The 144,179-nt window shown below is 37.6% G+C and overlaps 1 protein-coding gene and 1 long non-coding RNA gene across 7 annotated transcripts; one reads left to right on the forward strand and one right to left on the reverse strand.

Moving 5' to 3' along the window:
* Window positions 1-32,812: 32,812 nt before the first annotated feature.
* On the reverse strand, window positions 32,813-107,116 carry ACVR1C (activin A receptor type 1C). Of its 6 annotated transcripts, none has more exons than XM_042994473.1 (9): window positions 106,964-107,116; window positions 73,495-73,725; window positions 52,412-52,651; window positions 47,531-47,761; window positions 44,528-44,695; window positions 43,003-43,159; window positions 41,113-41,237; window positions 38,596-38,726; window positions 32,813-33,208 (listed from the first exon to the last, which is right to left on the reverse strand). In XM_042994473.1, exons 1-9 carry the CDS (start codon window positions 107,034-107,036, stop codon window positions 33,083-33,085), a joined length of 1,482 nt encoding a protein of 493 aa, XP_042850407.1. In that variant the 5' UTR covers window positions 107,037-107,116; the 3' UTR covers window positions 32,813-33,082. The 6 variants fall into 6 exon arrangements, with proteins under 6 accessions (XP_042850407.1, XP_042850409.1, XP_042850410.1 ...); XM_042994475.1 differs by lacking the exon at window positions 106,964-107,116 and adding an exon at window positions 106,734-106,832; XM_042994476.1 differs by lacking the exon at window positions 106,964-107,116 and adding an exon at window positions 106,754-106,831.
* On the forward strand, window positions 106,919-117,069 carry LOC122240927. The gene is made up of 5 exons (XR_006220725.1): window positions 106,919-106,986; window positions 107,813-107,982; window positions 110,113-110,184; window positions 115,010-115,083; window positions 116,887-117,069. It is a non-coding gene; the product is annotated as an uncharacterized LOC122240927 (long non-coding RNA).
* The last annotated feature ends 27,110 nt before the right edge of the window (window positions 117,070-144,179 follow it).

Genomic DNA, 144,179 nt, shown 5'->3' on the forward strand with positions numbered 1-144,179 from the left:
GTATCTATTGAGATACAACTCCTTTATTTGCCACTCTCAAATATTTAAATATTATGGAGAAAGTGGTCACGACAGTTGAAATGTACCCATACAGAAGATATCTGGTTTGCCCTATGAGTTCCTTGTAATGCAACTGTATTTTCTGCCAGTGACTTGTCAAGGCTTTGTATTATGTGTTTAAAACTACATACATTAAAGAAACCACCCATGTTGGCACATTCTCCCAGTCGCCTGTATGACATCCTCTAGTTCTCCTTCAGAATCTAGTCCCCATGGGTCAGCCTGTCTGCCCTAACAGCTCCTTCCATGGCTGGGAAGCCCTCTATACGCTATTTGCTCTAAAGGTCATTAGGATCAACCCCAATTCCATTTCCCCAGAGTGTCTTAAGGAAGCCTGAAAGAAATCTTTCCAGCGTTTGCTCTGTCCCTACCTCTCCTGTAGGGCTGGAGGTGGCTGGAGGAAGGCAGGAAGACCCGTGCAGCTGTCCTCTGCGAGATGCTGGCCTGGCATGGAGCTGGGGGAGGGCACAGTGCGAGCAGCTGGAGGAAGAGAAGGAGGAGTAATTCATGTGCCACTGCAAACATGATACAATGCCAACAAAAACACCATTCTTTTTCCCAAGAAGTTCAAAGCGCTTTGCAAACATTAACTCATGAGCCCAAGTAGTCATGGAGCAAATATTCCTTTATTATGCCCTTAGGGTAACCACTGCAAGCAAAGTCAAGAGAAAAGGGACTCTCTTCATTGTTTCATTATTCCTCAGGTATTTATTGAGCACCAACTATGTGCTGGGTATGAGAGGCAGAAGAACAAACAAGACAGACATGGTCTGCGCTCCTACAGCAGCAGTGGGGGGCACGAAGCACCAGACTCCGCTGCATACGCTTCTTTATGCTTTGTGTTTGTCCAAATTGTTTAATGGAATTTGTTCCATTCTTCAGAATGTCTATAATGTGCTAAGTGCTGAGCAAACACACAACAGAAAAACTTTTTAAGCTACCTGTAAATCGCATTATGAAGACAGGAATTGGGAATATCAACTCAAAGTGCTTTCTTTTAAGATACCATAAACAAAGCTTTACTGGGAGCAGTCCTGTCTCTTGCAATGTTTATGGAATTACTGTGGTCGAACAAGGAGAGTTAAGATCAGTAACATCATACCAAGAAGTTTATATAAATAATCTGGCTTTCTGAAAATGATTAATCAGATAAGCAAGCATATTTGGTGAAGCAGAGAGCCATTATCCACAGGTCTTTTCCTGACTCCTTTTTATTTTATGTGAAAAGATGGCTGATGGGATGCAGAAAATGACTTATGCCAGTTCTGAACCCTTCTCTTCAGGCAATGGATTCCAGATATTTTAGAGTATAGGGTTATCTAAGACTAACTAGACAAGAGTCTGGTAACTGCTTTTAAAAAATGCATGACTTTCTGATGAATCAAGAGGGAGGTAAGCCTTTATGTTTTAAAGATGTTAAGTAAGGATTCTAGTCTGTCCTGGGAGTCACTAGCTCAACCCACTTTGAGGCTGAACATAGAGGCTGTTGCACTCCTCCGTCAGCAACTTACACATATTTTAAAAGTCTAGGGAATTATAGCACCACTTTAAACCCATCCTTCCTCCCCAGCAAACACTTCCCTACTGACAGAAAATATTAGAGGTCTAATGTTGATCTGCCACTCAAGCGTATAGGTTAACACACAAACTCAGTGAGATTCAAGCCCCATATCTTAGTCCTTAAATAGGGTCTTCATTTGGCCCCAAACTGCCTTTCCAGCCTCAACCTCCCCCTCCGTTACTCTTGTCACAGCACGTATGTCCATAATACAATATCACGCTCTGCCTTTCTGCCTTGAAGGCTGCTCCCCTGCCTCCTACTCCAACACACACACACACACACACACACACACACACACACACACTTTGCCCACCTGGAAAATTTTTCATTCTTCAAGATTAGATGAATTCTTTTGGTTATTTCTTCCTCAACTCCCACACCGCCACCTTATCACATATTTATTTATATGGGTCTCTAAAGCTTGAATGTCTCAGGTTTTGAGATCATATTTTATTCCTTTGTATCTTCAGCAGCTAGTATTAAATTTTTGATGAAGTTAAATTTTCTACAGAACATCAATATAGCACTTATGATGGAGGCTGGCAAGGTGATCAATTACACTTGGTTTTACTCTTCATCTGGAAGCACAAATGGGAGTTGCTAATAAAGAGAATAACATTAATTAAATAAAATTTTCAGTTAAAATTATTTTTGATTCAAGAGCTACTATATTATCAAACACCGTTGTCATTCAGCTTTGCACCCTTTGGATGACCAGCGACTTAAGAGCTGGGACCATATGCTACTCCAGTGGTAATAATGGCACTGAAAAGAAAGGATAGGCATGCCTACGCAATTGCTGTAGGGGACAAGAAATGACTCACCCTCAACAGCAACAACAATGCTAGTGGAAACAACTTATTTCTGGTTTCAAATCAAACAGGAGGAGAACAGGAGGGAGAGGAATAGGGAAGGACCCAGAACAAAAGAAGAAAGGAGGAAAGAGAAGGATTGGATTTCTGTAAAGAATTATTCTTAGAATTCGTCGTGGCCATTTTTCTGTTTATAAAAGTGAGAAATATAGACATTCTTAGCGTTATACAGAACATAATGATAGACAGTCGAAGGTAAATACTACTTAGTAAAAAGTTGCTCTGTCTCCAGAGCCACTCGCAAGAAATTATTTTAGGACATCCTGCTTTCTTTCAATATGCTTAGGAAGGTTTCTTTCATTCTCTAGACTTGAAATATTGGTATCTGTTTTCTAGTTTTACCCAGAGTCAATTTTCAGAATTCACTAAGAGTCAATGATCAAACAGTGTTGCCTGGTACTTTTGTGTGAACCTCATGTGTGTATGTATACTCTTGTATGAACCGGTGCATTATATATATATATATATATATATATATATATATATATATATATCTCACAGTTCTGGTGGGCACAGTAAAGTACTTTCATATAGATGATCAGCTGGCTCCAACCTCACAACAACATTTCAAAGTGGGTTTGGCACCTGACAAGAGACTTCGTTTTGGAGAGATTTAGTATCTTGCGGAATTAAACTCAAGCAGTCTGATGGTACTCCCGAAGTGTTTTCTACCCCATCAGGCCATGTGAATACTTTAAAACTTATTAGAGACACAGCTTTGGTTCTTTACATTTCTTTACAAATGTCTGCACCCCTGTTTACTGAGCAAGAAGTGTACACATGATAATGATTTTTTTCCTGGATACCTGGAAATCCCCTAAGAAACCAGATGTCATTGAAAGGATGTGTTCTCTGATTAATTAGACCTCATCACCATGCAAGCACATATTTGTTTTCGGATAAAATCAAAAACTTTCCATCTAATTAATCCCTTCGCAGGCCATGCACATTCATTCTTCCCGCCATATCCAGCAGAGGGCAGGATGCTCCCACCAACAGCCGGCTCACTGGAGCCACCAATCAAACCAGCACAATTACCCAGAACAGGGTTCCCACATAATTAGAGCAGTTATCATTTTCTCATCTGGATCTGAAAAAGAGTTCAGGCTTGAGCTGAGAATAGGGGCTGTGGGATGGAGACTGGGGAATGTCAAGGAAAGTTTTGCTTTGGAGACTGCCCACATTTTGTTGGGATTTGATCTTCAAGGTACCTGGAAACTAGCGAGTTCCAATTATCTTCCCAGAATAGCTTGCTGAGGAGGCCACCCTGGGGGATTAATGTAAGACAGAGCGTGATCATTTGTTTCTGGTTTTAGGCTGTCTCAGGTCACAGTGGGCTATTGCGCTCACAGGCCTTGTCGGGCCCCCCACCTCAATCCATCCTGAACCTACTAAATCCCCCTGTGTCCTTCAAAACTCCTAATGGCATAACCTCCTCTGTCTGACATTACTGCACATCGATATAAGAGAATGACCTCTGCCCCCTAATTCAAAACTTCCCTTTCTGTCCCCAGGTCCGATTCTGGAACCATCTCAAGAAAATTTCTGGAAACCTTGGCCCTGTGATCATTACCAAGAAACTTTCACCAAGTGAACCAGTAGACGAAGGCTTTGTGCCAGGTCTTGGGTTTAAAATGATATACTCCATTCTTCTAGTCCAGTTTATAGCATGGTAAATACAAAATGGAAGGGAGCAGAATGAGTGCCATAGTTCACAGGAGACAATCTTCTAGCCCAGAGTTTTCAAACTATGGACAAAAAGTTTGTCGACTGTACCTCAAAGGCTCCCAGAGTGGAGTGGCGACTAGGAGTGTGGTGGTCACTTGGGAAGGCTCTGCATTATTCCTCAGTCCACTCCTCTCTCCTCCCTTCCCTTCCCCCAACCAGATGAGAGCAGTTCCATTTTTACCTGTATTATTTATGTACACCCCTGTGTATTATATGATTTCTTTTCAGAAAAGGAGCCTGTAAACATAAGCAAACAATGTGTTCATCAATAATTACAAAACAACAAGATAAATGTTAAAAACAGCATGAAAATCATTGCTCAAAAATTTAAAGGCCTTTCTTTTTCTATTTTTTGAGGGGGGGGGAAGAGACAGGAGAGGGGGAACAGAGGGTCTGAAGTGGACTCTACTCTGACAGCAGCTAGCTTGATGCGGGGCTCAAACTCATGAACGACTTCGACCTGAGCCAAAGTTGGATCCTCAATCGATGGAGCCATCCAGGTGCCCCCAAAGACATTTGTTTATTGTTTAAGTAACCTTGCCTGGAAAGAAAGAAAGACCAGAGGTGGATTGGAAGCTGGAGGGTGAAAGAACGGGCACTTGCATACTTACATCTAGTCTCCAAAGCCAGAGATGCTCCCTCCCCCCAAAAAATAGGGCTTGCATTGAGCCTGAAGGAGGAGAGGCATTAAGTAAAGGGATGGAGCATTCAGTCACCTGTGAACACAGCATTCCAACCAGTGGTGGGTACTCAAGAGCAAAGGTGAGAGACAAAGGTGCTTGCAGGGGCTTGCTCAGCAAAGAAAGACTAAGGTTATGGTTTTCTGCATGTTTATCGAACAATGTATTCAGCACTGGGACAGAGTGGTGGATGAGATAGACGGGCACCTATCTGTGTTCATGGAGCTTATATTCTAGTAGGGGAAACAGACATGTGATTGTAATTTGATAAATGCTACGCTGGAAAAATACAGGGTGCCACAAGATCATTCTTAAACTCTGTGACTTGTACCGCCTCCTGGATAATGCATTTGTCCCCATCACTTCAATTACTCAAGGAATCACCTATTCTAATAGCACCGAGTCCTGCCTGGCTCTCCAGAGAGCCTCCCCCAACCCCCAAACAAGACAAAATCAAGTATGTCTTCTCAGTCACCTCCAATCTGGGACTGGTCCTCAGTCACTTTCTCTTTGCCTTTCATGACCTTGATATTTTTGAAGAGTACTGGTCACTTGTTTTGTAAAATGTTCTTCAATTTGGGTTTGTCTGGTGTTTCTTCATGATTAAATGGAAGTTATGTACTTTTGACAAGAAATTGCAGAAATAGCATCATACCCTCAGGGCATCCTGTCAGGAAGTCCAGGATGTCAATGTGTCACATTATTGGTGACGTTAATTTTTATTACTTGGTTGGATAGTGTCTGCCAAGTTTCTCCACTGTAAGGATACTACTTTTTCTTTGTAATTCGCATCTTGTGGTGAGATATTCTGAGATTATGCAAATATCTTGTTTCTAATTATATGTTTACCCGCTAATTTTAGCATCCATTGAGGCTTCCCTAGAACAATTATTACAGTGGCATTTGCCAAATGGTGATTTTATATTTCCACTATTTATTTTACATGTACTCACTGCAATTATACTGTAAGGAAAACCAGGCCATTCTTTTGTGTTTATTTAGTTACTTGTTCAATTATCTGTTTTATCCATCCAGACTTGGATATTTATTTTATCCTATGAATTATAATCCAATATTCCCAGCTTTGGCAATTGGGAGCTACTTCAGGTTGGTATCTAATCTTTTCATTAAGCTTCCACCCCTCTTCAACGTTTACTTTCTAGTACCACAACATGATCCAGACTTTCTTCGTGTTTTCTGTGCTCAGCCCTGGACTCAGCTATTTTACTGAAAAATAGTGCTTAAAAAACCAAGGTTAGGGCATTAGGTATATTCATTGCTGAGGGGTCATTGTTTCTAGGTCTTCTAAGTGAACCAGAGCAAGGAAATATATACATGCATACACACACAAATACATGTACACCTGTATCTATCTCTGCATCTACCTCTCTCTATATATGTATTGAAAACCAGTAGTTAAATCTTATCTCTATGATCCTTATCCACAGGGTTCATTCTAGCCTTCCCTCTTTCCTCATTTGTAACTCCTTTGGACAGTAATAAATTGGCCCTCACTATCCACAGTTTATTTACTTCTTTATTCAATTTTAGAGTATACGTAGTTACAGAATTACTAATACAAACCTCTGATGAAAATAAATTTACTAACAAGAGGGCAATATTTGTGTCTTTGGCCTTGTAGACTATGTTCAAAGTACTGCTTTCCAATATTAGGCTTATCTTCTTTTATATCTCATTTGTTACAGCTGTGGTATTTATTTCTAGCAGTTAGATTCATTGGTCACCATGTGTATTCTCTTTGCCCCCCCCCACATCTTGATGGATATTAATTACCTATTTTTTAATATGTGAAACACCACTTGGTCCTAAAAGTCAGAACTATACAAGATGGTGGGCTTAGAAGTGTGCCCCCACGCATGCTTTCTACCCACTCTTACTCCCACATCCTTTCCACTCCATTCCCACTTACCTCTGTAGATAATCCATCACTTTAGTGTATAATTTATTCTTCCCATGTTCCTTTTTGCCCAAATGAGAAGAGGTATGTATATATTTTTATATCTCCTTCATTTTTACTTGAAGGGTACCCTACTATTGATATATGTATTTTTCTTTCACATAAAAATATATTCTGGATATCACTGAACGTTGGTTTGGAAAGGTCTTCTTCATTTTTTTTTTTTACAGCTGCATAATACTCTCTGTTGTGTGGATGAACCATAGTTTATTCTACTACTCTCTTATGTATGAGTATTTAAGTGTTTTTCCATATTTTGCATTCACAAACAGTGCTCCAATGAATAGCACTGTGTATGTTGTTTGTATTGCTGTCTTCGGAGTAACTTTCTGGAAACAGGATTGAGTCAGAAGGGAAATGCATATGTACCTTTGTTAGCTATTGCTAAATCTTCTTGGGGAGATTTTCGCATCTAATGATGTCCGAGCCCTACCCCAGAGGTTCTGACATAACTGGCTGAAAGATGGCACCAAGCATTGGTGTCATTTTTTATACTTTTTCTCACTTTATTGAGGTATAATTTGCACCATAAATTCACCCACTGTAAGTATACAATTCAATAATTTTTAAAGTAAATTTCTAGTATTGGTATGTTTTTAAAGCTAATGGAAGTCAAGTTTAAGACCACTGAACTGGTACACGATTGTTGGTACCACATGGTACCACATGGTGTCACTATTAAAGGCACATTGTGCTGCTTGGAGGCTCTGGGCTTTTCTTAGACAACAGCGCCCCTGCTGGTTTAGATCCAGTGGAACCTGTTTCACACTGAACAAAAGCATGTAGCCCAAAATCAGTCCTTATTCTTCAAAGCAGAATTAGAATCACTGGGCTCTAAACATTGCATTGGAGGGAGCTTCCAGTCAAAGTTACACACTTATGCAAAGCAACTTTCCTCTAGTAGACTCTCGTGCTGTGAAACTGTGTCATGAAACCAGACTTCACTTGTGACTTCTTTAAAGGTGTTCTCTCTCTTTTAAATTTTTTAAATGTTTATTTATTTTTGAGAGAGAGAGAGAGAGCAGAGGAGGAGCAGAGAGACAGAGGGAGACACAGAATCCGAAGCAGGCTCCAGGCTCTGACCTGTCCGCACAGAGTCTGACACAGGGCTCAAACCCACAAACTATGAGATCATGACCTGAGCTGAAGTCGGATACTTAGCCAATTGGGCCACCCAGGCAACCCCCAAAAATGTTCTCTTATTCATGACAATTAGTCCCTTCTGTCCCAGCAACCAGCTGAAGCATAACTCTAAATGAACGAGAAGCCAACATAAATTTTAAATACTGCCCATGTGAGACAACTCTTTGGATGTCTTCCTTAAGAAGCACTCATACAGTTCCATATAAGAAGGGTGTAACCAGCATAGACCCAGTCTGGGAAATGGTGGGAATGGTTTTCTTAGGCAGGCGATATCTGAACAGAGCTTTAGTTGATGACTCCTAATTAATCTGGTGAAACACAGAGAGGTAAAGGAGTACACATCCCATGCAAAGCAAGCAGCTTATGTGGAGAACCAGTAGGAGGAAAGGACAGGAAGGCTAGCATGACTGATGCATGGAGCGGTTATGGGGGAATATGTTACCAAACTAGATGGGTAGACCTGAGCCAGATCATTCAGACCCTTTCAAGCCTGAATGATTTTGCTCCTAATCTTCAAATCAGCAGAGACCCACTCAAACATTTTAAGTGCTGGATTAGAAGAAGGTAAGGGGGAATTGCGTGATCATATTTACTGAGAAAAGTTCACTGTGACAGCAGCAAAGAAAACAGACTGACTAAAGTAGCTACTAGAAGACCAACTAGGAAACAAATGCTCTGAAACAGAAAGAAATGATTTTTTAAAAAATCTGGCTGGTGACTGGAAAATAGTGCTAATATTGGGGAAAAACAATAGATTGACAGGACTTAATGATTGGTTAACTCTGGCACTGAGAGAGAGAAGGTATCAAGGATGACTCAAGTGAACAGACTATACCACCCACTCCTCCTGATTGCAGTCATCTCTGGTTCATCCCTCATTACTCCTCATCATTCTTTTGAAACATTTAGCTCCTCACTCTCTGTCATTCTCACCATCCTGTGATAATTCTCGATGATTTCAATGTATAAGCAGATAATCCTTCCATTACTTTGATTGTTTGGCTCCTTGATTTCCTCTTCTTCAATCGTTTTGTATTCTGTGCTACCTTAGCCACTGATGCCCATGGACATATACTTGACTTTTCACTAGTATTAATTGAAATCCCTCCAGAGTTTTATTTGTAAAGCCCCCTTCTGGTACTCCAACTCCAATAATCCTTAGACCCCACTGGGCCTTATAGTCTATTGATCCTACCAAGATCACACTGTCTCTCATCCCATTCTGTGCTCCTTTTCATTACTATGCAAGTTAAATTCCAGAACCAATCATTCCAATCACTCTTTCTTATATCCTCAACTCACTTACCACCCCCCTCCCCCAATCTGTGGAATCTCTTGGCCAAGCCACCATTATGACAGTTAAATAATGTCCTTTGACGTTGAGTAAAAATAAGGTGAATAAAGACACCTTGTGTTCTCATCTTAAGATCCAATCTCCTTCCTTCTCTCTACTCTATAAGCTGACCTATAGAGACTACATGTACAGTATTCCCATGCCCTTTGTCTTTCAAATGGTCCAAGCAATGGAGAGGCCCAGCAGGAAATGGAAAGGATAGAAGATAATTGATTTCTATCTGGTTTCATCCCTGCAAGCTCACCAAAGGTTGTTTGTGTCCCTATACGAAGTCAGTTCACTGGCCTGCTGTAGGGAACTCACTCTCCCAAATTTTGGAAAACTCTGCTCCCACCCTGGCCTTCCCCTCTAGAGATGTTAGTAGCTCTACTTCTGGTAAACCTGGGTTCCTACATATCTCTGTAGTTCAAGTGCACCTTACCTACAATTTTTTTTATTACATTTATTGTTCAGATATATTGACATAGTGAAATGCCATGAGCCAATAAACTTTGATAAATGTATGTACCTGGAAATTCCATATTCCAATCAAGATATAGAACATTTCCATCTCATCGGAAAGTTTTCTCATGACCCTTTCCAGTCAGTGTACTCTCTGCCACGGCAAGAACTGTTCTGATTTCTATCATTACAGAATACATTTGATTATTTTAAACTTGCATGAATTGAATCATATAGTTTTTATTCTTTTGTGTCTTGAGTCTTGCTCTCAACATGATGTCTATGAGATATATCATATAGTTGAATCTGTAATATGCCTCCTTTCACAGTCTTATTCCATTGTATGAATATACTACAATTGATCTCTTCTAATCATGGACATTCTAGTGGTTTCTAGCTATTGGCTTTTATACATAAAGATGGTATGAGTACACTTGTACAATCTTTTTGTGGGCACATGTTTTCATTTTTCCCAGATAATTAAAGAGGAATGGAAATGATGATTCTTAGGGAAAATCTATTGTTTATCTTTTTTAAGAAATTACCAGTTTTTCAAAATGATTGGATGATTTTATATTCCACAAACAATGTGTGATAGCTCCAATTACTTCATAGTTTTGCAACATTTGGGGTTGTTATATTATCTCTATGTTTATAGATATTTTACAGAGTGTTTAGTAGTATCTCATTGTAGCTTTAACTTGCATTTCTAATATTGAGTATCTCCTCACCCACTTTTTAACCATTTGTTAATATTCTTCTGTGATGTGTTCTAATTTTTTTGTCCAGTGGGGAGATGAGTATTTAGCTTCTCATAATTGAATTATAAGAATTCTTTTTATATTCTCAAAACAAGAATTTTTATATTCTCAAAACGAGGTCTTTGTGCATATATATTTTGCCAATATTTTCTTCTATTTAATGTCTTGTCTTTTCATTTTCTGTTGATTAGAGGATAGAATTGTATCAATGTTAATTTCTTATTTGGATCATCGTACTGTGGTTATCTAGGAGAATGTCCTTGTGTTTAGGAGATACATATTTAAGTAGGTAAAGGTAAAGAAGCATCATGTCTGCCATATATATGAAAGAGAATGATATAACAAATGTAAAACATTAACATGAGGAAACTAAATAAAGGGTAATCAGGAATTCTTTATACTAGCAATGTTTCTGTAAGTCTGGTTTTTTCAACATAAAGTTAAAAAAATATATTGTATAAGGGGCACCTGGGTGGCTTAATTGGTTAAGTGTCCAACTCTTGCATTTGGCTCAGGTTCGTGAGATCGAGCCCTGCACTGGGCTCTGTGCTGAGAGCACGGAGCCTGCTTGGGGTTCTCTCACTCTCACTCTGTCTCTATCTCTGCCCCTCCCTTGCTTGTGCTCTCTCTTTCTCTCTCAAAATAAATAAACATTGAAAAAATAATTTATGATATCAAAAAATCATAGGAAGAAAGGATTTTAATAGGAAAGATAATGTTTTTTACTGAATATTTGTGTCTTCCCCAAATGCATTTATTGAAGCTCTAACATCAATGCGATAATATTAGAAGGCAGGGCCTTTGGGAGGTAATTCGGTTTAGATGAGGTCACGAGGGTGGAGGCCCCAAACTGGGATTAATGCCCTTATAAGAAGAGGAAGGGAAACCAGAGCTTCCAGCGAGAAGGCAGCTGTCTGTAAACCAGGAAAAGAGCCCTCATCAGACACTGAATCTCCCAGCACTTTAATGTTTGACTTCTCAGCCCCCAGAATCATGAAAAATAATGTTTTGTTTTTAAACTATTCACTCTATGGTAATTTGTCAGGGCAGCCCAAACAAAGACAGAAAGATTCATCAAACTTATGGGCTAATGGAAACTCAATTTATTTAGAAACTGATGTATGTTGGAAAGGTACGTAGAAGGTAAGTGGTAGAAACCTTAAATGTCATACTAAAGGTAGTTAGTTGTATTCCTGAGAGCAACTGGGATAAATTAACAGTTGTTGAACATCAGTAAAACAAATATGATGGAGTATTTTGGTAATATTAATCTGGAAAAGACATTCTTGGGAAAACAAGAGGCTAGTTGGAGACATCACTTAATGAATAATTGCCAACCCAGCAAATGAAAATTTGGACTTAAGTGGTAATGAAAGTAGAAAAGCAGGGATAGACATGAAAAGAATTATGGTGCATGAGCTCTGAATGGGCCGTAGAAATCTATAATTTTCAAATCTCTCCAGAAAATTCTGATTCACAACCAGCCATGGGAACTTTGAGACTAGAATAGGTACTGGCACCCTAAAGTGACATTAATTGAGACATAATGTCAATTATGGGAACCAGATTGAAGCTAAAGAAAATGGAAAGTTACTATAATAAAATTGTGGGTTTAATTATTTTAAGACAGAACACTTAAACAAAATAAAAATTCAAAGTACTAAATCCAAAGGAAATGTAATGAAATTAACAACTTTGTATTGAGCCAGAGATCTGGATGGGACTGTTCAATATTGTTTAGGTTCATATAGTCTCACATATTGATTAAATTATAATGCCTTTAAGTTGTTTTTATTTTTTGGGGGGGGGGACACTATCAATGAATAAAAACATGTGTGATACAATACAAGCTCTATTTACTCCCATTCCCTTTCATCTCCCTCATTATCCTGAGCTGTAAAAACCTCTCTTGGATATTTCCTAAGGAGTGAATCAAGTGCCTGTTCAGAAGACCTTGCAGTTACACACTTAATTCTCTGTAATTTCTACCTCATGAGCCTTTACAGGTCAACATAAATGCTTTTGTCAGACAAAATGGAATAAAGTCACCCTGCCAAAGTCAAAGGAACAGCATATACCATTTTCTTTCTTTCTTCCTTCCTTTTCCTTTCTTTCTTTCTTTCTTTCTTTCTTTCTTTCTTTTTTCTTTCTTTCTTTCTTTTTTCTTTCTTCTTTCTTTCTTTCTTTCTTTCTTTCTTTCTTTCTTTCTTTCCTTCTTTGTTTCTTCTATCTTTCTCTTATAGGATATAAGATCCTATCTTATAGGATATAAAGAATTACTAATAGTGAATATATTTCTAAGAAAATGAAGTTTGGCTAACCCAGAGAGTAAATACACAAGCAGGTAATGACATTAAATGAGAGCCAAACTAATAAAGCACTTGCTACATTAAAGGAAATAAGTAAATAGCAGCCTCCTCTCCCACACAACTCCATCCGCTATTGGAGGAGGATAAGAAGTGGAAAAAAAATTGTCACAATTTTAAAATAAAGTTCATTTGTGCTTGCTGCCAATCTCAGGTCTCTCCCCAGGCAACAATTAGTTTCTGTTGGGCCCTGTTGGGATATGGAGTTTTTTCCAAAAGGGGTGCAGAGAGGTTACAAAGTAGCTTTCAGGAATATTTTTTGCTTATTGTGGGTGGAAATAGAGAGTAGGCAAAGAACTCTGGGAACAAAATTGTCTCTCCCACAACTTCTAACATTTAAAGATTCATAGTAGTTAATGAGCTGTTCTTTTAAGGTGCAAAGGTCTCATAGGGTTAAGCCTCATTTGCACCTGGGTGTCATTAAACAAATAATCTTTTTTAGCTAAAATTCATGGCAGAATTTAAGGGGAGGAGATGTGAAAAGCCTTTTGGAGAAGTAGGGGAAATGGCAGATCCAGACACCTAGAGGCTCTGAGGGCAGTGAGTATCTGAAACTCAGGGAAATGATGGCAGGTGGCAGTATGCTTTCAAAGGAAAAAGGGTTAATGGCCAAATTCAGCGTGGACATTTTGATCAGAAGTCAGAGAGAATGAATGTGTACTACTCATATTCCAGCAAGACTTAGAGATGACTACATTAAGACATTCAGACTCATAATAATTGTTTTTTTCTTTTTTCGATACAAAAATTATAATCCCTACAACAATTTTGCAAGACAGATATTATAGATAGCATCATTTCCCAATTTAGGAAACTTGCCCACAGAGAAGTTGTGTGGCTTTCTCAAGGTCACAACAAAGCTCATAAATATAAGGGCAGAATTTGACCATAAATTTTCTTGACTGAAAAGTGTGCCTTGTTTTCAAGGAAGGCCTCTATACACTTGGCAAGCTACAAATCTCTTCTTCTTTCTGCTGGGCTCAGTCTTCTCAGGCTAGAGCTTAATGGATTTTTTAGTTCAACTCAGTGTCTTTCTGGTCAACCTATGCCTCTCCCCAGAAGTGGGTCAAAGAGTGGAAAGAATTCACGCTGTGGATTCATGTACCCTGGGATTCACAGCTCAGCTCTCCCACTTACACACTATGTGACTTTTGGTATATTTCTTCATCCGTAAAATAGATGATCATACCTAGCTTACAGTATTCTTGGTGTTCATCTGAGTTATTTATTGCCGCATAACAATCACCTCATAATCTAGTGGTTTAAAATTTGGTGTTTATTTTGCTCATAATTCTGTAAGTTGATCAAAGTCTGGTAAGGATAACTCATCTCTGCTCCACTCAGTGTCAGCTAGGGAGCTTGAAGCCTGGGGAAACGTAAAGTTTCCATTACTCACAAGTCTGGCAATTGATTCTTGGTGCTGCCTGATACCATAGCTGGTGCTGTCAGCCAGAACATCTATACGTGGCCTATCCCCGTAGTTTGGCTTTCCTCCCAACATGGGATTCCAAAGGTCAACATTCCAAGAGAACAAAGTTAGGTGGAAGCTCTATTCCTTTTTATGTCCTGGCCACAGCATCACTTCTGCAGCATTTTATTCACTGATATACTCACTAAGGTAGACCCAGGTTTTAGGAGATGGGGCATGCATTCCATTAAGAGGAGTGATAGCAACCTCCCGAAAGATCATTTGGAACCAAAAGTATTATGGAGGCTGTTCTTGGAAACTAAAATCTGCCACAATGCACTTTTAGGCCATAACAATTCACATCTCTTCAATATGCAAAGTATACCCACTTTCAGGGCACCTCGGTGGCTCAGTTGGTTGAGCGTCTGACTATTGATTTTGGCTCTGGCCATGGTTTGGAGTCCTACTTTCAGCTCCACGTGGAGCCTGCTTATCATTCTTTCTCTCCCTCTGCCCCTCCCCCCCCCCACTTGTGCACACATGCTCTCTCTCTCTCTCAAATAAAATAAAATAAATAAAATAAAATAAAATAAAATAAAATAAAATAAAATAAACAGATTCACTTTCTTTGCCATGATCCCTCTCTCAAGCTTATCAGGCATGGGCTTGAGATCCTGGATTTTGTCAACTAAATCAGATGAAGTTCTTTGGGTATGGTTCCTTGGGTTTAGCCTTGACTGCCATTCCTCTGGATCTGCAGATGATTCCTCTATTCCGCACACACCTGACAAACAATGATGTGATAGATGGGGAAAAACTATTAAATGTACTCACATTCAAAAAGAAGAAACAGGATGAAACACAGCTGTCTGGTTCATTCCAAAATACAACCAGAAATGGTTATCAGTTCCTTGACCAGGGCTCAGTCTTATCACCTAAGAGTTCTCCAGGGCTCCTTTTGCTCTGTCTTTGGGCTCTTTCAACCCGCTGTCCTACCTTTTCTATTCCATAAAAACGTAGATCACCTTTGTAGTTGAATGATTTTCTTAGTCTGCTTTCTGCCCATAGATTTTTTTGGAATACAAAGCCCTCTTAATTGTGTACAGTCTTTATTCTTTTTAGTACAAGAAGAGAAAATTCCTTTAAACAATTTGTGGGTTTCTTATGAATCACTTTACAATCCACCCCAGTACACAAAAGTAATATGTCCAAATATCACTGAGATAAGCCTTTTTTCTAACTTGGGATTTCTTTAAAGGCACCTACTTTATGATTCTTAGAAACCCTATTGTTTTGTGTAAGGGATCTATGAAGCATCCCTTAAGATCCTTAGGGGTACTTCTGTCTATTTGAAGTGGTCTATAAGACACTATCTTAAAATTTTATGAGGTTTTAACAAATGGTTTTAAATTTAGACCATGTTTTCCTGACAGCACCCTGGATTTGATCTCTGCTCAGAAGCCACATCTTAATTTTAGCATCATTTGCCATCTGGAGAGGCTGGGAATGAGAAACGGTTTTCTTTTCCAACCCAGCAAGTCCTGGAGACTTTATATATAACAGTTCTTTCTTTAGCTCATCTCTCTTCCTTACATTTTACTACAGGCAGCTAGAAACAGACAGGTGGCAAAGCATTCTCAACCCTCTTTCTGCAAATCTTCTTAGCTACAAAATAGGTATGTTTCTTGTTTTCCACCTTACTGCAGGAGACATTGTTGCTAAACTTTCTGTCACCAAATCACAAGAGTCTCCTCTTCTCCACCTTCCAATGCCATTTTCCACTCTTTCTTTTAAGTCTTCACCAACATCCTTTTTAGGTCCATGAGGCTTCCTATAATGGTCTCTTTGACCCCTTTAAGATTTCACTGACACTTTTAAAGATGCTTCCCATTTCTGCCTGCCTCCTGGTCCTAAAGCTGCCGCCACATAACTTAGGTTTAATTCTGTCCACACTTTACTTCTTAAAATTGAAATGTGTTCCGGTTATGCACTGCTGCTTATAAAAGCACCCTAAAACTTAATGGCCTAAAATAATGATATTTATTTTGCTCAGAAATCTTCAGTTTGAGGAATACCCTGTGGGATTGCTCATCTCTGTTCAGTTCAGCCTTAGCAGGGCATCTCAAAGACTAAGGACTGAATTAACATTTCACCTCTGCTCCATGATGGGCTTGGTAACTTACCTGGTAGACCTAAAGTTTATGAATGACTCTCAGACAGGATCCTGAAATCATCTGAGGGCTTCTTAACTCATATGTATGATGGTTGATACTGGCTGTTGGCTGAGATCTTTACTGGAGCTGTTGGTCAAAACTTCTATGCATGACCTTTCCACGTGTCCTTAACTTCCACCATGTAGCTGAATTCCAAGAGTGAACATTTTGAGAAAAATAGTGAGCCAGAAATAATATGTATTGCCTTTCAAGACTTTGACTCAAAAGTCATGTAGGTCCCTTCTGCTGTAGTCTTTTCGTTGAGGCAGTTATATTGGCCCTAAGTTCAAGTGGCAGAAAGAAAGATTCCATAGACAGGACTGTGACAAGTTTCTGGAAGGGCATGCGAGACTAAAACATATTATTGCCACCATTTTTGGAAACATACAGTATGCCTCAAAAGAGTTAAACCAAGTAAGCATGCCTGGGTGGCTCAGTTGGTTAAGTGTCTGACTCATGGTTTCGGCTCAGGTTATGATCTCATAGTTTGTAAGTTGAAGCCCCACATTGGGCTCCAGGCTGACAGTGTGGAGCCTGCTTGGGAATCTCTCTCTCCATCTCTCTCTGCCCTTCCCCTGCTCACTCTCTCTGTCTCTCTCTCAAAAATAAGCAAACTTAAAAAAAAAGAGTTAAACAAAATAATTTACATCAAAAAGTATACGTTCAACACATGTCAGGTTCCCAGTCTCAAAAAATATATATATTTCTCTTCTATCTTCACCCAAAATACTGCCTGAACATGGGATATACTTATGATCATTAAAGATAATTTGGATTGAATGTAAAAGGTAGTCAGTATATATCTGTGCACATATATTTTTTGATGTGGAGAAGACCCATTAGATTCTTAAAATATCAATGACCAGGAAAAACGTGAATAAAAACTACTGCTATGGTCTGTATCATACATACACTAGAGTACACTATTAAAAAAAAATATGGTAACCATATATATATATATGAAAAGGGACCTATCTCCTGTGTGCTGAAGGTCAATTTTACAGATGTTTCCTATGGAGAAATTAGCAGAAGGAGAAAGGAGCATCGATGCAAAAATATTTACATTTTCTATCATTTTATAATCCAATCAATATGCATTGCATATTTTTAAGCAAACACATATTGTCCGTTCGTTCCATCCTGCCCTTAAATAAGGTCCCTCAACTGAAAATGAAATCAATTTGCAGTAATTCAGTATTCCTATTTCATTAGAGTGGGCACCAAAGTAGGTAGATTATGGTAGTGGTGAAAGCCACTGACGACAGTGTCAGCCTGCCCCTGGAGTTTTTTTTTTTTTTTTTCAAATTTCAATAAACAAGCTCTGGTTTCATGAATCTATCCTCAGAAGACTTTAAGCTAAATTTATGTGGATTATGACTCAGAGGTGGCCAAGCCATGTGAAGGAGGAAATAATGAAGCAAAATCCTTTTCCTCTTCTATACCAATCCTTACCACTGTAATTCCCATTATCTACCCCTTCTTGAGTAACAAAGAGCAGGAAATGAAAGAATACACACAACTGGAAAAGAAAAGAAGAAAAAGTGGTAGTCATTACAGGGGAGCATAAGTGCCACATTAAGAACCACGTCACATACTATGTGACTTTTAGCATATTTCTTCACCTGTAAGATAGGTGATCATACCTAGCTTACAGTATTCTTGGTGTTCATTTGAGTTATTTATTGCTGCATAACAATCCCTCATAATCTAGTGGCTTAAAATTTTGATATTTATTTTGCTCATGATTCTGTAAGCTGATTAAGTCTGGTAAGGATAACTCATCTCTGCTCCACTCAGTGTCAGCTAGGGAGCTTGAAGCCTGGGGACAAAATCCTGTAAAGGCTCCTCACCATTCTAAAGGAGAAAAAAAGTGATAACTGTCAGAAATAAGATAGAAGTATCAAAAGTATATATAATTACCTACATTCATTTAGAATAATAATCAGTGGTTTTGTTTTAGAGTTCTGTAAAAGTTGCAAATTTGGAGAACACAAAAGATCCAAGTAATATAGGTACCATACAAAATATTATGTTCAAGCTATGTCTATGATGAAATTGAACATTGCAGGTACAATTCTGGAGATGTTTGCACTGCATACAAGTAGTCCATTCTTCTAAAGTTATTATCATTCAGGGGTGCTTGGGTGGCTCAGTCGGTTAAGTGGCGAACTCTTGGTTTCACCTCAGGTCATGATCTCATGGTGCGTGGGTTCGAGCCCTGTGTTGTGCTCTGTGCTGCCAGTGCAGAGCCTGCTTGGGATTCTCTCTCTTTCTCTCTGTCTCTCTCTGTCTCTCTCTCTCTCCCTTTCTCTGCTCCCCCCTCATTTGTGCTCTCTCTCTCTCAAAACAAATAAATAAACTTTACAAAAAAGTTAGTATCATTCACTATCTCCCATAATCTGTTTATACCAACCCCTCAATATGAACAAATGATCATGAAGCTCTTGTGACCTTTCTCTCATTCCTTGTCCCCTAGTTACTCTTTATATTGCAAACACATATTAATAAATTGAACACTTCCAAAATTTTACATTAGGTACTGGTTCTGTTGCATTTGACCTGATTGAGTTTTAATAGACTGAGTCCATGGACTAGATAAGCTTCTGGATAAATAATTGGAAAAACAAATAAAATACATTAGGAACTTAAAAAAAAAAATGACACTTCTGCTTCCATCCACAACAGTATCTGGTACTATAATTGCCTTCCTGCCATAAACAGCTGAAATTCTGAAATGGATGAAATATATGTGCAATATATGTGTGAAATATACATGAGATATATACATGAAATATATATACATGAGATACATATGCATATACATATATATCAAACTTTCAACAATAGGAAGCAGCACCGGATTATAATCCATAAAACAAGGGAAACACATGAAACAAGCATTCCCATTAGGATCTTTTCCTATATGCACTCCTTGGAGGAGGGTGAGAAAGGAGGAACCAAGCTAAGTATGGCAGTCTGGTTAAGTTGAGGAGACAGAGCCTGGAGTTTGAGAAAGCTAAGATAACTTGTATTTGCAGAACAGGGGGGAGTTTTACAGAGAAATAGTTTCCAAAGTCTCTACTGAGGGACCTTTGATTCTTTTGCTAAGTGCTAAGTTGTGCTACTTAGGGGCATCTTCATGAGACAAGGCAAAGAACACTTATTGAGAAGCTGTAAACTGCACAATTTACAGAGTTCACACAGGTCTGGGATATGTTTGAGTATTAATCAGGCGTAATATGAAAAGATTGAAACCTGGGGCACTCAGTTAAATTCCTAAGAGAGTCACACCTGTCCAGTATGGTTAAACTAGCTCTAGGATTAGGCTACTCTAGACCCATCCTAACAACGGTTAAAATGGCAAGACCTAAAAGAATAAAATTATTCTTCAAGCCTTTTAAATGCCTTCTAAATCAAACTTCCAATCTCCAGAAAAAAAATGACAATAAAATCCAGACACTCAATAATATAAACTTTATGATGTCTAGCATCTAATAAAAAAATTACTAGACATGCAAATAAGGAAAATATGATCCATAAACAAGAGAAAAAGCAATTAAAAAACAGGCCTAGAGGAAGACAAAGACTTTATCACAGTATTATAAATACACTGAAGGACTACAAGTACATACGAAAATAGTGAGAAGAGATATCATATTTAAAAAGATCTAAATAATACTTCTAGTGGTGAAAAAGACAATACCTGAAATGAAAATTTCACCAGAAGAATGAATCAGGAGATAGAAAAAATGCAAAACAAAGGAATAATGAACTTGAAGTCACAAGAAATCAAAATAAATCAAGTTGAAGCACAGAGAGAAAAAAACCAGCAGAAAAAATGAACCGAGTTTCTACTCAGTTACCAACAAAGCAACGCCAAGATGTCTAATACACATGTATTTGAAGCTCTCTATAAAAGAGAAGGCAGTTTATGTGGCAGAAAAATTCTGAAGAAATTGCGGGAATTAGCAATTTTCCAGATTTGATGAAAATTGTACATACACAGATCCAAGAAATTCAATGAAACAAAAGTAGAATGAAAACTAAGAACTACACCAAGGCCCATCATAATCTGATTGCTGAAGACCTGTGAAAAGAGAAAATCGTAGGACAAGAGCAAAAGGCCACAACACACAAAGAGGAAGATAAGAATTATCACTGTCCTTCTCATCAGAAACAACGCAAATGGGAAGATAAGGAAACAATGACTTTAAAGTGCTGACAAGAAACACTCACAAACAAAATAAGAAATCCTGCTAATTTAGAATTCTATGTCCAGTGAAAACATTCTTCAGAGGTGAAAGGTATTTTCAGATTAACAAAAGCTGAGAAAGGAAACTGAATGCTGTACAAGGAATGTTAGGAAAATTTGACTGAATAGTATCAGATTAAAACTCAGGTCTACACACACAAAAATGAAGATATCGAAAATATGATGGAAAATAGTCCTTATTTATGGGGAGCCTGGGTGCCTCAGTCAGTTGGGTGTCTGACTTCGGCTCAGGTCATGATCTCACAGGTCACGGTTTGAGCCCTGAATCAGGCTCTGTGCTGATAGCTCTGAGCCTGGAGCCTGATTCACATTCTGTGTCTCCCTCTCTCTCTGCCCCTCCCTTGTTAATGCTCTGTCTCTGTCTCTCAAAAATGAATAAATAATAATAATAATAATAATAAAGAAAAGAGTCTTCATTTAAAATTGTTTAATTTAATTTCATTATTTAAAATATATTTGACAATTTAAAGCAAAAATTAAATCAATATATTGTAAAATTATACCATATATATAAGTAAATCGCACAACAACAAAACGCAAAGGACAGGAGGGAGAAAATGAAAATCTGTAAACTGTAAATGTGATGTGATGTTATTCAAGGTAGATCAGGATAAATTAAACATGCCCTAAACGATATAAGGTCGTTCGTGAGCATAGAGAAGGCAGATAGAAGAAGAATGAGGAAAAGGTCCACTGTGGTGGATAGGGTAAGTGAATGGGCGGAAAGCAGATGGGGACAGAAAGTGATACCCTACTTGTACAAAAGTTTGTTTCGGGAAGGAGAGAAGAAATAAAGAAGTAGCCAAGCCTATGAATTTTTGAATGTCATCTTCCTACCTGATTGTAAATTGGGGGCATTTACTAAGTACTTCGTAGCAAATGGATTCTCAGTAAGAAGTTCATGATATTACCCATGTATTTCTGGTAAAGGAAAAGCTGACTTAGAGAAAAATGCATTTCATGAACTAGTTCATGTATTATATAAAAGCAAAGATGTCGTTTGCAGTATAGAATTGAAATGTGTTTTTGCCTTCTTGCTTTTGCTCTGTACAGAAAACTAGACTCTATTTCCTTGTTCTGGTTCGCTTATATCTCTGTGTCACCTTGTGTTTTACCATTTGAAAAAAAAAAAAGGCGAACTCAGCAGTTCCTTTTTCTTAAACTGCTTCAGTAACCAGCAGTTGCCACATTAAAAGCTTCAGCTGGAAGTTTATAAAAATAGCTTAATGCTTCCTAGCAGGTAACTACTTTTGAACCAATTCTCCTTTTGGGGATGGAGTGAGGTCAAATCAAATGGCCAAGGAAGGACGGGCTATGAGAGAGAAGAAAGCTGGTTGACATTCAAAGGGCAAAAGGGCATTGTGTTTGGAATGTTTTGTGTAAATGTTAAACAGTGCCCACATTTAACCACCTGCTTCTTGTTTAGAAGAGTTCAAACGAACAATTTCAAGCACAATTGAGTAACACTCAAAAGAAAATCAAGTGTAATTTCCTAAGTTGCTGAAGCAAGGGTTCTTCTATGAAATCACCATTAGTATTTCTAAACCCAATTTGATTATATTTGAAATGTACTGCACACAGTTCAGTGGCACCTGGAAAATTTTCATGCAGACATGGAATTACGAGGAAGACCTTTTGAAATGATTGTTTCTCTCTCTCTCTCTCTCTCTCTCCCTCTCTCTCTCTTTCTGTGTATGTGTGTGTGTGTTGTAAAAATCCCTGGGTTATATTTGCAATAATACTAAATTATTAAAGATGAAATCTTTAATAATCTCTAATTTCTTTTTCTATCTTCCTTGTGAATATATTCTGCTTTGCTTGTAAGACACATTACAAAGTAGGAAAAAGCACCATATAAAGACACCTATATCACACCAACGGTAAAGCTCATCTTAAAATTCTTCCCCTGTCTGCTATCTCTAAATATCCACCAATTAGGGAAGAAAGGTAATGGAGGAATCCTCAGGTCTGACACATCTCCTAAGAAGGTAACGTTTTTAGTTCCTTGATTAAATCTAGGCGGACCTTTGTTTGCTTTGCTTCTCTTTATCGAACTTCACAGATATTGCACTTTTTACAAATTGAAGGTTTATGGCAACTCAGCATTAAGTGAATCTATCAGTGCCATTTTTCTGACAGCGTTCGCTCGCTTTGTGTCTCTGTGCTGCATTTTGATAATTCTTGCAATATTTCAAACTTCTTCATTATGATTATACTTGTTATGATGATCCGTAATCATTAATTCGGACTTGCCAAAAGCCCAGAGGATGGTTAGCATTTTTTAGCCATGAAATATTTTTTAATTAACGTGTTTACGTTGTTTTCTTTTTTGGACATAATGCTCTTGCACGCTCAAAAGACTACAGGATAGTGTAAACATAACTTTTATATGTACTAGGAAAAGAAAGAATGAGTTTGACTCATTTCACTGTGCTATTTGCTTTATTACGGTGGTCTGAAATCAAACCTGCAATATCCTCAAGGTACGCCTGTACCAACTTCCCATCATCCTTGCTGCTTTAAGACCCTCAGTCTCCCTCAGAGGTAGGATCAAGTTTAAATGCTGTAATCTGAACCTTATAAAAACCCTCTATGCTATTTCTATAGGTTACTCACTGCCTTGAGCATTCCTGCCTTTGTTTCAGACATTTTTCCTACCGGGGACTTCACTGTCAATTCCACTTATACATATTTTTCCCATCCTACAGGATCAACTCATTAATTTTCTTGAATATTCCAACTTAACTCATACCTCATTTCTATGTCTTTGTTATCATTTAATATCTGTACCCACACTCAACCTTAATAATTTTCTTATAACATCTCTTATATTACCAGCTTCTAAGGTTGGGCAGCTATTTGTGTGCACGTCTTGTGTTCCTTAAATAAATTATCTTCTTAAATGTGGGAGCTTATTGTTTTCTTGGGAGTACCTACAAGAACTGCTATGATACTATGCACTTTGCAGCAATGTTTAATAAAAATGTGTTGACTAAGATGGGGGGGGGGGAGAATTTGAACCTATTTTAATTATAGAAGTGACTGTAATTACAATTTTGTTAGATATAGCATTAAAAACAATAAAAACTTCCCTATAGGAAAGTTTCTCATTAAACAAATCTTAAAGAAACTATTCAAATCAAAGTTCAAATACTTTCTTTAACCACGACATATATGGAGAGCATTTCTTTAAAATCACACTTGCAGAGGGGCGCCTGGGTGGCTCAGTCAGTTAAGCCTCCGACTTCGGCTCAGGTCGTGATCTCGCAGTCCACGAGTTCGAGCCCCCGTTGGGCTCTGTGTTAACAACTCAGAGCCTGGAGCCTGTTTCAGATTCTGTGTCTCCCTCTCTCTGACCCTCCCCCGTTCATGCTCTGTCTCTCTCTGTCTCAAAAATAAATAAAAAAAAATTAAAATAAAATAAAATAAAATCACACTTGCAGAACACCCCATAAGACATCCTGGATTTAGTTATCCCCTAATCTCAAGGAATCTATCCTAAGGGGGGAAAAAAGTTTGACTAGCCGATTTTAAGTTCACTCACTAGGTAAATTATTTCATCACTGTGAATGTTCATCAACTTTTGCGCACATTAGTGTTAAAAAAAGAAAATTGCTGAAAGGCCGTGACAAAGTTAGAACTGTAAAAACCCACTACGACTAGTCCTGAACCAAAGTGTTTGTTTTATGTCGGGCATGGGTTTCACACTCTAGACTGACAGAAGATACATATTTTGCTTTCCTCTACAACTCCAAAAGAAGCTAATCATGAAGCCAAATGAGAACCCGACTTAATGGTTTGTGAGGAAGAATACTTAAGTGTGAATCCGGTTAGTACCTATTTAATGCAATGAGGACACATGAATAAAACTGCCCTCAGAATGAAAAAAAGAAAAAAAAAATGAAGCAAAAGAACTTAAGAACCCATACCAAAAGTAAAGCCAATGCAGTATTCTGCCTCTCCGTGCTAAGTCCCAGAAAACACTCAACTTTGTAGGGTTGAAAATATAAACCAAACAACCTAATTTTCCCACAATGTCGTTCTGCAACAGCCACTATGAATTTGGATAAACCGTTCCTGACTGGGTTTGTAACCACCCCTTAAGGTTTATTACAGACATGGGGGAGGGGTGGGCAGGTAATGAGTCCCGCAGAGTATTTCTCACTGTGCACAATATATTATTCTTCATGTTTTAAAACTACATCTTCAAACTTAAGACTCCTTCCTAGTCCTAGGGCTCAAGGTATATGATATAATATAATGCCAGTTAATGCAAAGTACTATAAAGAAAAATAAGAGGTGTGTGGGTGGCTCAGTTGGCTAAGCATCTGACTCGTGATTTCAGCTCAGGTCATGATCTCAGGATTGTAGATGGAGCCCCAAGTGGGGCTCAGCGCTGAGCGTGGAGCCTGCTTGTGATTCTCTCTCTCCTTCCCCCTCTCTCCCTGCCCCTCCCCTGCTCACATGCGCATGCGCTTGTGCTCTCTCTGTCTCTCCCTCAAAAAAAGGAAGAAAAAGAGAAAGAAAACAGGCTAAGTGGACAGTGAATGACAAAGCATGGCAAGAAAGGCCTGTTTGGTGTGATATATTCTAACAGAGACCTATGCCATACAACTATCTGCGGGAAGCATAATCCAGGCAGAAGGAATTGAGCAAATGCCCAGGGCAGGCAGATGTGTTGCAAGTTCCAGGAAGAGCCGGAAGCAGAAATCTGGAGAACAGTTAGGGCTGGGGGGGTGGGGAGGGGGGATGCCAGAAATGAAGGCAAAGAAGTTGTCAGGTTGACCACATGAGTGTTCAGGACTTTAAATGTGAAGAAAGCTATTTTTGACTTGAGAGCAGGCCTGCTCAAGAGTCTTTCAATAAATGCTTAAAGAAGTACAAAGAATGGATACTCTACAGGAAAAAGAGGACAAAGACTATTTTGCTGAGTTTCGTGTGGAGAAATGTCTGTTGAAGAAGCGAGTGTCTCTTCCAGAAAGGAAGGGAGAAAATGTCCAGTGCCCATTGGAGCCAGCATTTGAATTTCCAAGACCCCTCCATTTACTGCATACAAATATAAAGATAATTTTTAAATAACAGAACACAGAAGCCAAAATATGACACATTTTCTTTTTATTTAAAATAGAGCTCTATATGCTTCACAGAAACAAGTGCAAGGAGTGATTGATGTATTAACTTTGCCACTTTACAAAACAATACATTTTCAGAAATGCATACATAAAAATATAACATTTAGGCAGATAAGTATTTACATTGGAGGCAGCTACAGTCAGTTATGCAATAATATTTTAAAAGCTTTAAAACAAATACTTTTATGACTTGCTGTTGGGAAAGTTAAAAATTTTGGTATGAAGGCTATCACTGAGTTCTTACTAAATTCTAAAATACTATTATTTCTAAACAAAATAAGTATATATATTACTATAAAATGCATATTTCCATAGACTAGAAGTTAATGAAATATCTGAATATTATTCATTCCTCTTTGGAATTTGGGATTCTTTTCAGCTTCAACAATTAAAATTACAACTATTAAAACTGCCATCTGCATTTTTTATACAATTTATTGCCCAATTCTCACTTTCAAACCTAATTTTTCTTTATATTCCTTATATACATTCATTTGGGCGTATCTGTTGAAGGGTAATATCTTTTTACATACCTATGAATATTAGCCAGCTTACAATAAGTCTTTACAACAATGATTCTTTTCACAGTAGTTCAAGAGTTCAAGGCATGTTTTGCAATGTCAAAATGCAATGGTTTTGACATTTGTAATATGTTCTTAGGTATAAGAAAAGTCACACTACCAAAAGAAAAGTATAATTAGTATTAGTACTTTGAAAGTCAATCCAAAATTCTTTTTTTTTTTTTTTGAGATATGAATCTAATTTTCTGTTTTTAGGACATTTTAAAACCTGACACACAGATTGCATTTGAATAATTTTCTCCAGCGTAGGGTCAGAAGAGTACAAGAACTTGACACTGGTCATTGTCGAAATGAACTACAATTGAATATTTTGGGTCAGATACACTTTATATGCTGAGAAAATAAAAGTTGGATGTTTAGAAAATATCTTAATTACTTATCTTTAGTGTACTGAAAGAAATGAAGATATTAGTAAATCTCATTTTATACCCGCATTAGCTAGACAGACTTTAGGCATGTCATTGCCTCTTTACAGGCAAAGTCAATAACAGGTTTGCACATGAAAGGAAAACTCAACGGGAATATTAAATGAGGTTCCACACGTCTGGCTGCAGATTGTCTGGGTTGAAAATTAAATCAACAGAATACACATACAATCTCTTTTGCTCTCTTGGAAATGCCAGGATGAGAATCTAAAGAATTTTTCCCCTAAGTTCTCTAGTCAATTTATAGATGTCAAGAAGCATTTTGAAAATGTAATTCTCGTTTTCTTGAAGATATACAAGCAGGGCCCTTTTTCTGAAGATATATAGCATAGAAGGTGCTTTTCTGAACAATATAAAAATATTTAAGTTGAGGAACCAATTGCAGGTTGGATTTCGGCTCCTACCCGCCTCTCAGCTGAGAGTATTTGTGCAGACATACCCAGCTGGGTCTGGTGACACTCAGTATAAGGCTAATTTCCTAATACATTCCTAATATCCGAATGCATTCATACTCATAGTGGCTCTGTTAACATTCAGGTTCATGTAGTCCAAGGTAAAAATCTTGCAGTTAAAACTATTACATCTGGAGGGAAATTTTTCTTATAAAACATGGACCAGTGATAAGAAAATATAGCCATATCTGAATATATTAAAATCTAGGATGAGGCAGAGTGCATATTTTCCCAAATGTTGTGTTAACTTACAACTGAATTAAAAGTATCCTGGAAGTTCTTAATAGAGGGATTTTAAAATGGGGATTATTACTTAATTTCCATACAATGTTAGGTTATAAAGCATATGGCATAATGGCTTCATTTTAAAAGATGGCCAAAGCAAAATAAAGTGCTTGTATGAAACAGCAGAGATAAATTTAGCAATCACATTATGAGACATGTATTTCACATTCTCTGTCCAAGTCATCATCTCTGAAGTGGAATCTGGCATTAAGGCAAAAGTAGACATTCCTTATATGTTAGCTAAAAGCTAGAATATAACTACACTGGTAGTCTTTTTAAAACTTAAAAGAAAATCTTCTCTGCCATTAGCAAATACTCTCCTTATTGTGCCAAATGAAAGATCACTGGAAAAGGCACGAGACAAAACCTCTCACACGTGGGTATGGCACATTAAAATCATTTTAGGAAGTCCTGTGCAGAGCAATCTGAACATGAGCTAGAACACCTAAAAGAACAGGAATTACAGAGTGATTGGAACTGATATCTGGCAAAGAGGTTTTTTGTTTTTGTTTTTTTTTAATTTACCAAAGAAAGTGAACGCCAAAGATAAACTAATGAGAAGTTGAGAAGAGAGAAGACGATATGCTACTAGCCATGGTCTGAAAGTCAACTACCAATCAGCTCTCATTCCCCATCCCAGGCGTAAAAAGAACAATCCCTACAGAAAGGGGTGAAAAAATATATATAAAAAAAAAAAAAAGAAGCAGGAAGTGTCTCTTACCATTTCTTGCTACTTGCACTAAGAAATTCTACATTCTCACAGTTCCTAAATTTTATTCAGCACTCAGTGGTTGCCTACCTAGCTTGACAGCTATTTCACCACTCTTCCCTGGCCTGTTAGAGTTTTTCTCACTGACCTCACCATGAGTGAGCAAATTATTTTAGCAGAAACAAAAAGAGAAGTGAGATTTGGTCATCATCACTAAATGGCACGTTATATCAGTGCACCTTCAAGGTAGGTTTAGATGCAGGCTAATGATTTTTTAATTAGCAAATGTTGAATGTGGTAGGGCCGTATGGTGGGTGTCACCACTGGGTTTTCCTATTAGTTCTAATAACTAGCAGTCATTTATCTCTGATCCTTGGTTTTGTCATCTATAAAATGTTGGGAATTGAATTATAAAGTCTCCTGCATCCTTGGCATTTTCCAAATTCTGGTTTTTGTCTGTGACACACCTGAAATAATTCAGACCACCAAGGGATTCTCTTTTATTAGGAGGCTAAATAATTAGAACGGTTAAGGTAAACAATAGTTGGTTGCTTTTTAAAATTAGGGACTAAAGATAATTTTGGAAGAGAGTAAGGGAATGTTTTAAAAGGAGATGAGAAAAATAATGGAACATAAAAGTAAAGCTAGAGAGAAAAAAGAATGTCAGGTATCTGAAAATGTGCATTAAGACACTTTGAAAAAAATGCCTATTATAGAAATTCTATTTAATATTACCACTTTAATGAAATTTTTGTATTCCAACCGACATTTTTTTCTGTTTAGAAGAAGCCCTCAGAAGGAAAGGATTACTGTCTTCACTAAATAGCGCATAACATCCATGCAACGTATTACCTTATGGAGGGAGCTAATACAAAGCATTGTCAAACAGACCAGCATGTTTTACAAAAGAAGAGATATTTAGAATATCTTTGAAAACCACAATGATGCCATTTTAAGACACTAATTCTTAAATATTTCTAAGTTTTCTACGTTTCTAAATTTATTTAAAGGAATGCTTGTTGAAGACATCAACTGCCATCAACTTGACTCATTTGCTACTGTTGCTTTCTTAATTTCCTGATGGGAAATAAAACGTCCATAATTTAAATAAATGTATTGAAACAAAAAACATCTCCATATTTATTTTAAATAAATAATCAAAAAGTACTCCCTGCTAAACCATTTTAAGTTGAACTTTGTATAATGGCGAACGTGGGCTCCCTGCTTTCAGATGATTTGCTCAGTAGGTTCCCTGGTATTTTTACGTAAACTCTAAGACAGCCCTGAGTTTTCTCTGCCCCAAAAAATCACATGGTGGCAAAATTCCAGCACAGTAGTAGTTTTGTTTAATAATTCCCACTAAAGTAGAAGTATTAAGAATAATAAATTATTATGGAACTTGCAACCTAATGAATCTATCACAGATCCTCGTTTTAAGATAAAAGCTGATTTTGAAGTCTTCAGACACTGCAACCAGGTTACTATTTTCATACAATCATGGAAATTTAAAATGCGAAGTTAATTGAAAGTATAAAGATGAAAAGCAAGTGCTATGCCTAAAATAGTGCACGACACAGTCATGTTTCACTTCACTTTCAAGTCAGAACATAAATTAACAATTCTAGATGTGACATGCCAAATACTTTAGACATAGAAGAAAGCACACAAGCACACAACAGAATCTTTACCAATTACACACTTAAACGTGTAGCTTAAAGGCAACAAGTTCATGCTGTAATATTGACGAAAATAATGTTTCCCTTATTTTAAGGAAGTGATGCTGCATAGAAACTCCGTCACCACTTTGTACTGACATTTCATAAATAGCATTCCCCAAGCTTCAAATTATACCCAAAGTCAAAATATTTGAAAGGAGTAAAGAACAATGACACATTGAGCCTATGAAAAATATTTTTTGCTTATAACACAATTCAAATGAAATAAATACTACACAATGATACTTCATCAAAAACAAATAATATGAAGTTTAACAGTATAGGTATATACAATAAATTTGTTTTATGTTCTAAACTTTACCCTATTTTTGTAAGTGCATATTTTCTATTTATAATCGTGTTGAGAGTTGAGAGAAATTAGAACTTTTAAACTTTTCTTTTAATCATTTTTGTTAACCTACCTCTTTTCTTAAAAAGTGCATCTGGTGATTGAGATGTAAGACTAGTTAGAAGCTACAGTCAACCAACATGAAAACAAGAAAAATGTCTCAAAAGGTAAAGATTCCTCTAGAGGAAAAGTTGAACCAAAAAAATATGGAATCATATTCGGACACCCTCAAATAAATTATAAAACACAGTGTCAAGGAAAATTGGGGATGTTAAAACATTCTCTTAAAAATTAAATAAGTATATTCACCCAATATAAGTGAATAAAACGGGAGATATTATTCTTGTTTATTTCGACAACCATGTAGCTATAGTATAACTAAAGTAAATAAATAATTTCATTCTCATATATTCGTAAACAATCTCTGAGAAATCAAGGTAACAAGCACAAACAAGGTTACCCCTTCACGTAAGCTCTTTTTAAAATCCCTTCACATAGTCACTTTAAAAACTGATGTCTGCAATAACCAAATGAAGATACTTTCTAAATGTTTTGCAAATTGAAAGCAATTTCAGGAACCCACTGTCTTACAGAACTCAAGACTTCCTACTTTGTATTCTATTTGTCAATTTATTTCCTTCCCCCCAACCCAACACCTACATCCCTGTTCCCATTTCCAAATTGGCTTTTAAAATCCCCAGGGGCAGAACGTATCCATATTTTCTCTATTGGCCCCAATATTGTGGCAATGAAGATATGGGGTCCCCTATCTTATTTAATGAATGGATAACTGCATGAATGACAGTGCCACAGGCATCAGATTTGGACCTTCGATATCTGATCCCAGTCAAACGAAGATGGGTTCAGTAACATATTTCCATAGTGAAATGAATTATAACCAATAGATTGTGCTCTACATGAAAATACATAGATATATCCTTTAGAACACTGTTACCCAAGTTATGCTTTGTAGAACACTAAAATGTGGGACAGTAAAAAGGTCTGCCCTGTTCTTAATAAAAAGGGTTCCAAGGTCAAATAATTTGGGAAATCTAATTCAAAGAAATTCAAGTAACATCTCTTAATGGCTATATTCCTCAAAGCACATGATATACTAATGTGCAGTATCACTTTCTAAGAATCTATCAAAGAACGGTTTTGACCTTGGAACATCTCAACAGAAGCGTGTTCTAAGGAACGGAGTTTAGGAAGCAGTGTTTTAGGACAATAAAAGATACCATGTTAAATCTCCTTTACCAAAGCAGAATTACAGATTTGAAGGAAATACTCAATGTTTCATGTATTATTCAGAATTCATCACTTCTGTCTCCACAGGAAGTAAAATAAAGCCAAAAGTATCATGAGGCTTCTTCTGCATCTACTTGCTCATTTTGAAAGAGTAGGGAAATATCTATTTATAGTTACTGAAGAATTTTCTTAATTTTTCTCAAAACATCTCCTGCTTTCGTCTTCCCTCTGTTCTAAGTGTGTATGTACAAAAGTAGTAGGGACCTCTGAAATAAATCTGAAAGACATCTTCTAACAATGGATCTATATGCCCGATTAATCTCTGGAAGTACGCAGAAAACATTAATCTTTATCTAACAAACAGGTGGACTATGAAATTTCCATGAGGAAAATGCCAATGAGTATTGTCAGAGTTCATGCAGGTCCATTATGATTGTGCAAAATGACCCGATTTGTCTTTTGTTTGACTAGACCACGAATACCACTATGAAAGATGTTGTTTCTGCATAGGGAGAAAAGAACTACACGGATTTTAAGGGAAAGGAGGAAGTTGGCTAAGTCTACAGATTATCACAAGATTTGGACCAAGGTCCAGCGCCACCACTAGCTATGTGACTTTTGGGATTTCTCAGTGTCTCAAGCTGTCAGATGTCTCATTTGGAAATGAGAGGAAGTAAAAATTTTAGTGGCTTTCACACTGTTGCGGGGCTGCTGTGGTAGAGGCTTATGGAGAGCAGGGCACTGGGAAGAGACAAGGCCAAGGAAGTGGCTACTTCTGAGCTCACTTTCACCTTCTAACCGAGCGGCTCCCCTTTTACATGTTTTAGACACTGAAGTTCAGAGCAATATTTACTTTTTTTAAAAGATCCTTCTTAATTAAAAAAAAGCGAAAACCACAGATTATATCATCTAGAGTTCTGCTGAGATATAATGTGCTCTAGTTCACATTTTTAATGAAACTGTTTTCGTCTCAGGAAAAAAAAATGCTTTTACATTTCTTTTTCTTCATTCATGTGCTCTTGATTCAAGTAAAATAAAACCTTAATGGCTTGTATTATTTTTATATAGCTTATTTTACATTTTTGTCATATCTTATTAAACAAAAAAGATGAATCGATGTGTTGCTTTTCAAAATAAAATTAAAGACAACACAGAGATGGGATGAAGTCGACTCCTGCCCATGCTTGACTTTAGAGTTATTTTTCATGCTGCCTTTGGGCTCTTAAATACTGTCCTGCATTATCTTTGAGGTAGAACAACAACAAAAAAAGGCAACAACATTCACATAAAGAGGGAAAATGAGAAAAGAAAAGCTGTGAGAGACTTCTTTTTAACACAATTATCATCATTAGGCTTTGCAGTCTTCTCTCACACAAAGTTGAGAAATAGTCTTCTTAATACGAAGGGCGGTCAGGCGGGCTGCCCCATTGGCATACCAACACTCACGCATTATTCTCCCCATGACTCGGAGTGCCTTTAAAAGAGAAAAATATCAAACATGTTAGCCCATCACATAAACACAGTACAAGAGAAGTATAACCACAAACCCAGGAACTGATGCTAAGCTCTGAAGAAAATCGTAAACTTAAAACCATATGAAAAGATAAGGACGCAACCTCCTTAAAAATCCAGTCAAAACACACACATTAACATTAGAGAAACTAACTTTTCGTTGAAAGTGCAATCCATTGATTTCTGGGAATATGGAAAAGTGGCCAGTTTTTAAAATCTGAGAAAGGCCATGAAAGCCAAAAAAGGGATATGGGATGAGTAGCAAATTCCCCATCCATTGGTCTGAATGGTAGGTACATATGTGTATACTTTTTTCTAAATTCATCAAGCTGTATATTAAGATTTGTGCATTTTAGCGTATGTAAATTATGCCATCTTAAAATAATGATCTAAGTATAAATATCAAAAATTCTCAGTTAAAAAATAAAACCTGTACAGTGAACTGGTAAATAAATAAATACTCAGAAAGGAAAATAATGAGAAAAGATGAACCCAGAGAGATGCAAGAAATCACTGAATCAAGTGGCCACTCTGGCGACATCTGCGGATCTCATAGTCTAGACTTTCAGAATTGACGAACAACATGTGAAAGTTAGGAAACACAGCCCAAAGTACACAGAAGGTGTCAAGTCAAGATGTTTGCCAAGTCCTGAATATAAGGATGAATCAGTCTGACAAGGAATTTTGTAAATTATCTAAATTTATTTAGATTATCTAAAAATTTTATAAATTATCTAAATTTTGCAAGTTACCTAAATCTTGACTCTTGGTAAGGAAAAAAAGTCAAGCTCAGGCCTTAAAATGTTAAGCATTTTAAGCAACAAGCCTAAGATCATGACAAAAATTCAAGCACAAGTATGAAGAAAGTACCATAAACAAGGATCAAGTGAAACAACAAACAGTAAAATCAGACCCATCAAAACATTAGATGCTAGAATTAAATGATATAAAATATAAAATAAATATATAAAAAATAAATTTTTAAAAAGCAAAGAGAAAATTCAAAATATAAGTTAAAAAGATCATTTTTTAAAAAAGAAAAAGTACCAATAAAACATTGTGACATAACTCTTCAAAGAAAACCAAAGCAAAAATAAAATATTGGGACTACAACAAAGTTAAAAGCTTCTTCACAGAGAAGGAAATCATCAACAAAATGAAAGGGCAACCTACAGAATGAGAGAAGATATTCACAAAGTATATATCTGGTAAGGAGTTAATATCCAACATATATAATTTATACTACTCAACACACACAAAATACAAATAATCTGATTAAAAAGTGGGCAAGGGACCTGAATAGACATTTTTCCACAGAAGATACACAGATGGCCTACAGACACATGAAAAGATGTTCAACATCACTACGCATCAGGGAAATGCAAATCAAAACCACAATGAGATATCACCTCATACCTGTCAGAATGGCTAGAATCAAAGAGATAAGAATAACAAGTGTTCATGAGGATGTGGAGGAAAAGAAACCCTTGTGCACTACTGGTGGAATACAAACTGGTGCAGCCACTGTGGAAAGCAGTATGGAGGTTCCTTAAAAACATGAAAATGTAAATAGTGTATGATCCAGTAATTCCACTATTGGGTATTTACCCACCCCCCCCCTTTAAAAAAACAGCAATGCTAACTTAAGAAGATACATGCACTTCTATGTTTATTGCTGCATTATTTAGAATAGCCAACATACAGAAGTAGCCAAGTGTCCATTGATAGATGAATGGATAAATTAAATGTATCTATATTTACATCTATAACTATATATAAATAGAAATGTATCTTCTCTATCTATCTATATAAATATATATATAAAAATCTATGGTGGAATATTACTTGGTCATGAAAAAGGACGAGATCTTGCCATCTGCAACAACAAGATCTGCAACATCTTCTAGGTCCAATGGATGGACCTAGAAGGTATAATGCTAAGTAAAATAAATCAGACAGAGAAAGACAAATATCACATGATTTCACTTGTATGTGGAACCTAAAAGACAAGTGAATAAATAAATGAACAAAAAGCAGAATCAGACCCATATAAACAGAGAATAAATTGATGGCTATCAGTAGGGAGGCAGTGGGAGGAATGGACAAAATAGATGAAGGGGAGTGGGAGGTACAGGCTTTCAGTTACGAAATGTATAAATCACAGGGATGAAAGACATAGCATAGAGAATATAATTAATGGTGGTGTAATAGCATCGTATGCTGACAGATGGTAACTACTACACTTGTGGTGAGCACAGCATGATGTATTGGGTTGTTGATGTTGTATACCTAAAACTAATATAATGTGTCTCAACTATACTTCAGTAAAAAAACAAACAAAAAACCTAATAAACTCACTACCTTTTTCTGACTGAAAAAAAAACTTCTTGACCTGAAAGATGAATAATTTTAATACTATTTAATATTATCATTAATATTTTTTATTAATATTTTTTTATTTTAAAAAATCTAAATGGATGAGATAAATGGCAGGTTAGACACATTTGAGGGCCAAATTAGTGAACTGGAAGATAAATATGAGATGCTACATAAAGATACAAATATGGAAAACAGGAGAGAATAGAAGACACGCAAAAAACTGAAAGGTCTAACATGCATCCAATGAGTTCTCTAAAAACGGGCAAGAGAGACAATGAGAGGAGGAGCTATTTGAAGAAATAATGGTGCAGAATTTTCCAGAACTGAAGAACATCACAAATCCTTGGAATTAGAAAGTCCAAAAATTACAAGAAAGATTAATCAAGGGACATCTATACCAAATACATCATAGAGAAACTGCAGAATACTAGAGACAGAGAAGTTCTTAAGGTAGTCTGAAAGAAAAGATAAATGAACTAAAAAAAAAAACAAAACAAAAGAAAACAAAACAAAACTCAGTTGACTTCTCAAAAGTGATAATGAAAGCCAGAAGACAGTGAAATAACAACTTTATTTAGAGAAAATAACTATGAACCTAACTTTGTTTATGATTAAGAACAAAATAAATTTTCAGATACCCAAACACTGAAAGAACTTCCAACCACTAGGTCTTCCTAAAAAACCAATTTACATAAAATACATTTAAAGAATGCACATCAGGAAATCAGAAAATGATCTTAGAAGGAAGCTCTGAGAGGCAAAAAGTAATGTTGAATAAAGAAAATGATAAACATGTTAAGTCTCAACACACAATAATGGTATAAAATCACATGAGTATCTCATGAGATTAATACAAAATAAGAAAACTAAATACTGGACACAAATGGACAAAAATCGCTTATATCAGCAATGTACAAAATTGTTTGCATTAAAACTATGTTAGATCTTTTCTAGGAATGCATGGTTGGTTTAACAGTGGAAAATCTACAAATGCAATTTATCACATTTAGAGACAAAGGAGAAAGGCCATATCATCACCTCATACAGAGGAAGAAAGTTTTTATCAAAACAAAGTCAGCTTTTATTTAACCTGATTCAAGTTATGAGAAACAAAACCTACAGCAAGTATCATACTCAAAGGTGAAACACATAAACTTTAAGGAGTAAATCAAAGATATCCAGTATCAATACTTTCAGGCAACAGTATATTAAAGTCCTAGAAACTGCAATAAGAAAGAAAAGGCTTGAGGATTGGTGCTAGAACTCTCATTATTTGGAGACATGATCATCTATATGGATACCCCAAAAGAATCTACATTTTTATACTCTAAGAAATTTTTCCACAACACATGTTGTTTAAAAATATTAAAATCACACATAAGACAAAGAGCAGAAAAAGAAATTTTACTCTAGCAATATAATGAACTACTGCACAGATATGAAAATGAACAGATTATGCTATACACATCTATAAGGGAAAGTGAAAAGAAATTAAGAAGAGTATCTATAGTAAGTTTCAATAATATGTTTCATAATTACACAAAAGTAAACAATACATTTTTAGTGTATGTGTGTATGTATGTGTGTGTGTATATATATACATATACATATATATAATACATATATATAACATATATATTTTTCTCCTACAAAAAAGCAAGGCAGTAATAAATCATCATAACAGTAATCTCTCAGAGGGGCAAGGAATCTTTGAATGTTCTATGTTTTAAACTTGGTAGTGAATTCACTGCTTCTCATTTTATTATTATACTTATACTTTACATATATGTTATATACTCTTCCATATACATGAAATTATTAATTTTAGGAAAAAACGCACTTAATTTCAGTTTGGTTGTAAATGTCTCAAATTCTTCTTCTAAAATAATTAGTGGATAAGATACCTATACGAAATAGAAATATCAAGACATAAATCTTTCCTTAAGTGGAAAAAGAATTGAATAAAACATGAAGGAGGGGGGAAATGAGGAAAAAAACCTACTGTATAAAATAACCCTTAGGATAAAGCCAAACTAAAAATGTCACTTTCAAAAGACCTCACATATTACAATTTAATATGGTAGACTATATAAGGGGGTTGGGAGAGATTAAAGCATTAAAACAGTTCTGGAATTAGTTAGATGGTCTGTACTCTTTGCCTCACCTTCCCTTCTTTCTCTGTGTGCAAACTAGAAAAGTCTCTTCCCTCACATAGGGCCAAACTAGCACTGCAATGACCATTTATTGTGTGTATATTACATGGTGGTCACTGTCTGTGCCGTTGGGCATGAGGAGATAACAAAGGTCTTGGCCGTGAGGAGGCTTTTCTGATGAAAGAAAATAAGCTCAAACTTCAGCAAGTTAGGGGTTAGAAATAATTTAGTGACTCCAAGGATGATTGAAATTGTAATACTCTGTCTGGCATGGACATAGACTACCAAACATGTCTGTGTCCCTACAGTTACCAGCCTCTTTGCAGTCAGATGGGACTGTGTGACTGACTCTGGTCTATGAACCATGAGTGGAAATGATGTGACTCACCTGAAGCCAGAGCATTAGAGAGCCACGTGTGACCGTCCATCTCCTCTCTTTGCCTGACCTAGACACTTGGAAACTATGCGTTGAGACAGCAGCATCCCAAGATCAAAGTTACCTGCATTACTGAATCAGCACAGGGAGCACAGCTGCCTGACCTGTTGGGGACTTTACATGGCAAGAAATCAAGTCTTGTTGTGTCAAGTCATTGGGATACCAGGGCCTATTACTGCCACTTAACTTAGCATTATGTATACATATAGCTAAAAGGACTAAAATCCTTCTGAGGACTGATGCAAGGACATACACTTACATACGTGGAAAGAATTGGATGCCTGGATTAAGAGAGAAGAACTATGTGGTCTCCAAAAACCTTCCCTGGTAACTTACCTCAGAATTACAATAGGTAAAACATATATAAGAACACAGCCTTACTTCACAGCTTTGCCACTGGTTGGGGATATTTGGTCGAAACTTCTGGTCACAAACAACCTTCCTCATTTCCTCTATTGATGGATCTGAAGGCACCATGTCATAATAAGGCAACTGGTACTCCTCAACAATTCCTATAAGAAATTTGCATGATAAATTTCCTAGTGTGAATAATAAACAAAGATGCTTATTTCCAAAGACAACCAATTATGTCTTCTAGGTACAAGGGGCACCCTGGGAAACTGGAAAGTCAGGTTTAATAAAATTTTGTGTCACTATGAAACCAAAGATATAGGTATTAAGCGCTCACCTGAATAATTATTATATAAGTTTATAAAATTTATATTATGAAAATGTATGTAATTTTGATAATTACATATATCTTATATAAAACAAACATATCTATTTTATGAAGTATACAATTTTGACAATTACATATTATATATTACATATGATTTTATAGAAATACATCACATTTACAGGATTTTAATAATGATATAAATGTAAATATATAAAATATTTTACATAATTATAAAGATTATGTAAATTCTGATTTATATAAAATACCATTGTGCAATTCAAAAGTAATGCCTAATTGAAAAACTTATAGCATGGCCTCATTGCTCTGGGAATGAAGTATGTTTCTCCATGAAATAACCTTTTCAAAACAGAATAGCTTACTCTTTTTGAAAACTGATGGGCAATCTTTTAAATGCTGTGTTTCTTACATTTGGATTATAGAAGTACCATACCTGAGAATGTGCCAAAGAAGCAGCAAAGGTACTAAATATGGACAGTTCAACATGAAGGTTCATATTAAAAGAGTCTCAAATACAAAGACCTGATCTAAATTAGCAGAATATTACTTGAAACTGAGAATTTCCTTATAAAATTGCTTTAACTATAGTACTTTTAATGTAAAATATTTAAGATGTGCCCTAACAAATTACTATTTCAATAGTTGAAGAAAATTTAGACAATGACCTAAAAGCACATCTAGACAATTATTAATATGAATTAAAAAAAATTGTTACAAACATGTTTGAGTCATGCTTTTCACCACACACTGTCCTGAGCCCTTTACATGTTTTAACTAATTATTTCTCAAATCCACAGACTAAAAGAGGAACCATATTATCCCTACTCTATAGAAGGAGGAAATTGAGGCACAAACAGTCATAAATTTGGTAAAGGTCATAGAGCTAGTAAGTGGCAGATCTGGAACTCAATCCCAGGCTCCAAAATCCTACTGTAATTTTATTGCTTCTATAAATAGCTTCATCTTCCTGAATGGTGTACTATTTCATCTGTGAATAAAAGGGGGAAAATTATGTTTTCTCATTCAAGTATAATTTTAACCTTGGAAGCTTAAAAAATGTTTTTACTCATTTGAAAAAAATGAGATTAGCGTAATGCAAAATGACATCAATGCGAAATATAAAAACTGAAGTTGGTTTGATAATGACAGTTGTTTTATTGAATGTTTACTATAAGCATGCTCTATACTAATTAATTAATTAATTAAACCAATTTGTTAGATCCTCAAAGCCCAAGGGGTCAGTTTTATGATTCATTTTACAGATGAGGAAAGTGAGACCAAGTAACTTGCCTAAAGTCAGATATTCAGGAATTTGCTAAACCACAGCTTAGTTTTAAGTCTTTCTCCCTTGAAAGTGAAAACTCTAATCCATTTTCTAACAGTAGTTAACTTTTCTCCACTGAGGCCACAACTCCCTCAGACTGCATTTGTAGGGTTTCATCCTTTCAAACTCTCTTCCTCTCATTATTAATCTCTGAACTGCTAGGAGCATTGAGTCAGGAAGTTAGTCTATGCTCACCTCTGCCCACCATCGCTTTCTCTCTTCCACATGCATTGTCACAGGGGGAAAAACAAAACAAAACAGGAAAAGCCTGAAAGCTAGAAGACTTCAACTCCTATGGCTCTTGTTAAGTCATTTAACATCTTTGGGTTTAATTTCTGGTATAAAGTAGGGATATAGCAGGTGCCTGGGTGGCTCAGTCGGTTAAGTGTCTGACTTCAGCTCAGGTCATGATCTCACAGTTCGTGGGTGCGAGCCCCGGGTCAGGCTCTGTGCTGACAGCTCAGAGCCTGGATTCTGTTTCAGATTCTGTGTCTCCCTCTCTCTCTGCCCTTCCCCTGCTCACGCTCTGTCTCTGTCTCAAAAATAAATAAACACTAAGAAAAAAAAATTTTAAGTAGGGATACAGTTAACTGCATACAAACTGAAGAAAATTTTCAAGTGCTGTGCAAAATATCATTAAGAAAATCAGAATTATCAGGAGAAACGTCACTCCCACCTAAGCCGTAATCACAATATAAAATCAGCATTATACGTAGGATGCTCCACTTTTGCCAATGGAAAGCTATCCCTAAAAGGTAGTCTCTTAAATTTTAAAAAATGATTCAATATGGTGCTTAGAAAATAATACATACAAAATCATATCTTATATTCAAAGCATCAAGGAAAGACAGATACAAAATTATCCCCAACATCTTACCTCCAACTGAACACCTTCGGGCTATTTCCCAATAAACCAGACCAACAGAATAGATGTCAGCTCGTTTGAAGGACTCGAAGATATTCACATTCATAGTATCATCAAGCATTTCAGGAGCCATATACCTTGAAAAACATGCACATTTCAGATTCTGTGTATGACTTTACAGCAATCCAGTAAAATACAATCTTAATAAATCCTGTCACAAAATATAAATTAGGATAGCTTACATCATTTTTAAAAGTAGATCTAAGTCACTGTAATAAATTAAATTTAAATAATACAGTTATTGAATGAACCATAATTAAAAAAAATTTTAAATAAAACCAGAGGTCATCCTATTCAGTGTCAAAGCACAAGTGCCAGGAGCCAAATGACTTGGAAAAAAAAGCTAGAGGGAAATTCAGTAAACAAAGCACTCAAGAGGAAAGAGGGAACTCAACTCCCACCAACAAATGTTGCCATGTAAAGCTCCTTGAGGGCAAGAAGCATCTCTTATTCATGGTGGGCCCAGGACAATAACGCAGTGCTCAGCAGCATACCCTAAATACCTTCTAAGAATGAACAATTTTATTTTATACTGGTTTCAAAAAATATATACACAATATACATTGGCTACAAGAAAATTACAACCTTGTTTGAATAAAACTAAACAAAAGATATCTACAGGCCATGGGACCTGACTGAGTCTAGCTGTCCTAGGGAGATTTTGATGATTTCCCAAAATATTAAGATCAGGATGCAGTACTCTCCCAAACTCTTAAAAGTTTTAGATCCTCTTAAGGAATCCAGCATCCAAGGCTTCCCTGGGGGTCCCTAATGTGGAGACTGTCATATGGGCAAGCTGAAGTTTGCTTTTCAGAGGGAAAAGAAAAAAGGTCCCATAGGGCTGCCTGGTTTGAACAAACTGCCCTGAAGTGTTCCTGGGGCCTCATTAAATTCTAGGGAACCAAGAGAAGAGCTCAGAGTGATGGGCTTGGAATCTCTAATCTGGCTTGGAGGCCAACTGAACCAGAAATTCCCTACTCGCAAGATCCTTTAACAACTCCAGGAAAATGTTTTGGTCGTTTCTGATTTCAAGGTCAAGAACCCAGGAATTATACCAAAGGAGCATGAGCCTGATGTTCAAATAAAAGGAAATGGAAGTATGCTGGCTACAGGCTGGCCAGAACAAGAAAACACCAGAAATCTCACTCCCAACGGGCCTGTCGTAATACATATGCAGTATGTTCTGTTTATCTCGTTCTTGTTCTGAACCTTCAGAGATTCTGTTCCCTGAACGTGGGAAATATGTCCAAACCCCTATTATTTTAATATACATCAGTTTGGGAGACTTAAGGATAAGTACAATTACAGGTAAATACAAAAACTGTTACACGTCCTTAAATACTAAGGGAGTACAATAGCACATGTATGTATTTATTTAGAGTCCCTCACTTACCTTGCTCAATATACTGATTCTACATCTCTTGTTTAGAACCTGAAAAAATAGATCTAGCCCTGAGTTTCAGTGCATTTATAAGTATAAAGGCTTTGGAGGAGCTATATACTGATGACATGTTTTTCCTCCTATCCCTAGGAAAATGTATTCTCAGAAAGTGGCACACGAAAAATAATGTATCACCATCTCTTCCACCATCCCTAACTACTGGATTCCTTACCAAATGACTACTGTCTATACAACTAAAATGCCAACTGTCCCTGCTTTATAAGCATTATGCCACTGACTTCTCAATGACCCACAGAAGACTTCTTGCTTTCTTGGGCCTAATGATTTTCCATTCAGACCACTCGCCACCAAAAAAACCAAAACGCACACACACATCCCATGACTTCACGTTTGGGAGGCAGTCACATGTCTCAGGGTGCTACCAAAGCTAGTTATCTTACCTTTTGGTTCCTACTTTAGGATTCTGAGGTATGTCAATAGTGTTCAGTACTGAATCATGCTTCACAGCCAACCCTAAGTCCGCTATGGCACACGTTTCACACTTTTTCACTAAGATATTCTTTGATTTTATATCTCGATGAGCAATCGCAGGTTTACCTATGAAGCATTAAGAAAAAAAATACTCCTTTTTTTTGTTGTTGTTACTAAAGATTGACTCTCTCCAAAGGGAATCACGTTGAAGACCTGGCTCAAATGTCACCTCCTAAGACAAGTCTTGCCTGACCACACATCCCACATCCCCAGTCATTCTCCACAGAGTACCTCGTTTTGCCTTCTTCAGAACCCTTATTACTGGCTATATTGTTCATTCCCATGTGTGTCTATCTGTCTTTCCCAACTAGACTGTAAGCTGCCTAAAGGCCTGTGTCTTGCTCATCCGCAAGCCTCTGATGCTCAGAACACTTGTTGGCACTTGGTGGCCACTAATAAATTTTTGTTGAATAAACAGGGAAAGAATTGGCATCGCTACAACTACGTAAGAATATAGCAAATATTCTCTTACAAACACGTTTCAAACTTTTACTACCCTACACCAGTGGTTCTCGAATGTGACCCTAAAATCCCTGGGAGTCTTTGAGTCTCTTTTCTGAATACATATCTGTGTGATATTACCTTTTCTTCACATACTTCAACCAAAACAACATATCGGAACCAAGTGAATGAAGAACATGCATGAGAATCCAGACATTAAGTCAGAGAAGAAGGAGATTTGCAAAAATGTAAAACAAAACCATTATTTTCACTAGAAATGGTTTTGTATTACAAAAAAAGGATGCAATTTTTTTAAAAGATGTAAATTTTTGAAACGTATTTCACATTTAATCGGTTAATTAGCATTCAGTAAATTAATAAATATTTTTTACATTTCTCAATTTTAGTTCATAATATAGTAAATGTTAACAGGTAGAACCCAAATACACAAACACTTTTGGGATCCTCAGTAGTTTTTAAGAGTTTAAAGGGCCCATGAATCCAAATTAGAGAATTATTGCCCCGTCCGGACTAATGACTTTCTAGAGCCAATTCTCTATTAACTCAATAAATAGTAAGGACAGTGCATATTATTTGGCCTTTGAATACATGATATGTAAATATCTTTTCAAGATCACATTACCATCTCCCATTATTTTAGTTATCAAAGGTAAATATTTAAGCTATCAATATTCTCTGAATATAGAGCATTTGCCGCCCCCCCCCCCCAAGTAAGATCTCCCAGGTGTATGTGCTAAATGGCAAAGCCGGAGCCACCAGTATAAAAACATTATTATGGCTAATATACACAATGGTGAGTATATAGATGAGAGTTGCCTGCATCATGATAATACCCTCAGTTTTATAAAGTACCTTAGTGCTTCTTTACATTTGATAATTGGAATAAATTAAAATACAAGGAAGCACTAAAACACAATTTGGTGTTTCCATCCTCATATTGAAGCAGAGAGAACTTAGAAAGAAAACACGTACCTTGTGTACCAACAATCTCCATATGTAAGTGGGCCAGACCACTCGCTATGGAAAGTGCCAGTTTGATCATGCCAGCCACTGTTACTACGTTTCTATTCAAATAGTCATATAAGGAGCCCAGTTCATGGTATTCAGAGACAAGCCAAAGTTGAGTCCAAGTTCCATTATCTAAATGGAAAAAAAATCATTTTGTTGCATTAAAAATCACTGTATTATGTTAAGGAAGAAACCAAAGGCTTTGAGCAAATGTCAGTATTGAAAATAAATCTGTATTGTTAACAAAGGAAAGTTAATTACTTTAGTGATGATACTGACAGTCCAAGTTAGTACAGTAAAATTTCTCACTGAATCCCTGAAGATGTTGATATAATAAAACCTGTTATACATACTGTAGCTATAGGAAGCTGTGAGAGTAATTATGATAAGTGAACAAGTTCTTTCTTATTCTCTCCATACATTGATAACACCACATTATAGGAAAAACTACTGACAGATGCTTTTAGGCTCAGTGTTGTGCTATAAATCACTCTGAGCTTTTAAGAAAGATTTTTCCAATAAAAACCAGAAATGCAACAAATGTACACAAAGTATTATCACTATAATAAAAGCCCGAAAATTCTGAGAATGTTCATGTTGTTCAATTTTCAAAATATGAAGTTGATTTTCCCCAAATGCTTACATTGAAAGCCAGTTATGAAACATTTTCAAATAATTTACTTCATCTAACCAAAAGGTAATCCAGCTTATGAAATATTTTTAGCAGAACAGAAATTAGCTTAAAACTTCTGTAGGTATTAGAGTCCCTAGAGTTAGTTTTAGCTTTTGGAATGGAGTCTACAACAGCCCTGGGAAGCCCTGACCAGTTCTGATGCTCAGAGAAGGAAGCCATAATAAACATTTGCTCCGGACTTTTCCTATTAAATGCTTTATTTACAAAAGCTAACTCTTAATCCAAATATTTAATTTCCAAATCCGGGTAGCGATAAAATTTCCTAGGAATACAAAAATCAACATAACGTGATAAAGCTCAGTAATAAACTGACCATGAATAAAACTAATCCTTACTCCTACCCCTCTCTCTGCTCAACGCCAATGGCTACCTTTGTCCTCTCACATTAACATCTTTGTCAGAGAGTTGACTAACCAATGGAACTGTAAGTACCACAAAAGATTTCGAAATGAGGATGAAAGTGATGTTAGAGGTCATTTGAAAGCATGCACAAAGCCACTGATTAATAAGCCAGTGACAGGTAGACCAGTTAAACTGAAGAAGGAGACCATCAGGGATGATGTCTTTTGGGCCTATTGTTTTTTATAATCAAATAAACATTATGATTAAATTAGACCCATCAAGATGATCCATATAACTAAAGTCATTACTGCTTTGACAACAATGCTAATTAATCTAATCAGTAGGTATGCTTCAACTCAATCTTAGGAAGGAAAAGTTCTTAGCTCACTAAGAAATGTCTCATTTTCAATAGTCTGGATATATTTTCAAAGTATATGTAGTTGAGGATTTGGAAAGAACATCTTTCTTTTTAAAGCTCATCTTGGCTTTACTCAGTCTATACCTACCCACATGAAAAAACACAAACCATCAGCAAACACAATTGCTACCAAAATGTACAATAACTCCAGGCCTCTCTTATGTCACCTAATTAATAACAATAAAGCTTATAATAGATCAAAATAACCATAGATTTTAATTTCCATAGGTAATGGTGAGTCCCTGATACCCGTAGATCATCTGGTTTTTAGATAGATGTTACAATCTCTACCTCACCAAAGTTCTTCATGAATATTACTGATTCAGATCAAAAACATTGAGGGGGTCAACTTTTGCTTCCCTTTGTGCCTTGTCTCCCTTTATTAAGGGAACTAATGTACAGTTAGGTGACTAAAATCTATGCAAAAAGAAGAAAGTACAGGTAACTCACAAACTTTATACCCAGTCCCTGATTACTCAGGGATTTACACCATATTTGCCAAATACGGATTTAAATACCAGGACACTGATGTTCTGCCTTGCTCCTCAAAACTCAAAAAGTGATACTGTTTGGGGTTGTTGATGTTAAGCCTCAACATATAAATCATGCTCAAAGTACATTAATAGAAAATTTCACTAGAATTGATTTGCTGGCTGCCATTCTGATAATGTTCATGGAAAATTGGAATTCTGGAGTTGAAGCCTGTTCATACAGATGAGAGGTACTGTCCTAGCAAAGGTGGATATTCAGCTAGCATTCATTGGTATGTCTGTGCCAGTTATTAAAATATTGAAATATTTCTGTCCTCATCAGCTAACAGCTGCTATTCAAAATTCCAATCCCATCCCTTTGCCCTAGACACCCAAAGCAACCTCCCCCACCTCCCACCCCAACCCCTGACAAGGTGCCTCCAGATTTCTCCATGAACCAGAAAATAAGGCATAAAAGCTAGCATTGCAGGGTTCTCTCAGGACTCTGTTCCAGTTGAATCTTCTGTTCTGACTGGTCGATTCTTGTGCCATACCAGTCACCAAATACTTTAAATATCAACCTGGCTATGGCGTCATCATGATTTCATATCACTCGTCTGCCCTGCCTTTATTGTATGGATCTGTATGTTTATCTGTGGAGAAGAGGAAAAGCATTTTCTATCCTCAATAAAGAAATTAGACTAGATTTTATTAAAACAAGGACATTATTTAGTTTGATCTGATGACAGACATAACATTTTTACTTGCTGAACTAAATTAGATTGAAAATACCTTTGCTGGGGGCGCCTGGGTGGCTCAGTCGGTTGAACATCCGACTTCGGCTCAGGTCATGATCTCACAGCTTGTGAGTTTGAGCCCCACGTCCAGCTCTGTGCTGACAATTCAGAGCCTGGAGCCTGCTTCAGATTCTGTGTCTCCCTCTTTCTCTGCCCCTCCCCCTCTTGTGCTTTCTCTCTCTCTCTCTCTCTCAAAATAAATAAACATTAAATCAAAAAAAAATTAAAAAAAAAAAAAGAATATACCTTTGTTGTCAGCAGCTATGAAACCAAGTATGTTCTCATGTCTCAGCATAACCGTCTGGTAAATTTCTGCCTCACGAAACCAAGATCTTTCATCTCTGGAGGAGAATATTTTTACAGCCACATCTTCCCCACACCATCTTCCATGCCAGACCTCACCAAATCTACCTTTTCCTACTATCTCCTGAAGTACGATCGTCCTTGCGATTGTTCTTTGAACCAACAGAGGTAGACCTAACCAAAGAAAAGATGAGATTGATTAAAAACAAGGGAGTGCCAGAAAAGAACCATCATAATGGCCATTATTTTCACACAAATAGGGAAACATTTAAACGCTTTAATAATTTTACTGATTTTAAAGAAACTAGCACCATTATACCAAACCTTAATGTCAAACCATTGTTCAAAGGAATACTCCAAATTCTTACTATGATTTTCTCTTCTCATATTCACAAATGAAAATTTCCTGAACATAGACTACTGCTACATATATTTGATTTTTCAGAATTGCTGCAAATCTCCCCTATTTGTCCATCAAAACCAGTCAGGTTTTAATGGTTAAAAAAATATGCCGTTAGCCTCTAAAATGAAATGTGTTGCTTCTAGTACAACTGGGGAAGCAGAAGAACTCTCTGTGTAAAACTGCAAAGTGAAGAATAAAATTCAATAATCAAAGGAGGTAATCATGTTACACTAAAAGTGAGGTATAGTCATAGAAAATATCAAATGGATATTCTGTGAACAAAAAAAAAAATTCAAAGAAAATATATTCTGAGTGTATGTAAAAAGTTCAGGTTCTTTGAACTAATAACCCTATGCCTAGAATTCTTTCTTAAAGATTTAACTGCAAAATGCAGAAATATTTATGTCAAAATATTTAATATGTTATTGTTTATAGGAAATAGAAGGAAAAATATCAGATAATAGAAAAATTGTTAAACATTGTACAGAGATTAAGAGAACAGATAACAAAGACCTGCGTTCAAATTTCAGCTGTGCAACATAACCACCAGCAAGTAATTGAACTTCTCTGAGCTTCAACTTCCTTATCTAAAAAACAGGGGCTATGGAGGGATTACTCCATAGGGGTAATCCAAGAATCAATAATCATGTTAAGCACCCAGCATAATATCTGGTATGTTAAGTGATCAATAATGGCTAGGCCTTAATATTCTGAGAACGGATTACTGAGAGCAAGTGATAATGATGCTGCTTATGAGGTATTTCTTAATGACATGCGAAAACACTTCTGCGATAACGTTAAATGAAAATAGCGCAGTAAATTCTATCCATCTAAATGAGCGTACCTAGCTATTCAAAATAGGCACCGGAAAAAGGCTAAAAAGGAAATCTATTAAATACTCTGATGGTTATTTCTATTTAGTGGAATCGGGGTGAATTGTGACATTCTTCCGTCTAACATACATTTTCTTAATTTCCACAATGGGTACTTACTACAATTATAATTAGAGGAAAATAGTTAAAGAGGTTACAGTACAAGTGTACTCTGGAAAGTCATGTTTAGTTATTATTATTGTAGTGGGATGGCTCGGAACCTCTCACTGCAACAGCTCTCTGAGCTCTGCAGGCTTCGGCCTCTGCTCCTGAAATGTGCCACGGTTTATTCAGATGTTCTCATCCTCGTGAGAACCACCCACTGTGGCTAAACAAGCACAGACTATAAGGTGGCTATTATGGGTCTTAACAATTAGTCACGGAGCCCCACGGTGAGCAAGTTCTGAGATCGTCTAGTCCAACTTTATCAATTTAGAGATGAGAAAATCAGGGCCCCACAATAGTCGAAGACTTGCCCAGAACTAGGCCATAGTGGGAGGCAGAGCTACAACTAAAACACGGGTCTTCAGTCCAAACTCTTGCTCTCACCATTCAGTGGATACCACCCCCACCCCCAGCCCTCTCCTGCTGGGAAGACTTCCAGCAGCAAACTATAAAGGCTGTTTTTGTAGACTACAGTCAATTTTACTACTTGGCCACACAATAAAAGTTGTACTGACAATTAGCAGGCCAAATTTCAATCTCAAACTCTCTCCTCCCTCTCCCATCTTGCACACACACACTCGCAAAAACATCACATCAGAGCTAGATAAGCCTGTGTTTTCAAACCGCAAAGTGATCAAGTGCATGACCAATGCCCCAGACCATGGGCAAAGTAAGAGAACATCATCTAAGGTACTCAGCACGGCAATTAAGCTGAGACACTAAAACTCGGTGAAAGTTGCTTTGGTATCTTTCAAGGCAACCATTCCAAACAATCTAGTTCTGCTTATACGCTTAGAAATTTCATTAGAAGAAACATGGACTCCGCTTCTCCATGTAGGTTCATTTTACTCTTCTTTTGTTTTTTTAAACCAGCCTTTGTAGAAGCTGCTGCCTATCTGATGGAAAGGTATCTTTCAGTTATGCCACTACTCATCAGAAGTGTTATATGGGGAGAGGAAAGCAGCAATGTGCCCAGACTCTTAGAAGCCACCTGAGACACAATCCGTTCTCAGAAACAGTCCCACAGAACATCGGTCCACTTGCCTCTTAGGTATTCTATCTCTTTGAAATGTGTCCCTGACCCGGTCAGGGATGAGTTTCATGATTTTGGTTTCTCAACATCTAACAAAACTGCCTTTGCCTAACATTTGCTGGCCAATTAAGAAAAGCAAAGGGGAAGCAGAACCACCTGATTTCCTCTCAGTGAATGAGTTTTCATGATGGAGGCATTGCTGCAGCTGGACCCATTCTCTCTGATTACCAAAGGCATTTTTAGCCAGTGCTCACTGCCAAATGTATGTATCTGACTTGGAGAGAAAGTGCCTAAAACTCTTTCAAACTGGTCATTTAAAAAAATCATCCCTGCTTGGGTATATTTACAGCTTTCTTTTTAAGAAAGATCTTAGAACATCCTGGGACACCTGGGTGGCTCAGTTGGTTAAGCGTCTGACTCTTGATTTCAGCTCGGGTCATGATCTCACGGTTCGCAAGTTCAAGCTCCACATCGGGCTCTGTGCTAGCTGAGGGGAGCCTACTTGGGATTCTCCCTCTCTCCCTCTCTCTCTGCCCCTCCCCTGCTCGCTCTTGCTCTCTCTAAAATGAGTAAACTTTAAAAAAAGATCTTAGAATAATATAGAGACAAGAGCCCAACAGTTAATAAATCCAGATTTAGGTTTAACGATGCACAAAAACACCACAAATCTTAATTTTTTACTTCATGTCCTGACTCATGATTAGTTTCTTAAACTAAATATCCAGTCTCCAGTTATAACATCACTATTAATTTTATTTGAAAGGGACGTTCTTAGTCATCTTAAATATATTCCAGGAGTAGCTCTAAAATACACATTTCTATTTAACATCTTCAACTGAACTGAAGTTTTGGGGGGGGATATTAAATAGGAGGTTATTTAATCACTTGAACCTTATAAAGATATTATATAAGGTTTCAAGGAACTGGGTACAAATCAGAGCTCTCTGTGCTCATACTTTGTGCCTAGAATGGCACCAGTGCTCAGGAAATTAGGGAACAATAGTCCCCAGGATGTAATAGGGAGGACTGAGTACCAATTCTGGACAGTTTTACTTTTAAAGGAAGAATGCCAGCTTTCTATGCAAGAATTTAATTTGGATTTTAGTTCTATAAACTTTGCAGTTTGGAGACAGTTCTTTCCAATATTCCTCCTTTGAAAACATGCTATCTAATTTATGCAGGGATGGCATAAACACTGAGACCCTGTTCAATGAGAGAGCAGGCAGTCTTGCCCTCAGAAGCAACAAACTGTGTGCGCTCTCTGGATGACATAATTAGGCCTCTCTTTTCTGGACTCTGGTGAGCCTAAAGCTGCTTCATGTTAAATACGGATGCTCATACAGATGCTACCGCCACTCTGTCGTCTGCCCTTGTTAATCGTGCCACACTCCTAAAGGCCATGGGCTGGGGAGTTTCTCAAAGTCCGCTTGGGGGAATCATCCTTAATGATTCTTCCAAAGCAAGAGGGGATCCAGGGCCTTCTGAGGTGACCCACCTCGGCTCACCCCAGTTCACATATGTGTCTGCAGTACCACATGCCCTCAGGATTCCTGGATGTACACATGAGGAAAGGCCAGATTAGAGAGTCTGTTATTACGGAGGAGTCTGCTCTGTCACCAGAAACCCAAAATGCCCTCATATGGTTTGTGCTATGAAAAAGGCTCAGTTAGGCCATAAAATAGCCTCGTATTTTGAATGGCTTCACCAGGGGTTCTGGAGTTCCATTCAAGAGGAATAGAGTTATCATCTCACCTCGGCAACAGCCAGCAGAGGAGTGCTGTGCTGTTCCCTATCATCTCTGTTTCTATGCTTTTAGAACACATTCTTGATTTTGATTTCAGGTCAGCTCTCTGTTCACACACACATCCCAGGGGATGCTGCAGATTCCGAAGACTTTCATAACCACGAGCAAGGGCACTCTAAGAATACCACTTTGCACAACTAACATCTTTCCCCCAGAACCCAATTCCTTAAGTACAGTAACGTTTGTGCCCATGAAACATTACTAAGAGAGCCACAATGATTATCACCAACCATAACGGAGGCAGGGGGGAGAAGAGAAATTCTTTCTTGCTTCAAAAAATAAGTTGTGAAGGAATATAAAAGTGAGACTCGGAACACCTAAAGGCAGACAAGGCAACTGAGAAGACTTAACTCTTTCAGCCGTGACGTTTTTTTCTCTTCATCAAATCCTAAAACAGGTTTCTATACCAGAACTTACCAGGTACCACGCTGAGCACTCTAAATGATGCAATTCATAATACTGGGGCCCTTTTCTACAGGTTAGAAATTGTTTTGATTTATTTTTAAATGTGAGTTTTCTTACTGCAAAATGGACAGGGGGCACATACCAGAGCCAGAGCCAGAGGCCGTCACATCGTATATCAGATCTTTTAGAGTTTTTCCAGCATTTACCAGATTGCACTCAGAGAGGGGTTCCTCCACATTCTGTCTCTTTTTCTTCCTGTCTGTGCACTGGCGACCTTGGCACGCCCATATCATCAGCGCCGCTGCCATGGACAGGAGGCAAACTGGCACAGTAATAACAACGGTCAGCTCCATGGGTCCGAGTTTTGGGGCATTTGGAGATGCTTCAGTTAAAAAAGAAAGAACACGACCATAAATCAACCCATTTAAGATACTCTAGAAATTGTAACCAGGATCACCAAAATTTCGCATCGTTGATGTGGAGCTACCCAGCACACCAGAGTTAGGATCGAGATGGGATCCAGATGGGATCCCAGATGGGATCCAGATGGGAGCCAGAGTTAGGATCGTGGAAAGCACCAGCACACGGGAGCCCTTTTCAATCCTCCAAGGCATTTGCCATTTTTCTACTATCTTCTCCCCATTTCTCAGCGGTCCATCCTTGGAGCACGTTCATTCACTCATACCCCAAATAATTACCGAGCTCTTTCAATAGCTCTTGCCACCGTTCCAGGTGCTGGAGATACAGCGGTGCGCGGCAGCCAAATCCTTCCTCTGGAGCTGCTTATGTTCCCACACGCCCACTGAACAGATGGATGTGCGACAAGAGGCCTTACGCGTGCTGTGATGAAGCAGAGGCGCACGCGCGTGACGCGGAGATGCCCCTTGCGGCAGAGTGCTCCTGGAGGCCGCTCTGGGAGGCGACAGGGAGCAACGCCCGGAGGGTCTCCGCGAGCCGCGCGCCAGGCAACGTGAAAGCCAAGTGTACAAGACCCCGAGATGAGGCCCATTCGGGCTGCTCAGGCACAACCCGTGCCTGGAGGGCAGTGAGCGGGGAGGAAGGCAGAAGAGAGCGAGGCAACCAAGACAAAAGAGCCTGTGGGGTCTGGTAGGCTAAGCGAAGGGCTGTGAATTCCATTCCAAGTAGGAGCTGTCGCAGGACTTGGAGGAGGCGAACTACGGGATCTAAGGTTCATTCTGCGTGGCCGCAGAGGGTCACAGGAGTAAAAAAGCGAAGAGACAGAGGGAGGGGCCCGATGCAGTCATCCAGGCGCGATGGTCTTGGCTGAACCTTAGCTGAAATAGTAGGACTTCCTTCTGGGTCGTGGTTCATCCTCCACCCTTTTGCTGTTGTTTTAATCCCTGGGTTGTATCACCACCTGGCACATTATATATGCTTAACCGACTGAGCCACCCAGGCACCTGGCCACATCATATATATATTTATTTATTATTCAATTCCCTCCAAAGAACGCATGCTTCGTGAGGGAAAGAATTTTGCCTGCTTTGTTCTCAACTCTATCCCCAGTGTTGACAACTGGAGACGACGAATAGATCTTCAAATGGTGGAACCGCTAAAAGTTCTACTAGTTTGTTCTTAGTAAGCAAAGGATAAGGTTTTTAGTTTTAGAAAAATAAACATGATCATTGAAACCAAGTAACATAAAGGGTGTAATCAAATTTGTGACTCTCCTGTTAAAACACAGACAGCCAATTTTTCCAAAGTTCATCTTGCATTTAAGAAATCTTTTTAATTTAGGGAAAATAGTGATACATTAAAAAAATCTATGATGACAGATATTTCCTGTATTTTTTCAAAGAAATTATTTTGACACCTGAAATGAGCACATAGTTCATTTTCTTTTCATTCACTAAAGACAGCCTCAGCATCAATTTAATTTCATCACTGGGTCCTATCATTAGGGATGTTGGTTTTTGTTTTTAATAAGCCTTGGGAAGTATCTGATGGGATACAGGAATAGAATTCTGGAGTCTTAGGTTCTCAGACATCAAGGAGAAGTAGAAGAATGCAGACTTTGGAGAAAGAGAAGCCAAAGTGAGATGACACTTTCTCCATTTGTGGCTATAGTGCCTTGGGCAAACTGCCCCAGCTGACTAGGCATACCCAGTGAGAGGGTTGGAGAGAATGCATAGAAAGCAACGCACAGCACCTGCACCTTAGAGTCTAAACCAATGACGGTGATAATGGACCTTGTGAATTAAGCCATTCCTCAGAATTCTTTCTTTGCAATCCTAGAGAGCTTATTATATTAAATACACTTACATTTTACTTACAATATGTAAACCAGAATAGGTAAAGACAAATTTAAAATAAATATTATTTCATTCTCAAGGAAAAGGAATCAAATTCCTCAAAAATGTGTTCATAAGTTTCATTATAATCATAAAAATATATACATATATGTTTTTATCATTGATAAGTAATATATTTAAAACTGTTTAGTGAGCTCTGGAAACAAACATAATCCATGCTTTTCTACTTTGCCCTAGGAATTCTGGCAGATCGCCAACTTTCCCTCTCCTAAAGGTTTCAGGATTCCTCTGAAGTCATTAGAAGTTGTACAGGTGCATATGAGAAGAGGTTGACCTTGAATGTTCTTGTGACAAGGTGCTAAAAGAGTTCTCTGACTTGACTTTGTTTTAGAAATCATTAACTGTTGTACTTGCAACTTCTAAAGCTTGCTAATATAAAACAGTTTTATTATCCATTTAACTATGGTCTTTCAATCTACATTTCAAGTTGTATCTATATTTTTAGGTCCTCGCAATGCTATTCTAGGAATTCTAAGAAAGCCACAGAAAGCATTTAATCTCTTGCAACCTACATAAACATCTACTTGAGTATGCTTTTAAAAATAAAAATAAAATTTAAAAAATAAAATTCAAAAAATAAAACGCCACTATTAGCTACATTTATCAGGCTATATCTTATTCCGATATATGTTATCAGGAACTATCAATATAAACATTAGAGTTAAAAAGCTTATTGATTGTCTTCCTTTTAGTAAAGCTCTATTAAGCAGAGCTCAGATCATCACTATGGCAACCAATAAAGAGGCGAAAGGTCAGCAACCCTGAAAATAGAATACTCTCTATAAAAGTGTACTGCTCTCGTGAAGGTTAACAGCTCTCAGAGATGTTTATTACAGATGGGCAATGTTTCTACTTTTGTGAACAAATTTACCGATACGAGTTAGTAATAAAAAAAGATTACTCAGCTAGAAAAGGCTAGCAACAACATCCAGAAAGAGCTCCTTAAACACTGAGCAATTTTTAAAGCAAACATTTGTAAAACTATCTTCTAAACCAAATGTTGATTATAATCTCTACAGGAGAGAAATGAAGAAGAACTGTAGTCTATACCCAATGAGTCATGGCAAAAGGAAATAGTAGCACAGTTAAGAATACATTTTAATAAGTTACCTTTGATGAGCATATTAGTTTTTCTAGCAGGTTTTATATTCTTGATCATAGGAGAACGCTTATTATTCAATAATTTCCCATTTGAGATTGACTGTGCCAACTGAAATGCATTCTCCATGTTATAAGCACCTCCATGGTTTGGGCAGTGCTTCGTTGTTCATTCATGTTATTTCACTCCTTAGAAAATTAAGTAGAATAGAATGGGAATGGGGAAAAGCACTAACCCAGATGGGTGAGAGCCTAGCTCACAAATATCTCCCCTATATAAGCTCTACAATACATTGAACCAAGACAACAGAGGGAAAGGAAGTATTAGCAAGGCAGGGAGAAGAGAACATTGATCCAGATGAGGTGGAAGATTCTGGACATCTGGAGAGAGTCATGTGAAAGGCAGATGAATGTACAACAATAAGATAAGACAAAAGAACAACTGAAAAGAAAGATGGACGGATAGACACAATACTCAAAATGAAAAGAAAAAGATAATATGGGCGTGATCCTCATGATCCCCATGTTTCCTTCCTTGCTGACCTCTTCTCTGTCCTTATTATAAGTTTAAAACTTACTGATGTTTATGAGACTTCTATGACCTTTGAATTAATTAATTTGTATCTCCTTAGTATATGCTATTAGCAGGAGATGGCTTAGAACTGAGTTATGGACTTGATCAATTGCTTCAAATGGCCCATATTGACCACTGGCACAGAAATCTTGTAGAATGTCTACAATCTATGTAAAGACTTTTTTTTTTACTGTATTTGAATGACCTTCAAGTGACTAGAAACTAAAACATTATAGTGGAGTGAAGAATAGAAACTCTTTGAGAGTAGAGTGACTGAAGAGGTATGCACTGGCTGGACATCTGTTGAAAAACAAAATCAGACAAAGAAAACAGAGGTCTCCATCGAACCAAAGTGAATTTTTTGTGAAATTTACAAGGTTAGTGCTCCCTTCCCAGAAGCTGCTGTGGCAAGTAGCATACAGAACTTAAAGAAGATCCAAAAAACACCCCTGAAGAAACCCCAGACTAATATTAAAACCACTCCTATTCCTTTTATTAAAGGTTTTTCCCCAACTGAAAAGATACCACCCTGCAAGGTTGTATCCATGAATGTATAAATATCAAGTCTTCAACTGCCTCCCCACCTATTCCCCACAAAAGGGGAAGGAAGCATTTCTTCCTCCTGCTTTTAGCCTGTTCTCAGGTAGTAAGCCAACCCAAAAAGACAATGTTCCTTGAGATGCTTTCTGATGGGTCCATTTCTGTCCTGGCACATGGAAGAAATGCCACCACGGCCAACTGAATGATGTGGTCCATCCACCTACCCCATAAACCCTCTATGACACAGGCCTGTGACATCAGTGAAAAGGCTTTGTTTAGTTTAGTTTAGTTCACAGGTTTCTGGGGCGAAATGTGGAAGTAATGTCTGCAGCTAAACCAAGAGAGAACACATTGCCTCTAAGATGTTCAAAGCTACCTTTTGAACTAGCCCAACAGGAATCATTTCTTTTTCTAAAAACAGAGTGACATGCTAAGCATCGAAAAATTTCCCAAATCTTCATGATGAACCTCCTTTAACCTGCCATTTCAAAACATCATTAAATGTGGATACCATCATTTCAAACATTTGCTTGACGGTAATGAAAATGCATTTTGAATTAGTTTCTTGCTGCTCTCCTAAAAGACTGGATCCAAAGGGATTGCTTTGTATAACTTTGCACTGAGAATGACTCTTGAGAAAAGATCCCAGAAAGTGGGGCACAGTCCACATCCTGATGGAATTTAAACCCTACTAAGGAATACATGATCCATCCGGGGAACAATTCTAAAGCAATTTTGAAAATAAAAAATATGAAGAAAACTATATAGAAGCAAGGGAAATGGGAGATAAGAAAAGATCATCATGAAAAATTCTATTCATGATAAATCAGTCTAATATAAAACAGCATGGAACTGCACTTACATGTGGAAAGTCTACACATGTGAAATAGAATGGGTCTCAGTTGCTAAGTCAAAAATACTGGGTGTATTTGTCTAACACTCCTGTGTTAATTCTGTACTCACTAATTGCAGGAAGCCCTCCACTACCTAGAGCTTGTCCTAGCCTACTATTCTTTACAGTGACCCTTACAAATGTCATCAGGAATAATTCAGGCAGAAGTTTATTCAATTGGATCTCTCCAACATACTCCACTCTAGGGAACAGCAAATGGTCACCCTTCTCCACAGAGCAAGAATAATCATGTCAAACAGGTTGTTTCTGATCAACATGAACCTCAAGTACTGAACGAGGGCAGATTTTGTAATCTAGAAATCCAACTGAACAATGAGAAATAGCCTGAAAATTATTTCTGCCTTTTAACAATCAGATGGGCTATTGATGGGCCCTCTATTGTTTAGTGCTCAGTCTAAAAATGGCTGCCTGCATACACCGTCTTGTCGGTCTTCTGGAATGATTTCATGATTTTATAGCATGCAGGTTGCACCACACATGAAAATATTTCCTGACAGTTCTTCTGTTCCTGGGCTTCTGGGAGTATGTGAGGGACACTGGGTATCTTCAAATCTTCTTTTGTCCACTTTTGTCTCAATTTAAGAAAAATAATGTTTTTATATTTTAAGGAATGAGGAATGTGAGATTGAAGAATATAATCTTTGGCACAGGGAACTTAGAACTTTAACTTAGGCAGAGATGAGATTAATAAAATGTAGAAAGGATAATTTAAATCAGTTCCACATTTTTCTTAATTTCCCCACATGCACCTAAAAATTAGTTTATTCATATGTCATCAAAACACACATTCTCAAATGATACATATTTGTAAAGAAATTAGTTGGTAACTACTCAAGGAATATTTCAGGTTGTTTTTTTTTCGTAAGCCAACACGGGAAAAATGAAAGATCCTTGAAAGTAGCACCCATATCTCCTACCAGTTTCCTCAGCTCATAGCAAAGCCTTGTTCAGAGAAGGCATTTGAAAATACTGACCATGAGGGAGAAGTTACACTTCTCTGTCCTAGAGTTCATGCTAGTATAAATTCTCCCACAGCAAACACATTCACAGAAAGCAGTTTGTTCACGTGGAAAAGACTGATGTGAGATAATCATATTTTAACCGAACCCAATGTCCTGTACATGATAATCACACAAAAAGTATTTCAGTAAACAGGTAATAGTATTTACTTAGCATTACTAAGAGAGTAGGGGCTTACATAGTGTGAAATCCTCAATTTAGAACTGGTTATAAATTTTACTTCCAATTTCCCATTACATCCCTATGAACAAAATTTCATAATCAAAATCAGTGTACTTGTTTCCCGAGATAGGAAATGCTTCCTATGTTAAACTTTAAGAGCACTTCTTTGTATGCTTATATTTCATAGCACTTTCCGAAATATAAAAATCAGAGCACCTTTCAGTTTATGGAGGGGAAAAATAGCCTGTCTGGCACACCTGTCAGGTGCGCACCGAATCCTCAGAGAATGAGCTATAAATGGATTTGTTCATGTGATGGCAGAACAATTCCACAAGGGGTCCCATGAGTATTTCTCAGCATGGAGATGTCACCTTACACTGACTACTACGGCAATGGATTCGTTTAAAATAGAAAGCCATGATAAAATTGGAAAACAACAATGAATTTTTAAAAGGACTGTAAATAACAAGACTTTAAAATCCCCAAAGAATAATAATATCTGAGCCTGCAATTTTTATAATTATAGCATCCTTTGAAATTATTAATTTTTGATAAACCTAATTCTAATGTTTTGGCAGTTTATCTTCCTTCAGATGTAACCCTTTAGTTTGGATTAAATGAAAGTCCAATTTAGACATGTACCTAATCAATAAGCATTGTTTACCTGCTCTGACTGATATAAATAATCAATTTTCCTTTTCTCTTTACACAACTGAGAACACAACAGGAAGATGAAAATTGTATGGGGGTTAATAAAGCACCCAATATTTTAATGTTGTGTGTGTCTTTTCTTTATTGAAGCCAATTATTTGTAAAGCAAAAAATATAATAGTATTATTAAAATAGTATGTGAAATCTGAAAGGAAATTATTACTACATTTAGCCTTTCAAGCACTGTAAGTTTTAATAGCAGAATGGGAACAAAGATACCTGGAACTTGAATGTTTTTGTTGAATAGTCTATTTCCATATGAAAGGTGGTAATTAGTGTAAGCAAGAACTAAATAGCAATTCCTATCAAAATTAACCCAGTAAATAACCAGTTTCTCTTGCCCAGGTTTCCTAAACTTATCCTAGATGAATTTTCATGGAAAATTTTAGAGTGTCCTTGATGCTGTGTGACATCACAGATATTTCTCTGAGCATGACTCTGATGTCACCTAGGGTCAGAAGAAATCATTTGTTACAAACTGAAATGCATACATTTTAATAAGGTAGAAAAGTAAGATATAAAGTTGAATAACTCAACTATGCTAAAGTAGAAATATACTAAACTATTGATAATGTAAACTTTAGGCCAATGGGTATAAGCTCATTACATATTGAATGCGTGAATGAATGAATGAATGAATGAAAAAACAAGGAAAGCCCATGTCCACTAAGGAAGAATGACTTGCTTCTCAGTTTTAACCAACTGATAAATGAGGAAAACCTCAAGAAAGCCATAACTGATTTTTCAAGGACAAGCCAGATATCTAGAACTTTTATATTAAGATTCTTAATTTTTAACAATGTTAAGAAATTTGTTTCTTTCCTTTTCCAGAAACTGTAGGTCAATCAAAATCCGTCTGTTGACTGGATACAACCCATATGCAGGTAGAACTCTGGATGATTTGTTTTGTCGTTTCTATATTCATTAGAATTGGGTTTCATTACAAATAACAGAGGAAACCAGACAAGTTTCCCTTCCTCTTTCATGTAAAAGAAACTTGAAGATGTTGAAGATGTCCAATGTTAGCAGGGTGACACCATGAAGTTTTCAGTCAGGCCCCTGTCAGTTCCCTTGTTGCCACCCCTGTGGTGCAGCCATCACCCTCATGGTCCAAGGCAGCCACTAAAACTCTAACCTTTACATCCAGGCAGTGTGATGGATGGTGGCATAATAACGTGCCAGTTCTGTTTCAACAGGTCTTCTCAGAAGTTCTTCTAAACACTGCCACTCATCTCATTTGCCAGAACCTAATCATATGGCCACGCTTCTCTGTAAGAGCAGTGGAAAATATTGTCTGTTAGGAGGACAGCTATATAATCTGCTGGAAGTCTAGGTCCTGCTTCTAAATGGGTATTGGGGGAATCTAGATGTCTTTGAAACACTTATCTATAGACACAGTAACCTTTGATCTATTGGATTTTTTGGTTAGAAAGAGAACATATGTGCAAAACAAAAACCAAGTCAGACAGTACTGTACAAGAGTTACTAAGGAAAGAGCTACATCATGTCTTCAGCTGCTCAATACTCCAAAACCAACTCAGACGTTAGTAGAATGTGCAACCTCCCATTAACTTGCCTATATGCAAACATTACTTGGAAACTTGATGTTTGTTGTGAAATATAATGAATAAACAGAAAAGTCCATACATTATCTAGGTTGAGTATAAAAAGAATTATAAACTCCCACACATCACGTCCCTCCTCATCTTCCCGCCTTTTCTTCCACTCTGAGATACCCCCACATGATCACAACCTTTTTCCTTCCCCAAGGGTAACCCTTACCCTGATTTGCAAAATAATGATTTCCTTGCCCTTGTACTATGGTTCCCAGATCCCTTTTCTTACATGGCTCCAGGCTAAGATTGGCATATTTATATACATGTTCATGAATCAGAATGGCTTGAAATTTTCCTTTCTTACACTGGCTTTGTTGGGTTTGATATCAAGGTTATGAATAAAATGAGTGAAGGAGTGTCTCCTCTTTGTCTACATTTTGGAAGAGTTTGTGTGAGAGTTCTCTGTTCCTGGAAGTGTATCAAAATTTTCTAGTAGAGCCTCTTTTCTAGTAGAACTTTGAAATTTTCTTTCTGGGAATATTTTTTACTACTTTTTAAAAACTTCTGATTCAAATTCTTTACTGTCATAAGACTATTCAGGTTTGGTATATTATAATTTTCTAAAAATTAGGTTGTTCGTAAACCATCTTGTTTCAACTCTATATAGTCTCACTAATTATTTTATCTAATTGTTTTATCACTTACCAAGACTGTGGCATATTAAAACCTCCCTCTGAGATTGTGGACATCTCTATTTCTCCTTATAGATCTCTAAGTATTTTCTTTATTTTTGAGTCCCATTGTTAAGTACATAGAAATTTAAATTCATTAAGAATCCCTGGTAAGTTGAAACTTTAGTCACTATAAAGTTACTTCTTAACTCTAGTAATTTTTTTTTCATTAAAGTTAATTTTGTCTGGCATTAATATAAATAAACCAATATTTTTGTTTGTTTAATATATGTATGGTATATGTTTTCTATCAAAACAATTTCACATTTCTGTAAATTTTCATTTATCAAGACATTTTTAAAACAACATTTAATTGGATCTGTTTTCTCCAACTTAGTATCCTTTGTTTAGTCTATTTACATTAAATTAATTATATTTAATTATTACTAACATTTGGATACTTTCTTATTGTCACATCTGTTGTGTGCTTCTTTCTCTTGCTTTTTTTTTTTTACTACTTTTGGATAATTTTTATTGTTCTGTTTCTCATTGTAGATTAGAAGGTACATAGTCACATTCTACTCTTTCAGAAATAATTTAGCAATTACGACAGGGACATTTCAAAGCATAAAGATTAACAATATATTTACCTTTCTCCTAGACAAAAACAAGGCCCTTGGAAAATTTTAATTCCATTTAACCTTCTTGACATACATAGTATATAAAAAATAGTATTCTATGTTGAATGACCATTTTATCTTATTTCTTTTAAACCTCAAAAGACACCATTGCTGTTGTAGATTAATGTTGTTTAGAATCAGTGACATATTTATTACTTTCTTTGCCTTTCATTCCTCCCTGCATGTCAGAACTTTGGTATAGTTTCTTTATGCCTGAAGTACACCCTTAGAGTTTCCTTTATCAAAGAGTTTGATAATGTGAAACTCACCTATTTGTGTTACTTTGAAAATGTCTTTTGCTAAACCTCATTCTTCAAAGATAGTTTTTCTAGGTAGTATTCTGGGTTACCAATTCTTTTCTTTTAGAATATTGAAGATAAAATTCCACTTTTCTCTTTTTACTTTTTGCTTGAAAAGACAATGCCAGTTCTTCTGAACTCCTTTGAATTTCATTTACCTTTTTGTCTGTCAACTTGTAGGATTTCACTTTGTCTTTGGTGTTCTGTAGTTTTACTAAGCTATGTCAAGGTTTAGGTATCTTTTTATTCCTCTTCTTGATAGTCACTGGATTTCTTAGATTTGTAGATTGGTGTTCATCAATTCTGGAAAATTCTGAGCTGTTACTTCTGCAGAGACTGCTTTTGCCCAAACCTGTATCTCCTCTCCTATGGACCACGATAGAAAGCCACATGTTAAATCTTCTTATGTGTTCCTCTCTTTGTCATCCTCTTGTCCAAATTTTCCATTATGTATTCTCTGTATAACTGCATACAAAATAACTTCTTCTGACCAGTATTTCAGATCCCTAATTCTCTCCATAGCTCTTTATATTCTATCTAATTGTTGTTAAACCTATCCATTAAGTTTTCAATTGTTATTATATTTTTAATTTTAAAAAGTTTTATTTTGTTCTTGTTCAAATCTAGTAGGTCACTTTTTTATAATCCTCTATCCTCTAAAAATATTTCCAAATTCGCCTTATGTTTTTTTTTAAACTTAGAAGAATATTTGATCTATATTTATTTTCTGAGAATTCCAATATATGAAACCTTTGTGATCTTTCTGCTGTGTGTTCTCTTCTGCTGGCTCATGCATGCTGCCTTGCATACCTGTATGCTTGGGGTGCTTATTCTTCACAAGCAGAACAGTGTTCTGCTCATGTCCTTGCAAAAGGGTCTGTTTTGTCTGGTTGAGACCTAACATTAAAGTCCCTTCCTCTAGAGAGCTGGTACTTTTTTCTAGACACTTTGGTGCACCAATAGTCTGGGACTAGCTTAAAGAAAGTTCTTCCTCTGAAGAGTCCCTGTACCACTCATGCAATGGGAACTTGGGCCTAAAATCCATGTGATGTCCAGGCTATGATCACAGCTTCACCAGAACAGGTTTTTTATTTGTCTTTTATTTTTCCTGCTCTGCTTAGTTAAAAGCCCAAACCTCCTCCCTGGGGTTAGAAGGAGATGGGTTTATATCTGCTTTAAACTTGCAGTAAGGAAAGAGACCTTCGATATCTCTGCTCAATATGGTGGCTTCTATTAGATGATTCAGTTTGAGCAAATCACGTTTCTTGACCTTTGCTATCCTTCAAGCTTGAGATCCCTGATAACAAAACCTTTTAACAAAAATTTTAACAAAGGCTTAACGAAACCTGATAAAATTTTCCTTATTAGAAAAAGCATACACACATGAGGAAAAAAGTATCAGAAAGTTATACAATAATGTTTTAAACAATAAGGTTGTTTACCAATTCCCCTAAGAATAAATCTGGAAATAGGCTGGTGACATTGTTGAGTCTCTTTGTTAATGAATCATAGAATCAATCTACTTCCAGATTTCCTACCATGTTGAGTTAGTGAACTCCCCTATTAAGACATTATTATCTAAGTTTCTGATACTTTTAGTTGAAAACAGCTTGACTGATACATCCCTCTTACAACTTATGCAAATCTAGTGGGCGGGGAAAAAATGGTTGTTTTAATTGGCCTCTCTCCAGCTATTAGTGATGTTGAACATCTTTTTGATACTTGACCATTTAGAATATTCTCTTCTGTAAAATTTGTTTGTGTCTCTTACCCATTTTTCCCTTTAGCGCTCTCTCTCCTTCTCTCTTTCCACTCTCTTGCCATGCACACACCCACACACATGCACACACACATGAGCTCTTTAACGTCCCATAGTTCCTACCTTTTTCTAGTCACACATGTGGCAAATATTTCTATCCCATATTTAACTTATCTTCAGTTTTATTTATGTTATCTTTCATTACTCATTTTTATTTTAGTTTGCATGCAGTTATATCTCTTTTCCTTTTATAACAGTTGGATTTCCTGTCTTATTTAAAAACAGCTTCCATACTATAAAGTCATAAAAATCTTTTTTTCTAAATTTTCCTCTGACATTTAAATTGTTTTATATTTCACAATTAGATATTTAATCAAGCTGTAATTTATTTTTGTATATGGTATGACACTGTGGTACAGCCCTGTTTTCTTCCAGATGGATAGATAATTATGCCAGCATCATTTCAAAAATAAACTATCCTGGAATTTCCATTTCTGCCAAGTTACACTTTAGATGTCCACAGAAGCCCTTCTTGGTACAGCACACAAAAATGCTGAATAAAATATAAATGAAAAACTTTTTTTCTATTACGTGATTAAGCGGGTGAGAAAAGAAATGAATTGCTCAGAGCCACAAATAAAGTGAAAATCCAAAGAGGCGCTTGAGCACTTGGGCTGCTATTTACCCTTGAAGCATCTGCCAGCTCCTGGTGGTTACACGCTTAGTTTCCCAGATTGTAGCACAAGATCAGGAGGTAAAACATGGTTCCTGAGACAGGGAAGGGCCAGATCAGAGACCCTCATATCAATCAGGCAACTATGAATGGCATTAAATTGAAAATAAAGCAGTGTTCTGCAGACAAAGACAGGGTGTACTCTCCTCTATGTGTGTGTCTCAACCTTGACTTTGGTATAGCAAAAAAGAAAAAATATATCTTCAAGTGTTTCTTACCCCAAGTGTGTACCATAGGCAGGCTTGGAGCCTTAATGCATATTACATGTTGGCCAAAATAAACCTAATCAAAACATTGAATGGGTTTTGGTTGGTAACACCCCCAGATACTAGTGGAAGCCAATGTAAATCTTCTCTGGAGGAACATATATTTTATTATATATATAGAATTTATTGTCAAATTGGTTTCCATACAACACCCAGTGCTCATCCTGGAGGAACATATTTTAAATACAGGCTCCAAAAATTTCCTCCACATAATGTTCCCCAAAACCTGAGCTCACATTGAAAAATCACAAAACACATGAGGAAAGTAGCCATCAAAATATGAGTCAGCAAAATAAAATCATAGCACATTCAAACTCGCACAAACTGTAGATATTAAAATTATCAGATTCAAACATTAGGAAATAACAGGGGAAAGATTTCAAGAGGCATAGAGAAGAGATACAGAAGGCCCAGCTCACACAAACTCGGGGAAGGAATTGTGAAAAGTGAGGAGAACTTATTAGAAGGCTCCCAGATCGAACCCATCGTACATACACACCCGAACACCTTCCAATGTGAATGGAACTTTTTCATCTATTATTGTTTGTGTACCATACCTGGATCCCCCAGCGCCCCCCCCCACCACCAAGGGCACACCAATTTGTGTAAACAAGTCTTTTATTTTTGAAATGGAAATATTCTTGAAGAGTTAAGAATTTACTCTTTACTTTTTTAAAGATGTTTATTTTTTGAGAGAGAGAACACATGTACATGCATGGGGGAGGGGTAGGAGAGGTAGAGAAAGAGAATTCCAAGCAGGCTCAGAGCTGTCATCACAGAGCCCAACATAGGGCTGGTGATGAATGGTGAGATCATGACCTGAGCCAAAATCAAGAGTGGGATGCTTAACCAACTGAGCCAGTTACCCCGTATCATTTACTTTCAAAGGTAAATTTTTCCCACTCAGTGGCTTCTCTCCTAAATTCAGAGGAAGCTGAGAGTGGGCAATCTGCAGGAGTTATGAGGCAAGAAGTTTCCTGAAGCCTGGGAGTACTAAGTTCAAGTCAGAGCTGGAGTCTGGAGTCAGAACAAGAAACGTAGCATCCAGAAAGGAAAGAGGATATTCTTGGAACTGAAGGTAGCTATTCTTATCTGGTCTAAAAATAAACAAATACATTAGTCAGGGTACATTACATAAAGTATATGTTTCTCTTGTTTAAGTGATTTGCACAATCTATATTTAATTTTTTTTTATATTTAATTTTTAAATATTCAATACTACACTTGTTTTGTAAAAATAATGACATATTTGCTGTTAGTAGAAATGTACTCAAAGTACTAGTCAAATAAATGGCTGTTTTTGGAAATGGATGTTGCCTTTCAAGTTTTACATAGGGAAAAAAGCCTCTAAATATTTGTGATAATACTTGAACTTGGAAGGTCACTCCAGTGACATCAAAGATACCAGCTTCAATAAGCTTCAGGGAAGGGAAGCAAGTTTTCTAATATTATGTCTCCATCAAACTATAAAACTGTTTCTATAAAAAAAAAAGTATGATTAACTCCTAAAAATTAAACCCATGTGCAGTGTCACAGGAGAAAGTATGTTTTTTAAGGGCAAATGATTGAATTTAATGTGATCTAAGTCAATCTTGCTTGCGATGATCTAAATTAATTCTACTTAAATCTAATACAACTTAGCATAAAAAATGAATGGGTAAAAGATTTTTAAAGGCCATTTAGAAAAAAAAATTAAAAAAAATTTTAACGTTTATTTATTTTTGAGACAGAGACAGACAGAGCATGGACAGGGGAGGGTCAGAAAGAGAGGGAGACACAGAATCTGAAAACAGGCTCCAGGCTCTGAGCTGTCAGCACAGAGCCCAACGCAGGGCTCGAACTCACGGACCGCGAGATCATGACCTGAGCTAAGTCAGACACTTAACCAACTGAGCCACCAAGGCGCCCCAAGTGTTTATGTATTCTTGAGAGACAAGAGTGTGAGCAGGGGAGGGGCAGAGAGAAAGGGAGACACAGAATCCGAAACAGGCTCCAGGCTCTGAGCTGTCAGCACAGAGCCCGACGTGGGGCTCGAACTCACAGACCACGAGATCATGACCTGAGCCGAAGTCGGACGCTCAACTGACTGAGCCACCCAGGCGCCCCAGAAGGAAAACATTTGAGATTAAAACAGTAACTAGATTCTTAATAGATTTTTGTACTAGTAAATTAAAATAATAAGTGTCCCTGCTCCATTTTAAATTACCACATTTTAAAATACCAACTAAATGGTGTTTTTTGAACTGTGAACAACCTATTAGTAGGGTCTGACCACCGTTTTTACTTGAGGAAAATGCATAGGGTACCTCACAGGAAGGGTAAGAATATTTTGTAAAAATCTTGTTTCAGTAGAGTTTGCATGCAGGTTGGGGGAAATTGTATAAAATGTATTTCTTTCTGTGTGTCTCAGTGGAAACATGTATAAAAGCCACTAGTCTGGGTGCCTGGGTGGCTCAGTCCATTAAGCATCTGACTCTTGATCTCGGCTCAAGTCATGACCTCAAGGTTCCCGAGTTCTAGCCCTACACTGGGCTCTGCCCTGTCAGTGCAGAGACTGATTGGGATTCTCTCTCCCTCTCTCCCTGCCCCTCCCCCTCTCGCCTGAATTCTCTCTCTCTCTCTCTCTCTCTCAAAAATAAAATAAATAAACTTGGGGCACCTGGATGGCTCAGTCAGTTAAGCATCCAACTTCAGCTCAGGTCATGATCTCACAGTTTGTGGGTTCCAGCCCCGCGTCTGGCTCTGTGCTGACTGCTTGCTCAGAGCCTGGAGCCTGCTTCGGATTCTGTGTCTCCCTCTCTCCCTGTCCCTCCACCACACATGCCTTGTCTCTCTCTGTCTCAAAAATAAATAAACATTAAAAAAATAAATAAAAATAAAATAAATAAACTTTTTTAAAAAAAGGCCACTAGTCTAAGGTTTTAGGAATTAGAGCCAAACACTTTAAAAGGATTTTTAGGAGGGAAAGAGCGAGCGCCTATAGTTCTCCAATTGCTGAGTTACAATCGCACAAGCAGAAGGAGAAAGGGAGAGAGAAAAAAGTCGAGGTCTGTGTTCAAGGCAGGAATTTTATCACAAAGAAACAAAGCAAGAGGCCAATTGTTACAGGACTTAAGCACAGAAGAGCATCAACTGAAATATCACAAACCTTGGTTACTACACCTACATCAAGTCACTACCCAGAAACAGCCCCATAGTCTGGAGTGCTGGGCGAAAGAACCAAAGAGCCAAGGATCCGCTCGACTTTCAGAGGAACCAAAAAGGGAAGTCCAGATTTTCCTGTATCTCTTCTGGTCACCTCCATACGTTTTCTTCCCCATTTTGCCCGTTAATGTGATGTAGAGCACTAACACCGTAGAAATGTCACACTGCTTATTTTTCAGAGTGCTTTTATACATTTCATGTATACGTAACCAGATTTGAAATGGGCAAATCCCTACTAGCCAGAGCAGGGGATATCATCACGCTCACTGATGACACGAGAACAGTGGCGTTGTTGGCACGGCCTGTGTTCAGTGCTCAGCCTGGAAGTCCCTTTCCAAACAGCTGCTGCTCCAAATACAGCTAATAACCGTTTGGTGCTGCCTCACAGACAGCACGACCCAACCCAAGATGCCTGCATATACAATCCTATTCAATGTAATGCCAATTTACCATACAATGTCGCTAAAAGAAAAAAGTTCTTAGTTTAAGAAATTTGAATTGAGTAAATGTCACAGAGCATTTTTGGTAGACATATTAATTACTGGCGAGACAACACGTATCTTCCCTGTTATAAGTAATATTTGGAAATCAATGAATGTAATCCATCACATCAATAGACAAAAGAAGAAAAATCTTGCTATAATCTCAAGACATTCAAGAAAATACTTGAAAAAAATTAATATTCATTTAGGATTAAAAAGACCTCCCCCAAACCAGGAATTAAAGCAAATTTCATCAGTTCATAACAGGAATCTCAAAAACCTACAGTTAAAATCACACTTAATGGTAAAAGAGAGAGTGGTAATGAGTAATACTCAATACTCATTACTCATACTTAATGGTAAAAGAGCATTCACTCCTAGGACCAAGAAAAAGGCAAGGATCTTCACTCTTAGCACTCCTATTCGTCAACGTATTAGCGGTCCTAGCCAGTGCAAAAAAGCAAGAAAAAGAAATAAAATGCAAACAGATCAGAATGGAAGATGCAAAATTGTCTGTATTCACAGATAAGATGATTGCATATGTAGAAAATGCCAAATAATTTTTTAAAGAGCTACTAGCACTAAAATAATGTGCTTTGGCAAGCTTGTCGGAAATAAGGTCAATATGCAAAATTAATTTCATTTTCGTATACTAACAATTAACACCGAGATATTAGAAATAGCATCCAAAAACATGTGCTACTTAGCGATAAATTCAAGAAAATACACATGAGACCTGTTTCTTGACAAGCACAAGACACTGCTAAGAGTAACTGAAGAAAAACTCAATAAATGAGGAAACATGCTATGTTCATGGATCAAAAGATTTAATATTGTTAACATGACTGTTTTCTTCAAATAATCTATATATTCAACTCAATCTAATAAAAATCTCAGCATGTGTTTTTGTAAGAATTGTCATATCAATTCTAAAATGGAATTGCAAATGCAAAGGATTCAGAAGATCCAAGTCAATTTTAAAAAAGAACAAATTTGGAGCGGTCACACGACTTGATTTTAATACTTATTACAAAGCTACACTAATAAAGGAAGTTTAATAGCGATATAAATAGAGACATCCATAACCCTCGAACAGAATAAAGAGGCCCGAAATATAACCCACATATATATGGTCATTTTATGTTCAAAGTGCCAAAGTAATTGAAAGGATAGATTTTTCAACAAATGATGCTGGAAAAATTTCATGTCTATATAAAAAAATAAATTTCACCTAAACCTCACAGAGTAAGAAAAATTAAGTTTAAACTGATGCAGGCCTAAATTATGCTGAAATGTTAAAATTTCTGGAAGAAATTATGTTTCTGGAAGAAACATAAAAGAAAATATTTATGAACTTTGCATAAAGACTTCTTCAATTAGGACGTGAAACATATGAAACATAAAAATAAAAATACATAATCCATCAATTTGTAATCTACTCTGCAAAAGACACATTCAAGAAAACAAAATGGCAATCCACAGAATGGGAAAAAAAGTCAGAATACACATATCTGATAAACGACTGGTTTCCATATATATAATGAAGCTTTACTTTCAACCATAAGAAGGTAACCCAATGTTTTTAATGTGCGAAAGATTCGACATTTATAAAGGCAGATATGCAACTGTCCAATATGCACATCAAAATAATTGAACACCATTACCCATCAGGGAAATGCAAATTAAAACCTCAATGAAATACTACTACACAATCACTTGAATAGCTAAAATTAAAAAAAAAAAAAACTGATTGTAACACATGATTGTAAAAGTATGGACCAAACGGAACTATCATCATACATTTCTGCTGGGGATGTAAAAGTGTACAATTTCAAAACTACTTGGGAGATAATATTTGTAAAATGAATAGATACTCATCATATGATCCTATAATTCTGCTCTTAGATATTTTCTCACAAGAAAAAAAAACATACCCCAAAACTTGTACATTAACGTTCACAGCACCTTTATCAACAATCCCCACATAGAAACCACCTGAACACTCATCAGGAGGCGAACAGGTAAAACAGCCATAGGAGATCCATAGAATGGGATATCACCCCGCAGTAAAAAAGGAACAAGCTACTAATACATCCAACAACATGAATACATCTCAAAAACATTCTGAGTGAAAGAAGCCAAATGCAAAATAATATCTTCCATAAGGACTCCTTTTTTTGCGAAACTCTGGGAAAAAACAAATCTAGTCTACACTGACAGAAAAGAGATCAGTCGTCTAGCCCTAGTCAAAATGAGGATTGACTGAGAACATTTTGAGGTGATGGAAATGTGATAGTGGTTACATGGGGTATGTGTGTGTCAAAACTCATCAAACCATACAATCAAATTGTGTGCATTTCATTATATCCCAACTGTACCTCAATAACATTGATTTTTGAAACAGACTGGTTCCTACCTGGACTTGAGGGTGGAACATAAGCTTCTCGGTAGTTAGGCAGAGTTTATAGTTGGGCTGGAAAAGACCTACATTCTAGCTGCACTAAGTGTCTTTAATTTGCCCAACTGCATATGAACCAGGTTATCCTCGAAGACCGTTTGTTGCTGTCAAAATACTGTCTTGTGCCCATTCTGACTGGCAGAACCTGGTCTTGTGGGTAATTCAATATTGGGAAGACACATCAAAGATGCCATGGCCACAGGCTAATGCGGAGACCTACCTCCCCCTCCTTAATCTTTTGGATCTTGGTCATGGGAAGACAGCATAACGTAGAGGGAGCCTTCACTTCACTTCAGCGTGTCTTGGGCCCACAGATAACCATGGGAGAAAGTCTAAGGGAAGAAAAGTACCCAGCAGAGATGCCAGATCACCACCAAATAAAGGATGTCTATGGAATCTGAGACAGAGAGAATAAATGTGGTCTAAAAAATCAAGACTGCAAGTAGCCTTGGGGATGAAATATGCCAAGTATGGCTTCTTCTGCAGTATATAGGATAAAGCTCTAGAACAGTGTTTCCCAAAGAGTGGGACAAATACCAGTGGTGGTACATGTCCCTCAGAAATGATTCTAAGGGTTCTTGAACCGACTTGGAGTGGTCAGCAAACACGATTTAAATGACATTGAATCACACGATATTTTCTCTCTAGTTCTCTCAGTGTTTCTGTATTATCAAAAAGCCTCATTTGGGGCCAGTATGTCTATAACATCATATTCTTCTCTCTTTTAAACAAAAAGAAATACAAAATGCCTAACTGAAATACAGTAGCTATTTTTTGTTTATGTACATAGTTATCTTTTGCTTACACTAAGTAAACTGGTTTCTCATTTGTGGTAGTGATGCCAAGTTTCCGCATCAAATAAATGTCCTTCAGTAAAAAAGGGGGACAGTGAATTTATACAAAAAAAGAACGGGTTAAAAATACTACAGTAGAATATCGATATAGTGATACAGGAACACCTGAGGCTGCATAACAGTACCTTAACATGTTGCTTTGTAAGGAAGACTATATATCTGCGTGTAGATATAAACACATCAGTAAGCACTGAATTTTTACCAAATTGATAAATATGAAAGAAAATCCACTACAGAACATTTTCATGTCATAAATTGGCTTGTGGTTTTAATGACTTGCCCCTTAATATCCCCCAAAGTTGCAGATTCCACATTGCTGATAAAAGACGAGTTTCAGATTTTCTGTGTCTTGTAAATTAGGAGAAAAGACCACGAAATTGGGGAAAAGGCAGGAATATATGTGCACAATAATGAAGAGTTACATTCCATTCTACCTCCATCTTCTTGCTTATGAGTGCTTGCTCTCGCGTGCAGGCAGGCAGGCAGGCAAAGAAGATACGCAGAAGGTGCCCATGAAAAAAGATTTTGTCTCCATAGAAGTCAGCAATCTACTATTTTTAGTTTTGCTCTCTTTTCTCTTTTTTTCTTGGTATACATTTTAATTTCTTTCCTTTACAAGAATCCATACAAACGGACATATTACTTTAGGTCCATTAATCACTTCTAAAAATACAACTCACATGGACAAACATCACAATTGTTATGCTGTTGTCAATGTTTTGACACTCTTGTGCAATTAAAAAAAAAAATCAACCTCAGCTGTGCTCTAGAGAATATTACCAGTCAAATAAGGAGGGAACTGTAAAACAGATTTTCTTATTTAAAGAAACATCCAACAGTTTCATTTCTACCAGGCTTCTAATTTCCCAATAGTAAAATTACATTTGGGATGAACAAAGATAAATGCCTTACCTTTTGGAAGGTGCAGTGTTATGTTGTTGCAAAAATCTGTGAAGCAGCATTCAGTTTTGGTCACGTTGTTGGAACTATGACAGAAGACTTGAGCGTTCAACTCTGGGAGAGAGACACAGGACTTGATCACCTGTTCTTTCCCATTGGTTAGCATAACCGAGGCCCAGCATGCTCCTTCAGTTTGGCAGGTAAAGTTTGAAGAGTCACACAAAAGACATACACACTTCAATCCTGGAAGTGTAAGGCAGAAAGCTTGAAGATGCAGAAAACATCATGCAAATTTATTTCATAATACCTGAGTACAAGAGTTCAATCTTAATGAAAATTGAGGTAGGGTTTAAATGAACAGCATTGGGCAAACACATGTTCCCACTGTTAGTACCTCTCAGTCATGTGTTTTATTAAATAGGAGACCCAATCATCTTTTATTATTACTTGTATTTTTGTGAATTTATTCAGTTGCGACTATATTTTAAAATCATTTTCCTGTCCACAGTCTAAATCCCACCTTCTTAAACCCAACTGGCTTATTCCTAAGTCAATAGCTCCTGTGAAATGCTAGGATGCAGTAACACAGAAACCCAGGGGGACTGTCCAGCATCTCTTGTAAAGTGTGGTCAGAGAGCTGTGTAACCAAACATCCACTGTGCTCTGTTCATTTACCCTTTCTCCTTTAAACATTCAAGTACATGTGCAAAACACAAACCTAACCATAGAAATCTACCACTCTTGGGGCACCTGGGTGGCTCAGTCAGTTGAGCATCCGACTTCAGCTCAGGTCATGATCTCATCAGTCCCAACTTCAAGCCCCACGTCAGGCTCTGTGCTGACAGCTCACAGCCTGGAGCCTGCTTTGGATTCTGTGTCTCCCTCTCTCTCTGTCCCTCCCATGCTCATGCTCTGTCTCTCTCTGTCTCTCAATAATAAATAAACGTTAAAAAAAATTAAAAAAAAGAAATCTACCACTCTAAAAATAATAGTGTGATCCTTTACATTTATATTCGATGATATTTTAATATTATTGCTATTGCCACAGTACCTTTAAGGCACTGATGAGCCATTACACTTCCCCTCTTGGCTAAGAAATACATGTCAAAAGAAGAGTCATTTGAACACAGACCATGACTTCAGGCACTTCTCTTTAATGAACACACCTATTCCAGAAAACATAACACATCAACAGTAGAATTGAACATATCTACACAAATAAAATTTCAAAACTGAGACTCTGCTAAATTAATCTGTTCACTGCACAAGTTTCCTCACTCTTCCCCACTTACTACACACACACACATACACGCACATCCACCTCTCACATACACATTTACTCCCATGTTCAAAGTGGTGCCATATTTTTCTGTCGTGATGTAAAGTATCTCTCACCATGAAGTTCAGTGGTTGTGACAATTTATTCAAATTTTATTTAATTACACTGTTTTTAAATAGTACAATACTAAATAAGGCTTTTGTATTATTACTCTAATGAGCTTTTTGTTAAATTATAACTGTTCCCCACAATTATCTGAATGTACCAAATTTTATAATAAAATCATTTTTACTGAAATTAAAGACCTTAAATTGCTAATTGCTGAAATTGGAGCTAATTTCCTAACTGCACAGCATTTGATACATAAATGACAATTTTTATCCTCAACTTCAAACACCAATATAAAAACAAATATGGATAATATTCCTTCATAACTGGGTGTGTAAGAAAGAACAAATTACATACTGAAAAGCAAAAATGATCCCTTCTTTGGTAATCTTTCTTGATTGGCAAGATACCCTCTCTATAAACATTTTTATTACTATGGGCTAAAAGAAATACAGTCATAATACAATTTTGTTACCAACGTTGCACCAAGCACATAGTTCACTCCTCCATTTATTCTAGGGGTGACTAATATAAATAAATACACAATTGACCCTTGAACAACATGGGTTTGAACTGCACGGGTGCATTTATACATGGATTTCTTTTCAATAAATGCAGTACAGTACTGGGGCGCCTGGGTGGCTCAGTCAGTTGAATATCCAATTCTTGATGTTGGCTCAGGTCGTAATCTCATGGTTCATGAGTTTGAGCCCCTCATTAAGCTCTGCACTGACAGTGAGGAGCCTGGTTGGGATTCTCTCTCTCCTTCTCTCTCTGTCCCTCCCCCATTCATGCTTGCTCTCTCTCTCAAAATATATAAACTAAATTTAAAAAAATTATTTTTAAAATGCAGTACAGTACTATAAGTGTAGTTTCTCTTCCTAATGATTTTTTTTTAAATTTTTAAATGTTTATTCATTTATTTTAAGAGAGAATCATGTGGATGAGAATGGGGGAAGGGCAGAGAGAAGAGAGTGAATCCTGAGCAAGCTCCACTCCATCAGCCTGGAGCCCGATGTAGGGCTTGAACTCACGAACCACGAGATCATGACCTGAGCCGAAATCAAGGGTAAGATACTTAACCGACTGAGCCACCTGGGCATCCTCACCTAATGACTTTCTTAACATTTTATTTTCTATAGTTTCTTTACTGTAAGAATATGGTATATAATATATATCATAAAGAAAATATGTGTTAATTGTTAATGCTATTGGTAAGGCTTCCAGTCAACAGTAGGCTATTAGTAGTTAAGTTTTTGGAGACTCAAAAGTTAAGGAGATTTTGAACTGTGTGAGGCGTTGGTGCCCCTAACATCCACGTTGTTCAGTGGTCAACTATACTCATTTGTTGATATTTATGTGCTACAGTCGAACCTTATAATCCACACTGATTAGGATTCAGTAGAGCTAGATATATAAAATCCAGGTGATTTGAAAAATATTTTAAGTCACTTTCCTTACATAGAAGACAGTTCATATAATGACTATCCATCCACCTAGGTGTCTTCTGACGGTGGAATCTCTCTAGTACCTCTACGACTGATCTGCCACAGGCCTTCAAATCCCAGTTATACTAGCTTTGAATTTTGGTCATCCATTTCCTTATATGAAAGAGGAGGAGAAGAAGAATATACCTCCTCATACTGTTGTTGTGAAGAATAAATTGATGTAGGTAAAGCTCTTAGAACAATGCCTGGCACACAGGAAGCATTATGGAACCATGCTTTCTCCTACTAGAAGAGGTAAAGCTAGTTGTATTATGTAACAATTGAAATACATTCATAATCCATAAAGGAATGGCTGAATGAACTAGGGTGTACAGACCGTTTAAAAGGCATCACAAAGAAATGCATCCCTTTCTACTCTGTGGAGTGAGTTGAATGCTCTCCTTCTCTTAACGTCCCAGGCTAGCACCTAGACAGCCACATAGCAGGATGATGGTGTCTGGCCATGGTCCAGACACAGAACTCAGGAAAAGAAGGTCTCAGTCCTACCTCGGTCACTAACTTGCTCATTGACTTTAGAGAAGACATTTAACCTTCAGGGCCTCAGTGTCTTCTTCTGAATATGGAAAATGAACCCGGGTCAGGGCCATGGATCCCAAAACCTTGAAATATCATAGAGTGCCACCATTTTATGACTCTAAGATTTTGTACTTGATGGAAATTTAGAATTATAAAATATAGAAAACGCTGATGTTGAAGAAACTTAATCCACTGTGGTCATTCTTCACCCTCATATTTTAAGGGGCTGAAGTTGGGAAGAAGAACTCTCCTGACACCCAGTCTCAAACCAGTTGTTACTAGAGTCCTCATCAAAGTCTCCATGAACTTTCTATTTCCAAGAGAAGCCTAGCCTGGAAATCCAGGCAAGTAACTATGGAATATGGGTCCACCGGGTGAAGACAACCATAAAGCACTCAACAACTAAACATACATTAGTTTCACGTGTGTTTATCATTACGTATAATTCCCAGTGACAGTGTGGGAGTTAGTTGTCACCATCTCCATTTTATAGAGAATGAAATGAGGCTCAAAAAGATCAAGTGACTGAATTAATGTAGCAGTTATTAGACTACTCAAGCGATGTTGTTTCTGCCCTACCAAAGCTGACACATTTTTTAAAAAGACAGGTACACAAACCATTTTGCTACCTCGCTGGTTTCTAGCAATTGAATAAAACACAATTCTAATACAGCAGAAAGAAATTAATAATTAACACTTGACCATTGAGGTGTTGATCTGTACTGTCCTAATTACCTTTTGAAATACAGTTGATATTTTTAAAACAAATTCTACCCATTTATTTTCTGAGGAGACAAGCAGTTAAATAAAAGTCAGTCATCATGTGCTTTGTATCTACAGAAATAACCTTACCTTTCAGGTTGTCTAAGTTTTGTATTAAGCACAAACATTGAAGTACCTAACCTGCTACTTTTTCTTAGAAATACTACTAGCTCCTTATAAAAATGATTAGATACTAGCTCTTATCGAGGAAGAATGTGGATACTCCCTGGATGTTTAATAAGCTATAAAAATTTCCTTCAGTTTTAATTAAAAGGTACCAATTAGAAGATTAATTCCAACCTAGGTGATAGAGTTACAACATAGTAAATGCCACCTTACTTTAAGTGGTGCATGATGGAAAACATTGACAAAACAGAATTTGCTGATAATGGCTTCAAACATCTGTTAAATATTCTCATTTATTCCAGGTCAACTGGCAGTACTATAGCACTGATGGAACACAAACAGCAAACTAAAAGAAACCTAAGACGTATATCTAACATGCAACATATTCAGTCTTGCATTTTTCATTTCCCACCAAACCACTCTATGGTCACATTTGGTATATAATTAAATTATATTTATATCAACCACCCTCAACATAGAACCCTTGTGCTGCCAATTGAAACATAAGCTGCCCTTAGTGATTAGACTTATGCTTTCATATTTTGTTTTTTAAAAGACTGATGTTAATTGAGTCAATTATACTAGAATATTCCATGACAGGATAAATCTGGCTGTTAGCAGACAGCAGTCCAGCCTTATGTTTCTTTATTTTATACTTTCCCATTATAATGTACTTGAGTCATATGGAAAGGGATAGCAAATGAAGTTGAAGAAGGAGGTAATTACCCGTAATAAGGAGGTCCATTAGAGTTTTCCCCACAAGAAAGATTGCACTTTTCTTGTGTCTCCTCCCACCCCTTTAATAAGCCCCCTTTCCCCCTTTTTGCCAATTAGTCTGTAAAAGCCAAGACATCTGTTACTCACAAGACATCTGTTACCCACATGAAACCCTAGGATGTGCACATTCCTAATCAACCAGAAAATAAATTTTCATCCATCTTTACATGTGATGGCAAACACACCCTGATGTCCAGAAGTGTAAAAACCATCAGACTGTAGAAAAAACCCAAATTTATCAATTTGTATCTATGTGCTATTCTTGTTAAAAGGCCAAGTATTTGTTTGGGAAATATTAGCTATTTTAAAGGGGATACTGTTTTCAAAAAGTCGGTTGCCTATATTTTGGGTCTATATGCTAAAATATCTATTGACCGATGCCTTACACAAATTTCTGACACATACCCTTTCCTCTTTTCCAGACATTAGTTGATTCAATTTCCCTAATTTTGAGCAAGCTATTGAACACAATTTTTTTTTTTAATTCATAAAACTGTCTCAAATTTGACCGGTCGAATATGTAATCTTTTCATCATTTGCAGGCTTCTGAGTTAACAAAGGAACAAGTCAAGCTAGTCCATATGCTGAATCTGAAAAGAACACCAGGAAGACTAGTACTAGTGAACGTGAAGGGAAGCCAGACAGGGTCAAAGGAAATCAGGCAAAGACCTATCTTCCCTTCTACTCCTTCTCAACATTGATTTTCTTCTCATTTGGTCATTTCAAATAATTTATCTTTCTTCACGGTAAGGAAAAATATAATAGAGAAAGAAAGCCGCCTTCATAAAATATGGGAAATCTGAATACAAACTTTTTGACCATATGAGTTTTCAATAGAGATTCAACTTGCAGAAATTCTACTTGCCAGGCTGTATTGAAGGACAGTCAGAACCCCTAACATATGAGAATATACCCGGCACAAAGGAAACTGTTCCTTTGCACAAAGTGGCAATTATGTCCCCTGTTCAGGAAGGCCTCATCCTTATAGCTGAGAAGGAATGGAACAACTCTAACAGGAGGGATTCTATCCAGGAGAATGGTTTTCACTCTCGGCTGCGGGGCTGTAATCAGGAAGAGCCCAACACATTTTGAATTAGAGAGGTAGCCATTTTGAATGTCCGCAGTCCACAAGCAACACTAAATAAACCTCAGGTTTCAGCTCGACCACAAACCACCAAACACAACTTCTCCCCATCTTAGATTCCTCACCTGAGAGATAATAAGGTCAGGAAGCAGATTAGGAGATTTCTAAAGATCCCACCCACTTTACAGTGCTTTTCTGCTCTAGGCCCGGGTCGCCATTCTCAATATAAGTAACTACAGCGTTATCTTAGCTAAAAAGAGAGAGCACCCAAAGGATAGGCTTAAACCCCCAAATTCACACACAGGTTGTTCAGTGGATAGGAGGATCCTACTAGTTCATAAACTGACAAAATGTCTCCAGTCGGTATTAAAGATGATTTATCCTGTCCTATCTCATACGATGATCCAATGCCTTAACCAACATAGGCATAAGATTTTTCAGAAGTGAAGAGAAAGTTCACAGCCGGTCTGAATTGGGCTAGACACCCAGAGTCTTATCTAATCCCTCAATTAGATAGACACAGGATCACAGAAATGGCATGCGAGACCGAAGGCTATTCAGTAACACCAAACTATGGCAATCTGACGCTACTAAATGGAAATGAAAACATTTTCCAATAACGTTTAAATGGCTGATAAAAAGAGCAACGTTTAAAGTTGGTCAGGATTATATTACTTATTTACCTACCGCCTCAAAATTGTGACCATATACAGAAAAGATATGCACTATGGCATAATGTCAAATGCTTTTAGGGAACTTAAAAATTTTTTAAAAGAGAAAAATGATCAGGTTAACCTTTTTGCTTCTCAGCATAGTATTAAATGTGAAGCTCACTTTTCAAAGAAGGGCTTTTCCAAAACTACCATTAAGAACATTAGCCCGAAGCTCCTACAGCAGGGGGACACACACACACACACACGTGTGTGTGTGTGTGTGTGTGTGTGTGTGTGTGTGTGTGTATGGCAACCATAAAGGGGCACAACCTAATCTAAAAGGGGGATGACAAAATTATTTGTGTGGATTTTCTTAAAATGTCCCCCATGAGAGCATGAAAATGCAGAATTCTGTGCCGGGGAGAGGATAGCCTTTTCCTTCTTGCCTTGGGAAGTCAAGGCAGTAGTTTGCAGCAGGCTGACAGGGGCAGAGTTGCATGAGGACTGCTTTTGGCAATAGTGTGACATCTCTTAGAGTAAATCCTTGTTTCCTTAGGGAGGGCACATTTCCTGCAGTCCTCTGGCCAGCTTTAGATTTCGTAGCCATGTACGTAAGAAAAGGACCTCATTTGGGGTCTCCCGTATCAGAGCATCATGTCAAAGAAGAAGAGTGTTTTGATCGCAAGACACGTATCCTCTGCCACCCTCCCATGGAATTCTCACTTAATTTGAGAAGTCAGATGCTTAGGCTGGCAGCTCAAATGTTGCCTCATCAAACTGTCCTCTTAATCTGGGTTTTTGTTGTTGTTGTTGTCTTGTAGTTAAGAAAATAGGTATGCTCAATGGATTGCAATTATATTTAGAATAAAACAAAATCCACAGTCATGACTGTGACCTTATAGGTTAGTGGGTCTGGGTTGTTCCCACTTCTTGAACCTCCTTTCTTTTAACTCAGCCCTTCAGACATACGGGTCTCCTTTTCATAGTTCTAGAAAATAAGTTCTTCCCCACTTCATGGTTTTTGCGCTCACGGTTCCCTTTGCTGTAGTATTCTTCCTCTCCTTCTAATTCTTCAGTGTCAGCTCAAATGTCACCACCTCAGGGAAATCTTCACAGTCTCCTCTTTGACAAGTGATCTGCTCCCCATCCTTTCTGGTATATACTGAAATCTGTAGTTAGCCTATTCGTTGTATCAGCCTTACAAGAAAGAACACTCTGTGAAGGCAAGGATCTTTCCTGCCTCATCTACCATCACATCCCCAACACCTACAATAGGGTATACAGATGATAAGAAACAAGAAACATGCATTAAATTAGTAAGTATGAAAAACTACACAGATTAATGCTAAATGGCCAAACATATAAAAAGATTCACAACCATGTAACTATTCTCATTGTGGTATGTTATCTTCCAGTCTTTTTTCTTTTTTTAATGTTTTATTTACTTTTGAGAGAGATAGAGAGACAGACTGCCAGTGGGGGAGGGGCAGAGAGAGAGGGAGACACAGAATCCGAAGCAGGCTCCAGGTTCTGAGCTGTCAGCACAGAGTCTGACATGGGGCTCGAACCCACAAACCATGAGATCATGACCTGAGCCGAATCGGACGCTTAACCAACTGCTCCACCCAGGTGCCCCTGTTCCATATAGGTTTCCATAGTTGAATTCTACCTATAAACACAATTTTAAGTGCTGCTCTTTTAGTCTATTAGCATTATATCATGAACTTTTTATAATATCTTGTTTATAGTCACTTAACAGCATTCATAGACCTACCATTAGTGTAACTGGATGACATCCAGCATTTTCTTGCTTTTAGACATTTCAGTTGTTTCCCATTTTTGCAATTAAATAACACCTTACTGAATATGTTTGTGGATTAATCTTTAACCAAATTTATTTTCTTAGGCTAGAGTCCCAGAAGTGGAATTTCAACATCAGACCTTCTCAATAGACACTGACAAATAGCTTTCCAGAAAAATTTTATCAATTAAGATTTCCATGGCCTTAAATGAAAGTACCCATTTCACATACACTTGTCAGCATTAGATATTCTCACTAAAACCTTAATAAAATGATAGATGGAGGTTGCAACTTATTTTAGTTTGCATTTCCCCACTAATGGGGTTGAACTTTTTTTTTTTTTTTCAAATATTTCCTCTGAAGTTCCTCTTGGGTGAATTTTTTGTCCATGTCATTTAACTCTCTGTTAAATCTGAAATTTCTTCCCAATTTGAAAGAGCTCTTTATAAAGATAGAAACCCTTTGCCATAGGTATTACATGTAACTTTTCCCACTTTCATATTTATTTGCTTCTTCCTAATGTAACATCTTCATTGTTTTTGAAAAAAAAAAAAAGATACTTGCACCTTGTCAAAAAGGAGTCAAGCAATATACATAATATAAAGAAGTAAAATAAAATAAATCACCCCTAATCCCATATTTACAAAATGACTAGTGTTATCATCCTCTCCAAATATCTTTCTATGGAGCTTTACTTATAGAGATCAAAAAAACTAATGCAACAGATGGAAATCATATCAACCAATCTTTTACTCAGCACTTTCTTCCTTTGCCCTCAAGCTCAGGAAATACTCCATCATTATGTGTGTGTGTGTGTGTGTGTGTGTGTGTGTGTGTGTGTGTGTTTTATTCACTTAACCTCTATATGTATGCAGTTTGTGATTTATGTAATTTGCTTATGGTATTAGATAATAAATAGATATAATAAATAAATCTCTTTGACAGGTGATAAGGGGATTACTTTATGGTAAATTTCTAGATGTTAATTTTTAAATTATTATTTAAAGAATATCGTATTAACCATGGTTCTTCGGAGAAACAGAACAAGTAGGATGTATATGTATATTTACATGTATGTATACATAGCATTGTAAAATATATACATGGGGGGAGAGACAGACACAGAGAGAGAGAGACACTTATTCCAAAATTTGCCGGGTAGACTGCAGGGAAGAGCTGATATTGCAGATCAAGTCTGAAGACCTTTTGGAGGCAGAATTGCCTCTTCTTCTGGGGACTTCAGTTTGTTTTCTCTTAACGCCTCCAACGAATTTGGTGAGTCCCACCCAATTATGGAGAGCAATCTGCTTTATGGAAAGTCTAGTGCTTTATTTTATTTTATTTTATTTTATTTTATTTTATTTATTCTTCCAAGATTTTGTTTAAATTCAAGTTAGTTAACATATAGTGTAGTACTGGTTTCAGGAGTAGATTTTAATGATTCCTCACTTACATATAATACCCAATGCTCATCACACCAAGTGCCCTCCTTAATGCCCATCACCCATTTAGCCCATCTCCCCCCAACCTCTCCAGCAACCCTCCCTTTGTTCTCTATAGTTAAGAGGCTCTTGTGGCTTGCCTCCCTCTCTGTTCTTAACTTATTTCATTTTTCCTTCTCTTCCCTTATGCTTATCTGCTTTGTTTCTTTTTTTAAAAATTTTTTAATGTTCATTTTTGAGAGAGGCAGAGAGAGAGAGGGAGACAGAATTTGAAGTAGGCTCCAGGCTCTAAGTCTGACACAGGGCTCGACCTCATAGACTGTGAGATCATGACCTGAGCTGAAGTCGGATGCTAACAAACTGAGCCACCCAGGTGCCCCCTGTTTTGTTTCTTAAACTCCACATATGAGTGAAATGATATGGTATTTGTCTTTCTCTGACTTATTTCGTTTAGCGTAATACACTCTAGTTCCATCCACATCATTGCAAATGGCAAGATTTCATTGGTTACAATGGCTGAATAATGAAAATATTACATACATAATGGAATATATATCACAACTTCTTTACACATTCATCAGTCAATTGACATTTGGGCTCTTTCCATAATTTGGCTACTGTTGATAGCGCTGTTATAAACACTGGGGTGCATGTACCCCTTCAAATCTGCATTTTTGTATCCTTTGGATAAATACCTATTAGTGCAATTACTGGGTTGGAGGGTAGTTCTATTTTTAATTTTTTTGAGGAACCTCCACACTATTCTCCAGAGTGGCTGCACCAGTTTGCATTCCCACCAATAGTACAAGAGGGCTTCCCTTTCTCCACATCCTCACCAAAATCTGTTGTTTCCTGAGTTATTAATTGTAGCCATTTTGACATGTGTGAGGTGGTATCTCATTGTGGTTTTGATTTGTATTTCCCTGATGATGAGTGATGTTGAACACATTTTTCATGTTGTCTGTTAACCATCTATATGTCTTTTTTGGAGAAATGTCTTTCCATGTCTTCTGCCCATTTCTTCACTGGATTATTTATTTTTTGGATGTTGAGTTTGATAAGTTCCTTATAGATTTTGAATACTACCCCTTTATCCAATATGTCATTTGCAAATATCTTCTCCCATTCCATAAGTAGCCTTTTAGTTTGTTGATTGTTCCCTTCAGAATATAAAAAGAGACAAAGAGTTTCTAAGACCAGCAAAAACTAAAGGACTTCACGAACACAACCATCTCTGCAAGAAATATTAAAGGGGACCCTTTGAGTGGGAGAGACCAAAAGCAACAAAGACTAGAAAGGAACAAAGGCAATCTCCGGGAATAGCAACTTTATAGGTAATACAATGGCACCAAATTTGTATCTATCAGTAATTACTCACAATGTAAATGTATCAACCAAAAGACATAGGGTATCAGAATGGATTTAAAAAAACAGGACCCATTGATATGTTGCTTACAAGAGACTCATTTTAGGGGCGCCTGGGGGGCTCAGTAGGTTAAGTGTCTAACTTTGACTCAGGTAATGATCTCGTAGTTCATGAGTTTGAGCCCCGCATCGGGCTGTGTGCTGATAGCCCACAGCCTAGAGCCTGCTTAAGATTCTGTGTCTCCCTCTCTCCCTGCCCCTTCCCCACTTGCATTCTGTATCTCTCTCTCAAAAATAAATAATAAATAAACATTTAAAAAATGTTTACAAGAGACTCATTTTAGACCCAAAGATACCTCCAGATTGAAAGTGAGGGGTGAGGGGGTGGAGAACCATTTATCATGCTAATGGACCTCAAAAGAAATCTGGAGTAGCTTTGTTAATATCAGACAAACTAGACTGTAAACCAAGGACTGTAATAAGAGATGAAGAAGGACACAATATTATAATAAAAGGGTCCATCCAACCAGAAGATCTAACAATTATATTTATGTCCCCAACTGGAGAGCAAATATATAAACTTACTGATAACAAACTTAAAGAATCTAATTTACAATAATACAATAATAGTACAATAACAGCAAGGGACTTTAACACCCCACTTACAACAATAGACAGATCATCTATGCAGAAGATCAACAGGGAAACAATAGCTTTCAATGACACAATGGACCAGATGGACTTAACAGATACATTCAGAGCATTTTATCCTAAAGCAAAAGAATACATTCTTTTCAAGTTCACATGAGACATTCTCCAGAACAGATCACATATTGGGTCACAAATCAGGCTTCAACCACTACAAAAAGATTGAGATCATACCATGCATATTTTCAGACCACAACGCTATGAAATGAAGTCAACCACAAGAAAAAATTTGGAAAGACCACAAATACATGGAGGTTAAAGAACATCCTACTAAAGAATGAATGGGTGGGGCCCCTGGGTGGCTCAGTTGGCTAAGCGTCTGACTTCGACTCAGGTCATGATCTCTCAGTTCGTGAGTTCGAGCCCCACATCAGGCTCTGAGCCAATGGCTCAGAGCCTGGAGCCTACTTCGGATTCTGTGTCTCCCTCTCTTTCTGTATCGCCCCTCCCCTCTCAAAAATAAATAAACATTTTTTAAAAAAAAATTTAAAAAGAATGAATAGGTTAAATACATGGAAGCAAATGAAAAGATGACAATCGAAAACCTTTGGTATGCAGCAAAGGTGATCATAAGAGGGAAGTAATAGCAGTACAGGCCTTCCTCAGAAGGCAATAAAAGACTTAAATACACAACCTAACTTTACACCTAACGGAGCTGGAAACAGAAGAACAAATAGAGCCTAAAACCAGCAGAATAAGGAAAATAATAAAGAATAGAGCAGATATAAGTGATATAGAAATAAAAAAACAAAAAACAGTAGAACAGTTCAACAAAACAAGGAAAATCTACTGCTTTAAATGTTAATCTTATTGAAAAAATGCCTGATAACAGCATCCACACTGGTGTTTGCCTATACATGCAGATACTATGGCGCAGCCAAGTTGACATATAAAATTTACTTTCCCAAGTATTTATTATATGTCAAATTCCATGGTAAGAGCTAAGAAGGTAGGAAGGAAGAAAAGAGAAAAGACCATTCCCTAAATGAATTGTAGAGTTAAAGGACATCATGATAGTGTGGTAAAAGAGTCACTGATGTGTGCACAATGTGTTGGGGGACAGAGGTTGAGCAATGCTTAATCTAACCTGGGGTGGGAGTGGGTAGGAGCAGGCAGGTAAGATTTCCTTAAGTTGAGTCTTAAGGAGCACAATTGTTCTTCACCATCCCCAGCCCTCTCTCCTCCTTCATAGTCCCACCCTACCTTCTCAGCTCATCAAAGACCCTCTAGTCAGCCCCCACCAGCCTGGGGATACCACGGCAGTCCTCACCCAGCAGACAGTGAAGTAATAATGTCTCCTGTTGTGGGGCTGATATGTACAGACTTTAACCTGCCCCCATTTTGCTAATGTGTTCTTGTCACACCCACCCTCCACGCAGAACTCCATTCCCAGTCCCAACAAGCATTTTGGCACTGCTTCAGAGGTCTCCTGGCCTCAGCTTCTGGTTGGAAAAGTTCAGCCTTCACTGGAGTTGCAGGATGCGGCTTAGAGCCCTTACCCAGGGCAAGGTCCTGGGGCTTCTGCCTGCTCTTCACCTGACTGGTTTGCCAGCCCCTGCTGGGGTCACGGGGACCCTCAGGCTTTGAGCCAGGCAGTGGCATGAGTGCATTCCAGACTTGTCAGCTCCTGGCTGGTCATGCCCATGGGTGCTTTTCCGATGCACCTGGGTACCACCTAGGTGTAGCAGGGAGAGGACACAGTTTGCTTTTTACAGAATGACCTCAACACTGCAGTAGCATTTCTCAAGCATTTTTAAAGCCCATATCTACTTAAACAAAGAAATCTCACACCTCTAGTCTTCTGTCAAGATTTCAAAATGAAATGTATAGCCTATCTAAAAACAAATCCACGTAGTGGTGACTTCACTGTGTTTTCATCAGAAAATCTGCCCTCTGCTCTTTAACCCCTTTGAATATCACCACTCTCAGTAGAGAAGAATGGCTTTGAAAGGCACTGCTTGCTAGATCAGGATTTATTGATGTTATTTAGAAAGTGATATCTTTCTAAATTATAAGAAGAAAAACGAAAAACTGGTAACTAAACCCTAAATACTTATTACAATTTAGGCTCTATTGGCCATATAACTGCTGATAGTCACATAAAATCATACTTGATAGTGGTTACCAGATTTGGAGATTTCACCAACTAGTTAAATTCCAAAAATAATTTGGGACTCAACCAGGGTTGCACTAAATTTTTGTTTTCCCTAAGGAAGAACATGGGACCAGAGGGAAGCAATCTCTATTACCATCATTTCAAAACAGAAAGGTTATTATAATACCAACCAAGTGTGGAAGAACATAAAGACATTAAGGACTGACTTTGCCAAGATCAAGGATATCTTTTTAAATTTTCAAGTGTTGAAAAACATAATTACTTTTATAATGTCATATTCCTTTTGTCTTTATTAGATACAAACTGTTAATCTGGGGGTTGACCACATATCAGAAAGTGGAGCTTGAGTGGCCAACCTGTTTGTGTACTTTGTTTTGTTCACAATCCATGGTCACAATCTACACAGGAATGCTCTCTAAAATGGAAAAGGCAATATTCCACGGGGCTATTTGTACTCAGTATGGATATTCTGGAAAACTGAAATAATAAAAGCTGAATAATAGTAGCCACCTACCCCAAGCTACAAAAAAAAACTAATAGTCCCAGATCAGTTGTCTGGCTAACAAGGGACTTCCTTGTGTAGTGAACAGGCTACCAGGCCTTTCAGGCTCAACTCAATGAGCTCCCTCTATGCAATGCCTCCATCAGTACTGGGGCACAGATCTTAACGCTGTGTGTGATCAACCTGCACATTTAGGTCTATTTTACACGACCTGGAGGATGATATAGAATTTTTGGATCATTACAGGCCTGTGTTCCATATATTGTTTGTCAAATCTGTGATTTACTTGATGATAAACTCTTGGTCAGGAATACATCATATAATTTTAATACTGTTCTCATGGGAAACTATGGCCAATTATTACCAACTCCTGAAAGATGTAATTTCCAGCAACATCTTGTAGTGATAAGCAAAGACTGCTACTCTGTTGCATACAGAAATGAGCCTGCATAAAGAGAACAGTGCAGGAGTTCTAATCAAGTCTGGTGTATTTAAGGTCCATGTTAGGAGACCTGAGGTTCTAATCCTAGTTCTGTTAATGTGGCCTTTGAGGCTTCTGTGTCCTGATGATTTCCAAACGTTCTGAAGTTATATGACCCAAAGAAGTGAATGCCTCAATGGCCGCCATGAAGTATCAGAAAGAGCAATACAAATGTTTTATACCCAAAGAAAAAAGAAGTTGTCCTAGAATCATAGTTCACAGAGAAAACTGTTCAGGAGAATACTCTATCAGTCTAATAAGGATTGAAATGAATAATCTGAGCGCATACTTTGGAGATCCATTAAGTCACAGAAATCTAGTTTTGTGTTTTCAATCTCCAGGAGGTAGAAAAGACAAAAGATAGAAACCAAACGGGAAAGGACCACAAAGAATTCAGCGATGAAAGGAAAACGGGAGCCTACGACATGGTCAATCTATTCGGGATGAAAACATAAGGTTTTGTTTTTTTTTTCAATATATGAAGTTTATTGTCAAATTGGTTTCCATACAACACCCAGTGCTCATCCCAAAAGGTGCCCTCCTCAATGCCCATCACCCACCCTCCCCTCCTTCCCACCCCCATCAACCCTCAGTTTGTTCTCAGTTTTTAAGAGTCTCTTATGTTTTGGCTCCCTCCTTGTCTAATCTTTTTTTTTTTTTTTCCTTCCCCTCCCCCATGGGTTTCTGTTAAGTTTCTCAGGATCCACATAAGAGTGAAAACATATAGTATCTGTCTTTCTCTGTATGGCTTATTTCACTTAGCATAACACTCTCCAGTTCCATCCAGAAAACATAAGTTTTTAAAGCTAAGGAAGCTCTCACCTGCTTAAGGGATACAATTAAAAATACCCAGTAAAGAAACAAGTAATCAATAATTAAGAGTCAAACTACAGGGCTAGAAGAAGATGCAGATAGAAAAAAAAAGACAAAATTATCTCAAGTTTCAAAATAAAGTAGCAAAGAATTAAAGTCCTTGAGTTCTCAGGGGTTCACTTGTCAGAAATTTTCATCATGATCCACATTCATTTATATGATCAGATATGGTAAGGAATAGATAATTCTTAATCTAGAAATAAAAGGAAACTATCCAAAGTAAGATGAGCTAACTAAAAATAGATTGGCAAGTGAAGAGTTGAAAGGGGAAGAGAAGGGCAAGTGATATAGAAGGAAAGTTTTTCTTAGAGGCTGATCCCAACTGGGCCTCTTTCTGACACTGACCCCAGGACTCAAAGGTTTGGCTCGTAGACTATACAGCATGCATAGTATGCATGCATGAAAAGGACAGCATCAACTGGCCCTCTATTCATAGAAGGTAGCTGGGAGTAATTGCTGAGGAATGGGAAGTGAAATTTTTAAATCCATAATTTAAAAAAATATTGATAATTTTCATACTTTTAGGGATTTTCATAGATGCTTTAGAAGGTAGGTCAGGGGCATCTGGGTGGCTCGGTGAGTTAAGCATCCTGACTCTTGATTTTGGCTCAGGTCATGACCTCATGACTTTTGAGATTGAGCCCAGCGTCAGGCTCTGTGCTGACAGTAAGGAGCCTGCCTGGGATTCTCTCTTTCCCTCTCTCTCTGCCCCTCCCCTCCCCCAAATAAAAATAAACTCTTTTTTAAAAAAGGTGGATCATACAGCTTTCCCTGGAATTACGTTTTTTGTTGAGCAAAGTATTATTAAACAAAGCAACTGTTTTTATTGCAGCTGCACAAATATATATCAAGACATAAAAGTGAAGCAATATAGAGGACCTCAGAGAAGTCTCAAAGAGTTCATAGTAACCAGACCAAAAGGAGAGTCTAAAGGCAGATTGGTTGGCCTGTCTCAATTTTGCTGGTTCTCTTATGATAAACAAGTATAAAACAATACCAAAAAAAAAAAAAAAACTACAGCAAAGAAACAAAGAAAAACCTTATCTGTGTAGTTCTGTTCACTTGAGTTTAATATTACCAGAACTCAGCAAGGTGTAGTGCAGGGATCCTGTGCATCTGAAGACTCTCCACCCGTAGTTGAACTCCTGAGCCACTGCTAGACCAGTTCCATGGCCAGGGAAGTTATCACACCTTTCTCAATATGACTATACACTTGTGAAGCAGGGTGGGTAATTCTTATCTCACAGGGTTTTTTGTGGTTAAGAGATATTTTAGATAAAACATCTGATGCACAGCAGATGTTTAAAAAAAAAACCAGCAAACCACTAAAAACTGAGCTCCTGCTATTATTCAGAGCTCAACATCCAAGGCCCAGACCACTCTCCCTAAATATAACCCTTGGTGTGGCGAACAACCCTTCTGGCTTTGATTAACTTCTTCTTTGGTAGTAGACTGCCACTTCAAGGTGATAAAATTAGCAGCTCTGACACCAAATAGACATTTTTGTTAAAAAAGAAAAAAAAAAAAAACCCTTCTGGCATCTGAGCACGATCAACGAGTGGAAGTTATCTAGGGGTGGCTGGGTGGCTTAGTTGGTTAAGTGTCCAGCTCTTAGTTTCAGCTCAGGTCATGATCTCATGGTTCGTGGGATGGAGCCCCACATCGGGCTCTGCACTGACAAACTGGAGCCTGCTTGGGATTCTCTCCCTCCCTCTGTCCCTCACCCACCCATGTTCTACCAACCCACCCCCATCAAAAATAAATAAACTTAAAAAAAAAAGAGTGGATGTATCTAGAAATGTTCACTCTCCTACATTAGTTACTACATTATTTTTCTTCCCTTCTCAACCAATTATTTCTTGGGTCTGACAAACAATTTGGGAAGGACAAATGCTTCAGTAGAAAAATGAACAAAGCAGATGATTAGAGAAAGAAAAACTGTCAATAAATGTGAAAAGTGATACTTAAGACTCATTAGAGATTCAAAATGTAAAATTAATACAAAGACATTATTTCTATTTGCCAAGTCATAAATGATTTTGTAAATTATAACACCCAGAAATGGCAAGGGGTTATCAGTGAAATTTCACCTTTGTTCATAGTTGGTGGAGTACCAGGTCATAGAAACTTTTGAGAGGACAATCTGAAATGCTTGTCTCAGGAGCCCTACACATGTTTACATTCTTTGTGATTGTATTTCCACTTCCTCTTCATGAAATAATCAGGAAAACAAAATTTTACTTTAAATCTCCATTGCAGCTATTAATCACAAAAGTAAAAATTGGAAATAACCGAAATCTCCCTAAATCAAAATGTTTAATTTCGACAAAACATATGATGGCATAATATGCTGTTTTTAATAATATTCAAATAGAATGAAAATTGCTCACTGTAAATATTAAATTAAAAGTAGAATCATTCAGGATATGATCTAAATTTACATACATATGCACAGAAATAAAGACTAGAGGGAAATAACATCTAAATATTAATAGTGATTTCCTCTGAAGTAAAAACTAAAGATGATTTTTCTATTTTTCAACTCCTTTCTCTAATCTGCTATAATGAACACATATCAATACTGCAATCAGATACTAACATCTTATTTTGTTAAAATCATGTCTTGCTCTGTGAAAGTATTTCATTCACAGGGATTCGTTTTGGAAATCATAGGGATATCTTCAGTTAGCAATTCTGCATAGGACTTTAAAATAACGCTGCTGGTGGAATCTGGTCAATACCCACGTGCCCTCTGCCATGTTACCCCACAGCGTACAGTAACTATTTTCCAGACCCAAAATTGGAATTCTGTGGTCTAAAAATAGGCTAACATATGTGAAAGCAGGGTTGTCCCTGAAAATTCAGGTACGTGATGATTACAGAATGACTCCCACTCAAGACTGAAAACTTACCTGATCCTGAAATGTAAACCAACAGATTTGCTGGCCTGATGATCTTTCCATAACTTGACACCTCGTCTTTAAATCTGTCTTGGAAGAGGGTCATAACAGGTATAATGACTCTCCCTGACTGTGTAGAAGACAATCAAGAAAATGCTGACTGCCCACTGTGTGCATGACACTGTACTGAACAAGAGACCCTCCAATCTAACTCAGCAAAATGAAGTTTGTTAATGCATTAATGAGCCCATGTATAGACTGCTGATGCATGCAAACTTCTCCATAAGCAAGTTTAATGCTATAGTAAACCAACAAAAAGAGCCCAAGCAGCCCATAAGTGCTCCCTCGTAGGTGATAAATGACCTTTCAAGTTGAACCAAATGCTTTCACCTAAAAGAGCAGGTGAGTAATGCTGCATTTACAATGGGCTCTATCTATGTATGGATGATGTCCCTTAGTTGCAATTTCCTTTGCTCAGAGAAGAAATCACTACTCCAGGCTAATGAATTAAACATAGCCTAATTTATCCTAATTTGATTTCAGTTCTATCTGCTTTATGCCATTTTACAGAGTGCGGATGATACACACAAAAACCGTTTAAACAGAAATCCCTTATTTATATAGAAGTTATATAACAAAAGCAAATCTATTATTTGTAATTTTAAAATGTTTTGTTCATATAACCGACCCTATAAGTGCATATGGTAAAAAAAAAAAAAAAAAAAGCATAGGAAGAATTAAAGAGTGACCCACCTCTCCACAGTCTCACTTCACAAAGGCAGTTTTACGTATTGTTGTTGCTGTTCTTTAGGACATTATCATAGGACATTAACTCTAAAAAATATACTGCTGCTCTTAATTAACCAATGTGAAACAGTATCAGCTGACTTCTTGATTTACATAAGACTTCTTACTTCTCATACATGCTCTCCAATTTGGGGAGGAGGATCAGGCTTATTAAGATTTAATTTACATATAGTAACATTCATCCTTTTTCGTGTACAGTTTTATGGGTTTTGACAACTGCATTTCAATCATCCCTCCTTCCAGATTCCCTCATGTTCTCTTTTAGACAACTCCTCCTGCCACTCCAGCCCCCAGCAAGCAATGATACTTTTTGTTCCTGTATGTTTTCCTTCTCCAGAACATCAAATGAATGCAGCCCTTTGATTCTGGCTTCTTTCATTTGCTTCTTAAGGCATTCATTCATGTTGTTGTATACATCAGTAGTTCACTGAGTGGATATAAAACAGCTTGTTCATCCATTCATAAATTAAAAGCCCTGGGTTCACCCACCTCCAGTTTCTGCTGATTAGGGATAAGCTTGTAATAAACCATACTCTATAGGGCTGTGTTGGAAATCAGTTTCATTTCTCTTTGCTAAATATCTAGAAGTGAAATTACTATATATTTTATATGAAATATAAAAAGTGTTTTCTAAATTAGCTATCCTACTTTATATTCACCAGTAATGTGTGAGAGTTCTAGCTGCTTAAGATTCCTACCGACACTTGATATTGTCATCTTTGTTTTCTTGTTGTTGTTGTTGTTGTTTTCCTTTTGGTTGTTGTTTGGCTTTTTTAGCCATTCAAATAGATATGCAGTAGCATGTTGCTATGGTTTTAATAGGGACTTCCTCAATGACGAATGGTACTGAGAAGTTTGGGTGCATTTATTTCCATTCATACATCTTCTTTAGATCTGTTCAACTCTTTAGCCCACTTCTTATTGGGTTGTCTTCTTATTATTGAGATTTGAGAATTCTTTATATATTCTGATTCAAGTGTTTCATCAAATACATGTCGTGCAAATATTATCTCTAAGACAAGGCTGTGGGGCTTGTCTTTTCATTCTCTTAACAGCATCTTTCAAAAATATAAGTTTTTTATTTTAATGAAGTCCAATTTATCAAGATTTTCTTTTATGGATTGTGCTTTTTGTGCTTTCATATTAAGAAATGTCGCTTAGCCCAAGATCAAATTTTTCTTCTATGTTTTTTTTTAGAAGTTTTTATAGTTTTAGATTTTATTTTAGGTCCCTGATCCATTCTAATACTTGTAGATGTGCAAGGTGTATTTTGAGGTATTTTCTTTCTTGGATGTCTAATTATCCTATCATCATTTGCTGAAAAGACTATCCTTTTACCATAATATTGTCTTTGTACCTTAATTTAAAAAAATCAATTGGCTACATAGGAATGGGTCTATTTCCGGTTTCTCTGTTCTACTAATGTGCCTCTGCTTTCGCCAAAAACGCACTTTCTTAATTATTGTAGATTTATAAGTCATCAAACAAGTTACTGTAACCATGCCAACTTTGATCTTCTTTTTCAAAACTGATTTGGTTAGTTCTTTTGCTTTTCCATACAAATTTTAAAAGCTTGTTGAAGTCAGCAAAAATCTCTGCTGGAATTTTAATTGGAACATTGAATGGGATTACATTGAGCCTATAAACCAAATTGGGGGATAACTGCCATATTAACAACATTAAGATTTTGATTCTGTGAATATACTATATCATTCATTTAGATTTCAAATATGTTTTATAGTTTTCAACATATACACCTTCTGTATATTTTCGTTAGATTTTTACCTAAGTATTTCATGGTTTTTAGGTGCTATTGTAAATACCTTCCTTTTTTTCCAATTTCTAATTTTTATTTGTTAGTATATATAAAATACAATTGACTTTTTATATTAACTGTGTATCTTGCAACCTTGAACTTGAACTAGTATTTATCAGTTCTAATCCCTTTTTGGGGAGATTCTTTGGTATTTTCTACATATAAAATAAAATCATCTGTGAATAAAGAAAATTTTACTTATTCCCACCCAATCCATATGCCTTTTACACATTTTTTTCTTAATGCATTGGCTAGGACTTCCAATGCAGCATTGATTAGAATTGGTAAGAGCAGATATCCTTTCCTTGTTTTCACTTGTAGTGAGAAGCATCCAGTCTTTTACAGGTAACACTGATGTCTAAAGAAGCTCTTTATTATGTTAAGGAAGTTCACTGCCATTTCTAGTTTGGTGAGAGTTTTTATCTAAGATGTTAAGTACTGTCATCTGGCTTTTATGTATCTCTTGATATTATCATATTTTTTTTTCTTTAGTTTTCTGACATGGTAAGTTGTAATACTAAATTTTTGAATGTTGAACCAGCCTTTCATTCCCAAAATAAACTCTACTTGAACATGATGTATTATTATGTTATTTTCCTGTTTATACTGTTAGATTTGATTTGATAATATTATATTGAAGATTTTTGCATCTTTATGAGAGATATTGGTCTGCAGTTTTCATCACTAAGATGTCTTTTCATAGTTTTGGTCTCAGTGTAATGTTGGTCTTATAAAATGAGATAAGTGTTCTCTCACTTCCATGTTCTGAAAGAGTCTACAGAATAGACATTATTTCTTCCTAATTTTTAAAGCAATCTCTACACTCAGTGTGGGGTACTCTGAGATTAAGAGTCACATGCTTTACCGACTGAGCCAGTCAGGTGCCCTCTTCCTAAAATTTTTTGACAGAATTTACCAGTAAATCCATCTGGGATTAGTTTTGTTTAATAAAAGTTATCCAGGTTATCTATTATTTCTTGAGGGGCCATTGGTAGTTTGCACTTTTCAAAGAATTTGTTCATTTCCTAAATTTTCTAAGAATGGGCACAAATATATTTTGAAATATTTCCTAATTTTTATTTTTATGTATGTAGGACGTGTAATGATGCCCCCTCTTTCACTTTTTATATTGGCAATTTGGGTAGTTCCTCTTTTCGGTGGCAAATCTAGCTAGAGGTGAATCAATGTTATTGATCTTAAAAAAAAGATTTTGGTATTCTTGGTTTTCTTTAATGTTTCTTGTGTTTTTTTTTTTAATTTTCAACTTCATTGATTTCTCCTTACCTTTATTATTTTATTCCATCTGTTTGCTTTGAGTTCATTTGCTATCCCTATAAATTTCATTCTAATCACTGCTTTTGATGTATTTTATAATTTTTGATATGTTGTAGTTTCATTTTCCTTTAATTGAACACATTATCTAATTTTTTTAAACTTCTACTTTAATCCCCTACATATAACACCCAGTGCTAACTGACCTGGATGTAAATTAAAAAGTAAAAATAAATAATAAATACATAAATAAATACATAAATAAAACTAAAGTGGGTTGATGGAGGGAGTAGGGTGGGGGATAGGTTAAATGGGTGATGGGTATTAAAGAGGACACTTGTTGTGATGAGCACTGGATATTGTATGTAAGTGATAAATCACTGAATTCTATTCCTGAAACCAATATTACACAGTATGTTAACTAAAATATAAATAATAAAAATAAACTAAAACTTAAAAAAAAACCTTCTACTTTAATCCATGAATATTTAGACATTTGTTGCTTAATTTTGAAATATTTGGTAGTTTTCCAGATAAGTTCCTGTTGATTTCCAGTTTATTTCCATTATGGTCAGAGAAAATATTCTATATACTTTTAATTCTTTTAAATTTATTAGGTTTGTTCTATGACCCACATTATGGTTTGTCTTGATTAGCATTCTTCTAATACTTTATAAAATAATATATATTATCTTGCAGTTAGTTGGAATGTTAAATAAATGTCAATTAAGTCAAGTTGGTGTAAAGTGTTTCTCAAATCTTTTATAAATCCTTACTAGTTTTTGGCTCCCTTATTCCATCAGTTATGAGAGAGGAATTTAAAGACTCAAAATATAATTATATACTTGTCTGTTTCTCCTTTGAGTTCTATCAATTGTTGTTTCATGCATTTGAAGCTCTGTGATTAGATGCATACGCATTTAAGATTATCACATCTTCTTGGTGAAGTGAGCCCTTTCTCATTATGGGATATCCACTGCAATATTCTATTTTCTGAAGTCCGCTTTGTCTGTTATTAATATAGTCACTTTGGTTTTTTTATGATTTGTGCTTGCATGGTATAACTTTTTCTCATAATTCTACTTTTAATTTATTTGTGTCTTTATAGTTAAAGTGGATTTCTTATATTAAAAGTGAGTTTCTTAGAGCCAGCATATATTTAGGTCTTGGGTTTTTTTTTCCCAATCTGATAATCTCATCTTTTTAATTGTTGTACTGAACCACTTACGTTTAATGTAACTATTGATATGGCTGAATTAAAATCTACCATTTTGCTAGTTGCTTTCTATTTATTCCACCTGTTTGGTGTCTTTGCCATTTTATCATGATAAGGACAAGAAGAAGACAATGGAAGAGTATGATCATAAGGTTCTTAGATTAAACTATGATCATTTAAAGATGGATATTACAAAACTTGGAGCAACCACTAAAAATAAAACAAAAAAATTAGCTTATAAACTAATAGTAGAAATAATACAGAATACTAACATTCTGCCAATTAAACCAAACAAAGGAGAAAAAGGAATAAAGGGAGAGATATAAAAACAAGATGATAGTTTTAAACACAACCATATTGATAAATACATTAAATGTATAAGGTCTAAATTCTCCAGTTAAAAGACAAGTAGGTAAGATGAATAAAAAAGCAGGATCCAACCATATGCACTCTTCAAGAAGCCCAATTTAAATATATAATGTATACACACACATAAATATATATACACAAGTATACATATATACAATGAAAGTTTAGAAAAAAAGGATGGGAAATCTATGATATGCAGGCACTCAGCCAAAGACAGTTGAAGTAGCTATATTAAAAGAGATATATAAATAGTAAGCATAAGAAAGCTGGGATAGCTACAATAGACATTAAAGCAAAGAATATTACCACTGATAAAGATATGTCATAATAATAAATAACACCAGGGATAAAGTGGGAGATTTCCTAATGATCAACATGCATTAAGAGTACATGACAATGCGTATGTACCCATTAACAAAATTTTCAAATACATGAAGCAAAAATAGAAAAATCTATTTTTCTAACAAATTCACACACATGTTGAAGATGTCAACAATCCTCCCTCTGTAATTGATAAAACAAGACAGAAAATCAGTAAAGATATAGAAGACTTGAATAACACTATCAAGCAACTTGACCTAAATAACATTTATAGAACACCCCACCAAACAACAGCAGAATACAAATTATTTTCAAGTGCCTGTAGTACATTCCCTAGACCAGACACATGCTAGGCTCCAAAACAAATAGATAAAACCAGAAAAACTAAAATCATACAGATTATGTTCTTTCACCCCCAATGGATTTAAATTAGAAGTCAGTAACAAAAATAACCTGAAAATCCCCAAAATATTTGGAAATTAAACAACAGATATCTAAATAACCCCCAGGTCCCAGAAAACCCTAAAGAAAAATAAAAAAAAAATATTTTGAACTCAATAAAAATTAAAATACAACATAACACGATTTATGGATGAGCTAAAGCGCTTGCCAAGAAGGAAACTTAAAGCTTTAAATGCTTATATTAGAGGGGCACCTGGGTGGCTCAGTCAGTTAATAGTCCTACTCTTTCAGCTCAGCTCTTTCGGCTCAGGTCATGATCTCGGGGTTTCATGAGTTTGAGACCACATTGCACTCTGTGCAATGACCATGCAAAGCCTGCTTTGGCTTCTTCCTCTCTCCCTCTCTCTCTGCCCCTCCCCTGCTCACACTGTCTTGGTCTTTCAAAAATAAATAATAAATAAACTTTAAAAAAATAAATGCTTATATTCGAAACGAAGAATGATTTTCAGTGAATGATTTAAGAAAAGGTCATCAAACTAAGGCCAACTGGCTGGCTTATTTGTAAATAAAGCAACACATATTTGTTTATGTCCTGTCTATGGTTGCTTTTATACAAAAATGACTGAATTAAATTTCAACAAAGACTCGGCCACAGGCCTAAAATATGTATTATATGACCCTTAAGGGAAAAGTTTGCCCACTGTTGATCTAGATAGAATACCAACTGAAGAAGTTAGAATAAAAAAGAATACATTAAACTCAAAGTAGAGGAAGGAAATATGAAGATAAGAGTTGGGGAGAAAAAACCCTGAAAATCGAAAAAAAAACAAAAGCTATTTATTTAAAGAATTTTAAAAATTTATTTAAAGAATTCAAAAAAAAATGATAAACTTCCAACTAGACTGATCAAAGTAAACAGAAAGAAAACTCAAATTCTTGATTCATGAATATGAGAGGACAGCGCTATAAATCCTATAGATATTAAAAATAAAAAAGAAATATTAGGAAAAATTTTATGAAATGGCAATATCCAAAGCAGAGTTCAGTAAAAGCAATTCTAAAGGAGCATCTTCACTTTGATTTGACACAATAAATCTTAGTACTTTTAAAGAGGTCTAGTTGTCTTAATGAAGTCAACTTTCTTCTCTGCGCAAAAGTAATACTTTTAATATAATGTAGTTAATTCATAGCTAGAGAATAGCTGTAGGAAAAAAAGATTTAAAATGAAAAAGAGGTTCATTTAATTATGTATTTATTATCATGTAAGAAATGTTCTGCTATATTCTTTAGTGTTTCAAATTTACAATGCATGATTATCTATTTCCTGGAAACATACACTACAGATTGTAAGTAGAATTTGGGTGAGAACAAGTCTCACTTTGATTATTAGAGCAGGCAAAATATTCACAGAGCAGATCTTTACCCTTGAAGAGCAACAATTGGGATGGAGGAAGAAAAATAAACATACTTTTAGGGGAGCAGGCCAGGAAAATGTCATCAGATGAAATTATGAGATGTGATGAGTTAATACTCTTTAATATATTTTGGCTCTGTTTTAAAACAATCTGGTTTCTTAAAGCTGTGTTCATCTGGATTACAACCTTTTGAGTTAACATCTCTTAGATAAGCATGTATTTATGAAACTACACATTTTGCATTAAAATGATCATTGTCCAGACCATAATGGGTTAGATTTCTTTCTTTATTTTTTCTTTTTTTGAAAGAGTGTGCACAAGCATGCAAATTACAGAGGGGCAGAGTGGGAGGGAGGGAGGGAGAGAGAGAGAGAGAGAGAGAGAGAGAGAGAATCCTAAGCAGGCTCCAAGCTTGACCTGAGATCATGAACTGAACCAAAATCAAGAGTCTGACACTTAACTCACTGAGTCACCCAAACACCCCTGGGTTAGATTTATTTCTAATCCTATTTTTGACCACAGAGTACTTATTTCAGTCAATAATGGTGTTAAGCAAAAAATTTACAAAGAAATCAATCAATATACAGAGATATGGCGTCTTTGTCTATCATTTTACCTTATCATGAGATAAGGAAGATAAAACAAATTAGAAGAAAATATATGTGTCTCACTTTCAAAACTAAAGCATCCTAATCATTTTTTTGATGTGAAAAGTTTAATGAAAAAGTAGATTGATCTAATTTAGGATCCTTAAGTCACTGGCAAATTTAAATTGTTTAAAAAAATAATAAGCCAAACTCTTGACTCATACTGAATGATTCACCCATGAGTTCTTGAGGGGATTAATTTAAAACAGTTCCAAAGAAACAGTATATTCACATATCTACTCTAAAACACAGAAGAGGACAACAGAAAAGGGAAGTTATTCTAGAGGAGAGAAAATGAAGAATCAGGACAGAGCAGAACCTTATTAGCCTTGTTGGCCAATCACAGCAAGTGAATTCAAAAGCCACACAATAAGGCAAGGGAGCATCTCCTCAGATATGGGGTGTTGGCTTCTATGGAAATAAAGTCTTCATGTCTGTTTCACACTCCTACTCACCTCCTCCCTCCTTTTTACTTTTCACTGGATTCCTACGTGTGAGGAGTAGCGGTTTTACTGTCCCCATTCCAGGGAACCAAAAGGCACACGTGCTTTAGAGATCCAGCTTTCAAAGAACATGAAAGGCACAGGGTTCATGACCAAGGTCCTGTCTTCTACAGAGGTAATAAATGAGGGAAGGGCAGGACGTGCTTTCTAGTAGAAGAGACCCAGCCACCTCTCTGCACAGACCCTCCATCTTTTCCTCCCTGAGCAACAGCCTCTGACATTATTGCCTGAAATGTATCAGAGGTGCCATGAAGGCTGGATTAATGTGAGGTAATAGAGACAGAGGTCCTCCGCTCCAGCAACCTGGCTTCACTTTGTAGGCATAACAGCCTTTCGATCGTAGTGTCGGGGGCCAGGATTCTGATGTACCACAACTCCCCTGTCCTTTACCCTTAGGCTCTTGAATTGTTAAAAGTTCTGAAAAGAGGAGTATATTAGAGTTCTGCCATGCAATTTGGGGAGGGTAACCAAAAAAGTTACTTTGCTTTATTTTGGCTCCCTTTTCTGGATATCACCCTTAGTAACCTCTCTTAGACTGGAGAGATGCACGGCTAAGACATGACAGCATTTGGGGATTCCCACGTCTCCTTAGGAAAAAATGGAAATTCTATATCACTTCTGAACATATCCCTTTATTATCTCAGTTTCTTAAACAATGTAAGGATAAAACTGGAGATCTGACCATCAGTTGTGAAAATTTAAAACAGAAAATTTTAAACATAGAAAATTTACAAATTTAAAACAAAACAATTCAGAGGAGGCTTCCCAGATATAAATAAGGAAAAATACATACTAACATTTTTTGTGCTAGAATTTTTCCTTTTTTTCCTGTTTAGTTCTGTTTTCTATTTACATTTGGAAATTAACTCTCTTGTTTTATTATTTGTTAAACTCTTTATATACATGTGAACATATCCGTTTGAGCTTATTAACGATCCGTGCATAGAGTTGTGCATTATACATCACTTTCTTCTACAAATCTCAAAATGAAGCCAATACTAATCATTTAGTAGCAAGTCAAGACTTAGCTAATAGCAGAAACTAAACAGCCGCTAGGTGATATTAAGGTATCCCTGCCCATTTCCCAAAGGTCTTGCAAATGACTCCTTTAGGAATCTGCTCTAAAACCTCAATCTGCCTCAGATTACCAGGTCCTGTGAGGCATACCGCCTCCCTAGCTCCGACTCTGTCCATTCTCCACTCTCCTTAACCTTCTCTTATTTACAATGAGAGATGCAAGTATGGCCAAGAAAAATACAACTGTATCTTGGCTACTGCTTGGAAGCACTTCCCCTAAAAGAGAAAAACATAGGAACACTTACTCAAAAAGCAACTACTCTAAAAATGCATCTGAAAATAACAATAACATTCAGAAGACCGTGAATGTGGGCAAAACCAACTGCTTTCACACAACAATCATTTCCAGGGCATCTAGAGAGTTCTAACTTTTTCACAATCCTTTTGTGTAAAGATTAGGATTGTAAGATTAGGAAAAGCTGTCTCTCTCTGTTCACAGAGAAACAGTGGAGACATGCCATGCAAACCCCTGGAAGTGACCATTCAGAGATTCATAGAGGGATGGTGGCAGAGCTGGAATAGAAGTGGTAAGAGACAAGTTCTAGAAAAGAGGTTTATACTTCTCTTTCTAATCTAACGGCTGGGAATATAGGTAGCAGAAGCTGTTTAGCTCACCACAACATTTCTTTTTAATGTTGGGTTGCCAGGTGAAAGTACAGAACGCCCAGTTAAATCAGAATCAAGTGGCAATTAATTTTTTCAAAGTTTATTCATTTATTTTGAGCTAGAGAGAGGGGGAGGGGCAGAGAGAGAGGGAGAGAGAGAATCCCAAGCGGACTCTCCACTGTCAGCTCAGACCCTAATGCGGGGCTCGAACTCACGAACCTTGAGATCATGACTTGAGCTGAGACCAAGAGTAGGACGCCTAATGGACTGAGCCACCCAGGCACCCCAAACAGCAATTAATTTTTAATATATGTATGTCCCCTGTCATACTTGTGTCATAATTATACAAAAATTATTTGTTGTTCTTCTAAAATTCAATTTAATTGGGTATTCTGTGCTTTGCTAGATCTGCAACTCTATGTAATGTGTCTTTTAAAACTACCTATAAATACCCTTGGCTCTTGGTTTTTTAGCTTCAGCCTAGAATTGTGCCCTGAACCCTATACCCCAAAAAACCAGCTGTATCTCCATGTTAGTGTGTACTTGGCATTTTAAGCTCAATATACCAAAACCGAGCTCCAGCTCTCTGCCACCAGTCAACTCCATCCCTGCCCAGGCTGGACCGGCTCAGTCGGCCCCACCCCACTTAAGGGTCTATTCCTCCATTGCTTGGATCGAACATTTGGTGTCAATCCCCATTCCTTTCTCACACCTTACATTTATTTTTGTAGGATGACAGCAAATCAAAGGAACTCTCTTTGATAACTTCTGTAAACGTGAGGCTAGATAACAGGTTGAGGCACTACAGTTAGTGAAGAAGTATGCCCCCGAGGACTTCTGCACAGAAATTCTCCTGAGCCAAAGAAGTCTTTTCCTTGGAACCAGAAGCCTCTTGTCACATGTGTGTCAACCAACCAGGAAATGATCCTGCCGAAAGAAGGGCAAAGGTGGAAAAATCTTTTGCATTTACACATTCAGCCAGCCCAAGGATTTCACTTTCACTTCCGGCACAGCTTAAAATGTACAGAGAAAAAAAAAAAAAATCTCCCTAACTGACCCCCTCCCCCAGGTTATTAAATGAAACGGTTATCTTTTCACTTTTATAGCACCAACATCTAGCTTACCCAACTCTTAATAATCCTTTCCCAACCAGCAGACCAAGGAATTTCATAAAATTAGTAGAGAAGGCAATGTCTAAATCCATCTATTATCCCAATCACAGCTTCAAACTTCAGAACCCCAGGATATTCTGTCCCAATCCTTTGTTTAATACGCATGATAAATGTGAAGTCATGTCAGGTCTTTCTTACCAAATAACAAGGAACTCAGAAACTAAATACCTAGAGTAACTTGGAGGAGCCTAATTGTTTAGTCAGTCCAGACCAATAAATATTTTCTCTAAGTTTAACCAGCAGTTACCCTCTGAAAGTCTCATCAAGGAGCAACGGTTTCTACCCCACTGCTAATGCCGACATGCCTCAGGTGATAGAGATACTGGGGAATAACAACCAAAGTAAAAAAGTGTTATTGGTTTATCAACGTCTTCAGGTATTTAAAGTCCTAGGCCGGGCACTCCGCAGAGTCAGCTTGGAAGGTGGTGTTTTCTGTCACCCAGCAATGTCATAGTGCCAACAGCAACCTCTCATATAACATGTCAACAATGACACGTACTGCAAAAATGAGCCTTAGGATTAACAATGTAATTTATAAAAGTGACTAGGTAAAAACAAAAAAAAACGATGTAGGTAACCACATGAGAAAACAATTTAAAAGATGAGATAAATTGGGGTGCCTGAGTGGCTCAGTCAGTTAAACGTCTGACTTTGGCTCAGGTCATGATCTTGAGGAACCTCAAGATCGGGCTCTGCATCAGGCTCTGTGCTGACAGCTCAGAGCCTAGAGCCTGCTTCGGATTCTGTGTCTCCCTCTCTCTCTGCCCCTCCCCTGCTCGCACTCTGTCTGTCTCTCTCTCATTCTCTCAAAAATAAACATTAAAAAAAAAAGATGAAATAAATAAACTACTTGACTCCCTCTACCAAATCATCAAAGATCTATTTAAAAGTTAATATTCAAAAAAGTAGACAGCAATAGACATTGTTTCTGTGGGACACAAAGAAGGATAAAGTTCTTAAAAGAGACTTGAAAATGATTCCATTTTACACAGGAAAAGTTCAGTATAAAATTTCAATTTTGATAAGTACTTTCCTACTATATTGACACATTATCTCCATATCAGGCATTTTTCTGAGCCTTCAGATTTTGAGGAAAAAGTCAAATTTGAATGATCTATTTTTTTTTCTTTTTTGTACATTTCAATGTCAAAAGTCTCCATGCCTTTTAAAGAATATTGCATGGCATGTTTTCCTATATTGGTATGCCCAGGGTCTCTGAAATTTTCTAAAGATTCTGTCATATGACAAAATATACCTTTCAAGCTAGATAAAAAATAATTGAGTATTTTTTAAAATGTCTACAGCAAAGTTATTAGCTCCCTAAAATAAAAAGGGTTGTACAGACAGCCTGTGGAGGCAATTTCACAGGTGTCTAGTCAAAACTGTGATATGTCGAAGGCTTTTTTTCTTTCTTTCTTTCTTTTATTTCTTGGAAATTCTATTAAATCTATCAAGAGTAGTTTGAGTATTCCAAGTTAGTGAAGTTTCCAATCATTTCTTATAAAGACTTTCCCATTGTCAGTTTTCTTCCCATTGATGAATCTACTAACTCTGAATGCAAATATTTCACTTTATCCCATCATTTCCTGGACGGTCTCTAAGTGATGGCTGTATCTCCTAAGAGGCTGTGCTTTTCCAAAGATAACTAAAATGCTTTAATCCTCATATAGTATTAATTAATCAGTTCCAATAATCAATTTTCATTTGAATATTGTATTTGGTGATTCTCTCAGGACATCTGAAACATGAAATCTGCACATGACAGCAATCATACTATTCAAAACATTCCCCTGCACATGTCACTAAAAGGAAAACTACCCACCCTGGAGTATAGCTATTAATGTCAAACAGATTGTCATCTAGGAAAACAAAAATGCATCAGAATCAGCTTCGGACAAAATACAGCTCTACGGAAAAACACCAGGTTTTTGTGTGCAAATGTCTTAAATCTCTGATTGAAATGTTTGAAGAATGAGTTAGCAAGGAATCTGCCGCTGGTCTCCACAACCAAGGATAATGTTATAAGGAAAACAGTTTTAGAGTTAAAGGGTTTTTCATCACAGCACACTAGGATTTTAGCGAAGATGCATTTGCCCCAGTTTCTAGTAAACATTAGAAGAAACGTTGGTTTTTAGCTTGGGCCGAGGGCTCTATTTAGCCTATCAAGGCAGAGACCTGTTAAAAACGCTGGGGCGCTTGCCAGAATTTTTTCCCCCGGCAACTCTTAGTAAAGATCGTACCTCGAAAGCAATGTGCGTTGCAAACCACGCAGATTTAAGCTCCCTCTCCCGCCTACATCGCTTGGCACCAGCGGCTTTTGAGATATCCCTCGCCTCCTAAAACTCAGACCGAATCGCCACCACCATTCCCCACCGCTTCGCCACCACCACGCCACAATCCTTGCTCAGCTCTCCTAACCTCACTACAGAGCTTTCCCGAAGCCCCCGTATACGGGGAACTCCTGGCGCCACTCAACTCCCAGCCCTCCGCACACCCACAGACACGCTCTCCTACTCCCTCCGCTGCAAACTACCCCCAAATTTGTCACCCACCTCACCCCTACTAGCCATACTCCCACGTCCCTGTCGCTTTTTCCTCTCCTCCTGGCGGCTTCGTCCCCAACACACCTGTCTACCCCTATGGTTACCAGCCGTCAGAGGTGCCCACGCTGCGTCCTATCCCGAGCCCCCTCAGTCCAACTGGCTCTTCCCACTCCAGCGCTTCCCACTCCGGGAAGTCCAAGTGCTCGCAGCACCTTCTAGCCCACCCGCGTGCCCACCCGCAGGCCGCCCCAACCCCACCCCCCCTCCCCCCGACTCCCACCTCACCGGCGCGGGCGAAGGAGCGCCCGTCGTACCTGTCGTGAGCGCGGCGGCGGTGGTGAGCAGCAGGAGAGCCTGGCGGAGCGCCGCGCACAGCGCTCGGGTCATGGCCACCAGGCGGCCGCGCCGGGGCTTCGAGGTCCCAGAGCGGAGCTAGGCGTTCCGGGCAGCGCGGGCCGCTTTGAAGTTCCCGGGCCGCGGGAGGGAAGCACAGCCCGGCACCCTTTTGAAGAGCGCAGTTGGCTCTAATCCATGCGGGCGCTCCCCTCTCCAACCTCCCCCATCCCCCGCCCCAAGCGGCTGGCGGTGCGCGGCGCTCCTGCCACCGGCCCCGGCAGCAGGCTGCGAGGGGGGTGGAGGGGGACAGAGCCCGCCCCCGCTGCGCCTCCGCCCCCTGCGCCCTCTCGCAGCTGCCCGGGGCCTGGCGCGGCCGGCCAGGCGGGCAAAAACCTCCAGAGCGCCAGGCAGTGAGACCGCCCAGAGCTGGGGGCTAGAAAGGCGGTTGGGTGGCGCGGAACCCCCAGGACCCGATAGCTGGGTAAGGGGTTGGGACACGAGGGAGAGCCCGACTGAGGCTTTGGGAAAACTTAAACCGTGCAGCGGTTGCTCCCTGGTGGTCTCTCTACTGTCTCCTACAGGAGATCCACCCGTCCAGGTCTCCAGACATTCGTTTGTAGTCCAGGTCCCTAAAGGTTTTCTAACTAGACTGAGCCGTGAGACAACCACTGGTATTCGTGCGGGGCTCATCCCACCACCATGTCCTGGCGGTGCATGCGTCTGTGGAAGGGCGCCCTCTCTGTTCAGCCCTGGAAATAACCAATTCCCTGACTGCCTTAGCTACCTATAGTTAGGCCTTAAACTTTCTCTCTTACCTGAGGTTTCAGGTAACCTTCCCCTCTAAGACTGGCCACCAAAGCTGAACCACCTGCGCCCGGGCGATATGATCATCAAGCAGGCTTAGAGGCAGAGGACTCCTCCTATGATCTTTGGAAGCTACCTTGCAGCGGAAATACTGGGCCAGGGGAGGGGAATCCTACCCACGGATTAAGGGAAGGTGAAGAATGATTTAAAGTAATATATTGGAAACTTGTTTGAATTTAATTCCTGGCGCTGCTTTATCGAATGGTTTGCTTCCCGTGTGGGCTGTGATTGAAAATATAAGAGTAACATTACCAGCTAATAAAAATTAGCCCCAAATTCAATTCATATATGTAGCCTATACGCTAAAGCGGATGAGTTTGTTTTAACCTGAACAACACAAAAAGCCAAGAAGCAAATACTGGTGTTATTGCTACTGTTAAGGGGCTCCTTGGAAAGCGATTGTCATATAAATTAATTGTTTTAGAGTAGGAGATATTATGTGCTTCCTCACCCACCTCAGCTCTAAATAACGTATGTTCTTTCTGAGGTCTACGAAAGACTTATGATGAAATAATGGATATAATTGACTTCACATCAAAAGATCACAGTAGTGGGGGTGCAATGTTTGTTGGATTTGGTGACAGTCCTGAGGATCTCACCCCCACCATTACCACCTTGAATCAAAACATTCCTAAGTGTAAAGAGACTTTGTTCTAATTTTATTATGGATCCAAGCAAACAAAACAAAACAAAACAAAAATGGAGATGTGGGACAAGCCTGAGCTCTTCCAGACACCCACAAAACAGATGCTTTAAAAAAAAAAGACAAGAAAATGCTAGGGCACATAATATTTTGGCTGATTTGGCTTGATCATTATTTGATAACTGAACTCTAGATTGTGATCTACCATTGGATCATGAGATTTGGAGCTGAAAGAACAGGTTTTAGTGTCTGGGCCTGCTTCCTCAAAAGTGAATGGCACTTCATCTCTCCCTGTTTCTTGGAACCGTGGCCAAGATTTAAAAAGAGTAGTGAATGTGGAAAGCATTGGTAAATCATCAGGCATTACACTCTTGTCAGGTATTTACTTGCAATATTTGTTTTGTCTCTTGAATACATGTCTCTTGCATGTTGGAAAGCTCTGATCTTCTAAAAAAGCGAGGGTATTACCCAAGAAGTCTAATATTGAATGACTTTAATATTCTAAACAAACGAAACACTGTCCTGTGAGTCTAATAGTGCATCATCTGCTATGGTATCCGCTTGCCAGGTGTAGAGAGTGAGCACTTGAATTGTGTCTGGTGCAAATTGACATGTGCTCTAAGTATAAAATACATGCTGGATTTCAAAGACTTAGTACAAATAGAATGTAAAATATATCATTAATAATTTTTATATTGCTCATGTTGAAATGATCATATTTGGAGGTATTGGGTTAAATATATTACTAAAATTAATTTCACATATTTCTTTTCACTTTTTAATATGGCTCCTAAAATTTTTAATTAAGTATAACTTGCATTATATCTCTATTGACAGTGCTGGTCAATGAATCCTCATCAAATGGCAAAGATCATCATCTTTGCCTTAAGCACTGTATTAAAGAAATAAACAATTGTTAATGCCTTGCCAGCCAACAGATAGCCAGCCAATAAAGGAATCAGGATCTTTTGAATTCTTGGCACAAAGTTCTGTGACACATGCACACACACACACACACACACACACACACATTCACACACCTATGGAAATTAGTCCACTCTTAATCCAATACCTTTTTGTATGAACTATTAAGAAAATGCTTTTCAGGACATATTGAGTGACTCCTGTCATTTAACATAAGCAGTACAACACATTGTTGAATATGTGATACAACACATCTTTTATATTTTTTGTACATAATAGAAAAAAATTCACATGTGAAGGCTTTTTTTTTATCCGCTGGAAAGAATTTACATGCAAATGTGTTTCTCAGGACTTAATCTCCCCCCCCCCTTAATCATCTATTTGTACATATTCATTACCATAGCAACATTACATCATGACTCCTGGATTCTCATAATCAAAAGAAAACAACAGCAATAATCAAGGAGTTCATAACCCACCAGCAAAATAGACTTTGGGCGAATAATTCTTATATAAGCAAGGGAAATAAGCATAGGGACTTTAAATTGTAATGACTTGATACATTTGCAGAATAACATTCCAAATTAATAAGGCAAATAAATGTATATAATAACTGAACTTTGAAAATGACTGTTGCGCCTGGTTGTTTGGGATTTTTTTTATCATACATGTTTCTTTTTTTGTTATCCTTTCTAGAATCTCTAATGCCATGCATCTTAATTTTTCATTTCATCTTGGAACATGAACTTATCATGGAATGAGCATATGGTGAGGAGGCATACTACGATAATTTGCTATATACTATCAAGGTCTAATCTGTTCTCATTTTACTGCATTTTTCCTTCCCTAAACTTATATTCTCCCTAAAGGAGCATATGATACATTCATTTCCACTCATCTCATCTGGTAATCCCAGAAATCTTTATATTAGGGACCCTTGACTTCACTTCTGTTCTCCTCCTTCTCCTTTTGATCATTAATTTCATTCCATGGAAACAGTCATGTGTTTTAGGACCTTTATTTAGGTTCTATAGTATTGTACCTTCAATGCATCTACCTCATGGGGACAGCTCAGGACTCATAAAGAAGAAAAATAATGGCATGACTGTGGATGATACTGGGGCGTAACATAGTTTCTTAACTCAACTGCCACTGCTAAAATTTTTAAAGTACTTATATTATCTGTTTGTACCACCTCCCAGAATGGCTGCACCCCTTCTCTGATTTTCCATGTCCTTTCAATACTATTAATATGGTCTTTCCACATAATTCAAACTTTGCTTTCCCTTCCACTGACCAATGTCAGTGTGCTGGGCTAATTAGCTGCATTCAATACGGACTCTGTAAAATGCAGGTCAGAGATTCAGTTCCAAGTAAGTAAGCCACCACTACTTGGTTCATTACCTTAGAAAGGACCTGTAATTATACTCCTCCACAGTGAGGTCACAAGGAGGTTGAGAGAGTTATGGGATTCATACAAATCCATCCATTCCTGAGTGAGTAACTCAAAAAAAAAAAAAAAAACAACCACAGTTATTTCAACCCTAGCCAAATCAACATGGTCATTCTGATGACCTTGAATCAAGCAAAAGAGTAGTCTAAAGCTGCTGTGTTGAAGGTGGTAGCCAACCAGCTACTTGTGGCTCTTGAGTACTTGAAATATGACTAGTCTGATCTCATAGGTACTGTGAGTGTAAGATATTCACTAAACTTAAAGACTTAATACCCCCCCGAAAAATCTTAGTAATTTTTAAAATTAATTATTGGTTGAAATGATAATATTTTGAATATATGGGATTACATAAAATATATTATTAAAATTAAGTTGACCCTTTTGCCTTTTATAGCAGCTAGTAGGAAACCTAGCATTATGTATGTGGCTTTCATCATATTTTTATTGAGACAGTGCTCACCTCATGAATCTTCATCCAGTGTCAAGGATCATTTTTCCTTAAAATCGTAGGAGAAACAAGCCCTTTCTTCCAAACACATAGATCCAGCACAGTTATCTTTTACTCCTTTCACTCCTTCAATAGTGGCCCACAGTCAATCAATAATAAAATCACATTTATTTTCCTTTCATGTTGTCCACTGTCATTCACACTGTTATTTCCACAGCTCAAGCCCCTAGTAACTTCATACTTCATACTTGAGTTGTTATAATTACAAACTAAATCGCCTCCACAACTTAATGTTATCCCCATCATAATGTATTGTCAAGACTGCCATCAGAATAACTTTCCGTTAACATAACTCTGATTATGTTTTCCCTTGCCCTCAAATCTTCAATGATCACCCTTGCATATAGAATCAAGGCTGAATTTCCTAGCCTGCTGGTTGTCAGACGTTTTGATATCATGATCCCTTTACACTTCAAAAATTTTGAGGACCCCAAAGAGCTTATGTTTAAGTGGGTTATAACTATCAACGTTTATCATATTAGAAATTTAATTGAGGGGTGCCTGTGTGGCTCAGGTCATGATCTCACAGTTCTTTGGTTTGAGCTCCACATGGGGCTCTGCACTGGTGTGCAGCCTACTTGAGATTCTCATTCTCTCCTCTCTCTCTCTCTCTGCCCTTCCCCCATTCATGCTTTCTCTCTCTCTCTCAAAATAAATAAACTGCAAAAAAAAAGATTTAAATTGAGAAATTCTTAAAACATTAAAACACAGGCATACACAAGCACACACAGTCCATTAGCCTTCAAAGCGATGACATCATTACACATCTTGTAGCTTCTGGAAAATTCCATTGTACCTTGGTGCCAGAATGATACTGGAAAAGACAAGTTACATGTTAGCATTACCTATAGACATAGTGTTCACCCTGTGAACACCCAAAATGGTCTTGAGCACCCCCTGGGGGGGGGCCTTGAACCATACCTGACGACCTGCTGGACTGGCTCATTTCTCTACACTCTCCCTTGGTGACCTAATGCTTTCCTTTTCATTGTTTATTTCTGTGTTACATGCTCAAGACTCCCAAGTCTCTGTTTCTAGACTTGATCTTGCTCATGAACTCCAGATTTATACATCCTACTGCCATCTCCAAAGGTGGTCAAAACTGACACGTGTAAAACGGAACCTGCTTCCCAAACCTACCACTCCCCCATCTTACTTATCTCACTAATTGTCACCACTCAAGCCAGATACCTTGTTTTGTTTTGCTTTGTTTTTCCTTATCTCTCCCTTCTTTCTCATCCTTTACATCTAATTAACCAATAGTTTCTATGGATCCTAACTCATACAAAATCTCTCAATTTTTTTTTTTTTTTTGCTTCTTTCCACTTCCCTGCCATCGCCCTACTTCAGATCTACCATCTTCTTTTATTTGAAATGTCAAAAAAGTCCCCTAACTGATCTCACTTCCTTGGGGTTTACTCTTCCCCAATCTATCCCTGTGACCCTTCAGCCAGAGGGATCCTTTAATAGCACAGAGGTGATCATAGCGCTGAAAGCTATCTAAGACATATTCCCATTTCCAACACCAGCAGTTCTAACATTGGTGTCTGAAATCAGCTTGGCGCATAATAAGCACTCAGTAAATACTTGTTGAAGGAAAAAGTAAATGACATTTAAGACCCTTAACTGTATTGTCCCAAATGTCTGTCCATCTTCCCCTCTGCTCCCCTCACACTAACACTTTATTTGTTGAATAAATGAGTTATCTGAGCAACAGCAGCATTTTATGTAAATAAAGATACACTCCCTTTGCATTCACATGGCCAAAACAGAGACAGTGGCTTGGGTAAAGTACAGACAATGAGAGCGAATGCCAAAGCTGAGAGTGGGTAAACCTTAAAAGTGACCAAAGAGTGTTCCTTAAAGACGGTCTGGCTTGTGGGCTAAGTCATCCCAGGAAAAGAAAGTTGAGCTATAAATCGTCAAAGTTTTTAGTTGCGAACAAAGAAATCTACCTGAATAAGTTTAAGCAGGAATTAAACTTACGAAAGAATGGTTAAGTAGCTCATGGGCTTCTCTAGAAAAGTCCACGAACCAGGCTCAGAAGTTATGTGGCCAGGGACACATGCCACATCCTGCCACAGACCTGGCCTCAGAGATGCCCTGCCCCTACCCCTCCCTGAAGCACAGACTGTGCATTTTGCACCATTAACACCCTGACGCTGGACAATGGATGATTCTGCTAGAACCTCTCCAACTGCTACATCTGAACATTCAGCTCTAGCTTTCTCCGTCCTCCCTGAGGCTTCAAGGGGGGGCTTGGGACCTGAGCAGCAGGGCTTTATAGAGAGGTAGGGACTCATAAGGTAGGAAATTCCCCCCAACTGGATAATTGTTTTCGTGTTGGTGCCCCAAAAGGAACAACAAGCTGAGATCCTGAAACCCGGGGTTCTAGTCTCACTTTTCCAGGATTGAGGCAAATCAATCTTTCCAAAGTTACAATCAGAAACTGGGACTTTGCCTATAAGCCCTACATAACCACAGCTTTACCACCTTCTATTCGCTTCAGCTATAAAATGGGAAAAGTACCGCTAAGACTATTATACAAATATAAAGTGGTAGTAATGTTAGTGTCACAAAATAGGGATAGTATGTTCCCAGGCAGAGAACTGTTGGTAATGACAAGATCACGTGGAGTCTTTCTGAATTTCAAAAACGTTGGACAAACACAAGGAACATATTTTCAATCACTTAGGTGAGAAAGGAAAGAGTAGAATACCTAAATGTAATTTAAAAATCACAAGTTACCTTGTTTGGTTCTATTTTTGCTAAAATTCTTTGAAAAACACTGAATCTTTGTTTACCTTTTCTGTTAGGATGATAAATGAAGTTTATGTACAAATACTGATTGGCATGAGTGACCTGTTTCTAAGTAAAAGGGACCACATATTTGTGTTTGTTCTTATTTGCCTGTTTCTTTGTCTGGCGGGGGGCTTGGTTCTCCATGTTTTTCCAAGCAAAATAGAAAACATAAAATGTAAAAAAATTAAAAAGATAGCAAATGACAAAAGCCCTAAACATATATGTACACATATCAAAAAGAATCACTTTCCATTCCCTCAGCCTAAACCACTTGTCCATAAACTCAGAAATCAGGGCTTCTTATGGAACCTAGTAGGAAAAATACCGAAAAGAGCAAGGATGGGGGACGCGACTGTCCAAAGCTCCAGAGGTGCAAGAATGAGACTGAAGGGAAGGATGGTGGGTCGTCTCAATAAATCCAAACTCCATTATTCCTGTCAGATTTTCTATGTGACCCAATAGCTTTCACTATTCTACTGCCAGGTAGGGTACTTGTCTTGTGATAAGGGCCCCTAAATGTATCTCTGCTCTTAGAAGTTCATAAGCCATTATCGATCCACTTACTTCCTTTGCGATGACTCTTACATCAGGACTTTCAATTGCGCAGCAAACCATGACATTTTGGACAGTGGGGTACGTTATTTTCTTGGTGCTTCTCTCCTCCTTATCTATTGTGTAGAAATGTAAAATACACTGATACCTCTACGTATGCGTTTTCTGGGAGTGAGATTCTTCTGAAGACACCCTGCTGTGGTTGGGGAAAAAGCCACCCAGTACTTGGCCCATCACTCGAAACCAAGTTGGCTCATAGCTTATCATTTTCCCCACAGGGCAAAAGGACTCAGAGCGGGATCTGTTGCCTATCTCTACTTGAAAGTAAATATGCCTCAGTCCAAGAAAAAAGGTAAAGTAAACCCAGCTTGCCTTTGATATTTCCAGCCTCTCTTATTTCTTTCCTTCCTGTACAAAAGGATCCCATCTCTGGCCCATTCCTCCCACTCAAGAAATGTTATAAAATCATACATGATTTGGTTGATACATTGTATTTTGGAATGAACAAAATTCTATCAGACTACCACTGTAGCTGGGTATTCGTATATTTTGCCTTTAAGCTTTATTTTTTGGGGGTGGGGAGGAGAGAAAACTTTTTCTTAAATGGCTTTCAAAGAACAGCAACCTGATTAGGGAGAAATCTGAGGGTTATGGATAAACTTTAAATGTTACTGTAAAGAAGATTCTAAAGATATTTTAAGGAGACCAGAATCTTGCTCAGTAAATTAAGTCTAATACCTTCTGTGATTTCAATGGAGAGAATATTGTCAGGTGGGGAAAGAACTGGATGGATGGATACCTAATAATCAATTCTGCTACCACCACATGGTCCCAGAGAGTGAGGACATGAGGGATGCGAGTAGAAGAAAGTTCTCACCCTGTGACACTCTGGCCCAAATGCGGAGCACAACCGTTCCTTACATTTCTAGTACTAGAGGTGATACAGGAGCATTTAAATAAACTCCACTTGAAGCTCAGATGTAATAAAAAGGGAAACAAAACCAGATTAAAAACAAAAGCATACAACTAGATGACATAATTCACAAAATATCACTTGCAAATGTTTTATCTTGTAGTCCCTAGAGAGGCAATTCTCCCTCCTCCCCCACCTTCAGGCTCCTTTCCCCGCAGCCTATTTGGCAGAAGCCATCTTTAACGAGGTGGAGGCTGACCCCAGAGAGCAACGGATGTTTCCTCTTGCATTTTTAAGCCCACCTTCTAAATGTTCATTCTTTTCTAAGAATCCTCCTCTTCACCGCATCATTGACTCCAGGAATATCCAACTCTTTAAAATGAAACTCTTTACTCTCTGCATGCACACATGCACACACACACACACACACACACACACACACACACACACTAGCAAGGGTCCCAGTTCTCTGCAGCACCAGATTTCTCTCTTCGTGAATGACTGCAGTCAAGCCTGAAATCAAAAGCACCAAAGATGAGTTTCCCTGAAGAGGTGGCCGGTTCCGGTTCCATTACTCTGTTGCAGCTGTCTCTTTAGAAACCAAGCCCAGAAAATAAGGTAGGGGCAGGGAAGTGGACAACCTGTTGTCATCTGCTTCTTCGAGGTCCTGAAACATGTCATGCTATATAGCACAGAGACATCTAGCAAGCTCTGGTGTCCTTAGGAGATACAAAATGGAGAACAAGAATGTTTTTAGACTCTTTCATAAACCTCAGAGGTCAAAGTTTCTGATAACACATGGCATGGAAGCAGATAGAAAACTTGCTACTTTGGGGAGCTCCTGGGTGGCTCAGTTAGTTGAGCATCTGACTCTTGATTTCAGCTCAGGTCAGGATCCCAGGGTCATGGGATCAAGCCCTGCATGAAGCTCTGTGTGGAGCCCCACATGGAGCCCCATGTGGGGCTGAGCACGGAGCCTGCTTAAAATTCTCTCTCTCTCTCTCTCTCTCTCTCTCTCTCTCTCTCCCCACTACCCCCTTCCCCCACTCATGCGCTCTATCTAAAAGAAAAAAAATAATAAGTTTGAAAACCTGCTAGTTTCTATCTTGATTTGGTTAAGACTACTTCCACAAAGCCCCAAAGTTTTACTTAAGTTTTAAGTTTTCTAAGCCATTAATACACCTTTAGTGTATATATCAAAGCACAATTGCTGATAGCTGTCTTTTCTTCATTCATTCATAGATGCAGTGACCATGATGTGATGGAAATAGTTTCTTGACACCTGAGTCAAACACACCTAGATTCCAGAAACTCCTTTTGTTAACAAAAACCTAAGTAATCAACATAATTGTTTAGAAATAGTTATTGAACACCTACAACATGGAAAATGTTATTCCATGGTCCTATAATACGCAAGAAGATAAATTTGATCTGTCAGAGGTAGTAAGGAAAGTTTGTGGTAGAAAGTATGTCGAGCAGGACTTGGAAATAGAACAGAAATTAGGTGGGGTGAGTGTGTGTGTGTGTGTGTGTGTGTGTGTGTGTGTGAAGCACACAGGCAAGAAGGCGCTTGGTTTTAGGGGAACCTGAATAAGGCCAATGCAACAAGATGGGAAAGTACTGGAGATGAGTCAGAAGAAATATTTAGATCAGGTGGGTGTCTTTTAGGCCACATTAAGAATTTGGGTCCTAATTTTTAAGGTAATGGGAAGTCACTGAAAAACTTCAAGAAAGAGAATGAAGTACCCAGATTGAAATATTAAAATGTCACTTATCGATGCTAGTATGGAGAATGGGTTGTGCCTAGGCAAGAGTGAAATCTCAGTCACTAACTGAGAGGATTTTCAGTCATCTGGGTGATAAAATATTTTTGGCAAGAACCCGTTTGGGCAGGGAGATGGAAAGAAGGGAATTTTGTTGAGGAAGGAGTAGGCAGGAAAGGAGAGGAATGTTCTCAGTATGCCCCAGGGTTCTGATCTCTGCACTGAACAAAGATGCCATTCACTAAAAAATGGAACACTGAGAAGAATCAGGTTGGGTGGGTATGAATTCCACTTAGGAGTTTAAGTTTGAAATGACCGTGAGACACCCAAGAGCTGAGGAGGGAGGAATTAGAAAAATAGGTCTAGGGTTCAAAAAGACTGATCTTAGCTAGAAGTACAAATCTGAGAGTTCTCTTGATATGCAGGAGGTAATTAAATTTTTTTTAATGTTTATTTTTGAGAGTGAGACAGAGAGACTAAGCACAAGCTGGGAAGCGGCAGAGAGACAGAGGGAAACACAGAATCTGAAGCAGGCTCCAGGCTCTGAGCTGTCAGCACGGAGCCCAAGGTAGGGCTCAAACCCAAGAACCTTGACATCATGACCTGAACCGGAGTTGGACGCTAGACCAACTGAGGCTACCCAGGCACCCCAGCAGGAGGTGATTAAAACCAAGGCAGTGAATACGACTTTCCGGATATGTGTTTTTAAACCAGACATCAAATAAGAGTGTCTTGAGTTTTTTCCTGATTTGTTCTAGTCTCCCAGCAAAGCTCCATTGGCTCTTCCTGACTTAAAATGTTTTCAAGAGCCATACTTTATGGCACCAAGGTAGAGACTCTTAATCAATTACTTACTGTAACTACTTAAGAAAATCCAAAATTTTTCCCTGAGAAAAATGTTGACGTTATGCGTAGATACCACTATATTGGTCAATTCCTGTGCCGGTGTGTTGATCTTTTGACTGAGATAGACTTCACATTTACATACTCAAGTGCACACAACCGAAAGAGAACTTTGCCCCTTTGAATCTGGGATTTTTTTTTAAATTTTTTTTAACATTTATTTATTTTTGAGACAGAGAGAGAGAGAGCATGAACAGGGGAGGGTTAGAGAAAGTGGGAGACACAGAATCTGAAACAGGCTCCAGGCTCTGAGCTGTCAGCACAGAGCCGACGCGGGGCTCAAACCCACGGACCGCGAGATCATGACCTGAGCCGAAGTCGGATGCTCAACCAACTGAGCCACCCAGGCGCCCCTGAATCTGGGATTTAAAGCATATGTCTTTCACTAGATTCACAACACAAAATAGACACAATAGAGCTAATTCTTGGAAAATCCAATCGTGCATGAAAGTCATTTTTGCCCGAGATAAGTATTTGTGGGGGAGGAGAGAAACAAGATATAATCCTCTACTACGTTAATCAGTAAGAAAACATATTTGCCCGGATGCCTGGGTGGCTCAGTTGGTTAAGCATCTGTCTTCAGCTCAGGTCATGATCTCGTGGTTTGTGGGTTCAAGCCCCGCGTCTGTGCTGACAGCTCAGAGCCTGGAGCCTGCTTCGGATTCTGTGACTTCCTCTCTCTGCCCTTCCCCTGACCATGCTCTCTCTCTCTCTCAAAAATAAATAAACATTAAAACAATTTTTTTGAATAAAAAAATTTTAAAAGTATAAAAAGAAACATGTTTGCCATTGAAGGTGTTTATATTATTTTAGTTTGTTACATCACTGTGAGGACCATTTTGTTGTATCTGTGAAGGTTACGGTTTTAACAAATTTCTGCAAGATTTCAAAGCTCCGCCTCTTTTTAGACAAAGTGGTAGAAAAGGAAGAGGCAACGGATGCTAGATTTTTAATCTATATTTCTTTGTGTTCCATGAAGAATTTGAGAGGCCCTACAATAACATATGAAAAGTATATATTCAAAACATGGAAACATACAAATCGGAGTAGATGGCCATGACTAAGGAAAACGTCAAATGCAAATCTCTGGGCCAAAGACCCCTGCACAGGTACGAAAGTTGGAGTGCAGATTTGAGTCTGACATTTTGGCTTTTGGATAAAGGGATACATCATTACATTCTTTAGTATACAGAAGGAAGATATTGTCTTTCTTCCAAAAGTAATTTATTGCTCGAGGTCTTCTTTAAAAGGCTCCAAAAGATATATTTAAAAATACACTCAAAAATATCTCTCAAGTAAAATGCAGTAGTAGATTTTGTACAGCCATTTCCAGTAGCATGCTTCAATTCAAGATTAGGACCGAATTCCAAAACCAAATCCATAGCAGCAATTCTGTGAAGTGAGAGAGTAGAAGGGACATGGCCCGCATGGCCCAAATATGTGGCTCTGTGGCGGCCTAACTGAGTCCACAGCTAACCTCTGACATAGACAGATGACCGGCCCTTCACTGGTTTAGTGAGCCATTCTAAGGGAATCCGAGTAAAACTGTTATCTCCAGGAAAACAAATGTTGCACGCACACACACAACAAGGTAGCGTATAAATTCAGAATATTCGCTCATCCTTCAGAGCTTAGGTTGTAAGATAGCATTTTAAGTGCCCGAAGAAAAATTACATAAAAAAACTAGAGGCGGCCTGAGAGAGTGCTTAAGAGTATATGCTCTGTCATCAAACAGAGCTCAGTTTGATTCCAGGATCTACTCCTTGCTGGCTGTAGAATTTTAAGCAAGCTGGAGCGCCTGGGTGGCTCAGTCAGTTGAGCGGCCGCCTTCAGCTCAGGTCATGGTCTCGCGGTTTGTGAGTTTGAGCCCCGCGTCGGGCTCTGTGCTGGCAACTCAGAGCCTGGAGCCTGCTTCCGATTCTGTCTTCCTCTCTCTCTGCCCCTCCCCTGCTTGCTCTCTGTCTCTCTCTCAAAAATAATAAACATTAAAAAGATTCTTTTTAAATAAAAAAAAAAAAAGAATTTTAAGCAAGCTGTGTAACTTCCCAAGCCTCAGTTTTCGCGTCGATAAAATGGGGCCAACCAGTGAGGATTAAATGCGATAAAGTATATAAGGGACTTAGCATATTGTTTCTAACATAGTAAGGACTTTGTTAATAGTAGCTATTAGTTATCATTAGTTTAATCAATCAATAATTAATTGAAGCCATCATTTCTGGTTACACTGTTTCCATTTCCCTGTAAGAGCAAAACCATCAGAGATCATCAATCCACAAAACACTATGCTTATACGTAAATGTAAACTATTTCTCTAGGAAAGATATATATAATCATTTCTCAGATTTTCAATAAGATCCACGAATGAAAAATGTGGAGACCACTGCAAAAAGGCAAACATAAGTTAGCTCTGTTCTTTATGAAGGTACTGACTCACAATTACTCTTTCCTACTCTTCATTTTAATAGGACACTCATGAACTCCAAACATATTTATCTTACACGTTGTTTCTCTAAAAAAAAAAAAAATAGCGGTCTCATGGCTCACTAAGTGTCACTAAGCTCTTTTATTGATCTGATTCTATTTCTGGACACTCTGTCATTGACAAGTATGCGTGACCCACCCCATGGGTCCTCGGGTACTTCAAAGATGCATCAACATAAGAAATGATAGAAAACCTCCCACTGCGCTGTGTGAAATGACTTTAAAATCCCTCCCAAACTTCTCTTTGGGGCTACCTTCTTCAATTCCCTGAGTTATTTTACTTCTGTATCACTACTGCCTCTTTTTTTTTTTTTTTTTTTTTTTTTTTTTTGCCTAACACAGACCTCCCATTTTTGTCTTTTTAAAACCTAGTGTTTATAATAAGAATATTCCTTTTGTTGGAAAACAACCAATCAGGGTAAATCTCCAAATCTTAACTCTTCCCCACAGCTTATCGCATCATGCTCAAAGATTCTTTTGTTGTTGTTGTTGTTGTTGTTGTTGTCGTTGTTGTTACTGCTAGACATAAGACGTGGCTTGTTTATTTTTGTCCCAATTCAGAACTATTCTGAATGCTTGAAAGAATCTCCTTCCATACAACCAAGAATTTACTCTATTGGCATGAACATCTTAAAGCTCTAAGATTTGGAAAGTTTCCAAAAAGCCTTGCAAAATTAGGGTTAAAGATGAGCCTGTGAATCTAGGGGTGAGTGAGCTTCGTTTTCTGCAAGCTTTGACTTGCTAACGTGTTTATCCATTACGTGGCTCAAGTAAAAGCCATCTCCAGCTCATGCCGTTGCTATTTTACCTTTGTTTCAGTAACACAATTTCTGCTGTTAACATTTAATGCAAATATTACAACCGTGAATTTCTCACCTCAAATAATTTTTAATATTCAGATAATATCCTCACTGCAAACAAAGCAGGCCCTTTCTGAACTCCCACAATAAATAATAGATATTTACAGTGCTTATTAAATGTGAGGGTTGTATGCTGGTGTGTCGTACATTCTTTTTTTTTTTTTTCTTTAACGTTTATTTATTTTTGAGACAGAGAGAGACAGAGCATGAACGGGAGAGGGTCAGAGAGAGGGAGACACAGAATCTAAAACAGGCTCCAGGCTCTGAGCTGCCAGCACAGAGCCCGACGCGGGGCTCGAACTCACGGACCGTGAGATCATGACCTGAGCTGAAGTCGGCCGTTTAACTGACTGAGCCGCCCAGGCGCCCCTCGTACATTCTTTACCACACTAGTGTGAGGACAGCTACCCTTCCTGCATCATATGTGAGATAAACTAAGGCTCAGAAGTTTGAAGCGACTTGCCCTTACTCATTGAGTGTAAAGTTTTGAATTTTAACTCAAGTATGTCTGACGCTAAAGCCCTTGCTTCTCTGGCTGATAAAGAGAGTCCAGTGAATTTCATCAGGAACAACGAAGGAACTGTATGAAACTGTATTTTTGAGCTCCCGAATCTTCTAATTCAGGAGATCTAGGTGGAACTTGGAAAGCTGGTAAGGACTGGATTAATGGTATCTATTGTTAGCTGTTAGTTACGCTGCTTCAGGTTTTTTAATAGGACCAAGAACATTAGAGAAGAGGTTATTAATATTCAAAACATTGCATGAATATGCAAATGTGAATCTCTGGGAAACGGTCCATAATCTTGTTCAGATTCTCAATGAGGCCCTCAAACCAAGAAAGTGAAAAACCACTGGATAGAGGCAAACACAAGTAGGTTTGTTTCTTTTTTTTTTTTTTAACGAAGATTTCTACTTACACCTGACTACATTTTATTCACCCTTTAAGAATACCAATGTGTTCAGAGCAGGCAGGCTTAATGTATATATTTTTACTCCAAACTCTATAGGTCACAAAATGTCCATAAGCTCTTTTATTGTTCAAATCACAAATACCTTGTACCATTCCATTTTTCACATTAGTGTGCTTCATCTATCCCATAGACCCTTGGAATCCCAACGCCCATGAAATTCAGATTCATGCCCAGTTTGGGGAACAACTACTGTTTACTGAATCTCTTGGTGTGACATTAATCGTATTTATTAGCTAACACCTCTTTATTAACTAGCACTAATTAGTGGCTCAAAATAACAAAAGTTTTCCTAAATATGTCTCATACGTGGATAGATACGAGAGCAGCCTTTACACGGGATAAATCTTACTACTACAACCAAGTTCATAATATGAATATAAAGCTGTTTATGAACATGGATGCCTGATCATTAGGAATGTCATCCTTGCTGTGAGATAAAATTCATCATCGAAGCACTAGGATCTGTTCTCTGAACTAAATGTTATGTACGGTGCAGCACACGATGTTGGTTATTTTCTCATCACTCATCATCCCCTTCTTTTTGATTTGTTTGTTTCCATGTGTCTAGCCCCACGGGATGTATCACCCTTGGTGCAAGTCATTCTCCTTTGCCAATGATTGGTCTAGTCGTGGGCATATAACACAGTTCTTACTCATTAACAAGGAAATTGGAGGTGGACATTCTCGGTGAATCACATTGTCATCAAGAACCAGGGTTCCATGACAGGTTCCTGCCATACATTGATCTAAATCTATAATTAAGCATTGCTGTTTTCAGTAAAAACAGAATGATTTCTGTACGCTTCAAAGCTGGAATTATCCCACGGCATTTGTATCTATTAAAACTGATTAATGTAAAAATAATATCTATGAAAAACTGATTAATTTGATCCCATATGATATATATTATATATTAACTTGTACATATTTGATCAAATTAGTCAGTTTCCAATGAATATGGCTAATACGAAATAATGTCTAGAAGCCTAGATAGAGAATATTATAGGCAGGATGAGGAAATTGATCCCAGACACTTCATCAAAAAGAACATTTCTATAAACAGCTGAAGGGATAATCAATTGGTTACCCTACTGCAATGGTACAATATTCTTTGGTTTCTTCACATTAACGAGAATCCTGAAGAGTTGGTTTAAGAACAAGAACCTCAATAATGTGAAATGCTACAGACAATGTTTAGAAGAATAATTTATTCACACTATTCACAGTGATTATGGCTCAAATACTTGTCATGATTTTAGCAAGGACTCGCATATTCTGGCCGTTTTATAAGCACAGTGTCACTGACAGAACACAACCACACATGTTTCTCAACAATTCACCTTGGAGGATTGTTTTAAAAAGTCCGTAAGCAAGCTTGATTCAAATGTATTTAGTAGCTTATGTACATCTTTACATAATATATTACATGTGAAAATAGAATTTGTCTATTCACTCAGTCCCGATTGTTTTGTTGCTGTTCTCATTTTGTTTTTGCTGGAGAACACTTTCCTATTGCCTAGCATTTACTGTGAAAGGCTCTAGCAAAAAGCCTTTTCATCTGAGAAAACATACTAGGTATTAAGAGCTGGGGGGGGGGGGGGCGGGTAGGCCAATGCAAGAACTAAGAAGCATCTAGTCTGCCTGCCATAGAAAGGAATCAATCCGACTGTTGAAATAACAAATGGAAGTCAGAAAACTTGGGTTCTCTTTCTGGCTCTTCAACCAACTACTATTATTTCAGGGGCAAACTACTTAATGTATTATGACAACGAACATTTATTTAATCCTTGCAACATGGTTAGAATTTTACCAAGCACTGAAAGTAGGTTTTCTCATTGAACAAATATATTATCCCTACGAGGGGGCTAATATCATTGGCCTCATTGATAAGATCATTTCTAAGGCACTTTTTTTTTGCTTTAAAATCAGTTTTAACATCTATATTTCCAGGTCCCTTGTCCTTCGGCAAAACATAACTCAGCAAGAAAAATAAGTCTTCAGTGCAAACAGATATACTGCAAGGTTATACATAATCAAAATGGCAAAGTTCAATTTAATAAATATTAATTCAGCACTGCAGAGGTACCCTGTGTAGTTTGGCTACATAATTGATAATACATTGTACGGTTACACAAATATGAGTAAAATATCTAAGATGAGAAAGCTTCCAGTTTAGGGAAGAAATGGCAAGTGTAAACTGATCAGTTTAATAATACGAAGCACAAACTATGATGGAGATATTCTTGGGATGTTTCTACAAGGAAGCACAAAGCAATTAATCCATTCTGAAATTAAGGGAGAATTGGTCAGAAAAATCCTCCTCTGGAAGTAGATGTCCAAGGGGAGCCCTAAGCAGGGAGTAGGAGTCAGCCAGAAAGGGAGGGGTGGGTCACAGAAACGGCAGAAGAAAAGACACAGGGCAGTGGAAGAGAACGACATGTGTAGGAAGAAACAAGTACTTTGATGTTGGAACCTCACCTGTGAGGCAGGATATAGCACATGATGAGACTGGAAAGGAGGGTAGGGCCTCATCATGGGGGAATTTAAATTTTTTCTTTTAATTTTTAATGTTTACTAATTTTTGAGAGAGACAGAGGGACAGAGTGCGAGTGGGGAAGGGGCAGAGAGACGCACACAGAATCCGAAACAGGCTCTAGGCTCTGAACTGTCAGCACAGAACTCGGCCCGGGGCTGGAACCCACGGACCACGAGATCATGACCTGAGCCGAAGTCGGCGGCTGTAACCAACGGAGTCACCCAGGTGTCCCTAAATATTATTTTAAAAGCTAGAAATCCTACTCAATGGGTGATGGCCAGCAAAAACACTGCATATGTTCTCTATTTACCTCCACTATGCCCGAGCTAATAAAAGATCTACCAACCGTCCCCCACCGCACCTGGTCACAGTGCAGTAGTCCTGCTCAAGTAGTGTTCTGTGCAGTCACCGCTAATGGATTGGACTTGTACTCAACATGGATTCCACCTGCCATTCCAATTAGAGCGGATGAGCAGCTAGCCAGACTCTCTTGTTGAGCTAGCTGTATACAGCAGCTAGGGGAGCTTGTTAAAAACATGGTTTCAAATCTAGCACCCTGAGGGAGGCCGCATGGTTTGTGTTTTTTTTATAACTTCCACAGGTAGCCCTGATGCTCTGCCATGTTTGGAAACCTATGATAGGGAGCATTCAGGACAAGGAATAACATATATCCCGAATTGCCAAGTGGGGGGTCCATAAGCGACATCTGGCTTTCATCCGTTTCATGGCTAAGTGACTTTTATATATTATATTTTGTACATACTGTTGTTTTTTTACTTCTCAATATTTAAAAATTGGTAAAAATCACATAGAACCAGGATGCTTTTGCTTCTTTTTGACAATTAGAAAATCGGCAACACTGGACTCCTGTTCCAACATGGTGGGTGCCAGCTGGAGCTGAACGGAGCTGCCTCTGTTGGAGGGAGCGGACACTCTTTCATCACAGTCCCCCTCTCTTCTTGCCTTGGCTATTCCCTGCCTCAGCAGAGAAACATTGCTGCTGTTTACCGCCGTGTTTCCACTTTTGTTTATCCCGATACTGTGTACAGAGAAGAGGAAAGTGAAATATTTTTTGGACTCTTGTCTTTGTCAAAAGCAAGAAAACGAACGACATACCACAGAGGTCAGGCTTAGAGGTGGAACATTCAGGGATATTAGGGCATCGATCTCTTTTTCATGAAATTTGAAGAAAGATTAACGACGTCCCTGTGCAACGGCTTTGCCAAACGACTGTTTTCAGTCAGTTTCACAATTTTAATAATACCAGGGAAGTTTCATTCTGCCGCTGTTTTTCTTCCATGTTAGAGAGCAAAAGTTCAGCAGAGCACAGCAGAGAAAGAAAGTCCATTGCAGAACGTGACCCTCCTTGCCGCAGTGCCGCATTCCGTGTGACGGGGCTGGATACAGTTTGTCAGCAAAATCGCCTCATTACAACGGGCTCCAGCTCTAATGAGGACCTCGGCATTATCTTAAAACATGTGCTGTGGCGAGGCCAGTCCTAAATTTAGTGGTTTATGAGCAATCCTGCTACGCTTCCTGATTGTTTGTGATCTCATGTTTGAATTTCCAATGGTATTCTGAAAATATAAATTATCTTGGGTGAAATTTTAGGAGTAGTCATTCCATTAAAGTTCACAGCAAGCGGCATTGTCTAAGGATAACATGGGTGCAGGGGCTTGTTTTGTTTTAAGTTTGTTCATTCATTTTGAGAGAGAGAGAGAGAGCATGCATGCAAATGGGGGAGGCGCAGAGAGAGAGGGGAAGAAAGAGAATCCCAAGTGGACTGAGGGCTCTCAGCACAGAGCCTGATGTGGGGCTCAATCTCGTGAACCACAAGATCATGATTTGAGCTGAAGTCAAGAGCCCAGTGCTCAACCGACTGAACCACGTGGAAACCCCTGTAGGGTTTGTTTTGTTTTGTTTTAGTTACACAAGTGCATATGAATATATTCTAAGCATAATCCATTTAAACAACAGAGAGGTATGGAGAATAAAAAATGTGACTCTCCCTTACCTCCCCATTGCCCCTCACGGACCCCACTTTCCATTATCAGAAGTACTCAGTTAACATTTAGGTGTGCCTTTTTCCAGACATCTTTTCTACATAGTTATATATCTGATATATACTTTTGTCTGAAGGATTTCTTACCATTTATGGAATCACACTATGCATGTTATTCCGCAACTTGCTTACTTATACAACATGTTTGGGAAGTCTTTCCTCATCAGTACTTACCATTTTTAACCATTTTTTAATGTTCCATATCGACCACTACTCTTTTGATAGATATTTAGGTTATTTCCACTTTTTCTTTCTGATGTGGCAATTAATTCCCTTAATCATATGTCTTAGTGCACATATGTGTATAGAAAAGACATCCAGAGGAGTGCTTGCCAGTTCAAAGTGTATGTATAGGATGATTTTTTAGGTACTCCCAAATTACATTCTACCTCGAATGTACACATCCTTTAGACTATTATAAATATTTTAAGTGTCTGTCTGAAGGGCAAAAATATTTCTGTTTGAATTTCATTCTAACATTTTTAACATGTTTATTGACCATTTAAAATTTTTTAAAATTTCTATTAGGTTGGGTTTTTTTCCTCCCAATTTGCATGAAATCTTAGCTATTAAGGCTGACATATTTTTATGTATAGATGTTGCAATTTTCTTTTGTCAGGTTGACAGTTGTCTTTCAACTTTGCTTTTCACATCTATTGCACAGAAATTCTCCGTTTTAAATACTGAAATCAGTCGATGCTTTCCTTTCTAATTTGTGAATTTTGCGAATCCCCAGGAAGGCTTTACCTACTTCAGGGTTATAAATATATTCTCCTTTCTTTTCTATATGTGTTTCTCACATGGTGACCTGGGTTTGAATCTCATAATTACATCGATGTGGGTCCACAGACTTTTTGAAAAGCTTGGTAGCCACTGAGCATAAGCAAGTGTCTTCAGGGCCCAGGTGGCAATGGGCAGTGCACAATTAGAAACAGATCCATTCCCTGACTTTTAACAGAATCCAGCTCTAAAATCCTGTGGCTTTGGGAGCATGGCATGTCCAGAGACAGCATCTTAGACAATGACATGCCCACAATATGCACCTTCGTCATCACTCAGGCTCCTGTCCAGACCAGCAAAGGCAGCTGTCTCAAGGGGACTGTCCCTGAAAAACTAACTTTAATGGTCATAACAAGAATAAAAATATTATAGTTATTAATAACTACGTTAGTAGTGATTATTATGACGATCACGCTTAATGTTGCCAAGCACTTATGGGGCAGTGGGGATAACATGTCTCATCTCCTTTAGTACACCCAGCAACCTTATCATGTAGGAATTACTGCCTCTGTGACCATTAGCATCTACTCACATTTTCTGGAAGTGCCACAGAGCAGAGCCAGAATTTAAATCAAAGTTGGTCTAACTCCGGAAGCCATGATTATAGCCAAGGAATGATCCAGCCTCATACTTAGATGATTTATGAAATAATCCCTTGATAATACCCAAAAAACAATTGAGGAAGCCTAGTGACGGGGGGTGAGGTCCTCAAGTAGAGTAAGTAGGCGTTTGTGTCACATAAGTTAAGGTTCAATCTATGTAAGTGGAATGAAGTTTGGTAGAGAAAAAGAAACAATAATTTCTAGATGGATTTAAGATCTAAATGTGATAAAAAAATTAATTTGTAAAAGTACTAAAAAGATCAAGTGATTTTTAAAACAACTTGGAAGAGGAAATAAGCTTTCTAACTATCAAACAAAAGTCAGAAACCACTAAAAATAGATGATAAATTCTCCTATGTAAAAATAAGAACTTTCCTCATTGCAAAAATGACCAAAAGTCAAATGACAAATGATAACTTTTGGAGAGGAAGGTGGTGGGAATTTACAATGAACATCTCTAATAAAAGGCCAGTAGCCTTAAATGAAAAGAGTTCACATAACCCAGAAATAAAAGTCCAAGAACCAAACTGGGAAAAACAGGTGTCAAATATTAATAGAAAAGATTTTTTAAAATTGGTTCTTAAACACATGAACTATTGTTCAGCCTCACTGATAATTTTTAAATATAATAAACAGAATAATGATGAGGTTACAGTCTCATCTACCAAATTGGCCATGATAAGAGAAGGAGAGAGAAGGAGAGAGGGGAAAATTATGTTGGGTAGCGTTGAAGGAAAATGCATTACATAAAATTAATTATGAAAATATGTATTTCTCATACATTGTTGGTTGAAAACTATATTGGCATATCCTCCCTACACAGGAGGCTTAAAATTTTTAATTTTCCAAAAATAAAACAGCACATACACTTTGATCCAACAATTCCACACTTAAATATGGTGCTGCAGATATATGACCTGTGAAAATGGTATGCATATAGATATTTCAATAGCAAAGGTGGAAAACAACTTAATAATATTTAACGTCATTAAATATTCACTATTTAATAGGATGAATAAATTGCACTATATCCATACAAAGAAATATTTCAGAATCAGTAAAAAGAAATAAACAGCTTAAACAGACTACTCTATTATTAAATTAAAAACCAAAATACAGAGGAGTGTATAGATTGTGGTAATATTTGTGGCAGGGGGGATTTTATATACATCCTCCCTTCCCTGCCACACACATATACACATACAGAGAACTTTTCTGGAAGGATTCAAACGAATATGAAGGAAACAGAATGGTTGGAAAGCAGGAGTGTGAGTGAGATTTATTTTTCACCATATACTCGTGTGCACCTTTTGAATTTTGAATCAAGTGTAAATGATGCCTATTAAGATATAACGATTAATGTTATTGGGAAATTTACAAGGACAGCTTCAGCAGGAAGTATTTTCTATAGAAAAAATATTCAAGATGACTTCAATATCTATCAACAAGGAAATGATCCTTTTAAAGTGGTACACGGAATAGTGTGCAGCTGTTAAAACATTAATCTTCACAGATGTTCACTTTTAAGAAGAAAAAACACCTACAGGCAGAATAACCGCATCCCCATGTTTATAAAATAAAAACTGCATATGTGTATGTATATGACGACATCTAGGGGTGTTTGTAAAAGAGGGTCTGGGCATTTACACGCTATGGACACCTGACAAATAGGGGGTAGCAGTGGGTAATCATTCTAATTCTTTATCCAATTCTGCGGTGTTTGAATTGCGCAAGGTCATGTGTTATTTATTATTTGTCATTTATTTGTCACTAAATATATATGGTTTTCACAAATCAAGTCACTGAGACCTTATTTGTAAATGGAGGATGCAGAAGTCAAGAACCCAGTGGTTATATAATATTAAGTTACTTTATTATTTTTCTCTGAGTTTCCCAGACATGCATAGTTTCCACCTCATCTACTCAATATACTCAAACATTAGTAAATGTATATAAAATAAATGAAAACTATTTATTTGTTTATAATATATTAAAGTTTATATGCTGAAATTAACCTATAGTCAACATTTAGACATCAAAAAAAAGAAGTTTTTGATAAAGAGCTATAAAGGTACTTGATTGGGTTTAAAAAAAAAAAAACAACTGAGGTTTCAAATTAAGAAAACAGCCTCAATTCTAACTCTGAATTTCTTATTATGTATTTATTCTTTTGAAGCCCTGTGTCAGGCCAATTTACAGATGGTCTGGTGAGCCACAGGAAAATAACCCCAGTTAGCTCATGAATCATAAGCAGTTACTCTAAATAGTTATTAATGCAACTTCTCAAGGCATCTGTTTCACCTCAAGGGAACATTTTACCCATAAGTTTGAATCTTGCTCAAAAGTAAAATGGGTAGATTGATGCTCTGCTTATAACTAAAGCTGCCTCATAATGAAGTCCTTTGGGTACTTTATAATCTAAATTCCCCACCACAAAGAAGGATTAAAATTAATTCAATTTCACACAGAAGTTCTGTTCTGTAATTAACAAAGTTTATAAGAAGGCCCATGTTCAACAGACTTCACAGTTAAAATGTTGACACTCTGAAAGGCTAGAAGACCTTCACTTTCAGATTTTTTTAGAGTGCCAGTTATTAATGTGCAGGAAGCATGTTTTCCACATGTTCTTTAGTGTACTTGAATCTTTAGTTGTATTTAACAGATATTAACCAACAATGAGTTTTCCATTTTTTTTTTAAAGTCACTTATCTTGTGTATGCCTAAAGAACTAGTCCTGGATGGAAATAAAACCCTCCAAGCATTCAAGAAGACAAATCAGTTCTGTTCAAAGTTATTCAAGTCCTGTTCAACTTTGTTCCAAGGATGTGGATATTCAACTTTATCGTTTTAGATAGGAAGAATGCATACTATGTATGTTTGCAATGTAACAACATGACTCAATTATAAATGATATTAAAGAGAATGGGTGTAAGAATACTGGACTATAACAACCCTGCATAATTAAGTACACTGACAATAAAATGGCTTTCCTAAAAGGCTAAAGATGGATGATATTCTATGTCATACATGAAATATCCACATTAATAGGGCTTCATGGTAAGCAATGAATGTAAAAATACCCCAAGTATTCTATTTTGATCAACAGAGTAAGTCTCCACCCCTACCAAATATTTTGTTTATGGAAGAATGGAGAGCTTTGGTTTCTTTCTTTTTATCCCCTATGAATGGACATTCTAGTGAGGGTTGCATTACCTAGAGTATAAGGGCAAATTATAGTATTAGAAAGAACACTGTACTGGAAATCAAGGAATGTGAGTTCTAATTAAAACTCTGTCAAGAACTGACTGAGTGCCAAAGAAAGTCAATTCTTCTCTATGGTCCTTAGTTGCCTCATTTTGCAAAATCAAGAGCTAACTTTAGAATTTCCCTAAGTTCTCACCAGGTCTAAGGCAATATAGAATAATGTTTAAGAGACTGTCTTCAGTGATATGTACTGGTTGTGTAAATCTGGCAAATTATTAACTTTTTGTGCTCCCAATTCCATATTGAGAAAACTGGGATAATAATAATGTATACCACATTGGATTATTGGTAGTTACCTGTAAGTTAATATGTGTCAAGAGTCTAACACACTCCCAATAATAATGATGGAAATGATGATGATAATAATAGTGGTGATGTTGATAGTGATGATGATTTTATGAACTGAGCATCATGAGAGAAGGTATGGTAAAAACATTTGGATCATCTACAAGCTGTATAAAGTCCTAGAAAATATGAAATATGATTAGATATACTGGTCAAAGGAGAAATTCATTTGAGAAACTTTGTAATATAAGTCTCATCTGTATTTACCATTTTTGAGACAACTTGTGCCTCAGACATTTAATCGTTGGGTCACTAAATCCTCAGTTCTATTAACTGCTTTAAATACCAAATTACATTAAGCCTAAACATTGTATTTCAAGGATAGGCATTCAAAAACAGTCAAATATAAGTTTTCTATTAGACATAGAGACTCCTTGAGAGTGATACCAACTCTATTATTCCTTGTCTTGTTCTTGTCCAATGGTATGCATCAGACCATGCTTCTTTTAACATCCTCACTCAGAAATGTTTGCTTCTCAATCATTTAGTCATAAAATGTTAATCCTTGAAGAATGGTCCACTCATCCAAATGGGTTATTATAAAAACATGAGACTAGTATGCAGAACATGTGAAGGCAGATCAAAAGATCTGCATTGTATTTCTTACTCTTTCCATTTTGTCTCACTCTGTCAAGATTCTGGATTGTTCAGTGCCCACATATGACATTCTTAAAAGTTACGAGAACACTACCCATCCATTCTCTACATCATTTGAAGAAAAACAAGAATTTATAGCTGATAGTTCATCTGCAGATTCTCAGATCCACTTTTCTTGAGGTAACTAAAATATTGCAGTTCTTCAAAATGCGAAAATAAAGTGTTCCTGGTACCTTTCTTCACTTCCCTTTTTTTTCTCTCTCTCAAGAACAGAGCCACCATTCAATACTCTTTTATGAATCCATTCTCAGAAACATTTAGTCACATACTCCTACAAAAAAAAAAAAAGACTCTTCACAAGTCAATGAATTAATCTATGTACCACCTGGAAATGGAAATTCTTAATACCTAGGTCCATAACCCTTCTGCCCAGATGGCAGTTTCACCCCTGAATTTAGCTGGTCCATTGGTTCTCTTCTGATTCATGGTACCTGCTTTCTCTTTAGTGTAGCCATTCCCCGGAGGAGCCTAGTCCAGTGACTGACAACAATGCAGCAACTTGGGCAGACCTCCAGGAAGTACTGCTTTTGCCAAAAGATGGTGAAACTCTAGCTTGATGTTCTTCCCTTCAAGTCCATGTTGTCCTCGCAATCCTTGTGGGGGTGGGGTGGGTGTAAGATTTAAAACCACTCTCCTTTGCAGAAACTCTGTAGTTAATAATTGACTGGAGCTATTACCAATGCACTAGACTCACACAAACCAATGAGAGATGATAGAGCAACACGGTAAAGGATGCAGTTATTTTTAGTAAAAGGTACAGTGGTTTTAAAAACAACTGTCAAACTCAACCACGCTTTTCCTGGGAAAGGCAAATCAAATGTGTTTGTGTTGTTAAACATATTTTCTATACTCTCTCCCAGTTCAGGGGGACAAAATCAGCCCTCAGCAAAATTATAGTAAGTTTTTTTCTGGGGGGGGGGGGTTATCTAATCTCTTCTTTTGTCCATCCAATGCCCAAGGATAAACAAGTTCTTTTTTTAAATATACTGTAAACTGCAAGCAGATATTCAATCATGTTAAAATTTTGTGTGAGATCAGCATAAATTGGCTCAAAGTGAGGGCCTGAATTGTCTTCCTGCAAATAAAGTATATGAGCTTTAGTAAATAGACTCAGTGACTTCTATTTTGGGTACTTAGAAGTTCATTTTTACTTATTGGATGGATGTTATTTTTTCAAAATTTGAGATTCTTGAATTAGTGAGCTGGCGTTGCTAATGAGCACATTTATCATCGCCTTGTAGTCTCTTAGTCATCTCCATGTCTACTATTTCTGACACGAAATAAAAACACTCAAAGATCAAAGGCTCTGTCTAAGCCAATTCGCACAGGTCTAGCTAGGCATGAGCCATATAACAAGCACAGTCTTAATGCAGGGTAAAAGCAATAAAAGAGATTTTAACAACAACAACTCAAATTTGTAATGGAAAATAAAACTCGTATCTTCCAACTTGGCATAGAGCTCCATGAGGACAAAAATAGTGACTCACTTACCTTTTTGTCCTCAACAGTGAATACAGCATCTGGCATATTATATATTAGTCACCTTAATCATTAATTGTTGATAATGAAAAAATAAAGGAGATCTTTTTAATGGACTCATAACACAATGTGGCACAGTGTAATGGCTAGAATACTTACCCGTTGTGAGTCTTTTCCATTGTCTGTAAATCGAGTTCAATAATATCTATCCAAGAGGGTAATTGTAGGACCTATACTGACACAGGACCTGTCCCATGGCAGGTACTATTTGCTGAACTGGAATCTTAGATACTTTAAAATACATTAATAGGGAAAGAGACAGCATGAGCTTCACACACTCACAGAGTTTGTTTAGATCAGAATAGCTTGCGACAAGAAGGGGAGGTGGACTTTCCCTCGATATGGGGAATATTTATAGGTAGTCTCCATTCCTTAGTTATGGAGACTATATTTATTAACACTAAAGGATTTGATAAGAACAACTTGCAACAGACCATATTCTTAAATCTGTATAATTGCTCCCTGAGCTATTGGGCACTGAGTCATCCAGAAGCACTAGGGGCACAATTGAAATTTAGGTCTATAAACCCCCTTAGGCCAGCATCCTCAATCCTGCTCAGCTAAGAGACAACTTTAATGAATCTATACAACCATTTTCATATTCAAGGGCTTAAATATCCATTTTGGAGTATCCAACTCTCTCTCGTTTTCCTTTTATTTTTTCTTTTAGACACAATTTTGATTTTAACAGATTCATTTGCAACTGCATCAAGAAAATGATTAAGTAAGTCAAAAGAAAATTTTATCATAATCAGTTAAATTTATTATTTAATAGCTATAGAAATGAATTTAATGTGGACAGAAAAATGTGTCATCAAAAAACCATGGTTTCTAAGCCAACCTTGTCCCCTATTACGGTGGTGAACTGTGAAAGTGGCTAGGACTATTCTATTCAGGTTTCACAAAATACAGAGTATGCTTTTACCCAATTAATAAACTGATAAATTTAGAGTATATAAAGTGTTCCTCTTTTATAAAGGAATCGGAGCCCAAGGTTAGTGAAATAAACAACTTACCAAAGCAACAGCAACAAAAACAAAGAAACCAACTTCTTTTATGTTCCTCACTGTGACAAAAGGTTACAGTGATGGGGCTGATGATATTTATTACATTTCCCAGGTTGACACACTGGAACCACTTGTTTACCACAACAAGAGAGCACTCCATGTCCTCCAGATTTTATTTTGAATTGTTGGGGAGGGTAAACACATCTCCTGCTCTAAAGAGGAACATTGTGTGCTGTGGGAGACATTCATTGTCTTACTACCTAAGTAACTAACTTAAAGAATATTCTTCAGGTCTTACTGGTATTCACGTAGAAGCACTGTTTGATGGTAATCAACTTATTTCTTGCATTGGAACAGGCACTATCATGCTTTCCCACTGTTCGATATTATTCTTGCAGGGTTCCAGGAATTGTGCCCAGCGTGATGTCTCAAGAGCAATAGAAAAATAACCTTGTTTTGCATGACTTTTTTTTTTCCATTTTAGAGCTACCATAACAAATTATGAATAGCAAATAACTTTTTTTTTTAATTTACCAAACTTCTCTCCGTCAAAGTTATTAGTACCAACTGCAGCCATAGGAGAAAATAAATCATAAACAGTGAGGTGGATAAAGAGAGAGTGGGTATTTTTGTCACTGCAATCAAATGGAGCACTGAGGCATGTAAGAAAACAGCAATTGCTTCTGACCAGAACCACTAATCCCCCATGGTTGCTCTTGTACTCAAAAACTCTTCAGGGTTGACCTCCTCCTTCATAATCAAAGTATGTGCCTGCCTGATGGTATGATTTGAGGAGTACTTGGAGTCTCTCTGGCCCCCAAATATTCACCTTGTCAGTTTTTATGGCCCATTATTAATATTCCATTGTGGAGGTTGTATTCCTTGGGGTTAAGACCTATGGCTTATTAGCATAGTGATACTCCTGAAACCCATAAACGGCAGGCCATTATCCAAACTTCCTGTACATCTTAGAGGTAATGCCTTCTCAAGAGTGAGCTCCTTTGGAGTTCTGCTCTGTCTCCTAAGGTAACTAGATCAGTGCTCTCTAACTTTGGTGTATACACAAATCATCTGGAGATCTTGTTAAAATACAGTTCCTGATTCAGTAGGTCTGGGGTTGGGCCTAAGATTTGCTCTGTTTATAATAAGTTCCCTGATGCTGTTGCTGCTGATCTATAGGCCAGACTTGGAGTAGCAAGTTCCTAGTCTTTTACCAAAGTCTCCTAGCTTGGGACACAAGACAAGGGGTCAGCAAGCCTATATTGTAAAAGGACAGACAGTAAATATTTTAAATTTTTTTATTGTTTATTATTTTTGAGAGAGAGAGAGAAAGAGACAGAGAGCAAGCAGGAAAGAGGCAGAGAGAGAGGGAGACACAGAATCAGAAGTAGGCTCCAGGCTCTGAGTGCTCAGAACAGAGCCCAATGCGGGGTTCAAACCCACAGAACGCAAGATCATGACCTGAGCTGTAGTCGGCCACCCAGGCGCCCCAAGACAGTAAGTATTTTAGATTTGTAGGTTACAGGGTCTTCACTGAAGCCATTCATTTCGGCCATTGTAGCAAGAAACTATCCACAGACCGTACAGAATGAGGCATGGCTATTATAATAAAGTGTTTGAATAATACTTTATTTACCAAAACAGGCAGCAGGGCAGATTTGGCCCACAGGCCATGGTTTGTGGACTCCTGCTCTAACCATGCCTATTCAAGGCATGGAAAAAACCATTCAGAATTCAAGCACGAGAGCAACCAGGAAGCAAAACTGTGAGTTTTAAGACCATCACGGAAAATGTGGAATTGCCTTCGGAAGCGTAGCCTGGTGCTCTAAACAGACAGAACACAAGAAGTGGAGTCACCAGAGTACCCAACCACTTACCACTTTACAAGTTTACACATAATTTGCCTTGTGCTCATTTTGGGTTTACCCTGGCAGAATAAGGGACCTAGGAGTAGGAAAGGGACAAGTTTGTATCCTGTGAACTCAGACCCCAACCACCAGCCTTTTGTTGATACAGGGAAAAATCAATTAAAAAAATGTTTTTTGGCAGCCAGGAGGACAAAAGATTTTCCTGAAGAGCACTGTGAGGTTCACTGTGCAAGCCACACACATGGCCCTCCCCTTTGTCCTGCTGACTCTTGTACTTAAACACTCCACTTGACAGCTTAGGCATGTTGACACTCTAGTAGGCATTCTCGTATGCCCAGATGCATTCATTTACACATCAGATATTTACCGAGCATCAATGTTGTAGCTGGGATAACCAGTACTCCTGAAGAAAACATTGATAAGACAGTCCTGACCCCTGCCCTCAGAGTTTATGTTGTAGTGGGGGCTTTAGACAAATAATCACATCATTAAGCTTCACTATCATAAGACCCAGGAGGGCAGGAATACTGGTGCTGTGAGCAATAATAGGGCAGACATGTAGCTGAACTGTGACCTGAAGAATGAACAGCTGTTAGCCAGGGTTGAAAGAAGATGCAAAGAGCCTCAGGGGGAGAGAAGTGTATGGCAATAGTCTGGAAGCAAAAGAAACCATGTATGTCAGAAGAACTGAAAGGCATTTAGTAAGACTGAAATAGAGTAGAAGTAGGGAATGGTGAGAGATAAGACAAAACAGTATGCAAAACCCAAATAATAAAAAGTCTTATAAATAGGGCGACCTTATAATCTATCAACTAAAGCAGAACACATTTGTGAGTGAAAGGAGGGACTGTTAATTATGCTGAAATAACAAGCATAAACAGAGACTATTCCAGAAAAGTGAGATATTTGGTCAGCTTACTTTTAAACCATATGAAGGAGATAGGTCTGTATCAAAGCTCAATGGGAAGCTGTTAAATATTTAAGGCAAGTGATGACATGACCATATTTGTGCTTCAAAATAATTTTTCTGTACACCTTACAGCAAAATTAGAGACATTATTAGGCAACTACTACAATATCCAAGTGGGGGATAATGGTAGCCTCAACTAGAGTTGTGACATTAGGCGTGAAAGAAGTGGACAGAGTCAAGAGCTACTTGGGACTTAGAATCTGCAGGACTCAGAACTGATTGGATTGGCCACTGGGGGGAGGTGGCAAGGCCAATGTGGAAAGGGGAAGTCAAGGATTAATTTTTGGTCTCTACTCTGAGCAAATGAATTCACACTGCTGACATTCAATAAGATTAGGAAGCATAGAAGTCACTATAGATTTGGTTGGATTATTATGAATGAAGCTTTATATATTGTAAGTTTGAAAGGTTATGGAATAGTCCAGTGGAAATTTCCAGTAGTCAATCAGCTACATATATGAATATGAAACACACAAGAAAAGATCAGGATGGAGATGTGATTAGATGGTCATCGCCTTGTAGATAGTAATTGAAATCATAAATTGTCCACGTAGAATGTGCACCATGAGAAAAGAAAAGAAACTAAGCTGATATGACAATTCACAGGCTCCAGACTAAGACATGCAAAAACATTAACTTCCTTTATTTTTGGAAACATTACATTACATTTTACACCCTCTCAATAAGCATCCTGGTTGAGTGAATTCCTCTATGAACAGTTACCATTTATTAAGTGCATGTTCTACAAAAGGCATTTATATAGCCAGACACCTAGTACGCTTCTTCTTGTATCTCTGATGTGAACTGATATCCAGACCATGTAAGATCCTTAGCAATAGACCAAGCTATGCTCAATCTAGAACTTCTGCTAAAAGAGGTAGTGATCTAAAATGGTCATTTTTACAAAAATGAGACCAAGAGTATGACCTCTGAGACTATCAGGACAAAATGAGGAACTTTTCTCCCTCCCAATAGTCTGTATTGGAGATCCCCTCTTATCTGTTCCCAGGACAACACAAATGTAATTCCATCCCAGCAGTTGCCACTCTGTACTGTATCATCCGTTTCCTTGCCATTTTCCCCATGAACTGGAAACATTTGATGGCAGGGACTGTATCTTGTTAATTTCTGTGGCCCAAGGCCAAGAATAGTGTCTGATAGGTAATAAGACTCTTCAAATATTTGTTGAACGAGGAGAGAATGGGAGAAAAGAAAGACGTTTATAGTATCTTCTTCTCCAATGTTCTTCCTGGTATGTTTTTATTAACCTTGTCCTTGTTACTTGTAGGAAAGAACAATTTTGGTAAATTAAAGAAGACTTTGGGTTCAGAGTGGTGTGTCAATCCCCTGTGTACATCATAGAATCTGGTATCAGGATCCCTGAAAACTTTTGATTGGATAGGAAAAAATCAACTATGTAGAAGAGAAGCCCAGTGGACACTAAATATTAAATGCTAATGAGAAAGAAACACCTCAAACAGCGAAACTACTCCTGTGGTATAGGATCTCATAAGTAGGGACTCACAGGCACATTTCTAGCTTGTGACCACGGTAAGTTAAATAACAAACAAGTCAGTGCTCCAATTTCCTTAATTATAAAATAAAGATACAATTCTCTTTCAGGCTACTAAGGGTGACTAAAGACATTTGTGTAAAGTACCATCACATGATGATGCAGGCCTACCCTGTACCACATCATGTCAATAATTAGGTGCCGGTGCAGACAAGGCACCTAATAAATGTAATCATTAATGTGGGTTGTGTTTTAAAATGTTGGCCATCACACACAATGCTTTTGTTTTATTGATTTGGTCAATAATGGCTAGTTTCTCAGTGCTGATAAAAATGTGTCATGGGCTTCACCAAACCTTGACAAAGAAAGAAACAGGAGAAAAGGAAAAATGGAATAGAGAACAAGAGAATAAGTGTGTTCAAAGGAGATTACTAACATCATAAAATTGTCAGTGGTTCCCTATTGCAGAAATGTAAATTCTAAGAGGTTAGCAGATTTTCTGGAAACAACCAAAGCATCTAACTTAGGGAATGAGAAACTAGAAAGTGGAATGTGAGGTTTTCATCCTTTGTGCATGTAGAGTTTCTCATCAAGAATGGACAGAATAAGACTGTACATTTAACATGGAAACATCTGATTGTTTGTCCTGACAAATCTTTTGCAGTAAATCATGTAGTGCTCAATATCATTCACCATCAGGAAAATACAAATCAAAACCACTATGAGATACCAACTCACACCTGTCAGAGTGGCCAAAATTAACAACACCAGGGAAAAACAGATGTCGGTGAGGATGTGGAGAAAGGGGAATCCTCTTGCACTGTTGATGGGAATGCAAACTGGGGCAGCCACAGTGGAAAACAGTATGGAGGTTCTTCAAAAAGTTGAAAATAGAACTTCCTTACAACCTGGCAATTGCACTACTGGGGCACTACTGGGCATTTACCAGAAGGATACAAAAATACAGATTTGAAGGAGTACACGCATCCTCAATGCTTATAGCAGCATTATCGACGATAGTCAAGCTATGGAGAGAGCCCAAATGTCTGTCAACTGATGAATTGATAAGGAAGATGTCATATATATATTGGAATATATATATATATATATATATATGAATGTCATATATATATATATACATATATATAATGGAATATTACCCAGCCATCAAAAAGAATGAAATCTTGCCATTTACAATGGCATGGATGGAGCTAGAGCACATGATGCTAAGCAAAATAAGTCACTCAGAGGAAGGCAAGTGCCACATGATTCCACTCATTTGTGAAATTTAAGAAACAAAACAGATGAACATATGGGGGTGGGGTGAGGAAGAGAAATACAAACAACCCATGAAAGACTCTTAAAAATAGATATGAAACTGAAGGTTGATAGAGGAAGGTACGTGGGAGATGGGCTAGATGGGTGATGAGTATTAAAGAGGGCACACGTTGTGATGAGCAGTGGATGTTGTATGTAAGTGATGAATCACTGAATACTACTCCTGAAACTAGTATTCCACTGTATGTTAACTAGAATTTAATAAAAATTTGGAAATCAAATTTTGAAGAATTTTGAAGAACCACTAATGTTTTTGCAAGAGACTTTATATAGGGAATGAAATAGAAGGTTCAAAATTTTGAACCTGGAGAACTGATTATGTAATTTTATCACATTGGAAAAGTTAGGAAAGTAAGACAGCCAGTTTCTGGAAAAAAAGTAATGCGTTCAATTTTCCAAATGTTAAGTTGGAGATGAGAGTTTAAAAAATTTTAAAAAGCATTTTGTGGTTGAGTTCCTTTGGGTAATATTTGGTTAATAGGTTTCTTTATCACAGAACTTCTCAGTACCTTTAATAAACTAAGGTGCAAGAGGAATTTTAAGAGGGAAGACATAGCATATTATTTAAACTTAGTTGATTACAGACCATCTCACTGAGCTTGATGTTCTCTTCTATGTTATAGTATTTACTAAAGTTCACATTTCAGATACTGTGGCAGTGTCACTCAAGAGGAGTAGAGCCTGGGTTTGAAAGTGATTGGGCTGAGGGCACCTGGGTGGCTCAGTCATTTAAGCGTCTGACTTCAGCTCAGGTCACGATCTCACAGCTTGTGAGTTCAAGCCCCGCATTCGGCTCTGTGCTGACAGCTCAGAGCCTGGAGCCTGCTTTGGATTCTGTGTCTCCCTCTTTCTCTGCCCCTCTCCCGCTCACACTCTGTCTCTCTCTGTCTCTCTCTCTCAAAAAATAAACATTAAAAAATTTTTAAAAAGAAAGTGATTGGGTTGATTTTAATGTAGTCATATGTTAAGAAAATATCCTAGGACTCCAGAGTCTTAGTCCTGACTGTGAGAGAACTACCAGTTCATAAAGATCGATCCTAACCCAGAGAGGCAGATATAGGAATCCTGAGATGAAAGCAAGCTCCTTGGTGGCTCAGCAATCAGTGTTATCAAATACCAGTTTGGATGGCCGTGGAAATTTCTGGGGTTATTGATATGTTCTGTCTCTTGATCTGAGTGATGGTTACATACTTATGTTTAAGTAAAATTGTCAAGCTGCACATTTAAGAGTTGTAAATTTTGCTATACGTTAGTTAGACCTCAAATTTTTTTTTTTAGGAAAAAGACTAATTGTCCTTGGTTGTCAGAGAAAGCAGTTGGTAAATAAAGAAAACGTTTAAATTATATTTTCTTTATTGACAAAATAAGCAAATCTCATCACCTGTGATACCCCATATGTCCCCCCCGCCCACTCTCATGCCTCACACCTTATAACCAGAAGCATAAAGTTACAAGAGTCCAGAAATTTATCACACAGGATAAAATAGAGTCTGAATAATGATATTAGTACATCTTAGCCCTTGGTCTTCAAAAAATAATAAGGTTAGCTAAAATCTATTGAGTGCCCAGGAATATAGAGCTCAGCATGCATTAATCCATTTAATCTTCACAATAACCCTGGAATATAGGTACTACTATTTTTCCATATTACAGATGAAAAAAACTGAGACATAGTAAATTGTCTAGATTATATTAACTCTAAGCAGACTGGCTCCAGCACTGCACTTTTTACTATTATACTGTACAGTCTCTCAACAAAGATGGTCATTGCCATTGAAATCCAAATTTACATAAGAACCATAACATTGTCTTTTTATTGAGAAACCTGGGCTTGCTTCTATCACACTCAGATCTTCATTTGATCTCTAGATTGTACTTTCTTTTTTTTTTTTAATTTTTTTAACGTTTATTTATTTTTGAGACAGAGAGAGACACAGCATGAACGGGGGAGGGGCAGAGAGAGAGGGAGACACAGAATCGGAAGCAGGCTCCAGCCTCTGGGCCATCAGCCCAGAGCCCGACGCGGGGCTCGAACTTCGCGGACCGCGAGATCGTGACCTGAGCTGAAGTCGGACGCTTAACCGACTGAGCCACCCAGGCACCCCTAGATTGTACTTTCTAAGTATGCAGTATGTATTTGGCAGTTAAATTAGAATGCACACCAGGGACGCCTGGGTGGCTCAGTCGGTTGAGCGCCTGACTTAGGCTCAGGTCATGATCTTACAGCTCATGAGTTCGAGCCCCGTGTCAGGCTCTGTGCTGACAGCTCAGAGTCTGGAGCCTGCTTCTGCTTCTGTGTCTCCCTCTCTCTCTGCCCCTAACCCACTCGCATTCTGTCTCTGTCTCTCTCAAAAATAAATAAACATTAGAAAAAAAAATTTAAATGCACACTGGACATGACACCAAAAGCACAGGCAACAAAAGCAAAACAGACAAGTGAGACTACATAAAGCTAAACAAACTTCTGTACAGTAAAGAATCTGCAGAGGGAAAGGCAGCCTATAAACTGGGGAAAAGTATTTGCAAACCATATGTAGGTTAAGGCATTAATATCCAAAATATATAAGGCACTCTTAAAACCCGTAGCAAAAGAACAACAGCAACAACAAGAAAACAAATAATCCAATCAAAAAAATGGGCAAAATAGATATTTCTCCAAAGAAGACATACAAATGGCCAACAGGAATATGAAAAGATATTCAGCATTAATAAACAACAGGTGAGTGCAAATCAAAACCACAATGAGATATAACCTCACTTCTTTAGACTGGCTATTCTAAAAAAAAAAAAAAAAATACAAGTATTGGAGATGATGTGGAGAAGTTGGGAAAGCAAAAAAGTTCAGCCACTATGGAAAACCGTATGGACGTTTCTCAAGAAGTTAAAAATACAACTATTTCGTGATCCAGCAATTCCATTTCTAGATATATATTCAGAAGAATTCAAATCTGCACTCAATGTTCATTTTACCATTATTTACAACGTCCGATCTATGGAAATAACTTGAATGTTTATTGATGGATAAAAGGATAAGGAAAATGTGGTATATACATACAATGGAATACTATTCAGCCTT

The sequence above is a fragment of the Panthera tigris genome, chromosome C1 (genome assembly GCF_018350195.1).
Source record: "Panthera tigris isolate Pti1 chromosome C1, P.tigris_Pti1_mat1.1, whole genome shotgun sequence".
Classification (NCBI taxonomy): domain Eukaryota; kingdom Metazoa; phylum Chordata; class Mammalia; order Carnivora; family Felidae; genus Panthera; species Panthera tigris.

Coding starts and splice junctions, on each gene's coding strand:
- ACVR1C (XM_042994473.1), bottom strand. CDS start 107,036: ATGACCCGAGCGCTGTGCGCGGCGCTCCGCCAGGCTCTCCTGCTGCTC. Junction 52,652..73,494: donor AACACTGCACCTTCCAAAAG/GTAAGGCATTTA, acceptor TTTTAACTGAAG/CATCTCCAAATGCCCCAAAA. Junction 47,762..52,411: donor GGCCTCTGGCTCTGGCTCTG/GTATGTGCCCCC, acceptor TTCTTTGGTTAG/GTCTACCTCTGTTGGTTCAA.